The sequence below is a fragment of the Balaenoptera acutorostrata genome, chromosome 4 (genome assembly GCF_949987535.1).
Source record: "Balaenoptera acutorostrata chromosome 4, mBalAcu1.1, whole genome shotgun sequence".
In the NCBI taxonomy this organism is placed as follows: Eukaryota; Metazoa; Chordata; class Mammalia; order Artiodactyla; family Balaenopteridae; genus Balaenoptera; species Balaenoptera acutorostrata.
The window spans coordinates 50,021,970-50,166,148 of record NC_080067.1 but is presented as its reverse complement, the minus strand read 5'-3'; the positions used below and the strand labels follow the sequence as shown (position 1 = coordinate 50,166,148).

Here is a 144,179-nt window from a genome sequence, read left to right as displayed (position 1 = left end):
GACCCCGAATAGCCAAAGCAGTCTTGAGGCAAAAAAATGGAGCTGGAGGAATCAGACTCCCTGACTTCAGACTATACTACAAAGCTACAGTAATCAAGACAATATGGTACTGGCACAAAAACAGAAACATAGATCAATGGAACAAGATAGAAAGTCCAGAGATTAACCCACGCACCTATGGTCAACTAATCTATGACAAAGGAGGCAAAGATATACAATGGAGAAAAGACAGTCTCTTCAATAAGTGGTGCTGGGAAAACTGGACAGCTACATGTAAAAGAATGAAATTAGAATACTCCCTAACACCATACACAAAAATAAACTTAAAATGGATTAGAGACCTAAATATAAGACTGGCCACTATAAAACTCTTAGAGGAAAACATAGGAAGAACACTCTTTGACATAAATCACAGCAAGATCTTTTTCGATCCACCTCCTAGAGTAATGGAAATAAAAACAGAAATAAACAAGTGGGACCTAATGAAACTTCAAAGCTTTTGCACAGTAAAGGAAACCATAAACAAGACGAAAAGACAACCCTCAGAATGGGAGAAAATATTTGCAAATGAATCAACGGACAAAGGATTAATCTCCAAAATATATAAACAGCTCATTCAGCTCAATATCAAAGAAACAAACACCCCAATCCAAAAATGGGCAGAAGACCTAAATAGACATTTCTCCAAAGAAGACATACAGACGGCCACGAAGCACATGAAAAGCTGCTCAACATCACAAATTATTAGAGAAATGCAAATCAAAACTACAATGAGGTATCACCTCACTCCTGTTAGAATGGGCATCATCAGAAAATCTACAAACAACAAATGCTGGAGAGGGTGTGGAGAAAAGGGAACCCTCTTGCACTGTTGGTGGGAATGTAAATTGATACAGCCACTATGGAGAACAATATGGAGGTTCCTTAAAAAACTAAAAATAGAATTACCATATGACCCAGCAATCCCACTACTGGGCATATACCCAGAGAAAACCGTAATTCAAAAAGACACGTGCACCCGAATGTTCATTGCAGCACTATTTACAATAGCCAGGTCATGGAAGCAACCTAAATGCCCATCAACAGACGAATGGATAAAGAAGATATGGTACATATATACAATGGAATATTACTCAGCCATAAAAAGGAACGAAATTGAGTCATTTGTTGAGAAGTGGATGGATCTAGAGACTGTCATACAGAGTGAAGTAAGTCAGAAAGAGAAAAACAAATATCGTATATTAATGCATGTATGTGGAACCTAGAAAAATGGTACAGATGAGCCAGTTTGCAGGGCAGAAGTTGAGACACAGATGTAGAGAATGGACATATGGACACCAAGGGGGGAAAACTGCGATGAGGTGGGGATGGTGGTGTGCTGAATTGGGCGATTGGGATTGACATGTATACACTGATGTGTATAAAACTGATGCCTAATAAGAACCTGCAGTATAAAAAAACAAACAAAACAACTAATACTAAACTTTCATTGGGTTATTTGTATGGAAATATGTTAATATAAATGTTTCAGACATTACATGAAATTTCTAAAAATCTTATATTTGTATTTGTATGGAAATATGTATGGAAATATGTTAATATAAATGTTTCAGACATTACATGAAATTTCTAAAAATCTTATATTTGTATTTGTATGGAAATATGTTAATATAAATGTTTCAGACATTACATGAAATTTCTAAAAATCTTATATTTGTATTTGTATGGAAATATGTATGGAAATATGTTAATATAAATGTTTCAGACATTACATGAAATTTCTAAAAATCTTATATTTGTATTTGTATGGAAATATGTATGGAAATATGTTAATATAAATGTTTCAGACATTACAGGAAACGTCTAAAAATCTTATATGTTCTGGTATAATGTTATAAGTAATAATCCTAGTTATTACTTTAAAATGTATATCTCAGAAATAACTAATTTTCTTGTCAACTGCATTATTATGAACTTTCATCAAATCTTTAACCATGGTCATTTTTAAGTCTTTTGTCATTTACAGACAGTTCTGGGTGTACTCTGATGATTTTGCAAATATGTTCCTATAAAAGGGTTTCATCTTCAAGAAATTCATGGAAAAGACTCTGACAAGTACAGGTTTCTGGTAACTGACTGTACTGCTGAACTGAATGAATAAGCATTTTCAGAACTCTAATGAAAAACTGATGAACTCATAAAAGTGCTAACAAAAGATCAAGATGAAAAAAAAGAAATTAATTACATGGGACTGAGTGAACTGATGAGGATGAGTATAATTTTTGTGACTTTCTGTCTGAATTAAAAAAAAAAAAATCCCACAAGGACTCAGAGGAAAAGAATATACAAATCAATTTTCACTGCAAAGTAAAGGAGCTGTTACAGTGGAGGATTACTGGACTGAATGTCAATATTATGACATAGTATAAGTGTGTTTCATGTTTGGTAATTGCAATCATTGTTGCTTTTGTTGTGGTCATCCATGTACAATGCTTGGTGTCAGTCTATTTATCTCTTGTAAAAATAAAATACAGTGTGTGTGTGTGAAAAAAAAAAAAAAAGGTTCATCAAAAAAAATATATATTTTCTCCTTCTTAGTCCAAGATTATTTTAAAAATGTTGAATTACATAAAAATATAAAGCAAAATATTTAAATAACCAGTAAGATTACAAACCCAAATTAAACACTTATATCTTGATATATTTTCTTCTGACTTTTTAAAAATGCACACATACTTATATACCTATATGTAGGTATATATTACATAATTTGGATCAGATAATAAATTCCATTTAAAGCCTCCCTATTTTGCTTACTATTATACATGCTAATTTTACAATATCATTAAAATCACTTAAATATATCTTAAATGGCTATGCAATATACACTGATTTATTTAACCATTCTTACCATGGCTAATTAATATTTTAAATTAAATTTATAGTGTATTCAATTTCATGATGAAGCAACATGGTCTTAGAGTCTATAAGCACATAACATTATTATGGCTTAGCAAGAGTTTCTTTTTAAAATGTTTTTATTGAAGTATAGTTGATTTACCATGTTGTGCTAATTACTGCTGTACAGCAAAGTGACTCAGTTATACATACATATACATTCTTTTTCATATTCTTTTCCATCATGGTTTATCACAGGATATTGAATATAGTTCTCTGTGCTATATAGAACCTTGTTGTTTATCCATTCTATATAAACCAATTTGCATCTGCTAATCGCAAACCCTTAACCCAGCCCTCTCCCATTCCCTACTCCTTGCCAACCACCAATCTAGTCTCTATGTCCGTGATTATATTTCTGTTTCATAGATATGTTCCTCTGTTTCATATTTTAGATTCCACATATAAGTGATAACATATGGTATTTGTCTTTCACATTCTGACTTACTTCACTTAGTTTGATAATCTCTAGTTGCATCCATGTTGCTGCAAATGGCATTATTTCATTCTTTTTTATGGTTGAGCAGTATTCCATTGTATGTATGTACCACATTTTCTTTATCCATCCCTCTCTCAATGGACATTTAGGCTGCTTCCATGTCTTGGCTATTGTGAATAGTGCTGCTATAAACATAGAAGTGCATGTATCTTTTTGGATTAGAGTTTTGTCTGGATATATGCCCAGGAGTGGGATTCCTGGATCATATGGTAATTCTATTTTTAGTTTTCTGAGGAACCTCCATACTGCTTTCCACAGTGGCAGTACCAACTTACATTCCCACCAACAGTGTAGGAGGGTTCCCTTTTCTCCACACCCTCTCTAGTATTTGTTATTTGCAGACTTTTAAATGATAGCCATTCTTACTGGCGTGTGGTGGTACCTCATTGTAGTTTTGATTTGCATTTCTCTAATAATCAGTGATGTTGAGCATCTTTTCATGTGCCTATTGGACATCTGTATTTCTTCTCTGGTGAAATATCTCTTTAGGGCTTCTGCCAATTTTCCAATTGGGTTGTTGTTGTTTTTTTTTTTTTTTTTTCCTGTTGTTGAGTTGTATGAGCTGTTTGTATATTTTGGAAATGAAGCCCCTGTTGGTCACATCATTTGCAAATGTTTTCTCCCATTCTGTAGGTTGTCTTTTCATTTTGTTTATGGTTCCCTTTGCTGTGCAAAAGCTTGTTAAGTTTGATTAGGTCCCATTTGTTTCTTTTTGCTTTTATTTCTATTGCTTTGGGAGACTGACCTAAGAAAACTTTGGTACGATTTATGTCAGAGAATGTTTTGCTTATGTTCTCTTCTAGAGTTTTATGGTGTCATGTCTTATGTTTAAGTCTTTAAGCCATTTTGAGTTTATTTTTGTGTATGGTGAGAGAGTGTGTTCTAACTTCATTGATTTACATGTGGCTGTCCAACTTTCCCAACACCACTTGCTGAAGAGACTGTCTTTGTCCCATTCTAAATTCTTGCCTCCTTTGTCAAAGATTAATTGACTGTAGGTATGTGGGTTTATTTCTGGGCTCTCTATTCTGTTCCATTGATCCATATGTCTATTTTTGTGCCAATACCGTGCTCTTTTGATTACTGTAGCTTTGTAGTATTGTCTGAAGTCTGGGATGGTTATGCCTCCTGTTTCGTTGTTTTTTTTTCAGGATTGCCTGGGCAATTCTGGGTCTCTTATGGTTCCATTTACAATTTAGGATTATTTGTTCTTGTTTTGTGAAAAATGTCATGGGTAATTTGATAGGGACAGAGTTTAATCTGTAGATTGCTTTGGATAGTATGGCTATTTTAACAATATTAATTCTTCCAACCCAAGAGCATGGGATATCTTTCCATTTCTTTGAATCATCTTCAATTTCCTTTATTAATGTTTTATAGTTCTCTGCGTATAAGTCTTTTACCTCCTTGGTGAGGTTTATTCCTAAGTATTTTATTTTTTTGGGTGGCTTAGCAAGTGTTACTAATTTTTACGTTGTGTTAATTTTTGATAAGATTTTTAGAGTATATTATTAAATTCGACAAATGATAGGATTAGGACTAGGACTAGAGTGAGGCAAGCAAAGTGCCTAAGGCAAAAATTTAAGGAGATACACACTCTTCAGTGCAAATGTTGACCTGCACTTACATGAACACAAGTGTGAGTGCTTCCTTAAATTTTGCACTAGTTCCCTTGTTTGCCTCACCCTAGTCAGGTCCCTGACTAAATGTTAATCTTAATTTTTGCAGCATCCTAAAAATACACCATGTGAGAAGTATTAGGCTATTCTGTTCCTAAAACCTAACCTCTAATTTCACATTTAGAAAGCATTCTTTGTAAATCATTATTTTTCATTTGGAGTTCATCTGTGTGTATCATTACTTCTATGTCAGGATTTTTAAATCTTTCTGTTATGTTATTATGGATAAAGTATATTACCTCTAATGTGACGCTGTTTATAACAGAAGCCAAAAGCAACTTTGTGTTATTTTCCGTTTCACCACTTAGGAAACTTAGGCAAGTTTTTGATCTAGTAAACAATAAAGCCTATCACATAGGATTTTTTTTTTTAAACTATTAAATGGCAGTGTATATAAATCATCTGGCACAGGGCTTGACATAAAGCAAGCTCTAAAAATGAAAGTTATTAGTTATTATTATTTATTAATTATTATTGCCATACACATCTACCTCCTTTTTGTCTATCTTAGTAGATGGCTTCTCCTACTGTTTGCTGCTGATTCTACATGTGTACATGATTCTACATGTGTACATTCTACATGGGAATTCCATGTCCCTCTGTCTCCTCAACACTGTGACCATTAGCCAAATGCCTTAAATAGAATAGTCAACACTTATTGGCTTTACTTCTTAATCTGCCATTAATTTCTAAATGTGACTAACAGTCTAGTCCTCAAAACCTGTGCAAAATGTACTGTCATTAACATATTTTTCCTCTCTGCAGCACTGGAATATTGAATAGTATCTCCTTGAACCCCATTCTTCTTGCCTGGAGTCTCTAACACCATTCAATTATGACTGTCTTTATATCTCTAAGGACACTTCTGCTTAGTTTTTTGTTTGCTTGTTCATTTTCTTTCATTTGCTTGTTTTGCTTTTTTGGAATGGCAATAAACATTGAGTAGGATTTGAAATGTTAAGATGGTATATCTAAAGGGTTTTCTGGAAATAGTTTGTAGTGAAGAATGGGGGAAGTAAGAAATAATATGTGGATGGAGATTACAGAAAAAAGGAATTATAGGAGAAGGAGCTAATTTGGGAAAGGAAGTTCATTTTAAGTGTATTGTGTTGGAGAGGTCTATAGGACATTCGGAAGGGAAGATCAAGTAAGCAGTTGAGATACACAGTTCTAAGAAATCTAGTTGGAGTTACAAATTTGGCAGTGACTAGCATAGAGATAGTTATTCAAGTCTATTGCTTAATGACATCCCCTAGAAATATTAATAAGAAAAAGAAAATAAGACAAAAAACAGAATAGAATTCTGGGGATGAAAATGTAATGGCTGGGTAGAAAATGAAAATCCTGACACTGAAAAGCACTTGGTGGTTGATAATGACAAGGCCTCTGAAAGGAACTGTGATGACAGAGACAGTGTCATTTGATTTGGCATTTATGAGACACTGAGTGTCTGACCTTCAAGATCAGGGAAGGAATGTGAATAGATGTTCAATGCAAAAATGTAATGATAATGTATAAGAAACTGAAGCACCAAATGACAGTCTAATAAGTTCAAAAAATTTGGTGGTATGGAAGTTTAAGTGGGACCTGAAATGGAGAGAAGGATTTTTTCATTAATTATTAAAAACGTGACTGTGTTTATGGATCTGTTAATAATGGCTTGACATTTCACTGTAGATAAGTAAAAGAAATGCTTGGTACAGTTGAGGGTTTCTCTGAAATTATTTACTTGACTTTTTAGGGGATTCAATCCGCAATTAGGTGACTTTTCTGTAGTGCTTAGAGTCATGGGACTTAACAACAAAGGTGCCAGGAAAGGGCACCAAGGTGAAGCTGTATGGTATATACAACTTGGTATGGCTGTGATAAAGGAAAATAATACATTCTTTTAGTGATGGAGTTTGACCTTTGGTATTTTACCACAAATAACTAAATCACAAATAAGTTAATCTGAATCATAAAATCATAAATCTTTAAAACTGAAATGGATATCTAAGATAGACTTGCTGAACTGCCATCATTTTACAATTGAGGAAGTGGTGGAAATGTGAGTTGTCAGAGGTCACACTTCTAGTGAGTAACAAATTTAAGGCTACATAAAAACTTAGCACTTCATGGATGGACCTAGAGGTTATCATACTAGATGAAGTAAGTCAGAGAAAGACAAATATCATATGATATCACTTATATGTGGACTCCAATAAAAAATTATAGAAATGAACATTTTTACAAAACAGAAACAGAATCACAGATTTCAAAATCAAACTTATGGTTACCAGAGGAGAAATGTGGGGGGAAATGATAAATTAGGAGATTGGGATTAACATATACACACTACTATATATAAAATAAAATAGATAACTAACAAGGACCTACTGTATAGCGCAGGGAACTCTACTCAATATTCTGTAATAACTTATATGAGAAAAGAACCTGAAAACGAATGTGTGTGTGTGTGTATATATATATATATATATATATATATATATATATATATATATATATATATACACACACACACACATACATATATCTCATTCACTTTGCTGTATACCTGAAATGAACAAAACATTATAAGTCAACTATACTCCAATTAAAAAAAACAAAAACACTTAGTACTTGGCTCTATGTAAAGGCATATATCAGAGGTATTGTGAGTTTGGTTCCAGACCATCACAATAAAGTGAATATAGCAATAAAGTGAGTCACACAAATTTTTGTTTCCCAGTCCATATAAAAGTTATGTTTACACTGCCCTGTAGTCTTAATAGCATTATGTCTAAAAAAATGTACATACCTAATTTAAAAATACTTTATTGCTAAAAATACTGTCATCTGAGACTTCAGCAAGTTGTAAGTTTTTTTTGCTGGTGGCAAGTTTTATTGTGGGAATTGCCAAAATGTGACACAGGAACAGGAAGTGAGCAAATGTTGTTGGAAAAATGGTAGTGATAGACTTGCTTAATGCAGGGTTGCCACAAACCTTCAATTTGCAAAAAATGCAGTATCTTTGAAGTGCAATAAAGCAAAGTACAATAAAACAAGGTATGCCTGTAATTTAAATGGATCATATCTTACTGATACTGAAGAATGTTTTCTATCACGTGAAGAGTATCTGATTTGTTCTTTCCACAGAATTGCATTTTTAGTTCTTTGTCTGCCAGGATTTATTGGATTGGTAATACTTTATTAATTGATAAAATACTGTTGTTTTAGACAAGAGACGTAGTTATACAGGACATGCAAGTTTCGATTGGTTCTAGCAGATTATATCATTTTTTAACAAGTTTATATTTATTTATAACTTACGTTGATTGAAAACGTATCCTAAAATTTTGTCATTGGCTAGTGTTGAACAATGTCTGAAACACATTGTGATGTGCCCAACTAAATATTAGTTTCTTTTAATTTCACTGAGTTCAATGGAAAAGAATTATTAATTTCTCTTTGTGTGTATAATCACTTAGCAGAATTGTAGAATGAATCACATTGCTAGAAGAGTTCATTGACATTAACCAATCCCACACCCTCTGTTTTTAGATGAGCAAAATAGAGACCAGAAAAGTTTAAACGATTGGTCTCACATGACTTGTGCTACATGATTAGGTTTCTTAGATTTCTTAATTCCTTTGGCACTTTCCAAGCTCCTCCTATCCCAGGAATATAAGTACTTTGTGACAATAGTTGTGGATTAATGGAGTTTCCAAGCCTCAATCTCCATTACAATTCATTTTAGTGTACATATTCTCTCCTCTCAGTATAACATCTTATTTAACCTTACTCTACACATTGATATTCAGCTCCTTCATAACACATGGTCATAAGCAATTTATATTTTTGGTTGACAAAAAAAATCCCTAGAAAGGAGCAGCCTAACAAGACAAAAATACTTTTAGACGATAACCACTCTACTATAGTAAAAAAAAACAAAAACAAAAACTGTGGTCCCAAGCCCACCCGTTAGCAAAAGCTGAGTGGGGATCACAGACTTCTGCCCTCACAAGTACATACTAAAGTGTCTCTACATCCTCACTGAGATTGTTGCAGGAGAGATCACATGGGGAGTCTGGACTTGAACCCTCACTAGGTAGTAACCAGATCCCCCTCCTCTTCCCCTCTGGCAAGGTGTTAAAGGAGGCTTAATGAAGTTAGGACTTTCACTATCACCTGACAGAAATGAGGTCACACACACTGCAGCATTAGGGGACACCTGGGGAGCCAGAAGCCCCACCCTCAACCAGTAAAATGAGAATCCTCCCCCTCATTTGTCAATGCAGACCAAGTGGGGAAACCGGGACTTCTATCTCCATCTGGTAGTAATAAGAAGGTACCCTTCTTTTCCCCAATGGAGTGATCAGTGTCACATAAAGTCAATTAAAACAGAAGATTTAAGTAAGATGTAAGGTCTCACAATATAATATTAAATATTCAGGTTTCAATCACAAACCATTCATCATCCAACTACAAGGAAGATCTCCAACTAAATGAAAAAAGACAATCAATACATGCCAACACTGAGATGGCAGAAATGTTAGAATTGTCTGACAAAGAGTTCTAAGCAGCCATGATAAAAATACTTCAATAAGAATTTATGATCATTCTTGAAAAATTAAAAAAATAGAAAGCCTCAGAAAATAAATAGAAAGTTTTGATAAAGAAATAAATGACATAAAGTACCATCAAATGAAAATTTTAGAACTGAAAAACATAACAATGAAAATGAAAATCTCAGTGGATTCTTTCTTTTGCATCTTCCATTATAGAATGAAAGATGCAAAAGAAAGAATCAGTAACACAGAAGATGGAACAATAAAAATTACCAATCTGAACAAATTAAAAATAGAATGGGGAATAAAGACCCCAAAACCTCAGGGCCCTGTCAGACTATAATAAAAGATCTAGCATTTTTGTCATCACTGTTGTGGATGGAGAGAAAAGAGAGCAATGCTGAAAAATACTTGAAGAAATAACAGCTGAAAACTTTGCAAATATGACAAGAGATATGAATCTACAGACTCAAGAAATAATAACCCCAAACATGAGAAACCTAAGGAAATCCACACCAAGACTCATCATAATTAAGATGAAAACTAAAAACAAAGAAAATATCTTGAAATCAGTCAGAAGAAAATGATGCTACATCTCTAAGGGAAAAACAATTTAAATGACAGAGGGTTTCTCATCAGAAACCACAGAAGACAGAATAAATGGGCACAATAGGAAGGAACTGTGGCCCAGCGTCTTATACCCAGCAAAAATATCCTTCAGTAATGAAAGGGAAATCAAGACACTCTCCAATGAAGAAAAAGGTAATAGAATTTATTACCAGATAACCCCTAAAAAACTGGCTAAAGGAAGTTTTCTAAACAGAAAGGACATGATAAAAGAAGGAATCTTGAAACAACAGGTAGGAAAAAAGAACATGCATGGTAAGTAAAATATGGGTAAATTCAACAAGTTTCCCCTCTACTCCTAAAATTTCTAATTTATGTTTGAAGGTTAAAGCAAACATCATAAGACTGTCTAATGTGGTTCCAAATGCATGTAGAAGAAATATTTAAAACAATTATAAGTAGAAGAAGATAAGGGATATACAGGGAAATGAGTTTTCTATACTTCAAAAAATCTTATAAACTAATGACTCTAGGTGACTGTGATAATAAGTATGTACATATAATGTAATACCTATAGCAACCAATTAAGAAAAACTATACAAAGATATACTCAAAAACACTAGAAAGATACACTCAAAACAAAAAAAGAAAAAAGAACATAAATAGGGAAAAAAGGCAGACTTAAGCCTTAACATGTCATTAATTACTCTGTAAGTGGTATAAATACACCAATTAAAAGGCAAAGATTGGCAGATTTGATTAAAACATATGGCCCAACTATATGCTGTCTATAAGAAACTCACTTCATGTATAACAACACATGCAAGTTGGAAGTATAAGAATGGAAAAAATATATATCATATAAACACTAATTAAAGGAAAGTAAGACTATGTGAATATCAAATCAACTTTAGAGAAAATAAAATTAACAGGGACAGAGAGGGAAATTATATAATAATAAAAAGGTCAATCCAAAAAGAAAACACAGCAATCCTAAATAAGTAGGCATCAAACAATGAAGCTGCAAAATATATGAAGCAAAAATCAGTAAAGCTAAAAGTAGAAATAGAAAAACCTACAATTATAGTTAGATGTTTCAACTGTCTTCCCTCAACAATTGACAGAACAACTAGACAAAAATTCAGCAAGGATATAGAAACTCTGAACAACATCAACCAACTGGATCTAATTAAAATTTATACAATGCTTCACCTAACAGCAGCAGAATGTACATTCTTTTCATGTCCCCAAGAATATACACCAAGATAGGCCATATTCTGGGCAACAAAACAAATTTCAAAGAGCTGAAATCATAAGAGTGCATTCTCTGACCACAATGAACTAAAACCAGAAATCAACAATAGAAAGATACCAGGTAAATCTCCAAACCCTTGGAAACTAAAAAACACAATTCTAAACAATCCATGTGCCAAGGAGAACGTCTCAAGGGAATTTTATTTTTTAAATGAACTGAATGAAAATGCAAATACAACGTGTCAGATTTGTGGGACAAACCTAAAGCAATGCAGACAGGAAAGCTTGTAGCACTAAGTGCATATATTAGAAAGGAAAAATCACAAATCAATAACCTAAGTCTCATCTTAAGAATCTAGAAAAAGAAGACCAATATAAACCAAAGCAAGCAGAAGGAGGGACACAGTAAAGATAAGAGCAGATTTAAATTCAGTTGAAAACAGAAAACAATACAGAAATATCAATGAAGAAAGAGAACAAAGATCTAGTTCTTTGAAAAGATAATAAAATTGGACAAACCTCTAGCAAAACTGGAAAAAAAAAGATGCAAATTACCAGTATCAGGAATGAAACAGAGAATATCACAATAGACTCTTCAGGCATCAAAAGAATAATAAAGAAATACTGTGAACAGTTTTACACACATGGATTTGACACAAGGAAGGAATGGACCAATTCTTCAAAAAAAAGAACTATCAAAATTAATCCAATATGAAATAAGTAATTTAAGTAGACCTATAAATATTAAGGAAACTGAGTTCACAATTTTGAACATCCCCAAAACAAAACATCCAGGTCCAGAGGATTTCACTGGAGAATTCTACCAAATATTTAAAGAAGAGTTAACACAAATTCAAAACTATCTCTTCAGGAAAATATAAGAGATTATAAAATTTTCCAATTCATTTTATTAAACTAGTATTACTTAAAATAAGACAAAAAGTCAGTACACAAAAAAAGAAAACTACAAACATACATCCCTCATATATACAGATGCAACAGTCCTTAACAAATTATTAGCAAGTAGAATTCAGTAATAGTTAAAAGAATTATAAACCAAAATCAAGTAGGGTTTATTCCATATATGCAAAGTTGGTTCAATATTTGAACATCAATCAACGTAATCCACCGTATCAACAGGTTAAAGAAGTTAAACGTCACATTGATTCTGGCCGTGAAAAGATGGAAGAAGGACCTCGGATTTTGTCTTCTTTGAAGAAACAATTCAGTAAAGAGACCAAGATTGTGAAAAAGATAAAAGCGTTTACTAGAAGCAACGTACATGTGAAAGAACACACAGGTGGACTCAGAATGACTTACGCACCATAAGGGTGGCTTAGGTTGCTTACATGGGGAGAGTTTTCTGGGTTGTCTCTGGCCAATCATCTCCATATTTGGTCCTGGTGTGCGCAAGCATCTCTCAGCCAAGATGGATTCCAGCTGGTGTCTTCTCCCTCCTTTTGTCCTTCCCCTAGACTGAGGGCCTTCTCTGTGCATGTGTTGGGCCGGGAAATCCACAAGAATGCACCCAGCCAGGTCCCAGTGTTCCTACTGGTATCCCATCTGGAAGCCTCAGCAGGAGACCAGCTGCAGCTGCTCAGCCTGGGGCCTATCTACTCCTACCTCAACATGGCCATATCAACATACACAGAAAAAGCTTTTGGCAAATTTCAACAGCCATATATGATAAAAATAAGCTTGATAAAAAGCATCTACCAAAAAAAAAAAAAAACCTACAGCTAACATTATATTTAATAGTCAAAGAATAAATGCTTTCATCCACAAAGAACAAGATAAGGATGTCTACTCTCACTACTCATTCAACACAGCGCCGGAAGTTCCAGCCAATGCAAAAAAGGCCAAGTACAATATTTGGAATGAATGTATGAAGAGGTCTCAAAACCTAATAATAATAATAATAATAATAAATCCAGTTAGAAAATGGGCAAAGGAAGAGACATTTCACTAATGAGGACATACAGATGACAAATAAGCATATGCATGTTCAACATCATTTGAGAAATGTAAATTAAAACCATGAGATATTATTTACCAGAATGCCTAAAATAAAAAAAAAAATGACAGCACCAAATGCTGGTAAAGGATTCAGAGAAACGGGATCACTCACACATTGCTGATGAGAATGTAAAATAGCACAGTCACTCCCAAAAAGTTCTGCAGTTTTTATAAAACTAAACATGCAACTACCATATCTCAGAAATTGCACTCTTGGGCATTTATCCCAGAGAAATGAAAATTTATGTTCACACAAAAACCTATATATAAATATTTATACCAGCTTTATTAGTAATAGCCCAGCACTGGAAACAACCCAGATGTCCAACTGGTGAACAGTTAAAGGAACTGTGGTATATTGATACCATGCAAAATTACTCGGAATAAAAAAGAACAAACTACTAACACACACAACTTGGATAAATCTCCAGAATTATACTGAGTGAAAAAAGCCAACCCTAAAAAGTACCTTACTCTATGATCCCATTTATATAACATTCTTGACATGACAAAATTATATAAATGGAGAACAGATGAGTGGTTGCTGGGAATTAGAAGAAGGTGGCAACTGGGAGTGAATTGGGTGTGGCTATAAAAGAATAACATGAGGGATCCCTGTTGCTATGGAAATGTTCTGCAACTTGTATCAATATCAAAATCTTGGTTGTGATACTGTACTATAATTTTTTCAAGATGTTACCATTGAGGGAAACTAGGTAAAGAATACATGAAGTATTTCTGTATTATTTCTTACAACTTACATGTGAATCTATAATAATTTAAAACTAAAAAGTGTAAATAAGCAACAAATCCCTAGCTCTCTCCTTCCCTTCCCTGACACCCACTCCACCACCAAAAGTTTCTTCTTTCAAGTGAAACAAAGTCACTCCCACTATATTTAAAAAAAAAAAAAAAAAGCAATCGCAACACATAAATGATTATAAAGGGTCTTAAATCTTTACATTGGATGGAAGAATGAAAACAATCAGATAACACCAAATAATGCATAATCCTCTGTTAAAATATTTCTTCATCTTTTATAAAGCTGTGTCCACTTTTGATAAATATAAAAATCACACATTTCCCCTATTGAAATGTCAAAATAAATGATAATCACTAAACCATTCAAAACAGTAAAACATTTTGACTATGGGTTTTCAACCCTCCTCCCAGAGACTGAACGCACTGGAATCCATAAAACAACAACGTAGAAGGAACACAGCCTTAATCTGAGCCAGGCTATTCCTGCTATGTTTGACTTTACGCCATCCAGGTCTCTGCTGGTTTCCCGGGGCCTTGCAATTGGATGTTGTGACTGAGAAGAAAGCCAAATGAACATAAATATATTTCATTCTCTTCAAAGTTGAGGCTTGACTCTACTTGGTTCGGTTAACATCATCAACAAGGAAAACAACACAAGCACACAGAAGAGAACGTGGTTATGGAATGCTCATCTTCCTTGAGAACTGGTGTCAGACAGGGGGCTTCAAGAGAATGAAGCACATGAACAGACTGTTGTTTCTTTCCTGTTGCCTCTCCCAGTTATAAAAATCTCTATCTATATCTACCTCTCTATCTCCAAAATCCACTTCTCACCACTGTCATTACTACGATCCTGGGACAAACCACCACCACGCCGCTCAGTTCTCGCGACAGATGTCTCCACTTCTATAAGCGATACCCGACCATTTATTCTCCACACAACAGCCGGAAAGCCTCACTAAACAGAAGTTAGGTCGTTTGTGTTACTTCTCTGCTCAGAACTGAGTGGCTCCTACTCGTCTCAAGGAAAAGCCGAAACCCTATAATCGTCTGCAAGGTCCTGCAGGCCAAGCCCCACGTTCACCTCCTTCGCGCAGCTCTGGCCGCGCCAGCTTCCTCCTCAGGAAAGGCCGGGTCCTGAGGAGCCGGGAGCCAACGCCTCGCCCTCCCATCCTCAGCTCTATCGGCACCGCAGGGACCCCGCGTGGACAACAGGCCTACCTCCAACCTCACCAGTCCCTTTTCCTCCACAGCTGCCGGTCACAGTCACCTCAACACCGGCCCCAGGACAGCAGGGAAGGAGGCCCCGCAGGCGCCAGAAGCGGGAGGCGGGAACTCAGGGGCCCCGGTACCCAATCGGAGGTCAAAGATGTTGGCGCCCCGGGGCTGGTACGTGTGCGCCCTCCTGACTCCGGCCAGTCCCCGGAAGGGAGGCGAGCGGGGATGGTGGGGAGCGAGGATGCGGAGTAGAGTGCAGCAGCTCCGTGCAGTTTCTCCGCAGAGCTCTCTCGTGCTCCGGCTGTTCCTCCCACACTGGGTAAGCGCTCTCCCTTAGGTTCTCTGTCGCCTCCGGTCCCTCTGCCTGCGGCGTTTGCCCCTGATATGCCTGTGACTCGCTCTCTCACTGCCTTCGAAGTGTTGCTTAAATCACCTGTTCTCAAAGTGGCATCATCTGACCAGAATATTTCGTTGTACAACCATTATCCCCACCCTTTCGATCCATGCCCCTTTCTTTATTTACTTTTTCTTTGTTCAAACCACTACTCACTTTCTAAGGTAGATATTTTTTACTTTTTTGTTTGCCGTAACACTCGGCTAAAAGGTAACTTTCTTTAGGGCAAGAGAAAAAATTCTCTAGCCATACCGGCTTCAGCTTTTAGGTCACAGCAAGGACTTTGTGTCCTACTTCAGATCTGGCTCTTTTCTTCGTGCTCACGGTCACTATCTAGAGCCAAGCAAACATCCTTCTCTTGAATTACCACCATAACCTTCAGCTGCATACTATTCAGTGTATCCGCTTACATGCATCTAGAGGGTTTTCTAAAATTCAAACCTGATTCTATTACTCCCCTGTCTAAAACCACTTAATGTTTTCTCATTGCATTTAGGATTACATAGAAGTTGAGTGAGGGACAAAGAAGTTGTCAAATAGAAGACTGGTGGAGCATCCTTACAGACAGTTAAGCTTGGAGATGGTAGAATTATTCCCATTCCAGTGGGGCTTCTGAATATGTCCTTAGAAGAGGGACTGGTTGTGACTTGGGGCACTCTGGAATTTGAGAGTGACGTGCATAACTTTAGGTGTCACCCCGATCCAGGCTGGACAAATGAACTTCTCCAGCAGTCTTCTGCATTCCCAGTTTAGACACAGAGTAGACAGTCAGTGAGATTCTCTCAGGGTTTCTGTTTTGCCAGTAGTTTAACAATATTGAGGAACTTGGAAGTTTATTAGCATGAAAGGAAGACTTTGTGAGGATTAGGGGAGAAGTGAAACAAGGCAGTATAGGAGCAATTGTTTAGAGAGATTTATAACATTCCTTGGTATTTAGCAAAGATAGTATCTTCTGATGGCAGGAGGGGAGATGGTGAGGTTAGTATTGATCAGTAGCCTGGTCTCCAGGTGCTGAGGGCAGGAATTTGAGATCATGTAGAATCACTGACACATAAAAAGGTAAAGCTAGAAGATACCTTAGTAAAATCTTAATATATTACGTAGTAAAATCTTAGTGTATATTGATACTTAGTAATATCTTTACATCTATTTCAATCCAGGTAAATTCTGTGAATGTTTAGCTAATTTATTTTATTTATTTATTTAATTCTTTTTGGCTGTGTTGGGTCTTCGTTTCTGTGCAAGGGCTTTCTCTAGTTGTGGCAAGCGGGGGCCACTCTTCATCGCGGTGCACGGGCCTCTCACTATCGCGGCCTCTCTTGTTGCGGAGCACAAGCTCCAGACGCGCAGGTTCAGTACTTGTGGCTCATGGGCCTAGTTGCTCCGCGGCATGTGGGATCTCCCCAGACCAGGGCTCGAACCGGTGTCCCCTGCATTGACAGGCAGATTCTCAACCACTGCACCACCAGGGAAGCCTGTTTAGCTAATTTAAAACACCTCTATCTCAAGATGGAATATGGATAAGAGTGTTGTATCATTACGTAAATAATGTCATATTCTTATTAAATAGACTAATTTCCATCAAAACATGGATCATATCTGTCTTATTTGTTATTCTTGCTTCCTAGAGAAATGCCTGGGAGCATGCTTTTTTATTTTTTTGAATAAATGAATCACATTTATTAGTTTTATATCATTTTTGTTTCATATCATATTACCATTATATGCATGAAGATTTCTTTTAAAAATGTTTTACCTGACTGACAGTTTTACAATTTGATGGTCTATGTATAATATCCTGTGAAAAATAACATATGAAGGACAGTTTGAAGGATGGATGTTCATGATGGATTACCTTGAAGTTAGAAAAAGGAATGTCCTGTTATGACGTATTTTAACTTAGATTATATAATAGATAGTTAGTAGGTAGGTAATCCTTATTGTGCAGTGACTTGAAAATATATTCAGGTTGTGGAAGCTGGATTGTAGTGGATCTGATACATCTTACATTATTTTAAACTGGAGCTAAAGGAAAATATATAAATCAAAAATTTGAATAAAAACATATAACAGAAGCAACCTAAGTGTCCATCGACATATGAATGGGTAAAGAAGATGTGGCACATATATACAATGGATTATTACTCAGCCATAAAAAGAAACAAAATTGAGTTTTTGTAGTGAGGTGGATGGACCTAGAGTCTGTCATACAGAGTGAAGTAAGTCAGAAAGAGGAAAACAAATACTGTATGCTAACACATATATATGGAATCTAAAAAAAAAAAAAAAAAAAAAAGGTCATGAAGAACCTAGGGGCAGGATGGGAATAAAGATGCAGACCTACTAGCGAATGGACTTGAGGATATGGGGAGGGGGAAGGGTAAGCTGTGACAAAGTGAGAAAGTGGCAGGGACATATATACACTACCAAATGTGAAACCGATAGCTAGTGGGAAGCAGCCGCATAGCACAGGGAGACCAGCTCGGTGTTTTGTGACCACCTAGAGGGGTGGGATAGGGAGGGTGGGAGGGCGGGAGATGCAAGAGGGACGAGATATGGGGATATATGTATACGTATAGCTGATTCACTTTGTTATAAAGCAGAAACTAACACACCATTGTAAGGCAATTATACTCCAATAAAGGAAAAAAAAAAAAAAATGAAAAGAGGAAGAAAGGTAAGGAGGTAGATAACCAGGGAGGGAGGGGAGGAAGGAAGAAAGGGAGGGAACAGATGAGAAGGGAAGGGTAGATAAAGGAAGAAAGAAAAGTCTCCCAGGGCCACAGCAAGAAGAGAAAACAGTATAGGTACCACTCTGCCTACAGATAAAGAATGATTATACATAAGTCAAACATGGGGGATTCCTTAAAAAAACTAAAAATAGAGTTACCGTATGATCCATCAATCCCACTTCTGGGCATATTTCCAGAGAAAACTCTAATTCGAAAAGATACATGAACCTCAATGTTCATAGCAGCACTATTTGCAATAGCCAGGACATGGAAGCAACCTAAATGCCCATCAAGAGATGAATAAAGAAGACATGGTGGGCTTCCCTGGTGGCGCAGTGGTTGAGAATCTGCCTGCTAATGCAGGGGACACGGGTTCGAGCCCTGGTCTGGGAAGATCCCACATGCCACGGAGCAGCTGGGCCCGTGAGCCACAGCTACTGAGCCTGCGCGTCTGGAGCCTGTGCCCCGCAACGGGAGGGGCCGCGATAGTGAAAGGCCCGCGCACCGCGATGAAGAGCGGTCCCCGCACCGCGATGAAGAGTGGCCCCCACTTGCCGTAACCAGAGAAAGCCCTCGCACGAACCGAAGACCCAACACAGCCAAAAATAAATAAATAAATAAATAAAGTAGCTATAAAAAAAAAATTTAAAAAAAAAAAAAAAAAAAAAAAAAAAAGAAGACATGGTACATATATACAATGGAATACTATTCAGTCATAGAAAAGAATGAAATAATGCCATTGGCAGCAACATGGATGGACCTAGAGTTTATCATACTAAGTGAAGTAAGCCAGACAAAGACAAATATCTTATGATATCATTTTTATGTGGAATCTAAAATGTGAAACAAGTGAACTTATTTATGAAACAAAAATAGACTCACAGACATAGAAAAAAAAAAAAAAACTTATGGTTACCAAAGGGGAAAAAAGGGTGAGAAATAAATTAGGAATTAACAGATTACACACTACTATATATAAAATAGATAAACAACCAGGACCTACTGTATGGCACAGAGCACTATATTCACTATCTTGTAATAACCTATAATGGCAAATAATCTGAATCTATAATAGAACTGAATCACTTTGCTGTACATCTGAAACACTGTAAATCAAGTATACTTCAACCAGAAAAATAAATAAAAAGTCAAACATGGAAAAAAAAAAAACATATAACAGAGAGGTATCTGTTTTGATTTTTAGAGAGTAAAATTCATTAGGGGTGTTAATTAACTAGTAAATTTTTAGAGTATATTTAAAATATAAAAATTCATCCAAGAAAATGGTAAAGCGTGTGGCATGAGATTCAAAGGGAACGTTTATATTTAAGTATAGCTGAAATAGCCGCACTTGAATAGTTGAAGTTGAATAGTTTATTTTCAAGAATATATAAAGATTTTACAGTTAAAGTTTAATACTAAATTTTGGAACTTAAGTCACTCATCACCTACTTATTGAGAACTTACATTATACTAGGATATGGAGTCAAAACAAAGTCCCTATCAACACATTCACACACACACACACACACACACACACATACACGCACCACCCTGTAATCTTTATATGCCTACTATACATATATACATACCTATATAATTACTTTATCTAGTTACATATACCTGTATACCTATTACATATACACACATACATACCTACTACTTATATTGTACATACGTATATATTTTCTGAGACTGAAGAGAATATCAAAATTAAAACTGGAGACTAAAACCATTGTGGATGAGAAAGTAATTTTATAATTTTAATAACAAATGAATAAACATGGAGCTAAAAGTCATTATCTAAGATTTAAAAATAAATAAAATGAGCGTAAGAAAAAGTTTATAATTTTATGAAATGGCATTGTCTAAGCAATAACAGCTTTAATATGTAAATTTTTTTCAAAATTGTATCTTAGAAGCATTCATACTGGAATATGTGCTCAAATGTTAATAGTGCTTTGTCATAATTTTAATTGCGTCTCTTCAAGTTTTTTTCTGTTATCTCTGAAGGATTCACCTTGCTAAAATGATTATTCAATTTTAAAAGCATTCTGTTTTTAAAATGTTGTTAAAGAAAAGCCATGTTAACAAATTATTTAGCCTATTTTAAAATGGCACTGCATAAATATTCTGCTAGACCCTCTCCGTGCTTCCTGGAAACCTCTCTGTATAAGATGCATTGACTCAGGCAATCAAGGTGCTGTTTAGTAAATGGCTTCACAGAGCATCAATTTCTATGTAAACCAGTGCTAGTTGCTCTTCTTTATCAGCCATTGTCAAAAGTATTTCTTTTTAAAAGACAAGAATAAATTAAATGAATGAAATATTTCTTTCCCTTTGCTAAGTTTGACAGATAGATTTATATGCCAAATGTATTTGTATTCTGAATCTTGTGTTTTAATTAACGCATGTGCCTCATAAAAGCACGTGTTTCCAGCCATGTGCGGAAAAGCTGACCCCTAATTATGTGTCCTATCTAATCATTTTTATGGCTGATTATCATAGGATTTTTGTACCGGAGAAAGATCAATTTAAAACAAGTGGAGGTAAATGCTGTTATAATATGGCTTGTTATTAAGTGGAATCAGTTTTATGTCAAATCTTGTCCTCCAAAATACTTAAAGTACATACTGTAAAAATTTGATAAACTGTTCACCTGAAGATAAAATGATCATACTACATATGGATTAATAAATGCAAAAATGAGAAAAGTGGTAAAGTAGGATGAAAAGTCAGGATTCAGGAAGAGAGAAGAAAGAGAGCCGTGGTAGGCAGGAAACAGAATATTATGTATAGACAGATAAAGAACAAAGAGATCTCAACAAAATGGTGTATTGTTACTTCTTACTTATCTGGTCTCTTTTTCCCAGTTTCCTCAATATTTGTGATGATGTTAAAATTTAAAAATTTTGCATCACTGTTCTTACATATGTAAGACCCCTCCTCTTCCTTACTACCAACTCAGTTTTGCCAGCTAGGAAATAGTCTTGAAAAACTGCTTCTGTGTGTGGACAGATGGAGAGGAGGAAGGGAGAGAAGGAGGAATATATATATATACACACAATATATATATTTAACAGTTGACTAACGAGTGACGATGCTTTAGCAATTATGTCATTCAAGGAAAAATTTATCTCTTCTTTCAGTTTGTGGCGTTAATGAGTAGCCACAAAGTTGTAGCCAAAAATCAATGTCAGATGGTTCTGAGGAAGATTTTCTGATGATTCTCTTATTATTTGTTTACTTTGGAAGAAATGATTTTATAGAAAATCAACATAACACTCACACAGATCCATCTGTGCTTCTGGGTCATAACATAGTCCTTGTGACTTCAGTGATAGCAGAAGAATCCTGTCTTGAACAGGTTTAGAGTTCTTAAAATGTAAAGAGATTCCCCAAACTGTTTCAGCATATGAATTGCCTAGGAATCTAGTTGAAATACAGATACTTGGGCCACTGCCTTTAAGATTTGGATCCATTATTTCTGGGGCAGGTTCAGGGGTCTGTTTTTTGTGGGTATTCCAAGTGATTCTTATGTGCCTTCTTTAAGGACTGCTATTTTAGTAAAACATAAATAAGCCTTGCTGATAACAAACCAGGAGGCTGCTTCTCTGGTCATTCCTATTCTGAGTTCAGAAATTTCAGGCATTTGTCAGCATCTGTACTCAGCTTGGACAACTTTCTGTAACCATAATTGAAATGATTCAGTAATTCAGAATTTGTGAAGATGACAAAAATAGTTAAAATTAGTGAGGCCACATTATTCAAAGAGAGCTATATTCACTGTACATTTAACCTCAATAAGTGTTTATAACCAAAACAAGTGGGTATTATAATGCATTCCTTTGGACTCAAAATCAGTATTTGCTTGGCATCCTACAGTTCCCTTTTTAAATTAGTAAATTAAATCGCTTTCAAAATGCTTGAAGCTTTTTCTTTGTTTTTGAGCAAAGTGCATAGCTTTATTGCTGTTATACCTAGGAAGGTGACATTGGAAGCCAATGCCATATTCTTCTTTTCTTTCACTTCATTACCTGATGTAATGAACCAAAGTAGGAGATCTTTAGTCTTTTATTGAATTTGTTCTTTTTTGAATTCCTGATTAGGATGTTGTCAGTGCATACCATAATATCTGGAATTCTGGAAAGCAGAGGTCCATAAAGCTTTGAACAATTCACAGAGTAATAGAAATTTGAGCTGGAAGAATTTCACTTGAAAAACTGAGTAGAAAAATGATTATTAAGAAGGACTGGAGAAACAAAAGCCCTATTTCTCAAATGAGCAAATTCTAGGAATCATGTGGTATAGATGTTAAACATGCAGATTTGATAGGTCTTAAAATCTATGTGTGGACCCTGAAATCTATGTGTTTAACAATTACACAGGCCTTTTTATGACCACACAAGTTTGGTATATACTGAATCAGAATTGATGATGGGTTAGCTTGAGGAAAGCATGTTTGTAAAAGTCTTTACAGCTGAATCTGGGAGGAGTTCATGACCCTGACCACCAAATATGGGTAGGTCTTAGATTCTTATTCACAGTGCTTCTATAATCCCTATAAACTTTTTAAATGCAACTTTATTTTGAGGAAATTTGTATATAATAAAATGTACCCATTTTAAGTGAACCTTTGAATGAGTTTTGTCTCTATACAGTTATAGTGATGCAATACTTGGTACATATTAATGTTTTGAGGAAATATCTATTACTCTTTAAAAATTGAAAATAATTCTCCCTTTGATTTTTTTTTTTAAACCTTGATAACAAGGTTATCAAGGCTATAACAAAGCTATAACAGATAGCCTCAGAGAATGGCTTGGGACATCTGTTAATAACTTCTGGTAGTTTGCCTATTGTGATAATATGAATGCCTTCAAATCTGATTGCTTAAGTCTTTGTGTAAACAAATTATTGTCCATGGGACTCTTACATGCCCTTCTTTAAGTCTTCATTTGAAGTTCCACATTTGAAGACATTATCCTGGAAGGCGTAACATCCAATAATTACATTTAAGTTTATTCTATTGATAATATTAAAAAACATATGACAGTCGCAACAAATTTGACAAAGGAAGTAAAGAATGCTGTGGAAAGCATCTTTATAAATCACAATCAGAATGCTTTTTATCTACTTTTGGAGAAATTTATGAGTATGTTTGCTGAAACCACAGAATGCCATGTATATTGCCTTGTTATTTCTGAAAATTATGTAACTCCTTCACTTCACAATTACTTCGGATATTCAAGACATGTTTATTCTAGGAGTTGTGAACTGAATAGGTGATAGAGGGTAAACAGTACTATCAAGCATCATCAAATTCGGATCTTTACCCAGCAAGCCTGTAAAAAACCAAAACCCACTGCTAACAACCCTTTAATGTGTGGCTTTATTTCATTTATATTTGCTTAACAAATAAAAGTAAACTTGATATGTCTTTGATTCAATAAATAGATATTCTTGATCTACATTTTATCATTAATTATTGCATAGGTTCAGTAGTTAAGAACATGTTCTAACTCAATGACCAAGAATGCTCACTAGATCTTGAAATGTTTTCTCAAATATAAGTTTCTAAATTCTGGGTAGAGCTTGGAAGTAAGGAATGTATTATGGTTATTTACTTGGGCCTTAAATAAATGTCTATGGACCATCCTGTAGTGCTGTTTATTGCATTTCATAGTCTTTTACTTAAAACATCTTTCACCTGAATGGAAAGAATTCCTTTTATAGTTTACTACATTGTACTGTCTAAGACTTTTTTCTACTCTGATCTTTAATAATCCTATTGAATTATGTTTTTCTACCAATTAGGCTTTCAAACTTTTTTTTTATTAATTATGGGCATATGGCACTGTCATCTATTCCCTTTAGTTTCCTGTCTTTGTTCAAAGGACTTTCCATAATCTAACTTTGATTTCTGACTGATGTTTATGTTTATGAAAATGTATCTTTTAGATAGTAAGGATGAGGTGTAAGTTCATCCTGATAAAATAAACTTACTAATTGAATGTGATGGTAGTGGGGCAAAGGGAAAATTTAAACAACAAAACTATTTGGTAGCCTTAAATTTGGGTTTGGCACTGGATGCATTTTACATTCATGCTCTAAATGTGACTTCTTCAAGATAACCATTTGTATGAATTAGTGTACAGTTTCTTAGCCAAATTGACTGAATTGCTGGTGTTCTCCAGCCACAGTCATGTTTATTATATAGTGTTTGTTGTACTGTTTTAATTTGAGGAAAGCAAATATTAGTTATTTCAAATATTCCAAAACAAATTGAAATTAAAGAATGCATGGAAAGGGACATACACTCTTGACCAAAGCTAAAATATTTCAAGTTATTAATTTCCAGTCCATGTTGTGCTATTTATCTTTAGTTATCCTGAGGGTTACCTCCAAAACCCTATCTTCCACAAGAATCCAATGCAAAATTAAATCCTATGTATTTTAATTTTCAAATTATTTTGCTAAATAATACTTCATTTTAAAGATATGGGAAAATGTGTCATAAAAATGAATGATATGATGTTTCAAGCTTTCACTGCTTTTAAGGACGTTAAATGTTAATAAGTAACTCTAAAGTCAACATACTCTAAATCCCCAAAGTATGTAAGATTCTTTTAAGTTATATAATTATAACTACAATATTCATGTTAATCAAGAGCAATTTAAGAAAATTTATGTGTGTGCTTATCTTTTTATATTGCTATCAAGGAAATTCTGTTTGAAAATATACTCATGAATAGGTTATTAAAATTAAGCAGACAACAGCTTTAGTCTTTTCTGTCTGTAACAATCTTATGTCTCTAAACAAATCATTTAAACTTTCTGAACCTCAGTATCTTCATTTTCACTGCTAGGAGATAGACATTATCCTCATGTTATAAATTATGAAAATTAAGTGTAAATAGCTTGTCGCTTGTCAAGGACACAAAGCCAAGAACTAACAGAGCAAAACCTTAGACTTAGGTTTGCAGCCTCAAATCCCATGACTTGACTAACTAGGACACACTGTCTTTCATTAAAATAAGGTTTTATCTTTGTGAGGTAAACTGAGACAAAGAGAGGTTTGAGTACTTATCCAAGATTATATGGTCAATAAATGCCAAAGCTGAGACTTGCATACAGAGCTTCTAATTCTGATTCAAGTTCTTTCTTCTGCACCAAGCCGCCTACCACAGTGAAGGCCTCATGATATTCAGCGGGAGTTAGAAGAAAAAGACTCTAGAAACAATGCCTGGTGTGTGTGTGTGTGTGTGTGTGTGTGTGTATGGTACATATATGTACCATATATATATTATAAATGTACATCCAGTAGATCCATTTGTTTTTCAAATTGTAATATATGTTCATGATGCATATTATATACACTATTTTGCTTCTTGCTTTTATTCTCTTGGAAGTCCTGACATAGGAGTCACTGTATATCTGTCTTTCTTCTAAATGGTTGTATAATATTCTGTTTTATATGTGTACCATAAGTTATTTAACTAGCCCCCAATTTTTTCCCATTCAAGAATGTCTGGGATATCAAAAAAAAAAAAAAATGCCTGTGATAAAATGTTCTAGGCCAATATATTTTAGAATGCAAGACTGGTTCTAATTTAGAACAGACTACAGACCTGGAGTTAAGGGAAAAAAACACTGACAGTCATGCCCAAGGTTTTAATTGCCCTTCTGCTATAACTATGCTTGGGAGAACACAAAAATCATTAATGACAATGAATTATTAAGGCAAAAAGCTATTAAGGAAAAGAAAAATGGTAAGAATACGAGTAACAAGAAAGGAGAAAAACAAAGAGTTAATTAAAAGGGAACCCCCATAAGGCTATCAGCTGATTTCTTTGCAGAAACATTGCACGCCAGAAGGGAGTGGCAAGATTTATTAAAGTCCTGAAAGGGAAAAGTCTGCAACCTAGAATACTCTACCCAGCAAGATTATAATCTAGAATAGAAGGAGAGATAAAGAATTTCTCAGACAAGCAAAAACTAAAAGATTACAGCAATACTAAATCTATCCTAAAGGAAATATTAAAGGTCTTCTATAAATAAAAAAGAAGCAGGAATCTATAGGAAAGAGGAAATAACAATTGGAAAGTAAATCACTTAAATAAACCAGTACACAGATTAAAAAAAACTCAAAAAACTTTCTATGAAAGTGATGATAACCACAATGAACAGCAAAAGGATGAACATAAAGATGTAAAAGAAGACATCAAAATCATAAAATATTGGAGATGAGAGTAACAAAACATAGATTTTTTTCCCCACAATGTGTTTGAGCCTATATGACTACCAGTCTAAAGCAGATATAGATACAGGAAGGGGTTAACATAATTGAAAAACAGGGTAACCACAAATCAAAAACATACAATAGACTCACAAAAACCAAAAAGAAGAGAACACAAAAATAATACAAAAGAAAATGATCAAACCACAAAAGAAAAAGAAAAAGAAAGGGACAAATAAGAAATATAAAATCAATGGGAAAAAAAGGTTTAAAATGGCAACAAATACATATCTATCAGTAATTACCTTAAATGTCAGTGTTCTAAATGCTCCAATCAAAAGACATGGAGTGGCATATTGGATTTAAGAAAAAAAAAAAAAAAAAAAAGATCCTACAATATGCTCCCTATAAGAGAGTCACTTCAGGGCTAAAGACACACACAGACTGAAAGTGAGGGGATGTAAAAAGATATTTCATGAAAACAGAAAAAACAAGAAAGCAGGGGTCAAAATACTCATATCAGACAAAATAGTCTTCAAAGCAAAGGGTAGAAAGAAAGATAAAGAAAGACACAATATAATGATAAAAGGATCAATACAAGAAGAGGATATTACATTTGTCAACATATATGCACCCATTATAGGAGCACCCAAATGCATAAAACAAATACTAACAGACATAAAGGGAGAAAATTATGGGAATACAATAATAACAGGAGACTTTAACACCCTACTCACATCAATGGGCATTGCTTCAAGACAGAAAATAAATAAAGCAACAGAGATCCTAAATGATACAATAGAACAATTAGACTTAATTGATATTTTCAGGACATTGCGTCCAAAAAACAGAATACACATTCTTTTCAAGTGCACATGGAACATTCTCTAGGACTGACCACATACTAGGGCATTAAATAAGCCTCAACAAATGTAAGAGAATAGAAATTATTTCAAGCACCTTTTCTGACCATAATGGCATGAAACTAGGAAAAAAAAAAGAAATGAGAGAAAAACAAATACATGGAGACTAAACAACATGCTACTAAAAATACCAATGGGTAAACAATGGAATCAAAGAAGAAATTAAAAAATACCTTGAAGCAACTGACAATGAAAACACACCATACAAAATCTATGAGATGCAGCAAAAGCAGTTCTTAGAGGGAAGTTCATAGTGATACAGGCCTTCTTTAAGAAACAAGAAAAATCTCAAATAAACAACCTAACCCACCACCAGAAGAATTAGAAGAAGAAGAACAAATGAAACCTAAAGTCAGCAGAAGGAAGGAAATAATAAAGATCAGAGAGGAAATAAATAAAATAGAGATTAAAAAAACAATAGAAAATATCAATAAAACCAAGAGCCAGTTCTTTGAAAGGGTAAAAAAAATTGACAAATCTCTGGCCAGGCTCACCAAGGAGAAAAGAGAGAAGACCCAAATAAACAAAATAAGAAATGAAAAGGAAGAAATCACAACTGATACTACAGAAATACAAAAAACCGTAAGAGAATACTATGAACAATTATACACCAGCAAATTCGACAACGTAGAAGAAATGGAGAAGTTTCTAGAAACATACAGCTCAGCCAAACTGGATTAAGAAGAAATAGATAACTTGAACAGACTGATCACTAGAAGTGAAATAAAATCTGTAAAAAAAAAAAAAAAAAAAAAAAAAAATTCCCTACAAACAAAAGTCCAGGACCAGATGGCTTCACAGGTGAATTCAACCAAACATACAAAGAAGAACTCATGCTGATCCTTCTCAAATTCTTCCAAAAGGTTGAAGAGGAAGGAACACTCCCAAAGACATTTTATGAAGCCACCTTCTCCCTGATACCAAACAAAAAACCAGACAAAGAAACTAACAAAAAAGAAGATTACAATCCAAAATCTTTGATGAATATAGATGCAAAAATTCTCAATAAAATACTAGCAAACCGAATCCAACAACACATAAAAAAGATCATACACCATGACCAAGTTGGATTCATCACAGAATCACAAGGATGGTTCAACATATGCAAATCAATCAATGTGATACACCATGTCAACAAAAGAAAAGACAAAAACCACATGATCATCTCAAGAGATGCAGAAAAAGTGTTTGATGAAATTCAACCCTTACAATAGAAACCCTTACGAAAGTGCGTATAAAGAGAACGTATCTCAACATAAGAAAGGCCATTTATGACAAACCCACAGCTAACATCATACTCAATGGTGAAAAGCTGAAAGCCTTTCCTCTAAATTTAGGAACAGGACAAGGATGCCCACTCTCACCACTTCTACTTAACATAGTATTGGAAGTCCTAGCCACAGCAGTCAGATAAGAAAATGAATAAAAGTTCATTGGAAGGAAAGAAGTAAAACTGTCACTATTTCCAGATGACATTATACTTTATATAGAAAACCCTAAAATCTCCACCCCCAAAATATTAGAACTAATAAATGAATTCAGCAAAGTAGCAGGATACAAGATTAATATACAAAAATCTGTTGCTTTTCTGTACACTAATTGTAAACTATCAGAAAGAGAAACTAAAAAATAATCCCATTTGAAATTGTATCAAAAATAATTAAGTACTTAGGAATATAATTAAGCAAGGAAGTGAAAGACCTGTACTCTGAATACTATAAAACATTAATAAAGGAAATTGAAGATGATACAAAGAAATGGAATGATATCCCATGCTCTTGAATTGGAAGAATTAATATTGTTAAAATGTCCATACTACCCAAAGCAATCTACAGATTTAATGAAATCTCTATAAAAATACCCATGACATTTCTCACAAAACTAGAACAAATAATCCTAAAATTCATATGGAACCACAAAAGACCCCAAATTTCCAAAGTAATCTTGAGAAAAATGAACAAAGCTTCAGGTGTCACCCTCCCAGACTTCAGCCTACAAAGCTACAGTAATCAAAATAGCATAGTACTGGAACAAAAACAGACACATAGATCAATGGAACAGAATAGAGAGCCCAGAATTAAAACCACATACTTATGGTCAATTAACATATGGCAAAGGAGGTAAGCATATACAATGGAGAATAGACAGTCTCTTCAATAAGTGGTGTTGTGAAAACCGAACAGCTGCATGTTAAACAATGAGATTAGAACATTTCCTCACACCATAAAAAATAAACTCAAAATAGATTAAAGACCAAATATAAGACCTGAACCCAGTAAAAACCCTAGAAGAGAACATAGGCAGAACACTCTTTGATATAAATTGTAGCAATATTTCTTGGATCTGTCTTCTAAGTTAAAAGAAACAAAAGCAAATATTTTTAAAGTTAAATACAGGCCAGTGTGTGGGGAAAAAAAGAAACAAAAGCAAAAATAAGCAAATGGTACCTAATTAAACATAAAAGCTTTTGCACAACAAAGGAAATCATCAACAAAAGGAAAAAACAACCTACAGAATGTACAAAAATGTTTGCAAATGATGTGACTTACAAGGGGTTAATATCCAAAATATATAAACAGCTCATACAACTAAATATCAAAAAACAAGTAACTTAATCATAAAATGGGCAGAAGACCTGAATAGATATTTTTCCAAAGAAGACATACAGATAGCTAACAGATGCATGAAAAGAGATTAACATCACTAACTATTAGAGAAATGCACATCAAAACAACAATGAGATATCACATCACACCTTTCAGAATGGCCATCATCAAAAAACCTACAAATAATAAGTGCTGGAGAGGGTGTGGAGAAAAGGGAACCCTCCTACACTGTTGGTGGGAATGTAAATTTGTTCAGCCACTATGGAAAACTGTATGGAAATTCCTTAAAAAAATAAAAATAGAGCTACCATGTGATCCAGTAATCCCACTCCTGGATATATCCAGAACAAAAACTCTATTTAGGAAAGATACATGCACTGCAATGTTCATAGCAGCAATATTTACAATAGCCAAGTCATGGAAGCAACATAAATGTCTATTGACAGATGAATGGATAAAGAACATGTGGAATATATATATACATATATTTGTGTATATACACAAACACAATGGAATAATATATATACACAAACACAATGGAATAATATATATACACAAACACAATGGAATAATACACAAACACAATGGAATAATACTCAGCCATAAAAAAAAGAATGAAATAATGCCATTTGCTGCAACATGGGTGGACCTAGAGACTATTATATCAAGTGAAGTAAGTCGTTTCTCAAGACAATTTGGCCTTATATAACCTGAATCCTGATAATAATTTAGGTTAAGTTCTTAATATTGTTGGGTGGGAATACTTATCCTTTTTCTTAATGTTTTAAAAAATGTTTTAGCCAGAAATTAGTCAAGACAAATATTAGGTCTCCACTAAAGGCAATCGTTATGCTTGGCTCATGTTATTTAAAGGTTTTATTTTTCCAACAAGCTTCTTATGAATCATATTGCTTCATTTTTAAATTTTCTTTTAGATAAACATTCACTTTTTCCTCATTATCTTGATTAAAAATAATTTATGCAAGATTTTAATTCCTTCAATATATATAGGCATGAGTTAACATTTTTCCTGTAGAATACATCTTGGAATTCAAACTTAGTAGAATGTACATATCTCTAATTGCATCACTAAAATTTTGTCTTCACTATAAAATTTTAATTAGTAAATATTTTATTAACAATAAATTTATTAAATAAGGTAATTAAAGAGAGATAATACACTATACATGATCTAATGGAAGTATATTATTAAGCATTATTTGGACAATTAAGTGTAAATCTAATACTAAGGTAAACTGGGATATTTGTTGTATAGTAGAGACTAAGATAAACAATATTTCAGCCTGAAAATGGGTACATCTTGACTCTTGCTTGGCTTTTCTTGTGGAATGTTGTGTCAATCAAGTCAGGAGCTAAAGTGAGTTTGGATTTTGTTGTTCTAAGGGCACCCTAATTGTATCACAAGCTTCACATTTCTTTAGAGTCACCTTACTTTTGAATTGTCCTTACTTCAAAAGAAGGGAGGGGAAGTATTGGATTACAGTGTATGTTCTCAGTGCTTGCTCCACCCTCAGCTTTAGGTCTTGCCTTTTCCTCTGTGCCTGAGAGAAGGTAAGCTGTCTCCATCCTCTTGATCTCCTCAATTAACTGCAGAATTCTGTTTCCTATATCTCAGTGGTCTTTAGCTAAGCTGGTGGCAGGGAATATTCTCTGTTGTTCTTGTTCACCCTCTATTTTGGGCAGTTACTGTGTCCCTGAGTCTCAGGCCTGGCTTTCTCAGTGATTCTGCTCCATTCTCAGCTTTAGGAAGACATTTCTAATGGTCTGGGTCCAAGACATATTCTTGCCCCTTTCCCTAGATTCAACAGGTCTTCTTTACCTATGCCCCAAAGATGTCAGGGTTTACTGCCTTTTTCTAGGGTCTTAAGGCCTTTGCTCCATAGGGGAGTTATGGAAGAAGGTGGAATATTATGCCTTTCTTGCTGTGGCAGTCATCTCCTTCCACTATGCCTGCCTCACCAGGGAGGATTTCCCAAGACTCTCCATCTAGTCCCCAGTCCTATGTTTGAAAAGAGCCTGTGAATAGGTACAAATTTCCCTTGTGTCTTTGGCTCGCAGGGTTATTCTCATGATAGCCACACACAGCCTCTAGCAATTCATTACAAATTTTAGCTGAATTCTCCTTACCGGTTTGTATGGCATTGGTGTCCATGTAATCTAGGTAAGCAAAAGTTGGGTCCTGTGTCTCCTTGCATTCCTCTAACTTAGATTCAAGTTATTAAACTTACCTGTAACCATCAACTGTCCAGCGAATTCAAGAAAAGTGTGGTTTTTCAGAGTAGTCAACTTTTTTGTTGTTTAAAAAGTGGTAGCATTATGATCTTTCCAGATTTCTATATTCCAGGCAGAAGTTAGAATCTCCACATTTTGAAGTGTAAGTAAAACAAACTTCTTTTTAAGAAATCGTGTTGCTAAAATTGACCTATCAGAAAATAGAAATTCTTAGCAACTCAGTGTTCATGGAAGAAGCTGATGAAATATGTCTTGGTGAAAGGAGTTTTCAGTTTCATGCTAGCAACCTTGTGGCTATCAAAAGCATTACATGCTTTCTGAGTTGTTTTCCTCTGTTACTTGGGAAAGAGCAGAGCAGTTAATTAGATATGTGTATTATAGGTGACATGCAACACATGGAATTTTCCTGGCTTAGAATTTCTTTTAATGTAATTCAAATAATGTAGTTCAAACCTAAAATTAACCCCAACTATTAGTTTTACTTTATATTGTAGGTATAGATTCTCAGACATTCTGGAAGAAATAATTACAATATTAGTATTGTAAACTTTGTTTTGTATATTCTGAAAACATCAGAGAAGGTTGCTAATAATATAAAATGTTATCTCTTTGGTCTGTTTTCTCATTTTAATTTGACAATTTTCCTATTGTGTCATAAAGAGTTTCATAACTTAAGACTTTTGTACCCAGTGCAAAGTCTCACATACTTTATGAGGCAGTGATTGTAGAAATGGGAGTACCATTCATCACTTTATCCTCCTTAATGCAAAGTTGGCATTTAGTAACATGTCAATAGGTTAGAATGGTCATAGGGAGGGTGAGAGGGAGGGAGACACAAGAGGGAAGAGATATTGGGATATATGTATATGTATAGCTGATTCACTTTGTTATAGAGCAGAAACTAACACACCATTGTAAAGGAATTATACTCCAATAAAGATGTCAAAAAAAAAAGAATGTCATAAAATTATCAAAATGTAGTGAATATGAATATTAGAGTTGGGCAGAATTTCTTAGTTCAATGGTTGCTCATTAGCTTGGAAAACTTATGAGTTAAATGAGCTTTGAGTCTATATTTTCCTCCTAAAAACTTATATTTCATGAAACTATTTCTGATATAGGTGAATACTAAAATGAATATTGGAAAATATCTGATATAATTTTAATTGAAAATGTAGAAAGGTTACATCTTGGAGATGCTCACTCATTGGGGTTCTTCATTACCTTCAAATAATTTGTATTTAAATTGATTTAAAATTCACTTTTAGTAATTGCCAACTAATAAATATTTTGTGAATTACATTATGGGTGAAGAAATAAGAAACTGAAATGTTTAGTCCATGTTTCACTGAGAAACTACTGTCATTGTTGAAACCTTTATAGAATTAGAATTGGAAATTTGTTAAACACAGAGTTCTATGCAATTTTTACTAATTATTCTTAACAGTATAGTAATCACCTCAGAAGGATTTAGAAAGTTAAGTTTCTAAGCTGGCTTCAGTGTTCTTATTTTATTTGCCAAAGAAAAATGGCTTTAATTCTCTAGTAAATATTTATTTAAAGTAAGTAAATCTCACAGTGCTAAGGGAATCAGATTAATTTTAGAGCATCCTCTAGTCACTTTAATTCTATTTTTCTTTATTGTTATGCATGGAACTACTATTGCAGGAATATATACATTAAGTAGCCATTCAAAAGAAATCATGGTCTGTTTACTTTTAATTCATTACTTAGTCTTTTTTTATTATTGGCTATTTCCAATATGTGAATGAATACTCCATCATCAAAAAGTGGTTTTTCCTACAATAAATTCCCTAGCATCAAAATATGGAAATAGGGTCAAGAAAATTATTAATAAGTTGGAAATTTTAGGACTGTTTTCATAAACTAAATATCATTTTGATATTTATATCATTTCAATGATATTTGCAATGCAAACAATAATAATCAGAAAGATTATTTTCAGGCATTCATTTTTATTAGTTCCATTTTATGTGAACTGCATAGACTGATATTACACAGAAAGAATAGTTTTTTACTGTCATATGATTGAAATATAATAATAGCAGTTTATCTTGTCGATTTTTTCCAGTGATGATTAAATGACGGATTTTGAAAATTAACTTACTAGGAGTTTTTCGAGAACTTATATTTGAAATGAACCAGCCCTTCCCATCCAAGTCACTGTTCACATTTCAAGAATGCAAATTTGACAAAAACAAAACCTTTCCCCCCAAAATAGCAAAGCATGAATAATAAAGTAACAACGAGTTTTATTTCCTTTGGTAATCAATTTATAGTGATTCTATTAGTCCTTTTAAGATTTTATTATTTTTTATTAGTCCTAGATATTTATGCAGGGTATGTATGCATATAGTTTCCTGATTTGTAAAAATCTACAACTTGGCAATCTACACAACTGAAAGCCAGAGGAGGTAATAGATAATACATATAATCCAACTAGCAACTTCTTGATTTATAGTGGACACTCCTAACATTTTATCATTAGAATTCATAATTCAATAGCCAATTTCTATTCTTACCATCTGTATTGGATGTGTATAAAGTGCTCTAATAAAGACAGTCAAACCTTCACTGGTTCAAAGCAAATAGATTACTTCTCTCTCATTCAACATTTCAGAGGAAAGTTAATGATAAGGTGGATAGGTTCCTCTGGTTCACAAGATGATCCAGGAATTTAAATCTCTTCTAACTTCTTACTCCACTGGGGATAGATGGTCAAAGCTGGCTTACAGAACCACATGCTCATAGAAAGAATTAAATAGAAGATGTGGAGGGCAAGCAGTTTCTTCTTGAAAACGTAAGGTGGAAGTTGCATGCATGGATTCTGGTTTCATCTCACTGACTAGAATTTAGTTACATCATCAAAATCAACATCTGAGAGATTGGAAAATCTAGTCTGTAGATATGCATGTACCTTAATAAATTTAGGGGATTCTCTGCCACTAAAAGAAGAAAAGAGAGAACACAGAGAAAATGAAAAATTGGCTCTGTTCCTGGTGATGCTGATAAACAATGTTTTTAAGTAGACCATACTGTTGTTGCAAAAACTGACTTTTGCTTGTATTACCAGTGATGTTCCCCAGCTCCATTTTGTTCTTCCCACCTCCTGAACAAGGATTAGGATATTTAATTGTTGAATTGCCCTCACTTCTGGACATTATCCAATCCAGACCTAGTCCCTCCCCCTTCTCTAATTTCTCTTTGTAGTCACTTAGCATAAGTCCAAATCCTATAATAAACCCCTCCCAACTTTGTCTGAGACACCTTTCCCTTCCTTGTTTGAATTCAGTCATGTTCCTGGTGGTCTTTGGCTGGTTGGCTTTGACAAGGGAGAATCGATATAGGTATACAATTGGTAGTCACTGCTATATCTTGCTTCATAAAATGTTGTGTGTACTATTGTGAATTAAGTAAAGGGGAGGAAGACATTGTCCTTGCTCTCTAAATGTTCTCAGTCTCATGTGGGCAATATAAGCAAGCATGGATACCTGTAATATGAGATAAACTAAGACAGTACTGTAACACAAGTATAAAATACACTGTTATGGAGGGGAATGGGGAGATATTAATTAATGCTCTTAAGGGCAAGTAGAAAAATTTGAATCGTCCCTTTGGAAGAAGAGTGATGTCAACTGACACTAGAAAGATAGGTAAAATTTATATTGAAGAAGGGCAATCTAGCTTCTGGACCAAATAAGCACAGATGTGAGAGTAAGAAAATGGAAGAGCTTAGTAGATGGATATGGCAGGAGAGTGGGTTGATTGAGGATGTAAGATGAAATGGCAGACACCAAATTTAGAGTTTTAAATATAAGATTAAGAAGGTTAGATCTTTATCTCCAGGCAATATGTGATACTGGAATACTGCCTTGAGATTAAAACAAGTTGCATTACTTTGTTGGGGAGAGGTAGGTGGATACTTTAGGGAAAAGAGAGAGAATTAGAATATCTGGAGTCTGTAAGACAAGTTAAGAAAGAATTATAGTAATGTAGGTTTGAAGTTATAAATTACAGCAGCAGCAGTAAAGCAGTAAAGAAAGGATTGCATATAAGATATTGACAGAGAAGCACTTGCAGAATTAAATGTCTATATATGACGCCGAACAAAAAGGAGCTGAAATTTTTGAGCTTTCATGACTTGGAGAAAAGTGGAGATATTAAGACAGAGAGATAAATAATGCTCTTGATGGAAACAGTAATGAGTTCTGATTTAGATCTGCTGAAGATGAGTTATCTGGAAACTTGGGTCTAAAACTTAGAGGAATAGCCATATCTAGAGCTAAAAAAACTGGAGTCAGCTGTGCAATTTATCAGTGAGTGATTAGACTGGGATACCAGCACTCATCATGGTCTCTCTAATGGTGCTGGCCTCTAGCTCCTTACAGTGTCCTCTAAATTCCTTTGCATTCAATGTTTCATATGTGTCTTAAAGCAGGAAACTTGGCTTCTCTCTTTGTATTTGTATCTACTCTACCTACTTCCAGCTTCTAGAGGTAACAACTCAAACAAATTTAACAATTCCTAGAACCTGTTTACATCCCTTCTCCTCTCCCCATGTGGCCATTTTCCTTCTAGATTTTTCATAGGCCTCTGAAAGAAATAGGACATTTTTGGTAATTCAGGGTTTTTTAGTACCTCTGCATCATCACTGTGAAAATCAGATTTTTCTCTTCTGTTGCATTCTGCTGGCCAGCAATACATGAAACTAGCATATTAAATCATATAACTTTTAACCTAAAGTGTACGTTTGATATACATAAGTTATACTGAAATACATACAGCAAAGTCCATGAAGAGAGTACTTAAATGTTCTGATTACTAAAAGTGTCAATCACCAGGTAAGGTTTAATTTCACTCTTGGTGTTTACAACTTTTTTTGCCTATTGCCTACCCAACTCAATTTTTCTGTTATTTTACTTCATTAAGTTTTAACTGTACAATTTGTATATTAATAAGTAAAATTTTTAAAACTCATAATTGCTTTTAAAGAAAAACAATATATTTTAAGTTGAAATGCCTTCTTTCATTGCTGTGTATAATTTCCCTACATCTATAATTGAGTACCCTTATACTGGGGTTTTGTCTAAATTTACCTTCTAAGCAATTCATGAACACATTGCTTCCCTATTGGTGAGGTTAATGAATAGAACCAGAACTAAGGTGGGGGGATGTATGGAACAGAGGGAGCAAAAGGAACTAATCAAAGCAAAGCCCAGCTCATAGCACCAGAGAGGGAAATCTAGACACAAAATTGAAGATATAAAAATTTTAAATCACATGAAGCTTTTTAAACAGCACAAAAACTGTCACTTAAAATATGGCTACACATAAAAGAAAATCTAAAAGATGACTAATTAAAACTTGACACAAATTTAGTTTCAATTCAAAGATGTCGGAAACTGGAAAGAGTGTTTGCTCTTACTCTTAAAATAGGGGAAGAAAGGTGGACAAACTGCTAATTAATTACTTTGTTTTGAAACAGTCAGAAAACTGAAACTGCAGCGAAAACCTGAATTTTAAGGTTGATCCATGTTGTTGCATGACTCAATATTCATAACTCTTTACTGCTGAGTAGTACGTCATTGTATACATATGCCAGGTGTTGACAGATACCTGAGGTATTTCCAGTTTGGGGAAATTATAAAGTTGCTATAAACACAGATGCCGAAAATTTACAATCAACTTGTTTATATCTATTTGCTGGGATTTTTATTGAAATTATATTGAATATATAGATCTAATTGTTAAGAACAAGAACTTAACAATATTGAGTTTTCTAATCCATAAATATGGTTTCTCTCTCCATTTATTTAGATCTTCTTTGACTTCTTTCATCAACATTTTGCTGTTTTCAAAATGGAGATTCTACGTATATTTTGTTAGATTTATACCCAAGTACTTATTTTTCATGCTATCGTAAATTATCTATTCACTTATAACTCTCTAAATATTGGGCTGGCCAAAAAGTTTGTTCGGGTTTTTCTGTAACATGAAAAACCCGAACGAACTTTTTGGCCAACCAATATTTATAGCTATATCTATTTCTTTCTATCTACCTATCTGTCTATCTACATTTTAGTTTCAGTTTCCAGTCATTCTTTGCTTTTATGTAGGAACATTATTGACTTTTGTACCTTGACTTTATATACTGTGACTTGGCTACATTCACATCTTTGTTCTAGAAGATTTGGGTTGATTTAATGAGATTTTCCACTTGTATAATTATGTGCTTTGTGAATAGAGAGGAAATCACTTAAAATTTCTATTACATTGGATTTAGTTCTGCCTGTTGAGACTATTCTAGAATGATTCTTATCTTATTTCCATATCACTGCTCTTTCTATACTGGAAGTTCTCCTTTATATCTACCCAGAGTCTTAACAGTACTCCATACATCTGCTTCTTTTACTGTTTCTCTTTAAACTCATGTTCAGGATACCTCAAAAAACTAGTCACTCTACTCTATATGACCACATTATTTTAATATATATTCCTTTGAAAAGGTAGTGCCCAGATTATATGCAGCACTCAAGTACTAACTGTTTCAGAGTCAAATTGTACTCTTTGTGGTAGCAGAGCTGTAATAACGGTAATAGACTATGTAAGCACATATAATTCTCACAGTGACCCTATGAATAAGTATTTTTATTTCTAATTTGTAGATAAAGAGACTGAGGCTTGAAAAAATTAACAAATGTGCCCAGAGTTTCTCAGGTATATGTGGTACAGCTGGTATTTGTACCCAAGTCTCTTATATGAAGTCCTTTGCTCTTAAACATTATTCTAGGTTAAACCAGCAGTATAATTGATAGCACATTTTTTTCTGTATGAAATTGTATTTACACTATAATTTTTGATAATAAAATTAGTGCTATAACTAATAAATAGATAAAGTGTTGATTTTATTTCTGTATTACTTATTCATATAGCTCTACTTTTACCTTTCATTCTTGCGGATTTTGTCAGTTTTCGGCCTTAAGATTAATAATAAGACACAGGAGATAACTTATTTAATCATTGCCTTTTATGAAATATTATCTGCTAATTGTTAGTTTCTGCAAATGTTTTTCAAACCCTAGCTTACAAATATGTTTCCACTTTCCAGTGAGAGTTTAAATTTCACACAATGAGATAAAACAGTAATTAAAACAACATCCAAATGGTAGAAGAAATACAATTTTGAAAAGAGAAAAAACCAATATAAATAAGTACTTTTATGTTCTTAAGCTAGCTCATAGCTTCCAGAAATCAAAGAGCATCTGAGAGCACAAATATTAATTAACTAGATTCTAATTAACTAGAGAGAGATATTTACACAAGCTGTTTTCAGGGTTAAGGTTTTTTTAGACTGCACATGAGCAGAAGTTTATTAAATACTGATAGGCTGGTGAGAGTGCAATAAAACATTATGAGTAGCTCAATTTATAGCTGAGCAGTTTTCCCTGATCATTACTTTGGCAGCCTCGCCCAACTCTGGTACAGCAGAGCAAAAAGACCAGACTAGGAAATAAGGTAAGTTTACCGATCATATCTTTGTTACTTTCGTGTTTCCAAGTAATTGTGTGTTCCTTTAATTCATGTTAGCAATATTCCTGTCTATCTGCACTTGTTTAAAATAGCAACTATAACATATTTTCATTTGCCATTTTAAATATATAGCCCCTCGTACTAAAACAGGAAAAAACATTTCTAAATTTTTTTAAAGATAGAATATTTTCTTTGCCCAGCTCTTCATTAAAATTTTTGTCAGACTCAAGTAGAATCATAGCAAGTTTAGTTGAATTGCTCTATATAGATGAAAATAAAGATCAAAAATATTTTGAAATGTAAAGAAATACTCTAGGTATGATTAAATATATTTTATTTAAGAAAAATATATATGCAGAATAGAATGCTACATTTATAAAGCATTTAATCTTTTGTAGCGGATCTTTTAAAAATCAGTCATCAAGTTAACATCTAATAAAGTATTACTCATTTTGAAAATAAATATACAGAGAAAGGACATCAGTATATAATTTCCCCAAAAATATTTTGCTTAAAATTACTGTGATCCAAAATACGATCACTGTAATTACCACCTACAGCATATGAACAACTTTAGTACTGATCATTTATAAGTACTCATACGAATAATTTAATTTTGGTACATTAATTTTATTCTGATTTTTTTAGCTTAAAGAGGGTTAGCTTCAGGACAATGTGCACTTTTTCTTAGATTTCCCTTAACAAAAGAAATGCATAATCCTTTTTATTGGCTTTTTGATCTCAAAGTGAAATTACTTTGAGTGATAGTTAAACTTATTTAAAGTTAAACATTAAATGCAACTGTGTTGTTTCTCACATAACATTGAGCAACTGGGTTTCATTTTCTAAACAGTTGCTTAGATCATGTCGCTTTATTTAAATTTAGCTTACATTCATTCAGGTTCTCTGAAGATTCCTGATGTAATAAACAGTTTACATATCTATAACAGGAAATCATATGCTAAAATTGAATGCTAATCTTTAAACATTCAATCATAAGGTATATTTTAAAAATTGAGCTTGTACTTATTCGATGTCAGGCTCTGAACTACTTTCATGATTCTTGCTATTAGGAATATAACAATCCAATGGAGGAAATTAACACATGTTTAAATAATTGCAATAGATATACTATGTGCTATTGTAAAATGGGAAGAGGATAGATTAACTCTGCTTCTAAAAGTAGGAAAACATTCACAGATGACATGGCACTTGAACTGGGCATAAATTGGAACTAACCCAGAAGAGCAGATGTGGAAGAATTGAAGAAAGATTAAACAGCATTCACTAAGAACACATGTTATTCAAAAAAAAGATATTTCATTGGTGGGGATAAGATAAGGGTATAATTCTGAAAATATTCTGGAGGTAGAATCAACAGGACTTGTTGAATGATTTAATGTGGTAGAAAGATATGAAAGAGGGAAAAGAAGTTTTTAGGTTGGAACAACTGAGTATATGAACTGACATAGATAGCTACAGGAGGAGGGATTGGTATGAGAGGGCAAAAAATTTTATTTTAAAACCAGCAATCTATAAGAGCAATTACTGTGAAAATTCTGAATTTCTATCTAGGTATATGCCATTGAATTAAAACATATAAAAACATAAAATACAGAAAAGCCATGGAAACTTAAAGACTAAGAGAGATAAGAGATGTATGGTCAAAACTAAGTTAAACAAATAAGTTTTAAGATAATTACTAGAGAAGAGCTCTTCCCTACCTACATTTAGGCACCTCTGGATGCTAACTCAGATGCATAATGTTATCTGGAATGAATATATATTTTTGATATGAAAGTTTGGTATATTTTATTTGCTATTTAAGGGTGGAACTTGGAGAGCATGTAGTTTGTTTTTTTTTTTTAAGAAACAACTCCTAACTATATACCATATGTATGTGTGTATATATATATCTGTGTGTGTGTGTGTGTGTGTGTGTGGTGTATATATATTTTTTACAACTTTTTATATTCTACTCTTTTATAGAATTATATTTATTTTCTTTACCACATATTTATATTTATATTCTTTTCCACAATATCCTTATAAGAAAGCACTGTTGGAATTGGAGAGCAATAGTTATAGTACGAAGAACTGGATTTTTTGACTTTGAAAAAAATAACATTTTCTCTAAGCCTGAAGTTCCTAATGAGTAAAATGTGAATAACAGCATCTCCTTCATACAATTGTTGTGGAATTAAGGAACATAATGCAAGCATAAGCTTTCTTTGACTTGAAAAAATGTTCTAAAATGAGAGAGCAAGATGCACCTACTTGGAGATCTTTTTCCTTTTGTATTTTCATTTTAGTGTACTACTATAATGTGCATCACCAATTCATTCTTTCTACTTAAAACTGCATGTGTTGTTTACACTTTTGCCAATGTGTATTATTTTAGATTATAAACTGATAGAGCTGTCTGCTGCTCTGCTCGTGTTATGCTTAGTAGACAAAAAAACCAAATGTGTATAATTTTATATTAATAATGGTCACTTATTGTAATTGTATATTCTACATTTCAAACATATATTCCTTTTCTTTCTTTAGATGGCAAGGAAGAAATTTACTGGATTAGAAATCTCTCTGATTGTCCTCTTTGCTATAGTTACAATAATAGCTATTGCCCTAGTTGCTGTTTTAGCAACTAACACACCTGCTGTTGAAGGTAAATAATATTGAAAATACTTATTATAGTGAGATTGAGATAAAGTTTACTCCATAATAATTATGGATTTTGAAAAGTAATGTATATGAGATGAAATGCATGAAGAAAGATCTTCAGGTAAGTTACACAATTACTCCAACTTTTTCTATCCATTTTATTGCAGGTTTTTCAATGAAGCATCATTGTAATTAAGGAATCTATGTGCTTTGATATTAATGGCCTTCCCCATATTGTGTTCCTTAAGAAATAGCAAAGAGGCAAAAGGATCAGGATGTTAAAAAACAGTGGAATAATCATCTATAGTTACCAGTGAGGTTCTTCTAACCAGTAGGAAATCTCATTAGTGGGGTTTTGCTCTGGGTTTTGGACACCTGCAGGGAGGTGGGGGGGAAATTTAGGGGGATAATCTCTTTGTCATAGGCTTAATTTTTTATTAAGAAGAGAGACGTTGTATGAGAAAAACAGGTAGCAGGAATGAAACAAGCTTGAAACGTTTATCTTTTTTTTTCTGAATATTTCTATCCTGATTTAAGGTTGATACATGCCACTCTGATCCACCTAATCTACTTTTTCTTTCTTCGTCATTCTGTCTTGACTAAATCAGAATTGGAAAACATATTGCAAATTATTTTCTAATCTAACTGTAGTTAGCATTTTCTGCTGCCTCTGGTCTCTTGTTTTACCTTCTTTTAGTAAACTGAAATCTCGCTACATTGTGAAGCAATCAAATTTATCTTCCCCATCTCTGATTGCTAGAAAGTCGCTCTTTATTACACAGAGCTGGGATTTAGTTTTCTTTATTATTCCCTGCTTTCTCTTCTATTCACTTCAAGTATCTTCTTCCTCTTAATCTTCTCTTTTCTGCTCTAATTCTTGTCTCCTTCTCTACATCCTTTCCCCATCGATGTTTCTCCACCTTCTTTCTTCATCTCTAAAACACAATTTTTAAGCACAGTGGGAATATACATTTTGTTTTCTTTTCAATCTACCTCAAGACCTCCTGTGAATGTATTTTGATTCTCTGAAGGAACAGTCAACAGGGCTATGACAGTTTTAAATATCATTTAGATCTTTCCCTTTTGGTGACTAGGACTTGAATTTGTGGGGTTTTTTAATGCAAAGTTTATGTTAATTTTCATTATATATACATTTATGAATACTTTCAATGTATTTGTTACTTGAAAATTTGAAAAATTAATTTAAAACCATGTTTTCTTTTATTGACCTTTTTCTTTCCTAGAAGTCAGTGGTTCTACTTCAACCCCTGCTACCATTCGCACAACCACTGTGTATCCTGGTTCAGGAAAATGTCCAAGTGTGCTAAATGATCTTATCAATGAGAGAATAAACTGCATTCCAGAACAATTTCCAACAAAGGTCTGCAACAAAAGTCTTTAATATTTTTATGAATAGATATATAGTATGATAATTATATTAAGATAATTATATTAAGATAATTATTTAATATTGGATCAAGCCCATATTTTTAAAACTCTAGCCATTAATTAAGCTGCATTTCTTTTTATTGTATTTATGTATGAACAGATGAGAGATAATGGAAATTACTGAGCTTGCTGTTCTGTACTTCCTTTCAATTCAAATTAACAAGTTAATATTTTCCCATGCTTAACAAGCTATTGTTAAATTTATAAATCTTCATGAAATTCTATCCTCTCCAATCTACTTCTTAAAAAAAATGTATAACCTTTGACAATATAGAACATTTGAGAAAGATATCTACATTCTAGTAAAGTATTTGTGATGATAACATTAAGAATAGTCTGTGGAAAACAAAGTAACGTTGATTCTTCTAATTTTTAAAAATTATTTATTTTTATTATTTGGAAATTGGGGAGAAGGAGCTCAAATGGAGAAAAGTAAGTGTAACTGAATGGATTCACATAACCCTAGTTGACTCTCCCTTGGTCTTCATAACTTGTGTGGGATTAAAATGTCAATGAGTGAATTTGTGTGTGTGTGTGTGTGTGTGTGTGTGTGTGTGTGTGTGTATTCCCATTTTGCAATGTCTATATCAAAAAGTCACACATACTTTAGATTCTGTTACGTAATGACCCTCCAAAATGCTCAGCTCCCATTTGATCTCATTTGCAATATACATATTTGCATGTGTATGTGTGCACGCGTGTGTGTATGTGTACCTGATGTCATTTTAATTTGATGTTAAAAATAGGAGAGAAGTTAACATGTATACTGTCAGCTGGTAAAAGTGGAGGCTTTTAACATTTTTTTCAAGGCAAATAGCCAAGAAGAAAAATCTCACAAGCATTCAAATTATGAAAACATGTCACACTATTAAATTTAAATATTAAATAGATTTTTGATTATACCAATGTTAACACACAGCAGCACCATGTGACTCAACTTTTACTATAAACATATATAATTTTTCTTCCACTTCATATAATCTTTCCATATAGATCATAAAATTACTGAGAATTTAGTATTTTACTTTATTCATTGGATGTTGCAACAACTGGCACATAAACTAGTTTAAATCATATTGAACTACTAATTTTCTGGAAATAACTACCTTAAACATTTTATGTAGGCTTAAGTTTAGGGCTGTATCTTCATCTTTATAGCCTCACTTGCAACTTGATACATAATTGGTACACAATAAATATTTTAGTTCTTCTGCATTGGCTACATGACAACAGAATAGACTGTAATTATGCAGAGGGCAGGAACCTTTAAAATAACATGAGCTTACAATAATGTGTATTGATATGTAAATTTGATAAATCACAACTCAGAACATCAGTCTCTGATAGGGTGTAATTGATTCAATTCATCAAATATTTACATTTCTTCCAAGTGAAAGGAACAAAAGAATAAATGATATTTTAGCACATTATATATTTGAAGAAATAAGATTTTTTTTAAACATTCATTCAGACATTTATTGGAATGAGTGTATGTTTAAAAAATAGAGATTGACCCATATGACAACAATACTAACCCCATGATTCCTTTAATAAATGTTTTATCAGACACTTTGTGCAGCTCGAGGTTGCTGCTGGAGGCCATGGAATAATTCTGTTATTCCTTGGTGCTTCTTCGTAGATAACCATGGCTATAATGCTGAGGGAACAACATCAACAAATACTGGTGAGAAGTGTTCTATCATGATGATCCAACATATTTTAAGTTGAATGAAAAAAGTACATTTAAAAATTTTCTTTGGAAAGATATCTTAAATAAAATCAAATGGGAAATATGTAGACAAAAATGTTCAAATTGGTATATTGAGGACATTTTTTGCATGATTGTATCTTCCAAATGAAAAAAAAAGTCATTATATGTGACAGGCAAGAAAATTAGAAAACGTGAAAATATTTAATACTTATTAATCTTTGTAAATAAAGTCATAATTCATGCAAACTTTTTTTCTTTCTTTAAGGACTTGAAGCCAAATTAAACAGGATACCTTCACCAACACTATTTGGAAATGACATTAACACTGTTCTCCTCACAACTCAAAGTCAGACACCCAGGCGTTTCCGGTTCAAGGTTTGGTCTTTGAGATTTCTAAAGAAAAGTTATTAATAAAACACGTTATGAATACACTTTTCACCCCAACAAGATACTTCCCTCTTAATAAATATTTATTCCAAAACAAAGAACTAGTTTAGACTCACTACTCCACTTCTCTGAGACGGTCTACTCAAATATAACATAAATTTTTCTCTGGCAGTAGTTTTTGGAGAATTTAATAATATAGTCAATGTAAAATATTTGGTACAGTGTCCTGAGAATAATAAACACTCAAAAAACTTTAGTAATTTTTGTTATTCAACTAAAGACTGTGATAAAAGATTAGTTTAAAATTTAATTTGAGAAAGATGTTAATTGTTCTATATCAGTGTGACACAATCTCTAGTTCTTTTTACTGTTATCACTTTTAGTCATGATTTTTTTTTGAATTTTATTATTTTTTTTTATACATCAAGTTCTTATTAGTTATCTATTTTATACATATTAGGGCATATAAGTCAATCCAAATCTCCCAGTTCATCCCACCACAACAACCCTCCACCCCCACTTTCCCCCCTTGGTGTCCATATGTTTGTTCTCTACATCTGTGTCTCTATTTCTGACTTGCACACTGGTTCATCTGTACCGTTTTTCTAGATTACACATATATGCGTTCATATACAATATTTGTTTTTCTCTTTCTGACTTATTTCACTCTGTATGACAGTCTCTAGGTCCATCCACATCTCTACAAATGACCCAATTTCATTCCTTTGGCTGAGAGTAATATTCCATTGTATATATGTACCACATCTTCTTTATCCATTTGTCTGTTGATGGGCATTTAGGTTGCTTCCATGACCTGGCTATTGTAAATAGTGTTGCAATGAACATTGGGGTGCATGTGTCTTTTTGAATTATGGTTTTCTCTGGGTATATGCCCAGTAGTGGGATTGCTGGGTCATATGGTAGTTATATTTTTAGTTTTTTAAGGAACCTCCATACTGTTCTCCATAGTGGCTGTATCAATTTACATTCCCACCAACAGTGCAAGAGGGTTCCCTTTTCTCCACACCCTCTCCAGCATTTGTTGTTTGTAGATTTTCTGATGATGCCCATTCTAAGTGGTGTGAGGTGATACCTCATTGTAGTTTTGATTTGCATTTCTCTAATAATTTGTGATGTTGAGCAGCTTTTCATGTGCTTTTTGGCCATCTGTATGTCTTCTTTGGAGAAATGTCTGTTTAGATCTTCTGCCCATTTTTTGATTGGGTTGTTTTTTATTTTTATTGAGCTGAATGAGCTGTCTATATATTTTGGAGATTAATCCCTTGTTCATTGATTTGTTTGCAAAAATTATCTCCCATTCTGAGGGTTGTCATTATATCTTGTTTATAGTTTCCTTTGCTGTGCGAAAGCTTTTACGTTTCATGAGGTCCCATTTGTTTATTTTTGTTTTTATTTCCATTACTCTAGGAGGTGGGTCAAAAAGGATCTTGCTGTGATTTATGTCAAAAAGTGTTGTTCCTTTGTTTTCCTCTAAAAGTTTTATAGTGTCTGGTGTTACATTTAGGTCTTTAATCCATTAGGAGTTTATTTTTGTGTACAGTGTTCTAATTTCATTATTTTACATGTAGCTGTCCAGTCTTCTCAGCACCACTTATTGAAGAGACTGTCTTTTCACCATTGTATATCCTTGCCTCCTTTGTCATAGATTAGTTGACCATAGGTGTGTGGGTTTATCTCTGGGCTTTCTATCCTTTTCCATTGATCTGTTTTTGTGCCAGTACCATATTGTCTTGATTACCATAGATTTGTAGTATAGTCTGAAGTCAGCGAGTCTGATTCCTCCAGGTCCGTTTTTCCCCTCAAGATTGCTTTGGCTATTCGGGGTTTTTTGTGTCCATACAAATTTTAAATTTTTCTTGTTCTAGTTCTGTAAAAAAGGCTTTTGGTAATTTGATAGGGATTGCACTGAATCTGTAGATTGCTTTAGGTAGAATAGTCATTTTCACAATATTTATTCTTCCAATCCAAGAACATGGTATATCTCTCCATCTGTTTGTGTCATCTTTGATTTCTTTCATCAGTGTCTTATAGTTTTCTGAGTTCAGGTCTTTTACTTCCTTAGGTAGGTTTATTCCTAGGTATTTTATTCATTTTGTTGCAATGATAAATGGAAGTGTTTCCTTAATTTCTCTTTCTGATTTTTCGTTGTTAGTATATAGGAATGCAAGAGATTTCTGTGCATTAATTTTGTATCCTGCAACTTTACAAAATTCATTGATCAGCTCTAGCAGTTTTCTGGTGGCATCTTTAGGATTTTCTATGTATAGTGTCATGTCATCTACAAACAGTGACAGTTTTACTTCTTTTCCAATTTGTATTCCTTTTGTTTCTTTTTCTTCTCTAATTGCCATGGCTAGGACTTCCAAAACTATGTTGAATAATAGTGGTGAAAGTGGACATCCTTGTCTTGTTCCTGATCTTAGAAGAAACGCTTTCAGTTTTTCACCATTGAGAATGATGTTTGCTGTGGGTTTGTCGTATATGGCCTTTATTATGTTGAGGTAGGTTCCCTCTATGCCTACTTTCTGGAGGGTTTTTATCATAAATGGGTGTTGAATTTTGTCAAAAGCTTTCTCTGCATCTACTGAGATGATCATATGTTTTTTATTCGTCAGTTTGTTAATATGGTGTATCACATTGATTGATTTGTGTATATTGAAGAATTCTTTCATCCTTGGGAAAAATCCCACTTGATATGGTGTATGATACTTTTAATGAGTTGTTGTATTCTGTTTGCTAGTATTTTGCTGAGGATTTTTGCATTTATATTCATCAGTGATGTTGGTGTGTCATTTTCTTTTTGTCTAGTATCTCTGTCTGGTTTTGGTATCAGGGTGATGGTGGCCTTGTAGAATGAGTTTGGGAGTTTTCCTTCCTCTGCGATTTTTTGGAAGAGTTTGAGAAAGATGGGTGTTAGCTCTTCTCTAAATGTTTGATAGAATTCGCTTTAACCATGTGGTCCTGGACTTTTGTTTGTTGGAAGATTTTAATCACAGTTTCAATTTCAGTGCTTGTGATTGGTCTGTTCATATTTTCTATTTCTTCCTGGTTCAGTCTTGGAAGCTTATAGCTTTCTAAGAATTTGTCCATTTCTTCCAGGTTGTCCATTTTATTGGCATAAATTTGCTTGTAGTAGTCTCTTATGATGTTTGTATTTCTGCGGTGTCCATTGTAACTTCTCCTTTTCATTTCTAATTTTATTGATTTGAGTCCTCTCCCTCTTTTTCTTGATGAGTCTGGCTAAAGGTTTATCAATTTTGTTTATCTTCTCAAAGAACCAGCTTTCAGTTGTATTGATCTTTGCTATTGTTTTCTTTGTTTCTATTTCATTTATTCCTGCTCTGATATTTATGATTTCTTTCCTTCTACTAACTTTGGGTTTTGTTTGGTCTTCCTTCTCTGGTTCCTTTAGGTGTAGATTAGACTGTTTATTTGAGATTTTTCTTGTTTCTTGAGGTAAGATTGTATTGCTATATACTTCCCTCTTAGAACTGCTTTTGCTGCATCCCATGAGTTTTGGATCATCGTTTTTTCATTGTCATTTGTCTCTAGATATTTTTTGATTTCCTCTTTGATATCTTCAGTGATCTCTTGGTTATTTAGCAACATATTGTTTAGCCTCCATGTGTTTGTGTTTTTTACGTTTTAGTCCCTGTAATTGATTTCTAATCTCATAGCATTGTGGTCAGAAAACATGCTTGATATGATTTCAATTTTCTTAAATTTACTGAGGCTTGATTTGTGACCCAAGATGTGATCTATCCTGGAGAATGTTCCATGTGCACTTGAGAAGAAAGTGTAATCTGCTGTTTTTGGATGGAATGTCCTATAAATATCAGTTAAATCTATCTGGTCTATTGTGTCATTTAAAGCTTGTGTTTCCTTATTAATTTTCTGTCTGGATGATCTGTCCATTGGTGTAAGTGAGGTGTTAAAATCCCCCACTATTGTTGTGTTACTGCCAATTCCCTCTTTTATAGCTGTTAGCATTTGCCTTATTTATTGAGGTGCTGCTATGTTGGGTGCATATGTATTTATAATTGTTACATCTTCTTCTTGGATTGATCCTTTGATCATTATGTAGTGTCCTTCCTTGTCTCTTGTAACATTCTCTATTTTAAAGTCTATTTTATCTGATATGAGTATTGCTACTCCTTTTGATTTCCGTTTGCATGGAATATCTTTTTCCAACCCCTCACTTTCAGTCTGTATGTGTCCCTAGGTCTGAAGTGGGTCTCTTGTAGACAGCATATATATGTGTCTTGTTTTTGTATCCATTCAGTGAACCTGTGTCTTTTGGTTAGAGCATTTAATCCATACACATTTAAGGTAATTATCAATATGTATGTTCCTGTTACCATTTTCTTAATTGTTTTGGGTTTGTTTTGTAGGTCTTTTTCTTCTCTTGTGTTTCCCAGTTAGAAAAGTTCCTTTGGCATTTGTGGTAGAGCTGGTTTGGTGGTGCTGAATTCTCTTAGCTTTTGCTTGTCTGTAAAGCTTTGATATCTCCATCGAATCTGAATGAGATCCTTGCCGGGTAGAGTAATCTTGGTTGTAGGTTCTTTCCTTTCATCACTTTAAATATATCATGCCACTCCCTTCTGGCTTGTAGAGTTTCTGCTAAGAAATTAGCTGTTAACCTTATGGGATTTCCCTTGTATGATAGTTGTCATTTTTCCCTTGTTGCTTTTAATAGTTTTTCTTTTCCTTTAATTTTTGTCAATTTGATTACCATGTGTCTCGGCTGGTTTCTCCTTGGGTTTATCCTGCCTGGGACTCTCTGCACTTCCTGGACTTGGGTGGCTATTTCCTTTCCCATGTTAGGGAAGTTTTTGACTATAATCTCTTCAAATAGTTTCTCGGGTCCTTTCTCTCTCTCTTCTCCTTCTGGGACCCCTATATTGCAAATGTTGGTGCATTTTATATTGTCCCAGATGTCTCTTAGGCTCTCTTCATTTCTTTTCATTCTTTTTTCTCTATTCTGTTCCATGGCAGTGCAGCCTGCCATTCTGTCTTCCAGGTAACTTATCCGTTCTTCTGCCTCAGTTATTCTGCTATTGATTCCTTCTAGTGTATTTTTCATTTCAGTTATTGTATTGTTCATCTATGTCTGTTTGTTCTTTAATTCCTCTAGGTCTTTGTTAAACATTTCTTGCACTTCTCAATCTTTGCCTCCATTCTCTTTCCAAGGTCCTGGATCATCTTCCCTATCATTATTCTGAATTCTTTTTCTGGAAGGTTGCCTATCTCCATTTTATTTAGCGTTTATCTGGGTTTTTATCTTGTCCCTTCATCTTGTACATAGTCCTTTGCCTTTTCATTTTGTCTCTCTTTCTGTGAATGTGGTTTTCCTTCCACAGGCGGCAGGATTGTAGTTCTTTTTGTTTCTTCTGTCTGCCTTCTGGTGGATGAGGCTGTCTAGGAGGCTTGTGCAAGCTTCCTGATGGGAGGGACTGGTGGTGGGTAGAACTAGGTTTTACTCTGGTAGGCAGAGTTCAGTAAAACTTTAATCCACTTGTCCGCTGGTAGATGGGGCTGAGTTCCCTCTCTGTTGGTTGTTTGGCCTGAGGTGACTGAGAACTGGAGGCTACAGGCTCTTTGGTGGGGCTAATGGCAGACTCTGGGAGGGCTCATGCCAAGGAGTACTTCCCAGAACTTCTGCTGCCAGTGTCCTTGTCCCCATGGTGAGCTACAGCCACCCCCCGCCTCTGCAGGAGACCCTCCAAACCAGCAGGTAGGTCTGGTTCAGTCTCCTATGGGGTCACTGCTCCTTTCCCCTGGGTCCTGATGTGCACACTACTTTGTTTGTGCCCTCCAAGAGTAGAGTCTCTGTTTCCCTCAGTCCTGTTGAAGTCCTGCAGTCAAATCCCACTAGCTTCCAATGTCTGATTCTCTGGGAATTCCTCATCACATTGCCAGACCCCTAGGCTCAGGAGCCTGATGTGGGGCTCAGAACCTTCACTCTAGTTGGTAGACTTCTGTGGTATAATTGTTCTCCAGTTTGTGAGTCACCCACCCAGTGCTTATGGGATATGATTTTTATTGTGATTGCACCCCTCCTACCATCTCACTGCAGCTTCTCCTTTGTCTTTGGATGTCGGGTATTTTTTTGGTGAGTTCCAATGTCTTCCTGCTAATGACTATTCATTAGTTAGTTGTGATTCCAGTGCTCTCACAAGAGGGAGTGCTCTAGTCATGATTTTAAAGAAACTAATTTCTGCTGTTTTTTTTACCAAGTAGTTTATTAGTATCGTCTTTTGGATTTGGCAGTGAAAACACTATATCCTTTGTACATTACCTTTTAGCCGCAATTTCACAAAAATTAAGATTTTATTTTAAACAAAATTCTTGCAGGATTTTTAAGCAGGTGATCACTGAAATGTAACAGGGATAATTAAATTACAAAAACCCAGTATTCAAGAATCAATATTTAATAATACTATCATTATTTTTTTATATTGGTCAATAAAAATTTTTATTTGATATAGTACCATTATGACCAACTAATTCTATTAATTCCTTTACAATTTATTCTGTGCATAGCCATTCAGCAATATTAAAGTTAAGTTTATGACTAGATTAATAGCTCATCTATAAAATTATTAAATTTATTATTTCATGTTTAGAACTCGCATTTAATACTTAGTTCAGAATTGAAAAATTAAATAACAGTTTTGAATCAAACAATGCTAATTTTTCAAAATCTTTGCAGATTACTGATCCAAATAATAGAAGATATGAAGTTCCTCATCAGTTTGTAAAAGAATTTAGTGGAACTGCAGCTTCTGATACATTGTATGATGTGAAGGTTATAGACAATCCATTTAGCATTAAAGTTTATAGAAAAAGCAATGATAGACTTTTGTAAGTAATTATTTTATATTAATAAAAGATTAAATAATTGGTCACTTTTATTATATTATCATAGAATTATGAAAGTCTTAATTTTAGGGCATTTTCAGAAAGATTAAATTTCCTCCCAAAAGAGGGTGGGTGTACATGTTTTAAAGATTATAATGTTAAAGGGATTTTAATTTCTCATGGAAGAAAGGAACAAGAACATGAATGAAAGTATAGAAATGGGGCCAACCAAAGTTGAAGGTGAAGAGCATCACTGATACAGTCTAAGCCTTGTTTATATTTTTGCATACTTAAAACTCCTGTTGTGTTTTTTCCCCATTATTTATCATATTCTGTTGTCAATTTGTAGGGTCAAATAGTTACTAAGCAGAGGGTTATGAATTTCCATAGTACAATTAGAGGATTTTTCATATATATGTATGAAATTAAATTGAATATATATTAACATATAATAAATTTAAATTACTATACATATATTAATTTAAATATTACCTGAATGCTTTCATTATAAATGTATTTTGAGGGATACTTGTTGCAAAGAATTTAATAACTTTCAAGATTATAGCTCTTGAATCTCCAAGAAAGGTTAATTAAACAATTGTCAAGACTGAATCTCAGCAATTATTTTCTGTAAATATATTTTAATAACTTGCGATTGAGTTTATGTTAACTCACAAAAGAAATGCTGTTTAACATTTCTCATAATATATATTTGATATGCATAAAACATGTAACCTTTCTCTTTTTGGAAAAATAATTTTGAACTTAATTTTAATATATGTATTAGAGGTGCGAAAACCAGTATAGTACTGTATTTTAAAACTCTGTCTCTGGAGCAGAGCAGAACTATGTCTGAAATTTGGCTCTGCTGCCTAACCTTGAAAACATGAATAAATTTGTCCAATTTGTGTCATTTGTGAAATGAAATTTATAATGGTAGTTGTGCTTTAAGATTTTGGTGAAGATAAAAGGAGAGAATGCATGTGAAGAATCATATTGATGATGATGAAACAAATTGTGTTGATGGAATTAACAAGTTCTGGTTATGGTATAAAATTCATGTGTTACTAAGAATTGATCACAGCTAAAGACTGACATATTTAAAATGCAATATTCTGGATGATAACATAAACCTGTATTTAGTAGAACATTTTATATGTTTCTAGCTCATTTATTTATTTATTTCATGCTACAGGTTTGACACCAGCATTGGTCCACTGGTATACTCTGACCAGTATTTACAGATCGCAGCCAGACTTTCCAGTGAATATATTTATGGTATTGGGGAACATATTCATAAGAGATTTCGTCATGATTTATATTGGAAAACATGGCCAGTTTTTACTCGGGATCAACTTCCTGGTGATGTAAGCCACTCTCTTTCTTGTTATAAATAAAGTAGGTATATTTGAGGATAATTTTAGCCTATTTGAAACCATCATTTATTTGATGTCAGTAATACACATTCCAGAAGCTTGTTTACTTTAGGGGTGAGGATTGATATCAAAGTCCTAAAATAAATAAATGACCAACTGATTTTATGAATACTTAAAAAGATATTTCCAATTTATGAATGTTTTCTTTTGATTTTCACTTTTATATTTTATCATTCCACTCTTGTACTTAAACCTATCCAGGGTTAGTTATTGCACAAGAATAATTCCAAACACCTTGTTCTACATGGCTTTGTGTGATATGGTGTCTGCCTATCTATTGGACATCATGTCCTGCATCTATACCCACTTTTTCCTTTACCATAACATATGATCATCTTTCTTAAGTTCACATATTTTCACAAGAGGTTGGTTCTCTTTGTAAGTGCTAAACCTTAAAGTTCTTTATTATTTATACAAGTCATTGATAGCTCGGTTGGTTTCACCTCATAAGAACTTTTCCCAAACTCCTCCATGCAGAATTAATCTTTACTTTCTAACCCTTTATTCATACTTTAATATGACAACCATCACAGTGTATTATTTGTGTATACATTTGTCTGTACTTCTAGAATATGCGACTCTTCGGGACAAAGACCATACCATTAAAAAAACTCTTTTTTTATTCATTCATGATTGCTTTGAGTCAAATGTTAATGATTTTTAAAATGCTGATGCTCTTTCATTCCTCAAAATGAATGTGAGTTGTTGTTTTAAAGACCCTCATTTCATACAAAAATATTAATAAATTTTGCCAATCTTTGTTTACAGCATCACTGTCTATAATAAACACCAGGCTAATAAATACCTCATAGCTATTTTCATACATCTTTCCTTTGAACTTCCATACCCAATCAGCCAAGAAGCCTTTCTTCTTTCACTTTTTAAGTTCATTTCCAATTTTCTTCCACTGCTTCATCTGCTCATCAGCTCTCAACCACTGTACTGCAAAAGTTCTATGAGGGTGAACATCATTTTGGAATTCCCTGCAATACCTTGGGCATACATGAGACATAATGGATAAGCATGCTATTACCCTATCACGGATAGCTTTTTTTTTTAATTGAAGTGTAGTTGATTAATATCTTATTAAAACTCATTTAATCATAATAAAACATAAAGGAAAGTAAACTATTAATAGTATAATATATAGTTATATATTTATATCTTAATGTATTAATAATTAAAATAAGTTCAATGTTTTTTGTGCTACAACATTACATATGGTACTTATATAGAGAAAATTGTTATAGGAGTATGGGAGTAAGTTAAATATGAAGAGTAAATTACAATAAAAAATTGGAATCCATAATGTCCATTTTCAGTGTATAATCTTTTTATTTTAAATAAATTTATGCCTTATAGAATAATAATAATTTATATGGCCATCAAACATTCTTCATGTGCATTGAAGATACTTCTGGAAAGTCATTTGGTGTTTTCTTAATGAACAGCAATGCAATGGGTAAGAGTAATTTATCTGATAATATATTTAAATGAGACTTGAAATGTTTTAACTGCTTTCTTTATTCCAATCATAGGTATTGTATACCAGAGTAAACTTTGTTGTTACTGATTTAGAAGGTGAAATTATTATAAGCTGGTTTTGTAGTTAGTGAGACATGGATTTTTGCATATCTGTGCTTCTGTTTGGGGGAAAGTATGCTGTATTGTGATATTCGAGCACTTCATTTTCCCTCCAGAGGCCCACTGAACACGTCCATACAAATGAATATTCCCATTCACATAGCCTCATTTGTTAAGATAAGTTAATATGTCACTCCAGATAAAAAAGAGCAAGGTCTATATGGGGATAAAAAGAAGGAAGAATGATTTTTTTTAAGTTTATCATAATTCAAGTAGTGTAGAACCTTTTGTTTTTTAATGTTGTGAATAATGCAATACCTAAATTGGATAGGTGAATCAGTGATAGTAAAAATTACAAAAATTCAAGCAAGAGCTATATACCATATGGTTATACAGACAATTACTATGTCTTGAATATAGACAAATTAAAAACCTATGTAGTTTTTTTCTTAGAAATCAACATGTGATAATATGATCTTTCACAGAATCTTCAATTAAAATAACTAATTGAAATGCAATTTTAAAAAGAAATCTTTTTGTTGTAAAAAGATGGATCCTCTATCCCCTGCTAAGCAGTTTCTAGAGGAGCTTTTGCCAACATCTGTAAAAGGCAGCATCTGGAATATCCTATCTTAAACCTCATGTATGGTGGCATTCCACTTTTCTCCTATATTCTTATCGTCAACACCTTATCTTAATCATTTAAAAAAACTGTAAAACTATGTGATTAATACAAAGTACTTTAAATAGACGTTGCAATTATTTTATCACATGTACATGTTTACTATTTACATATGCTTTTCCAATTTTTGTTTTGTAGAGATTTTCATCCAGCCTACTCCAATAGTAACTTACAGAGTTACAGGTGGCATTCTGGACTTTTACATTTTTCTAGGAGATACTCCAGAACAAGTAGTTCAACAGTATCAAGAGGTGTGTTTCAGGTGTATTTTATAAAATTTTTTCTACCATACTTTCAAACATGTCTACATATTAAAATGATTTTAGCTAAGATATTTGAGGCCTCTTAGCTAAATATATTTTTAAACCTTACCATTTTTCAGATATGAGAAAGTGGTTTTTATTTTTGTTTTTGTTATACAGTGACACCTAGGTATATTTAGATGTCTACATTTCAGATATCAAGTTGTTTCTTGCTTCTAGGCAGGTGAGTTCAGTAGTTGGATTCCTTTGAGATGTTGCATATTAAATCTTTACTTATTCATGACCTTCTTCGGTGGGATAAAACAAAAGGAAGTATCTTATCTCCAAGTCTGAGGATAGGTAATGGACATATAGGTCATACATCCCTTTGATAAGAATCTTGGAGGCAAGTGAGTTATGAGGAAGGCTAGTGAAACTTGCTGTTAATGTACCGTAGGTAAATTCCAGGAAAATTGGCTCTGACACTCAGGCTTAGAAGGACAGATATTGAAACAGAGTCTGAAGTCTTAACTTCTTGAGGTTACTGTCTAAACAACTCTCATTTACCTATTAAATAGCATCTTAGTGTACCTGAGCCCAAGATGGACCTTAGAAAGGTGAGGAATCCAAGGCTTATTTTGAGCCTAATTCTAGACGTTTCTCCCATGTAAATTGTTCTCCTGTGACTGTTAGTGTATATAATTTCTGGTGTTATTATGAAAAATAAATCATTTTTATAGATATAAGATTTAAGAATCGTGCCTATTTATAAAATCTTGTTTCATTGATAAATCTCTTGACATATAAGTCCCATTTTCAAAATGATTTCAAAAGAGAAGCAATTACTATCAAAAACTTTAGTTAGGATCTAAAAACCTGAAATTAGAGTAGGTAAGGTTTTACACAATTGAATAATTTACAATGTCTAGCAATTCCCAAATTGCTGTTCATAAATGCGAATTTCAGAAAGGCAACAAAATTTACAGTCTCTATAATATGAAATCATAGTTATTGTATACAGTTATCACACCATCAAAAGAGGGGACAGCACATTTTTGTAAGAATTTGATATTTTATTTGTGAAATATTAGTTGGGATAGTTGTCTATTACATGCCGGGTAAAGTCTGTGGTCAGCAGTAGTTGAGTTTGAGTCATGTTTGACACGAGAATGCAGCATTCATGTGATATAGCAGTCCACTTGTATACATCATTTTATGGGCAGACTTGTAGAAACTTGGATTTAAAGAATAAGATAAATGACTTGTATAGACTATAGCACTATTAATCACTGCTGCATTTCAGTGGGGCTCAAATTATGTAGAGAGAGGCAAAAGAAACTACTTCGTGTTTGAAGAAAAACAAATTATCCTCTCTGTATAAATTAATACATTAGTGGTCCCAGTATGTCAAAATTTAAAACATAATGCATTTGAATGACTAGATCGTTTCATAAGTTTTAAAGATAATATATACATATAAGGTATAAGATGAATAGCACATAAATTAATATAGTATATAATAAAACATGTTTTATACACTTTTATGAAAATAAATTATGTGATACATATAATACACACACACACACACAGAAATTTCAATCACATGTCCAAATCTTTAAAGAAGTTCAATGGAACATAAGGTGTTTATGAATAGAGTTTAAACATACTGAGTTTTGGGGGAGTTATATTTGATACCAAGTTTTTAAAAAATAAATTTAAAGCTTAAATTGAATAGAATACAATAACCTGAGTATTTTTTTTTATTTTTACATAGCACTTTTTTTTTAACATCTTTATTGGAGTATAATTGCTTTACAATAGTGTGTTAGTTTCTGCTTTATAACAAAGTGAATCAGTTATACATATACATATATCCCCATATCTCTTCCCTCTTGCGTCTCCCTCCCTCCCACCCTCCCTATCCCACCACTCTAGGTGGTCACAAAGCACCGAGTTGATCTCCCTGTGCTATGCGGTTGCTTCCCCCTAGCTATCTATTTTACATTTGGTAGTGTATATATGTCCATGCCACTCTCTAACTTTGTCCCAGCTTACTCTTCCCCCTCCCCGTATCCTCAAGTTCATTCTCTAGTAGGTCTGCGTCTTTATTCCCGTTTTGCCCATAGCACTTTTTAGACATACATGATGAAGAAATCATGGATCCAAAAAAATGTATATTACATAAAGATACATATATATAAACATATATATATATAAATACTTAAACCAAAGAAAACCCGTCATGCCAGATAAGATATTTGTCTTAATGTAACCTAATACTTAGTTTTTGGTGAAAAAGCTTAATATCAGTTGCACTCATCTTTCCATGTGCAAAATCCTGTGCTCTGTTGTGATGAGACGCTGGTGCTCTGTTGTGAGTTTGCACTGAGCCTGCTTGGGCCACCAGAGAGTGGGAGGAGAAGGGCCCATTTGGCCCTTGGGGGAGGGAAGAAACCAATGTCCTACATGTGAATATAAGTACCTTATGAAATAACTGCCTGGGATCCTTGTAGAAATATATTTTATTAATATTTTTGCAAACTAGGAGAGAAATAAGTGCCAAAATGTAAGGGAATAGAAATTGTATACTTTTAAACATCTTTTTTTCTTATGTGATGATCATTCATTCATTCATTTTGTTGCTACAAGAAGTGGGAGTGTGGTGGGACAATTTTCTTTTTCTCAAATCTCTTTAATGCTATTCTTTTATTCTCTTTTTTAACTTTCCATGCAGGGCAAAATATACTTTTGTAAATGCTACTTTTTTAAGTGCTACCTTTCTGATTTTTTAACACAAAATTAACAAAAGATGAGTGACAGAACATAAACTTGCTAAGTGTTCCATAACAAAATTCTAAGAGAATATCCAGGACACATTTAGAATGCATACACAAAATCTTTGTTTAAAATATGTGGTTAAATTCAAATCAATACTAGAGATGTAACAATAAGAAGCATATTAATATTTGTTTCTAATGTTCGTTATTGAGACTAATTAAATATCCATTTACTTCAAGCTCATTGGGCGACCAACAATGCCAGCATATTGGAGTCTTGGATTCCAACTGAGTCGCTGGAATTACAAGTCACTTGATGTAGTGAAAGAAGTGGTACGAAGAAATCGGGAAGCTGGCATACCATTTGTAAGTAGGATGAAGAGTTTGTGGGAATATATATCAAGTTAAATGTTGTCATATAATAATAAGGGTAGGAAATTGTCAAGATTGTCATATATACCATATAGATATAGATATAAATTATTAAGCTGCTTTTTTAATGATAAAGTACACATTATGTCATATGCAATGTCCAGGCCTACCTGAATTTTGAGAACTGATTATGAGTTATACTAGACTAGAACACATGTTGAAGTGTGAACAAAATTATAGTCAGTTTTTTAAATATACTTTAATTTTAGAGCTTATATACTTTTTAATGTAATAAAATTTCAATGTATTTTATGTAATGTACAGTTTTGTTTTTTATACAAGGAACCCCATATATGTACATATACATATATATATATATATATACATATATATATATATATATATATATATATATATATATTGACCTAATACATATCCAGTGATCATCACTGAAACAAATGTGAATAATCATTTAATGCTTTTGTACTTTAGAATTAGAAAAACTAGTTTTATAAGCAATATCATTGTGTCTTTAGTGAAATAAAAGAGATCAAAGTTCATTTACTTTTTAATCATTATATTTATAATACAAATTCTTTGGACTTAAAGGTTGAGGTGATTAGAGGGTTCTTTCAGTACTGCTTATTGAAATATACTCTGCTAATTTTCAGGATACACAGGTCACTGATATTGACTATATGGAGGACAAGAAAGACTTTACTTATGATCAAGTTGCATTTAATGGCCTCCCTGAATTTGTTCAAGATTTGCATGACCATGGGCAGAAATATGTCATCATCTTGGTAATAACTGATTATATATGTTAATTTTTAGTATTTACACATTTGTAAATTAATTGATTTTCTATAGTTTCTTTTCTCAATTATTAGGACCCTGCAATTTCCATAGAGAAACGTGCCAATGGAGCAGCATATGAAACCTATGAGAGGGGAACTGCACAAAATGTGTGGGTAAATGAGTCAGATGGGACTACAGCAATTATTGGAGAGGTAAATCATGATATTCATTAAGTTTGTGTTGCTCAGATTTTCTGTTGTGCAACAACAAAGTGTTTCTGAGTGTGTGTGTGTGTGTGTGTGTGTGAGTTATTTGCTTTCAAATCTGGATTTGATATTTAATTGCATAGAGAAATTTTAGAGGAGATATTTGAATTATCTCTACAACAGTTTTTGTAGAAAGATAATTATCAGTGACATAAACAAAACTAATGATAAAAAATATGATAAATTATTTGGATTATTATAAAAATTCTTATCATATGATATAAAATAATTGTATGTATAAATTGAGTACTTAAATGCTGGGTAATAAGATTTATAGTATACATCTTCACAATGAAATCATAAGATAGCTATGATTAAAATTATTACTTTACGTGTGGAAAAAAGTGAATTTGAAAGAGGTGAGATAACTTTCCTCATGTCACAGAATTAATAAGGAGCAGTGTCAGGAAACTGCCTAGCTCCAAAAGGCATAATTTTTAACCAGAACAAATATTCTTTTGGAGACAACTTTATAAGACATATCAAAAACTCATATCAGATAAAATAGACTTTAAAATAAAGAGTGTTACAAGAGATAAGGAAGGACACTGCATAATGATCCAGGGATCAATCCAAGAAGAAGATACAACAATTATAAATATATATGCACCCAATATAGGAGCACCTCAATACATAAGGCAACTGCTAACAGCTATAAAATAGGAAATCAACAGTAACACAATAATAGTGGGGGACTTTAACACCTCACTTACACCAATGGACAGATCATCCAAAATGAAAATAAACAAGGAAACAGAAGCTTTAAATGACACAATAGATCAGATAGATTTAATTGATATTTATAAGACATTCCATCACAAAACAGCAGATTACACTTTCTTCTCAAGGGCACATGGAACATTCTCTAGGATAGATCACATCTTGGGTCACAAATCAAGCCTCAGTAAATTTAAGAAAATTGATATCAAACCAAACATCTTTTCTGAACACAACGCTGTGAGATTAGAAATCAATTACAGGGGAAAATACGTAAGAAACACAAACACATGGAGGCTAAACAATACATTACTAAATAAGCAAGAGATCACTGGAGAAATCAAAGAGGAAATCAAAAAATACCTAGAGACAAACGACAGTGAAAACACGATGATCCAAAACATAAGGGATGCAGCAAAAGCAGTTCTAAGAGGGAAGTTTATAGCTATACAAACCTACCTCAAGAAACAAGAAAAATCTCAAATAAACAATCTAACCATACACAAAAGGAACTAGAGAAAGAAGAAAAACAAAACCCAAAGTTAGCAGAAGGAAAGAAATCATAAAGATCAGAGCAAGAATAAATGAAAGAGAAACAAAGAAAACAATAGCAAAGATCAATAAAACTAAAAGCTGGTTCCTTGAGAAGAAAAACAAAATTGATAAACCATTAGCAAGAATTATCAAGAAAAAGAGGGAGGGGACTCAAATCAATAAAATTAAAAATGAAAAAGGTGAAGTAACAACAGACACCTCAGAAATACAAAGCATCCTAAGACGATACTACAAGCAACTCTATGCCAACAAAATGGACAACCTGGAAGAAATGGACAAATTCTTAGAAAGATATAACCTTCCAAGGCTGAACCAGGAAGAAATAGAGAATGTGAACAGACCAATCACAAGTAATGAAATTGAAACTGTGATTAAAAATCTTCCAACAAACAAAAGTCCAAGACTATATGGCTTCACAGGTGAATTCTATCAAACATTTAGAGAAGAGCTAACACCCATCCTTCTCAAACTCTTCCAAAAAATTACAGAGGAAGGAACACTCCCAAACTCATTCTATGAGGCCACCATGACCCTGATACCAAAACCAGACAAAGATACTATAAAAAAAGAAAATTACAGACCAATATCACTGATGAATATAGATACAAAAATCCTCAACAGAATACTAGCAAACTGAATCCAAGAACACATTAAAAGGATCATACAACATGATCAAGTGGGATTTATCCCAGAGATGCAAGGATTCTTCAATATACACAAATAAATCAATGTGATACAACACATTAACAAGTTGAAGAATAACCATATGATCATCTCAATAGATGCAGAAAAAGCTTTTGACAAAATTCAGCACCCATTTATGAGAAAAACTCTCCAGAAAGTGGGCATACAGGGAACCTACCTCAACATAATATAGGCCATATATGACAAACCCACAGCAAACATCATTCTCAATGTGAAAAACTGAAAGCATTTCCTCTAAGATCAGGAATAAGACAAGGATGTCCACTCTCACCACTATTATTCAACATAGTTTTGGAAGTCCTACCACGGCAACAGAGAAGAAAAAGAAATAAAAGGAATCAAACTGGAAAAGAAGAAGTAAAACTGTCACTGTTTCCAGATGACATGATATTATACATAGAGAATCCTAAAAATGCCACCAGAAAACCACTAGAGCTAATCAAAGAATTTGGTAAAGTTGCAGGATACAAAATCAATGCACAGAAATCTCTTGCATTCCTCTACACTAATGATGAAAAATCTGAAAGAGAAATTAAGGAAACACTCCCATTTACCATTGCAACAAAACAAATAAAATACCTAGGAATAAAGCTACCTAGGGAGGCAAAAGACCTGTGTGCAGAAAACTATAAGACACTGCTGAAAGAAATTAAAGATGATACCAACAGATGGAGAGATATACCGTGTTCTTGGATTGGAAGAATCAATATTGTGAAAATGACTTTACTACCCAAAACAATCTACAGATTCAATGCAATCCCTGTCAAATTACCAATGGCATTTTTTACAGAACTAGAACAAAAAATCTTAAAAATTTGTATGGAGACACAAAAGACCCCGAATAGCCAAAGCAGTCTTGAGGGAAAAAAAATGGAACTGGAGGAATCAGACTCCCTGACTTCAGACTATACTGCAAAGCTACAGTAATAAAGACAATATGGTACTGGCACAAAAATAGAAACATAGATCAATGGAACAAGATAAGAAGCCCAGAGATAAACCCACGCACCTACGGTCAACTAATCTATGACAAAGGAGGCAAGGATATAAAATGGAGAAAAGACAGTCTCTTCAATAAGTGGTGCTGGGAAAACTGGACAGCTACATGTAGAAGAATGAAATTAGAACACTCCCTAACACCATACACAAAAATAAACTCAAAATGGATTTGAGACCTAAATGTAAGACCAGACACTATAAAACTCTTAGAGGAACACATAGGAAGAACACTCTTTGACATAAATCACAGCAAGATCTTTTTTGATCCACCTCCTGAAGTAATGGAAATAAAAACAAAAATAATCAAATGGGACCTAATTGAACTTAAAAGCTTTTGCCCAGCAAAGGAAACCATCAACAAGACGAAAAGACAACCCTCAGAATGGGAGAAAATATTTGTAAATGAATCAACGGACAAAGGATTAATCTCCAAAATATATAAACAGCTCATGCAGCTCAATATTAAAAAAACAAACAACCCAATCCAAAAATGGGCAAAAGACCTAAATAGACATTTCTCCAAAGAAGACATACAGATGACCAAGAAGCACATGAAAAGCTGCTCAACATCACTAATAATTAGAGAAATGCAAATCAAAACTACAATGAGGTATCACCTCACACCACTTAGAATGGGCATCATCAGAAAATCTACAAACAACAAATGCTGGAGAGGGTGTGGAGAAAAGGGAACCCTCTTGCACTGTTGGTGGGAATGTAAATTGATACAGCCACTATGGAGGTTCCTAAAAAAACTAAAAATATAACTACCATATGACCCAGCAATCCCACTACTGGGCATATATCCAGAGAAAACCATAGTTCAAAAAGACACATGCACCCCAATGTTCATTGCAGCACTATTTACAATAGCCAGGTCATAGAAGCAACCTAAATGCCCATCGACAGACAAATGGATAAAGAAGATATGGTACATATATAAAATGGAATATTACTCAGCCATAAAAAGTAATGAAATTGAGTCATTTGTTGAGACATGGATGGATCTAGAGACTGTCATACAGAGTGAAGTAAGTCAGAAAGCGAAAAACAAATATCGTATATTAACGCATGTATGTGGAACCTAGAAAAATGGTGCAGATGAACTGGTTTGCAGGGCAGAAGTTGAGACACAGATGTAGAGAACAAACGTATGGACACCAAGGGGGGAAAGCCATGGGAGTGTGGGGATGGTGGTGTGCTGAATTGGGCAATTGAGATTGACATGTATACACTGATGTGTATAAAATTGATGACTAATAAGAACCTGCTGTATAAAAAAATAAATAAAATTCAAAAATTCAAAAAAAGAAAAAAAAAACTAATACTAAACTTTCTTTGGGTTATTTGTATGGAAATATGTTAATATAAATGTTTCAGCCATTACATGAAATTCCTAAAAATCTTACATGTTCTAGTATAATGTTATAAGTCATAATTCTATTTATTACCTTAAAATATATATCTCAGAAGTAACTAAATTTCCTTGTCAATTGCATTATTATGAACTTTCTTCAAATCTTTAACCGTGGTCATTTTTAAGTCTTTTGTCATTTAGAGACAGGTCTGGGTGTACTCTGTTGCTTTTGCAAAAGTGTTCCTATAAAAGGGTTTCGTCTTCAAGGAATTCATGGAAAAGACTCTGACAAGTACAGGTTTCTGGTAACTGACTATGCTGCTGAGCTGAATGAATAAGCATTTTCAGAACTCTAATGGAAAACTGATGAATTCATAAAAGTGCTAACAAAAGATCAAGATAAAAAAAATTAATTACATGGGACTGAGTGAACTGATGAGGATGATTATAATTTTTGTGACTTTCTGTTTGAATAAAAACAAAGAAACAAAAAAAAAAGTGATTCTAGATACATTGACTTGATAATTCCACTTCTGTAATTTAATGAAAAGAAATAAAACAGGAGAAAATCAATTTATAAAAACATTTTATTATAGCATTATTTACAATAATAAAGAATATCTTGACCATCACTTTCTATCACATTCATCAAAGTTAAAATTACTACTGAAAGTTTTCTTCAAATAATTATGAACTCCATCAGGAAACAAAACCCAATATTCCTCCCCATAATGTCCATTAATATCTCACAGAATACATTTCGTTATGACCTGTTCTATTGAATATGGACAGATCAGATAGCCAATATGCATAATTTGGATATAAAACAATATTATTTATCCCAATACCTCTGAAATTGAATTCCTCTTGTTGAATGTCATTATTTTAAATAGTAAGTAAAATAATTTGAAGAAGCATAAACCATAAAGAGGTAGCATAGTACATGTAGTGTTTAATAGCGTGGAATCAGATATGAGACTGCCTAGATTTGAATTCCTTCTGTACCACTTAGTAGCAGTGTGACCTTGAAAAACTTCTCTGTTCATCACTTCTCCCATGTTTAAAATGGGTTTAATTATACTACTTACCTCAGCTGTAAAGTGATGATAAAATTAGTACCTATCTCCTAAAGTTCTAATGAAGATTTAATGAATTAATAACTAAAAGCACTTGGAACAGTCCCCAGCACACAATAAGAGTTATATTCACAGTTGTTAAATAAAAATAAATACACAACGAATCCTTTTGCTTGAATTTCTTGAAAACAAATGTCTTTGGAAATGAACTAATGTAATTTCTTTTATCAGTCAATGAATATATTATATAGTTTTTGTTTATTTGTTTTTTAACTTAACCCACTAAATGCTAAAAAATGAATTAGTGAAGTCAAAATAGCAGCTGCATCCCATATTCTTATATTTTTCCCAACTTAAATGCTTCATGTTCTCACTCTCTCTTTACTTTAAATATCAGTACTTTCCCTTAAATGAACTTTAAAGTAGACCTGAGATTATTGTAAATATAGATGGTGCATGGATCACATATACATAAAGAAGTACAATGTCATAACTTCAATAATTTTTTACTCTTCTTCTTCACTCAGTTTAATTTTTCATTAATTTTTGAATTTTCATTTATTTATGTTTCCTTTTATTTATGTATATATGTGAATGATCTATTCTTCCAGGTATGGCCAGGATTAACAGTATACCCTGATTTCACTAATCCAAACTGCATAGAATGGTGGGCAAATGAATGCAGTATTTTCCATCAACAAGTGAATTATGATGGACTTTGGATTGTAAGTAGTTACTTTAGACTTATGATTTTGGACAATGAGCATAGAATTATTTTTTCATAAAAATTATTATTAAGTTGACAAAAAATATTTTATAACATATTGAACATAAAAATAATGTTCTTATATTTTTCTAGAATGTATAAATATCATACCTGTCATGTTCATGGGTCAGAAAAAGAATACAAACTAAAAACTGTAAATTGAGATTTTTCTTATCCAGTAATATACTTTATAGGATAAAGTTCATTTCTGTCACTAAGGTGTTGTACCTTTATGACTAATAATTTATGTTGAAAAGAGTTAACAAAATTTGGAGATTAACCTATAGTAGTGTAACTTCAAAAACTTTTACTAAAGTCTGCAGTAGTCAAGCAACTGCAGTAACATGGACTTAAATAAGCCCTCAGCCTTTAGAAACTTTCTTTTTAGTAAGTTATTAAGTGGAACAAATCAAAATTGGCAATAGGTTAAGTGTTTTATCTCAAGATAAACAACAACAACAAACAAATAATATCCTAGATTACTGGTAAAGTTATTAAAGGAAAACACTAATTTTTAAAAGTTTCTTTGGATGAAGTTTTATATCTGTAGCTATTGATGCCTGCTGGTAGGTTTATAATTTAGACTAATACTGATGATAGTCAATGATTTAGTGTCTTTTGTTAAGGAAACTGTAACAATGTTTGGGGAATGAAACTACTTGGTGATCCCAGAATTCTATATTTCAGAAAAAAATATCTAATAATCTTGAGCACAGAGAGAACATGAGGGATGTTTTTCAAAGGTATTACAACTGTACAGAATTTTGGAAGGAAAGATAATGGATATCTGGGAATAGTTAAATTTTTTGATTGTTTCAATCACAGTATCTCTACTTCCCTAAAGTTCTCATTATTAATTCAGTCATCATTTAAATTATTTATTTATTTATTCAATCAATTACAAGTGTTTATTTTGCATCATCATGAAAACGTGGAGTTGAGTAGAAGGTTAGCATACCCGTCAGAATTCCTATGAAGGTAATAGAATGAAGATGGAGAGGCTTTGTTATTTGACACAAAATTAATGAGATTGCAGTGTTGATACCTAGCTGCTGGTAGAAATAACAAAAAAATTGCAATCTGCTCTTGCATTTTGTTTTTAATTCTACCTCCAATTTCAATTATATTATTTAATTTAAATTAAAAGTACGTTTTTTCCTTCTTTCCTTTATTTTTCTTTCTTTTCTTTCATTCTTTTTCTTGTATAGGAAAAATTTGAATCCATTAGAGCAGAGTTACAAGTATAAATGACATTTAGAAATAGTGAAAAAGAATCTGACTGTGCTATATATAGAGAATATACTTCATTTCCTACATCCACTGAAGACTGAAATACATGATTCATCTCCAAAGAGAGGGAGGGATGGAAAGAAGAGGGGCATCTGAGAAAAACAGAGTAGTTATGATAAAGCATTTTGACTAATGCTTATGATAACCAGTATGATTTCAAAGCTCACTAAATATCACTGAATTAATATATGCTATGTATAAGCAGTGAATATTCTGCTTCTAGCTCTTACCTGAATAATTGCCAAACCCTACTGCTAGGTTGTTTCTCAAATTCTTTTTCTTTCTTCAGATTATTTTTTCTGACAGAATGAATATATAGTAAAGCAGCATAATTTAACTGATGATATTTTATTTTCATGTCAAATTTTTAGTTTTATAATTTTCTAGATTTTTAATTTAGATTCAATGCTAATGCTTTTAAATTTTAAGTTTAAATATTACAATAATTTTGGGAAATGATATGAGCTTAATTGTAATTGAAAAATAGATTTTTGCATATAAACACACATTATGGTTGAATTCTCTTTTTTTGTATCATTCTTAAGATAATCTCCTAATATTTGAAAAATAAGAGCCTACTGTATTTGGTATAATTAAGACTAATGCTATGATTTCAAAATAAAAACATTAGTATTTTTAAAATTCAAAGAACATTTCCATTTCTCTGAAAAAATAAGCATATTTTTGTGATCATTTTGTTACTATGATTTTATTCTTTAAAATCTAACAAGGAGAATTCTTCCATAAAGAAGTCTAATAATTTAATATATAATTTTGGGAAACTTAAAATTCATTGAGAAGATATATCCAAACACGTTCATATATCCCAATAACTGGGGGCTTAATTGGATATATTATCTGTACATTTTATAGGATTCTTAGAAAAAAATCAGTTATTTAAAAATTTCTTTGAAAATAGGGTTATTTAGATTTAGTTTAAAAGTGAAGTTATGAAATGCCACCAGACTTTTATACAGTTTTCAATGGATTTTAAAGAAACACCCCTAAAAATGGTATTGATAATTCCTAGAAATGGTCATTACTAGACTTGAGATGATTTTAATGATACTGTAGGAGTACTTATTACTGTCAATCCACTGAGTCCTTTGTCTCATGACTTACAATGCTTGAATTTACTGGCTGTAATATTGACAATACTAATCAAATTCACTTTCACATGACATTAAATAAGTGTAACACCACGTAAATCCTTGAATAGGTTAGAGAAAAATATTTTCAGAATTTTGAAAGAAGCAAAAATACAAAATACATTAAAAGAGATACAAATAAATTCTATTAAATTATGAGTAGTTTAACCTATTAATAATATAATCTTGTCAAATAGACATTTTAATAAAAAATAATCAAATATTAAATGCTTTATTTGTTTTAAATATGGTTAAAATCATGTAAAAGTGATTAAGTTTTAAGTTATTTTATTATTATATTACATTTATTAAATTCTTTTATTTTATTTATTCTTAAATTACATAAAATAAAGTCTATTTTGAGTGAGTGCTATAAGAGCTTGTGAATTTTATTTCAAGTTTGCAAATACTTAGTTAAAATAGAATAACATTAATTTCAGAGTTAAATGTTTTGTCCTTGTACTTCCTTGGTGAATATTATATACAAGAGGTAATAAAATGGTTTAGAAAAAGACTCTTAAAATTTAAAATAATGCAACTCAGTTCCATTTATGAGTTTCAGTAGTTGAAGCTGTTTTTGAATTTAATTCAGTTGGTACATTCATGAAGAAAAAATACTTAGGTTCATCTAAAATTATTGGCTGTACAACTATAGTATCTCTTTGTATTAATTTTACTGGACATAGGACAACAAAATTGAATTTAATACATCAGGTAATTTTAGTAAAATAACCCCAATGTGTACTTTAGAATAACTACGTAATTGTCCTTTGTGGCTATTAAGAAAACAAAAATCTGTTTCACAATGAGGAATTTATTCTTTTCTCCCTTGAGCAGCCTTCATTTCTCACATTAATTCCATCTGGGCATCATTTTGATGGGAGAAGGGAAGAGTGATAAAGAGAATATACTTCTGAGGAAAACAAAATTAACGAGAGACTTGAATGAGTGTGATGCCTTTGTGAGAGCAGAGAGAACGTATTATAGAGATGTGGGAAATAAGGCTCAAAAATTCTTTGGTGCCATTAACAGAGATGGAGGAAGACATACACATTTCTTGAGCATGTGTAGTGTAATGTATGATTTTATATGAATAATCTTTTTTAGTCCAAAGGTTTTACTTAACTGGTTATGGACTAGAACTAGTAAACAGCAAGACAATACTAGGGCTTCAGTTTACAAGGCAAGAAAATCCATAAATGCAATACCCCACAACTCTGACTCCAAGAGATGTTTAGGTCACTGGTTCTCATAATGTGGCCCAGGAGCGCTAGGATTCCCTGAGACTCTTCCAAGGATTCAATAAGCTCATAACCATTTTCATTAGAATACTAAAATGCTGTTTGACTTTTTTCACTTTCATCCTCTCATGAAAGTGTAGGAGTTGTGAGCTAGGCAAAAAGTGTTGTGCCTAGCTGCTAGCAAGGCACATCATAGAAACTAGATAAATGCCAGCTGAAATTAATAAACTATGTTGAATAAATGAATGTGCTGGAAATATGTACAATGATAGGCTCACAGTGAGAAGACTGATACAACTATTTAGAAAAGACAGTTGCTTAATACTTTTAATGTAATGTAATATAATTAATGCTTTATATGTATAATTAAAGTTAGGTAAATCACATACATTTTGGTTGTATAAAATCCTTTAATCCCACCTAAGATACCTCTGTTATCTGGTATATACATTTATGAAAAAACAAATAATATTATTTTTCTCACTATAATGACTTGTTCATGATGGAAGTATTTTGGAATCAAGTAGTGAGAATAGTTAAGCAAGTTTGTTTGTAGGGTGGTAGCTTATATATGTCTTCTAGGAGCAGAGGAACATCATGGTTGCCCTAGATAAAATATTTACAAACAAGTAGAGAGTTTCTGCTTATATGATTTAGAATTACTTAAAATCTGCTGTTCTTTATCTTACATCCATTCAGGACATGAATGAAGTTTCCAGCTTTATTCATGGTTCAAAGAAAGGATGCAGTGACAACAAACTGAATTACCCAGCTTTTACTCCTGGTAAATTTCATTTAACTATCTCCTTACCATTAATTGAGAATAATTATCTTTATTTACTGGTAAATTGTAGCATATATTTCTAAATCACAAACTTTGATATAATTTTGAGACCCTGAAATAACTGTGGTATTTTGTTTATTTTTTTGTTTTATTTCTGGCCAAAATATTTATGTCTAAGAGAAGGAGCATGTTTTAAAATTTTGGTATAGATTATTGATTTGTCTTTACCTCTGATGAACTGCCCATGATTAAATGATTAATGAAAAGAAACAAAATTTGTTTGAAATCATAATTTAAGTGATCAATTTTTTTCCTTGAGCACTTTGCTTTAAGTCTCTGAAGTTATTAGATGTACCTGATGTGAATAGTTACATCTCACTTATTCCAAAAAGCATGTTTTCATCAATAAAATTGGTAAAAAAAATTTCACCAAAGAAAAAGAAGTGTTCTGAGGGGAGTAGATTATTATAAGGACATCTGAAGAAAGATGACAATAATTATCACAGTACAATATAAGCCTGCAAATTAAAGCACAATAAAAACTGAAAAGCAGAGATTTAAATGATTTGTTATTGTGTAACAGGTCTACATGTGTGGAATTAGGTTATATTTAAATAAATTATAAAGCTTTCAAATGGGTCTATAGTTATATGATTTATAATAAATAAATAAATAAATATATATATATATATATATATATATTTCTATATGCATGTTAAAGTCTATTTTCTCCATAGATTTATTTATTACTGAAGTTAGGTAACAGGGTATTCATTATTGTATGTGCAAATGTAATTGTTAATCAGTAAGAGTAAAAGGTGAAGACCCAACTGGAACTTAGCATAAATTGTTGTCTTTCATTACTTTTTAACTAAATATGGTATTACATAGCACATCACGTAAGGATTATAAAGTTTAAAATGGCAAAATATTTCTTAAGAAATTATTTCTTATATTTTTTTCTAAGATATTCTTGACAAAATCCTGTATTCCAAAACAATTTGCATGGATGCTGTGCAACACTGGGGGAAACAGTATGATGTTCACAGCCTCTATGGATACAGTATGGCTATAGCCACAGAGAAGTAAGTGCAATTTCACTCAGAAAGCCCTTTAATATTTATTGTCTAGAAACATATTTGGTAATTTACATATAGTGGATAATAACAAGAGTAGGAAAGCAAAGAAAGATAATATTTTCATGGTGAAAAATTAGGGCATTAAAAGCATCTCCTCTTTTACTAATATTCACAGATTTGAAACTTAGTTATCAAGAACTACATGATATATGAATAAAACTGTGATTCTTTTTTAATTCATAAATTGAAATTTTCCTTCCAAAGTTTGATTCAGTTTGGTATCTCTGAATATGTGCTCTAAGCATGAAATTCACAATTGGCCTGAGAGAATGGTGCTTCTAAAACAAGTCTTTACTTTTAAAAAACAAGAGTTTCAGGCTTCTGCACATGGGACCCTAAGCTGAGGTGTCAGCACAGTTGTTTCATAGGAGGAACTCTGGTCTGAAGGGCCAGGTGTGAGGCCTCAGCATTGAGCCCCCTGTGAACAAGTGAAACTAGACTTAAGCACAAAGGAAAAGAAAAAGTTCTGGAGACTGGGAAATCCAAGATCAAGGTACCTGCTGATCCAGTGTCTGGACTTGGCTCACACAGTTATGGAGGCTAGCAAGTCCAAAATCTCTAGGATGGCTCAGCAAGTTGAAGACCAGGGTCTTAGTGCTCCAGCCTGGTGTCAGGCTTGAGCCTCTGAGGTGAGAGAGCTGAGCTCAGGACACTGGACCACCAGAGACCTCCCAGCCCCACGTAATATCAAATGGTAAGAGCTCTCCCAGAGATCTCCATCTCAAAACTAAGACCCAGCTCCACCCAGCGGCCAGCAAGTTTCAGTGCTGGGCAACCCATGCCAAACAACTAGCAAGACAGGAACACAAACCCAGCCATTAGCAGAGAGGCTGCCTAAAATCATAATAAGGTCACAGACACCCCAAAACACACCACCAGCTGCGGTCCTGCCCACCAGAAAGACAAGTATCAGCCTCATCCAGCAGAACACAGGCACTAGTGCCCTCCAGCAGGAAGCCTACACAGCCCAATGAACCAAACTTAGCCACTGGGAGCAGACACCAAAAACAACGGGAACTACGAACCTGCAGCCTGTGAAAAGGAGACCCCAAACGTAGTAAGTTAAGCAAAATGAGAAGACAGTGAAACACACAGCAGATGAAGGAGCAAGGCAAAACCGCACCAGACCAAACAAATGAAGAGGAAATAGGCAGTCTACCTGAAAAAGAATTTAGAGTAATCATAGTAAAGATGATCCAAAATCCTGGAAATAGAATGGAGAAAATACAAGAAACAAGGACCTAGAAGAACAGAAGAGCAAACAAACATGATGAACAACACAATAAATGAAATTAAAAATTCTCTGGAAGGAATGAATAGCAGAATAACAGGCAGAGGAACGGATAAGTGACCTGGAAAATAAAATAGTGGAAATAACTACCGCAGAGCATAATAAAGAAAAAAGAATGAAAATAATTGAGGACAGTCACAGAGACCTCTGGGACAACATAAAATGCACCAACATTCGAATCATAGGGGTCCCAAAAGAAGAAGAGAAAAAGAAAGGCTCTGAGAAAATATTTGAAGGATTATAGTTGAAAACTTCCCTAACATGGGAAAGGAAATAGTCAATCAAGTCTATGAAATGCAGAGTCCCATACAGGATAAATCCAAGGACAAACATGCTAAGACACATATTCATCAAACTATCAAAAATTAAATACAAAGAAAAATATTAAAAGCAGCAAGGGAAAAGCAATAAATAACATACAAGGGAATCCCCATAAGGTTAACAGCTGATCTTTCAGCAGAAACTCTGCAACCTGAAGGGAGTGGCAGAACATATAAAGTGATGAAAGGGAAAAACCTACAACCAAGATTACTCCAACCAGCAAAGATCTCATTCAGATTCGACAGAGAAATTAAAACCTTTACAGACAAGCGAAAGTTAAGAGACTTCAGCACCACAAAACCAGCTTTACAACAAATGCTAAAGGAACATCTCTAGGCAGGAAACACAGGATAAGGAAAAGATCTACAAAAATAAACCCCAAACAATTAAGAAAATGGTAATAGGAACATACATATCAATAATTACCTTAAAAGTAAATGGATGAAATGCTCCAACCGAAAGACATAGACTGGCTGAATGGATACAAAAACAAGACCCATATATATGCTGTCTACAAGAGACAGAGTTCAGACCCAGGGGCACATACGACTGAAAGTGAGGGGATAGAAAAAGATATTCCATGCAAATGGAAATCAAAAGAAAGCTGGAGTAGCAATTCTCATATCAGACAAAATAGATTTTAAAATAAAGACTATTACAAGGGGCAGAAAAGGTCACAACATAATGATCAAGGGATCAATCCAAGAAGAAGATATAACAATTGTAAATATTTATGCACCCAACATAGGAGCACCTCAATACATAAGGTAAATACTAACAGCCATAAAAAGGGAAATCGACAGTAACACAGTCATAATTGGGGACTTTAAAACTCCATTTTCACCAATGGACAGATCATCCAAAATGAAAATAAATAAGGAAACACAAGCTTTAAATGATACATTAAACAACATGGACTTAATTGATATTTATAGGACATTCCATCCAAAAAACAACAGAATACATTTTCTTCTCAAGTGCTCATGGAACGTTTTCCAGGATAGATTATATCTTGGGTCACAAATCAAGCCTTGGTAAATTTAAGAAAATTGAAATCATATCAAGTATCTTTTCCAACCACAGTGCTACAAGATTAGATATCAATTAGATGACAAAAACTGTAAAAAAAAAAAAAAAAAACACACATGGAAGTGAAACAATACACTACTAAATAACCAAAAGATCACTGAAGAAATTAAAGATGAAATCAAAAAATACCAGAAACAAATGACAATGAAAACATGATGACCCAAAACCTATGGGATGTACCAAAAGCAGTTCTAACAGGGAAGTTTACAGCAAGAGAAACTACCTCAAGAATGAAGAAATATCTCAAATAAACAACCTAACATTACACCTAAAGCAATTAGGGAAAGAAGAACAACAACAACAAAAAATAAGCCTGCAAAGTTGGCAGAAGGAAAGAGATCATAAAGATTAGATCAGAAATAAATGAAATAAGGAAAGATAGCAAAGATCAATAGAACTAAAAGCTGGTTCTTTGAGAAGATAAACAAAATTGATAAACCATTAGCCAGAGTCATCAAGAAAAGAAGAAAAAAACTCAAATCAATAGAATTAGAAATGAAAAAGTAACACTGACACTGCAGAAATATTAAGGATCATGAGAGATTACTACAAGCAACTATATGCCAATAAAATCGGCAACCTGGAAGAAATGGACAAATTCTTAGAAAAGCACAACCTTTGAAGATTGAACCAGGAAGAAATAAAAAATACAAACAGACCAATCAAAAGCACTGAAATTGAAACTGTTATTAAAAATCTTCCAACAAACAAAAGCCCAGAACAAGATGGCTTCACAAGCGAATTCTATAAAAATTATAGAGAAGAGCTAACACCTATCCTTCACAAACTCTTCCAAAATATAGCAGAGGGAGGAACACTCCCAAACTCATTCTATGAGGCCACCATCACCCTGACACCAAAAGTAGACAAAGATGTCACGAAGAAAGAAAACTACAGACCAATATCACTGATGAACATAGATGCAAAAATCCTCAAAAAATACTAGCAAACAGAATCCAAGAACACATTAAAAGGATCATACACCATGATCAAGTGGGGTTTATCCCAGGAAAGCAAGAATTCTTCAATATATGCAAATCAATCAATGTGATAAACCATATTAACAAATTGAAGGAGAAAAACCGTATGATCATCTCAATAGATGCAGAAAAACTTTTGACAAAATTCAACACTCACTTATGATAAAAACCCTCCAGAAAGTAGGCATAGAGGGAACCTACCTCAACATAATAAAGGCCACATACGACAAACTCACAGCCAACATCGTTCTCAATGGTGAAAAATTGAAACCATTTCCTCTAAGATCAGGAACAAGGCAAGGTTTTCCACACTCACCACTATTATTCAACACAGTTTTGGAAGTTTTACCTACAGCAAACAGAGAAGAAAAAGAAATAAAAGGAATCCAAATCAGAAAAGAAGAAGTAAAGCTGTCACTGTTTGCAGATGACATGATATTATACATAGAGAATGCTAAGGAGGCTACCAGAAAACTACTAGAGTTAATCAATGAATTTGGTAAAGTAGCAGGATACAAAATGCACAGAAATCTCTTGCATTCCTATATATTAATGATGAAAAATCTGAAAGAGAAGTTAAGGAAACACTCCCATTTACCATTGCAACAAAAAGAATAAAATTCCTAGGAATAAACCTACCTAGGGAGACAAAAGACCTGTATACAGAAGACTATAAGACACTGATGAAAGATACTAAAGATGATACAAACAGATGGAGAGATATACCATGTTCTTGGGTTGGAAGAATCAACATTGTGAAAATGACTATACTACCCAAGGCAATCTATGGATTCACTACAATTCTTATCAAACTACCAATGGCATTTTTCACAGAACTAGAACAAAAAATTCACAATTTGTATGGAAAAACAAAAGACCCTGAAGAGCCAAAGCAATCTTGAGAAAGAAAAACGGAGCTGGAGGAATCAGGCTCCTGGACTTCAGACTATATTACAAAGGTACAGTAATCAAGACAGTATGGTACTGGCATGAAAACAGAAATATATGTCAATGGAACAGGATGGAAAGCCCAGAGATAAACCCACACACATGTGGTCACCTTATTTTTGATAAAGGAGGCAAGAATATATGTTGGAGAAAAGAGAGCCTCTTCAATAAGTGGTGCTGGGAAAACTGGACACCTACAGGTAAAAGAATGAAATTAGAACACTCCCTAACACCATATACAAAAATAAACTCAAAATAGATTAAAGACCTAAATGTAAGGTCAGACACTATAAAACTCTTAGAGGAAAACATAGGCAGAAGACTCTATGACGTAAATCATAGCGAGATCCTTTTTGACCCACCTCCTGGAGAAATGGAAATAAAAACAAAAATAAACAAGTGGGCCCTAATGAAACTTAAAACTTTTGCACAGCAAAGGAAACTATGAACAAGATGAGAAGAAAACCCTCAGAATGGGAGAAAATATTTGCAAATGAAGCAACTGACAAAGGATTAATCTCCAAAATTTACAAGCAGCTCGTGAAGCTCAATATTAAAAAAACAAACCACCCAATCCAAAAATGGGCAGAAGACCTAAATAGACATTTCTCCAGAAAAAGATACACAGTTTGCCAACAAACACATGAAAGGATGCTCAACATCACTAATCATTAGAGAAATGCAAATCAAAACTACAATGAGGTATCACCTCACACCAGTCAGAATGTCCATCATCAAAAAATCTACAAACAATAAATGCTGGAGAGGGTGTGAAGAAAAGGGAACACTCTTGCACTGTTGGTGGGAATGTAAATTTATACAACCACTATGGAGAACAGTATGGAGGTTCCTTAAAAAACTAAAAATAGAACTACCATATGACCAAACAATCCCACTACTGGGCATATACCCTGAGAAAACCATAATTCAAAAAGAAACATGTACCACAATGTTCATTGCAGCTCTATTTACAATAGCCAGGACATGGAAGCAACCTGAGTGTCAATCAACAGATGAATGGATAAAGAAGATGTGGCACATATATACAACGGAATATTACTCAGCCATAAAAAGAAATGAACTTGAGTCATTTGTAGTGAGGTAGGTAGACCTAGAGTCTGTCATACAGAGTGAAGTAAGTCAGAAAGAGAAAAACAAATACCGTATTCTAACACATATATATGGAATCTAAGAAGAAAAAAATGGTTCTGAAGAACCTAGGGGCAGGACAGGAATAAAGACAAAGACGTAGAGAATGGACTTGAGGGCACAGGGAGGGGGAAGGGTAAGCTGGGACGAAGTGAGAGAGTGGCATTGACATATATACACTACCAAATGTAAAATAGATAGCTAGTGGGAAGCAGCTGCACAGCACAGGGAGATCAGCTTGGTGCTTTGTGACCACCTGGAGGTGTGGGATGGGGGAGTATGAGTGAGAGGCAAGAGGGAGGTGATATGGTGATATATGTATACGTATAGTTGATTCACTTTGTTATACAGCAGAAACTAACACACCATTGTAAAGCAATTATATTCCAATAAAAATGTTAAAAATAAATAAATAAAACCAAAAAAAAAAATGACGAGTTTCAATTAATATATAGCTTTCTATGTATTATCTCACGTAATTATCTCAAGTAATTCTCTAATGGAATGTGTTGCTTGTATATAAAAAAGGAGCATGATACAAAACAAAGGGAGGGGACAATCATATATTGATTGCCTACTATTTTCCAAGCATGGTATAAGGACCTATAATGCTATAGTTAATAAAAACCAGATTCTGTGTCTATAAATTTAAAATTTTCTCATAATTAACTGTATTCAAGTTTTAATTCAAAACCATATTTGGTCCCAGATCATACCATCATATCAAAATTTTATACAGTATCTTCACAGTGTTTGTTTACTTAAGAGAGCATTATATGTCATGGAGTATAAGTAAATAAATTCTAGAAAGAAAAAAGAGCACTATAGTTCATATATAAGTAATATTATAGAAAAAGCACATGAGAATACTATTATATTTTTACTATGGTATTCTGGATAACTTTAGATACTGAATTAAACTTTTGTATCTTTTTTCTGATTATTTTCCAATTATGGAAAAAATTTGTCAACAACATTCAGGTACCAATAGTGGTAAGATGAATAATGCCAATATTTGTGGATGATGAACTTCTAAAAACAAAATACAATGCCTCTCAAGTATATTAGTTTTATTTCAACATTGCTTGATAATATTTGAAAATGCAGATCGTAAGGTATAATTAACATCATTGAACCACAAAAATGTGTATTGCGTTCAAGTTCAGATTACTATATTTTGTATTGTAAAGAGTTTTCAATGGGTTTAAATCCTACATTTCAAAAACAAATATTGAGTGGATATAAAAAGCACATGTTTAATTTGGTAGAGAATATTATTCAAAGTTTAAATCTTTTCTAGAAGATTTCTTTTCTCTGTGTTTGATCAGAATGTATTTAACTAAGTAAATATTTATAGCTAAATACAAAATTAATATAAAATATTGATAAAATAGTTGCAAATATTATGGCTTGGCTCTAGGAGCTGTAATACATGCATTGAAATTAAGATTTTAGAATTTATAAAATCAATATTATTTTAAAGTAAATGTTATTTATTAATTTGATTTTGTTTTTAGAGCTGTACAAAAAGTTTTTCCTAATAAAAGAAGCTTTATTCTCTCCCGGTCAACATTTGCTGGATCTGGAAGCTATGCTGCACATTGGTTAGGAGACAATACTGCTTCTTGGGAACAAATGGAATGGTCTATTACAGGAATGCTGGAGTTTGGTTTGTTTGGAATACCTTTGGTAAGTGGTGTTATACCATGTTATTTATAAACACTGTAATTACAGTTAATTTTGTAATATTATCATCATTGATTTTCAGTAAAATGATTAAAGGTATGTGACAGAAAATTTCAGTCTTTATTCCTAGGGAATTTTTGAGGAAAATAAGATTGTGGATGATGTCTATAACACTCAAGCCATTAGAATGGAAAAATAAAATGAAGAAAATGCAATCAAATCAAACTAATTCATGAAACAAATGTCAGTATAAACAAAGCATAGAAAAGTTTATATAATAAATATAAAGCACCAGAGAAAATGGTAGGGAAAAATCCACATTTGGGATTGTAATAAAAGTAAATATCAAAAGTCTAGATATATTTAAAATACTAGACTGTCAGTTTAGGTTAAAAAGAATAAAGCTCTTTCCTCTATTTAAAAGATAAAAAATAATGACGGAGAAAATTTTCAAATTTTTAAAGCAGAGAAAATTTATATATGCATTTCTAAACATAAGAAATCTGGTAAGTCTCTATATCAACCAAAAAAAAGAACTATGTAATGTTGATATTCAACACTAAAGAGTGTCATTACATAACAAAATAAATGTAAAACATTTAGAAAATTATAGTTGTTCATTTATTCTTTCATATTCATTGAGCCAAATGAAAACCAAAAACAAACCAACAAAAAAAAGCTAACACACACACACACACACATACATACCATCTTGAATTTGGAAAGTGAAAAAACACATTACCAAATGATTCACCAAAATAGACTGAATGGAAATGAGAGAGGAAAACCTTAAAACTGAAAGCTAACAATTGTACTTCATATCAGAACTGTGGGATATCAGCTAAATTGGTATTTAGAAGAAAAATTTTGACCTTAAATGCTTAGATTATAAACAAAGAAGGGTTGAATATTAATTAATGAAGGGCATGAATTAAGAAAATGGAAAAAGAAAAACAGAATAAACCTAAAGATGTAGGTAACAAAAATAAGAGAAGACATGAATGCAATGAAAGCAATGTCTCTAGAGAAAAGTTAACAAAGTACAAAGGTGACTCTTAAATTTGAATAAAATAGACCAATACATGGCAAGTTTTGTGCAAAAAAAGAAGAAAAAAATAAGCAATGTTAAGATGTATTTCAAGGTAAGGTGTTATACAGTATAGCAACTAATTAATAAACAATAACCAGGAGTAAATATTCAAACTAAGTGTAGGACTTTTTGAGAGAAATTTTAATAACTTAGTAAATTAAAGATATACCATTTTCATGGAAAAGAAGTCTCAATATACTAGAAATATGCATTCTCCCCAAACTATTATCCAAATTCAGTGATATTCCAATTTAAACTATACAGGGAATTTGAAGAATATAAAAGATTATTCTAAACTTCATATGGAAGACAATACAATTTAAAGAAGTAGAAAAGAGCACAAGTATTTGCCTTACCAGATAAAATAATAATATAACACAATGATACTTAACTGTGAATACTCAAATAGATTAATATTGCAAAATAGGACATGGGCCCATACGTTAATGGAAATTTGTTTAATGGTAGCACTATCACTGTAGATCAGTGAGGAAAGTATCATCCATTCATATGGACAATTGATTATCCATTTAAAAAATAAAATAAAATGGCTCTCTGTCTCACCTCATACCCAATCGATGTGTGAAAATTAAACTTTAAACATCTTAGAAGAAAATATAAGTGGGTAACTTTATGACATTAGGCAAAGAGAAGAATTTCATAAACAGAACACAGAAGGCACAAATAATAAAGGTACACTAATTTGGTTACAACAAAATGAAAACTTCTGTTCATCAAAAGTCTGTTTTAAAAAGTTAGAAATAAAATGTTTCTACTACTGGAAAATTATATTTTCAATTCATATAACCAACAAATGATTAGTATTTAATTTGAAGAACCTACTATAAATCTGTAGAAGGTAAAAACAATAGAAAAATTAGCAAAGGATATATACAAGCAATTCTATAGAAAGAGAAATCCATATGGATTCAATAAAAATATGAAAAAAATTCTCAACTTTCCTAGTAATCACAGAAATGCAAGTAAAAACTTTGGTAAGATACATTTAATATATATAGGTGATAAAAATTAAAAGTCTGAAAATATCAGAAATTGGCAAGAAAATGGAGCAATGGCAGCTTTTATGTACTGTGACTGTGCTTATAAATGGTAACAACCAGTTTTGATTAAACAATGTACATTTCCAATAAATCAGGAAAATAATCCTATATATATATATGTATATATATTACAGAATAAGACTACATTTTACATATTCACAAAGAGACCTACATAGACACTTCATAGAAGCATATTTTATAGTGATGGGATCCCATACAATAGAGAACTACAGCCATATTAACATAATTGAATCTCACAAAAGTAACACTTTGAGAAAAAAGTGAAATGTATAATGCATACAACATGCCATCTATACAAAATTAATAAGCATGCAAAACAATGTTATATATTGTTTATAGATACATACATACTATTTAGAAAAATAAAGAAATACTTGTAAACAGTAAATATTGATAGTAAGTTAAGGATAATAGTTTTTGGGTTTTTTTTCCTCTGGAGGGTCCTTGAAGGATGAGGAATGCAATTATATATGAGCATATGTCTGGCAATTTTTTTTATACTATTTTACTCCTATATTATAATATATTATAATAGGAATAATATAGTAATATATTAATGTTACTAATATTAATATATTATAATAATATAATATATACTATATTAATAGTAATAATATTAATATATTATAGTAATATAGTATTATATTACTATATAATATATAGTAATATAAATAGGAAAAGTCAAATCATAGGTGGTGAGTTTTCAATTAAGAAGCAACACATTTTAATAATACAATTTTAACTTTATACATTCAATTAGTGGCAAGTAATGTGGCAAAAATGGAAAATAAACTTGGCGAAGGAAGAGTATATGAAGACAGTAAAACAAAAAGATTGTTAGTGCAAATTAATCAGCTGAGGCATAAAATGTGATGCTCTGGGCAAATCTGAGAATCCTTACACTGTAAATAATAGATATGTATGTTATTTAGGTTGGAGCAGATATCTGTGGATTTGTGGCTGAGACCACAGAAGAGCTTTGCAGAAGGTGGATGCAACTTGGGGCTTTTTATCCATTTTCCAGAAACCATAATGCTGATGGATATGAGGTAAATGCCTCTTGTTCTCCATGTTTCAAAATAAAACATAATTTTAAACTTAAATTTATATCTATAGAAGATCTGGTCTGAAAGTTTGTAGTATAATTCATAAAGAAGAGTTGGAAGTCCTCTTCTCAAGGTCTATAAATATTTTGTATATATAAATATGATCAAATAAGGAATCATGAGACATAGCCATAGCATAAATATTTTATTTAAGCCGAAAACATATACACATGTGTTAAATCACAATATTTTAAGTTAAGGACAAAGCTTTTTGAGTCTGGATTCTTACATTCTAACAATATAAGTTCAGGTAACTTTCATAAAAATATAATATACTATTAAGGATTTCCAGTTTTTCTTTCATTAAAGATACACAAGAAATTAAAGATACTTGCAAAGCAGTTTGAGACCATAGTCTTTCTGCAATAAGTAAAACTGTAATGACAGGTGGGGAAAAAATAAAACGAACATTTTTAAAACATGCATCTGAACTGAGCATTCAGTGTGCAGTGGGCTCTCATACGTATATTTCTCAAAGGGAATGAGGAAATTAGGTGAAAGCATTAAGTCAATTAAGTACGTGTTGGTTAAAAATTATTCACTGTGCACACACTGGGGCTTAATTCTCTTTGAGAATAGGGACAACCACTCAGAGCTCAGTCTGGAAGGAAGCATGATAGTACAGAAGTAAAAGATATAAATTGGATATTCGTCACTTCCTAATCTACCTAAGTGATGCTTCGAGAAATTTGCGTTCATGGGAGATCCTGATATGAATTACATTATAATTTGTGTTCATTTCTGTCCTCCAAAAAGCAGATGCCAAGAGACAATTAGACATGTTAGAGATTTATTGGTGAAGCACTTGTGGTAGATAACGAAGAGGAAGCAGGAGAAAGTGGAGAGCCTTCAGATCACAATTCAGGCCTGAACCAGGTGAAAATGAAGGCAAAGAAGGTTTGATAGGGAGAGTATATATTACAGCCCAGTTCTAAGGAAATTACGGTCCAGTAGGGAGTCCTCAAGGCAAAGTTGACCACTGAGAGACCCCTGTATCTCCCTGGAATGGGCCTGAATAGCAGTCCCACCTTGCTCATTGATTTCCTGGGAGCAGCCAAAGGGAAATGCGGCTTTGGGGTAAATATGATGGTGAATCTAGGGAAACAGTAGCTGGTTCCCTCAGTTAATTTTGTTGCCCATAGCAGGAAATCTAAGCAGGTTTGCTCACATCATTACACCTTGGCTGAGAGGGTAAGCTAATCTAGCTTGGGCTCAGCAAGGAGGCTGTCCTTCAAGTTGCAAGCCTATAGGCTGGCCAGGCAGCTCTGTTCCCTGTATCCCTTGGCTAGCAGACCATTTGGGCTTATTGTTCTAATAGCAATGGCAAGGTACAAGGCAGCAAGTCCTCAGGCAAGCACATTTCCAGCCCTTGCTTGAAGGTGTCACACGTAGTAAGACTCCATTGGCCAGAGTATGTCATATAGCTGAGCACAAAGCCAAGTGGTGGGGAAGTACAATCCACTGCTAGAGGTAGGTGCAAAGTCACATAGCAAAAGTTGAGGGTACAAGGAAGCATGAAAATTGGGACCAATAATTCAATCTACCACAAATAATAGAAGAGAAGAATGCTTTGTTAAAATAGTTTCCATCTTCTCTAAGTATGTATATTTAAAAGGGAAATGTCCTCTTTAAAATAAAGTTTAATTAATATATATATCCAAATGAAAACATAAAAGTTAGAAATTCATATCCTTTGATAATGAAATAGGAGTAATCTCAACTTTTTACAAACAAGATTAAATGTATACATTTTGGTTTTCAAAAATACATTCAATGCTTCTATTTTAATTTTCATTCATGTTTTAACTTTATTTCAATTCCTCTATTTATGCCACAGCATCAGGATCCAGCATTTTTTGGACCGAATTCTCTTTTGGTTAATTCATCAAGGCACTATTTGAATATTCGCTATACCCTGTTACCTTTCCTCTATACTCTATTTTATAAAGCCCATATGTTTGGAGAAACAGTAGCAAGGCCAGTTCTTCATGAGTGAGTACTGTGTTCAAGAATTTCAGTATCTTTCAAATTGTATTCAGACATATGAAAAACTAATAGAGGTAAATCAAGATGTCAAGTAGATTTCTACTGCTTTTTCTTACATTTATGTAAATAAGTTGATTAACTGTGGAATGATAGTAGTAAATATAATTAATTTGGTGAATTGGACAAGATTAATCTAGAAATGTGAGAATTGTATAGAACTTAAAAGGAAAAAGATATGTGGAATAACTTGAGAAATTATATCAATAAGCAATATTAAATATAGAATATTGAAAACATAATCATGTATATAGTGTGAAAATCATCTAATTATAGATAGTGTATAGTATGGTTACAAAACAATGAATTGTGCTTGTCTTTGTACTTCTTGACCAAGGCAGAGCCTTTCCTCAAGAAATGACTAAAGATCCTTTCAAATCCAAGTCAAAATGGGAGTTTATAAAGAAAAAAGTGTAAAAGTAGGAAAGTAGAATATGAAATATTTCTGGTACTTTATGAACCTATCTTACAGGAGAAAAATGAATTAAACAGAATAGTTGTTTATTACAGATAAAAAGGAGCCTTATCATATACGATAGATTTTTTTGAGTCCCAAATGAACTAATTTCCTCTCTCCCTCTCTCTCCTTCTTTTCTCCCCTCTCTCCCTTCCTTTCTACCTTCTTTTTTTGAGTGTCAGATGAACCATAAGGATGTACTAACTATAGATTCAAAATGACATATCAAATAAGTAAAATTAAAGACAATAATTATTCCCAGGGAAAAACTTAAAAGATAAACCAAATGAAGAATTTGGATAAACTTATTTTTTATCTTTGTATTGTAAATATTGTCATTGTTCTTAGGTTTTATGAGGATACTAATAGCTGGATTGAGGACACTCAGTTCTTATGGGGCCCCTCATTACTTATTACCCCTGTCTTGAAACAGGTAGGGTACAATTTTAATAAATTTATATTTTAATGGAAACTTTGTATAATCAAATCCACACTAAATTACAAAACATCTGGGTAATAAATGTTACTCAATAGACTGCTTCAACCTGATAAGTGTTAAATTGAATTCTAAAATGTAGAAGAAATTGTGAAAAATTATAAATATATTAAGTAGATTTATGCTGTTCAAATATATAATATGTACTGGGGAGAAAAAAGTTGTATAAAGTTAGTATTCTTCTGAAAAGGAAAGCTTTATTTATGAAATCAAATCAAATCTTATAGTAATAACAAGGAATTCTCATTCAAGTAGACATAGACATTGAAATTTTGCTATATTGTAAATAAAGGTGAACTTGAAAACCAGTGGATCATATGAAAATGTTGAAAAATAGTCGAATGAGCTATATGGTTTTTATCTGTTATTTAAAAGTCTATATGCCATGGAAATATACAGAAATGAATGTGTTCACACTCACAATTACCATGTAGATTACAGCAATACAAATGCATGTATCCATTATTTTATTTGCCACTTAAATTCATTTCATCTTTGCTTTAGGAATATTTTATATTATAATATCTAAAGCTAGTAAAATAGCCTTTTGATTACTATATATAGAAAATATTGGAGTGTAACAATACAAAGGAAGTTTCTTTTCGCTTCACTATGAAAATCCAACTTAACATTTGATGTGATTCCTTTCCATTACATATTGAAGTAAAATATTTATATATATATATCTATATATAAATTATCTTGTTTATTTTAGGGAGCAGATACAGTGAGTGCATACATCCCTAATGCTACTTGGTATGATTTTGAAACTGTAAGTAACCTTAATATAATAATAGATCACAAGTACATATTGCTCAACATCTGTACATGGAAACTTAACTCCAAACACACAGCATATCTTTTTTTCAGTAGTTCTGTTATTATTATAAAAAATAATAATTCCAAATTTTAAGAATGTGGAAGAGTCTGTGCGGGTGTACATTTTGTTGCACGTGAGAAAGTATATGTTTTGTTGCACGTGATTAATATGAAGTTATATTCTTTAGTGTAAAGAGTTATCCATTTTAAATTGTGGAAATAAAAGGTCAAGAGTAATTTTAAGAAGGAGTAGTAATTTATTTTAATAATTTCCCTATTTTACATATTCATCTTATGGCCGGAAGAATTGAGTATTAAGCTAATCTTAAACATTTGTTTTTATATGGTATATTGTAATGTTTGGGAAAGATTTTCATCTCAATCTTGAAAAGGCAACGTAGCAGGATTCATACACACAACCTATTTTTTTTTAATTGACCAAGACCTTCTGAGAATATTTATTTTAAAGGAAAGTATTTTGTAATGCACTTATGTTTGCTAAGCAGACCCTTTATTTTTATAAGAAATGATTTTTTAAAAATTCTTTCTAGAGACATGGCTAACTTTAAACCAAAACAAAGAATAAAAAATAGTGCTAATTAAGAATATTGTTAATTATTGTAGAAGGGAAATGGATTTCTCTATGTTGATTTTTTTTGTGAAACTAAACTTATTTTTACCCAGATTTCATCAGTAAACTGAAAAAGAGTTTTCTTTAAAAGTTAGAAAATGACATGTTAATATTCACTAAGATGACATGAATTTCTCATAATAAGAATTATTTCTATGTATAATTCTTGTAAAATGGGGTTTAAATTCTTTACAATAATGAAAAAAATATTTTTATCTTCCAAATATTAGGGTGCAAAAAGGCCATGGAAAGGACAACGTGTTGATATGTATCTTCCAGCAGACAAAATAGGATTACATCTTAGAGGAGGTTACATTATCCCCATTCAACAACCTGCTGTAACTACAACAGCAAGGTAAAATGAAAAGGCATTAACTGAAATCTGAAATATAATTCAAGTTTTAATGTTTCTCATTTTTATTAAGAATCAAATATTGATATTTAGTTTTTTCACCAGAAGATATTTGATATGCGTAAGGACTTCTTACTTATAACCATCATGGTTATAAAAAGAAGAATCAAATTATGTATATTACTACAAACTTCTTGATTTAAAAGATAAGCATAGATTAGAAATTTATTTCCTATGCCAAAATGTACTGACATTCTCTAAAGAATATGTATAATTAAAGTTAATTGCTGATTCTTAATAAAAAATGAAATATTAAGTAAGTTATATAATTGATTAAAGTGTCAGTTGTTACATATTTGGATTTTCAATACATAAATGTCACAATGTTTTTCTTTCAGCTAAAACGTTTTAAGTTAATAAATGAGGTAGATATTTCTGTTAAGTAAACAATAAGATATAAACTAAGTTGTTCAGTAAGAATAAATTTTAGAACTATTTAGAAAAAAAGCAGAAACTTGAAAATTCTGGTACTTTATCTTGCAACATTCATTCTGGGTACATGGACAGAATGTGTCATATTGAATCTATGCATTTCCCCATATTCTACAACACCACAATAGATATCTATTCCTTACTCTGCTGTATTTTCTTCATAACATTAAGACTATCTGGAATTATATTTTTACTTTTTCTTGTATGTAGTGTGTCTACTCCCCCAGACTATAAACCATGAAGGCAGGGGCTTGACTTTTCACTGCTTTAGTCCCCAAACCAATAGTAGTGTCAGCCTATTATGGAATGGGCTCCTGATTTTCTCTAAATATTTGTTGAAGGAACAAATTAATGAGTGAATGGATGTGTGTTAGTAACTTAATTATTTTTGTTCTCTAGAATTGATTACTTTCATATTGTAACTGTTTCATGACTATGTTCTCAAAATAATTGGTTATACTCTAGAGCTGTATTGAACAAAAGAAACATACACTTTGATGAGTGCATGTTGGAAGGAGTATATTCTGTATAGAGTAGTTACCTGGACTGTATAGCCTCATTTTAAGTTTAAAAACCTATAGCAATATATAACTAAAAAAAATTCATCATGTTTCATTTCACATGATAGAATTAGCTTCATTTGTAAGACTATTAGAGATTCCACTTAGCATTTAAAATTTTATTTTATAGTGCTTTTCATTGTTTTGTAACCTTGGTACACTGCAATTTAGGGTTAATGTATATGTGGCAAATACGTGTTGAATTGAGCAATCATAAGATATATTTAATTTTGTTGTTTGAATTGAAATATTTTTATACCGTTTCAATTTTGAAGGTGTCTTGGCCCCCAAGAAATTCCATATTGTATTTTTTTAAATTAATTTAATTAATTTATTTATTTTTGGCTGCATTGGGTCTTCGTTGCTGTGCGTGGGCTTTCTCTAGTTGCAGCGAGCGGGGGCTACTCTTCATTGTGGTGCGTGGGCTTCTCATTGCAGTGGCTTCTCTTGTTTTGGAGCACAGGCTCTAGGAGCACAGGCTTCAGTAGTTGTGGCACGTGGGCTCAGTAGTTGTGGCTCACGGGCTCTAGAGAGCAGGCTCTAGAGAGCAGACTCAGTATTTGTGGTGCACGGGCTTTGTTGCTCCGCGGAATGTGGGATCTTCCCAGACCAGGGCTCGAAACTGTGTCCCCTGCATTGGCAGGCGGATTCTTAACCACTGTGCCACCTGGGAAGCCCTCCATATTGTATTTATTCCTTTCATTTATTTTCTAAGCATATGAATTATTTTTCTCATTGATAAATTACTAATAAGTATAGACATGAATTTTATTAATATCAGTGTTCTCATGTGAAGGCAGAACTCCTACAAGCCCCTTATGTTGAAATTGATTTATTTATAGGATATTTCACTATTATACATTTATTTTTAATCATATATGCACCCAAACTTACTTAACAGCCGAAATAACCCTCTAGGACTTATAGTTGCTTTAGATGAAGATAACACAGCAAAAGGAGACTTTTTCTGGGATGATGGAGAAACTAAAGGTAAGTTTCAAAGTGATATGCTTTTAAATGTTCATTTTAATGATGGGAAGTTTTGCCTTTATTATATAAAATTGCACAAAAATGTCACAAGTTTTAATTTTTAATTGCTGTTTTTTATCTATCTTAAGATTTTAGGTTACTTTATGAAATTTAACATTGGTATTTAAATTATATTTAATTACAATATTTGGTTTCACCTTTTGGTTTATCATAAAAAGTCTTTGACAAATATAAATATCTTTATTAGATTACTGTATAAAAATTAAAATAGTTAATAAATTCACAGATGTATAACTTGAATCCTATTTTCAACTATCTTATATGATTATAGTGGTTAAAACTGAAGTTTTATTACTGTAAAAGAAAACGAACATTAAGGCTTTAGTTAACTAATGTAGTGGGGGATGGATAAATTGGGAATTTAGGATTAACAAATACACAATACTATATATATAAATAGATAACAAGGGCCTAATGTATAGCACAGGGAACTATATTCAATATCTTTTAATGAACTATAATGGACAAGAATCTGAAAAAGTATATATATATATATATATATATATATATATATATATATATATATATGTATGTATAACTGAATCACTTTGCTTTACCTGAAACATTGTAAATCAACTATACTTCAATAAAAAAGCTTTAGTTATTTAATGTCAAATTATTTGAGATAAAGATTTTGCCATATAAATGTGTCACAATTTATTTCAATTATTAAATGTCTTTTATTTAATTAGACCCAAATTTGAGAATTCAGTGCACCAAGGGAATAAAAAGAGTCATTTTTGCTAATATTAAATTATGCCATAGAAAATTAATCTCTTTGAATTTACTTAGTTACAATTAGTCTCATAAATTTAAGGTTTTTTAATCTCATTTTTTAATAGAGGGCTCTTAGGTATGTGTTTTATATATGTACGTACAAAAAATTATATTTTACCTTCTATTATAGCTCACTACTTTTCAGATATATTAAAGAATGCCCTATATACCTTTATATATAGTATATGAAACATCCAAATATCTCTAAATTAACTCCAAGAAATAGCCTATGTATTGGTGTGCTCTCTGACAATTTTGAAAATATGGAATCTATGAAAAAAATTCTGTTCTTTTATAAGTCTTATCTCCTATGAATATGTAGATTACCACAATATATCTGCTCCACCAGATATATTGTCTTCCCCTTGTCAGTTGATGGTAATTTCATCTCTACAATATGCCAAAAACTTTAGAGTTCACTCTTGTCTGTCACAACCTAGGAATTTCTCTTGGTTCCACCTTGATCATGGTTCTCTCATAAACTCCACCATTATCATCACTACTTTTCATTTTAATTACTGCAATAGCTCCCTAACTGGTCTCTAGGTCAATAGCTCTTGTCAATCCCCCTTTTTTACATTCTATTTACCAACCAGCAGATAGAGTAATCCCTTTAAAAGATGATTCAAATCATCACAATTCTGCTCAAAACCTTCTATCAATTCTCCATTTTACTCAATTAAGATCCACAGTCTTTACCAAGACCTAGAGCATTCACTATGTCCTGTACATTTTACACACACACACACACACACACACAAATTGTGCCCTACCATTCTCCATTTCTCATTCTACGCCAGCACACCAGCCTTCTCCCTCTTTCTCAAATACCTTAGAGTCAAACACACTAGGGTGAGCTCTGCCCTGAGAATAGATTCAAAGCATTTACTACATAGAAATTCTGTAAGAGAGGATTCCAGCAAAAGTAAATTGTTTTGTAATCATCAGGTAAAGAATGTTGTTGAGATAATACCTCTATTGGTAGCATGTGGAAACTGATTTTAAGGTTATTCTCATTTCTCAGATTATATAAATATTTCCAAATTCATTCCTTTTTTCTACTTGCAAAAAATTATATTGATAATTTACTTCATATAAAATGGTTAAAAATATGGAGTTATGATTTAATCAGTCATTTAATATGATATCTATATACTGAAGTGTGTTAAAAATTTAAAATCAAAATTTTCTGAATAATCAATCAAGCACAAGACAATAAAACGACCTTCAGTTCGGGTTCTGATTCTATTTTTATTTCCTAGGATTAAAATTTTAAGTAAATTAATGTTATTCAAAGTATTGTGTATAAATCCTAGTATTCCCTTTATGTTTTCCACTCTGTTTCTTCCTAATTATTTTAATCTTTAGTTTCCTGTTAAAGAAACATGTTTATAAAAAGTTATGTTACATTGTTACATATATGATGCAGAAAATAATTGTTTTCTTCAATTTTTCTCATTAAAGTTTATTTGAAACTTTGTCTCCACATTCACTCATTCTTCAAATAATGAAAAAACATATTGAAAGATGCAAACCGAAATTGTGGTGTGCTGTGGCTTCCCAAAATAAACTGAATGTTACATAGTTTACTAAAAAGAGATAAAATATCATTCAAAAAAATAGTTATAATTATATATATTTTACTACAAGTTTTGTGCTCTCTGAATTTCTAGAACTATTTTAGCAGTCTTTGAAAAATCAAACTGGGCAAAGATGCATTCATTACCTTTACTTCCTGGGAAAATAAACTACCAAAATAGTTTCATTTAAAGATAATTAAGAACCTTAATTTAAAATAATAATCTGTTTAATTTGCTTCATTAATAAATAGTATCTATTTTTAAAAAATTCCCTATGTTGTCTAACTGTAGAAATAAAACAGAATTTAACATTACATTTTGATCTGATAACTTTTTTTTCCCCCATTTCAGATACCATCCAAAATGGCAACTACATTTTATATACATTTTCAGTTTCTAATGTAAGCATCTCCTTGAACACATACCTAAATATAATACCTTGTTAATGTCTAGATTGTGCCTTTTCTTGGAATGATGTTACATTTCTCTCCAGAAATCAGTGGAAAGAAACAAAATAAATTATTCAATTTAAATTATTAAATTATATATGAATTACCTTGAATTTTCATATTTCAATGTAATAGATGAGTTTCTGTTGATGAAATTGATGCACAGAAATCTTCAGACTTCTTGTAGCACTATGTCTGGTTTAAGCAATATGTCCTGGGAAAATAATCCCAACATATTTGAAAATGTTTTAATATACCAATCACAGCAGTGACTGTCATGGATTTGGGGTGAAAATGAAAAAGCTATGCACAAGATTAAATTTTGAATAATTAGTAGCAATGCTTTTTGTAGAAGTTAGATTTCTTCATATATTCTTTTTTGCCAAAGATAATTTATTCTTCACCAATGAAGAGAATGAGAAGGAATATACATGATTTGCATCATGCATAATTTATCTCTGAAAATAATTTTACAGCATGTATAAAAAACAATTTTAAAGAGTTACTAATAAGTATATTTATATAGGGTACTTTGATGTGAAGAGCTGTTGGGAATGGAGGGATAGATGATTGGTTCTTTTCTTATTATACTATATTATTAAATACCAAATAATGCTATAATTTAATACTAAATAATACTAAATTATTAGTATTATCAGCATAAATAAACTCTAAATTATGTGAGATGTAGAACATTTTCTTAGAATTTTGGCTAATTCCTAAGCTCTCTTGTCTAGAGTTTTTCACTTAACAATTTTCATAAAAATATGTATTGGTTAATTATTTTTATTTAGTAAATACACTATAGTTTATATATTTTTAGAACTATAAGATTTAATCAATATAAATACACTTGTTATTTCTGATTTGTATCCAATAACCTTCTACTTGATATATAATATTATATACTTTTTTCAGAACAAATTAGATATTATATGCACACATTCGTCATACCAGGAAGGAACAACTTTAGCATTTGAGACTATAAAAATCCTTGGGTTGATAGACACTGTTACAGCAGTTTCAGTGATAGAAGATAATCAACCAATGAGAGCTCACTACAATTTCACTTATGATATTTCCAACCAGGTAAATTCAATCTTAAAATATTTTAGTTGTCACATACTCTCATATTTAATATTATATAACCATTCAGGCTCTTGGTTTTGTGATTTTTTTTTCTTTATTACATATCTTTCTTTTCCTTTTGTTGGCAATATTCCATTTTAGGTTATCTCAATTTATGTTGAGATATCAACCTTAAGGTGAATTGATACTACTTCTCCCTCTCTATTTAATTTTATCTTGGATATCACTTATGTATGCCTTTCTAATATTTTTTTGATACCATTCTCCTACCCTGAACTCTTACCTACTGCATACAATAAAGAATCTAAAAGTTTTACCTTCTCATTTAAGACTTCTTAAGATAATGATTGAATCCATTTCTTCAATTCTCTCTACTTCTTCTCCTTTCATGAACTCCCTTTGTCCTCAATATATCTTGTACTTCTCTTTCAAATTTTTGTTTACAGTCTCCCCTTCTAGTAGTCCCTTTCTTATCCTCGTTCTTGCCTCGTTTAACAAGTGTACTAGAGAGGGAAAAGGAGTAACAGAATTGGGCTCAAATTCCAGCCCTGCAGTCTGTGCATTTAAACACAATAGATTAATCTCTCATTATCTCAGCTTCCTCATATGTAAATGTCATATTTAATCATAATGTTGCTTCAGGTAAAAAATTAATTATTTAAAATATTAGACAAAAATAATTTAAAACATGAAAGTGATTTTTATTGGCATTTACTTTTCTACCAGTCTTATATTCCTAAATATTAGTAATGTTAGCATAAATTCTAAATTGAGATGTAGGACATTTTCTTAGAGTATTTTTGTCTAGCTTCTAAGCCCTCTGGCCCCGAGTTTTTCACTTAGAAATTTCCATAAAAATATGTATTGGTTAATTATTTTTTATTAGTAAATACACTATAATGTGTATATTCCTAGGACTATAAGAACTAATCAATGTAAATTTAAATAATACAAGCTTATTGAGAACTTTATGCCGCTAACAAGGATTATCAAGTGGGCATAATACAAAATTGTTTTATTATATGTTTTTACAATCCCAGTTTATATCTGTTTCGATTTTTATGCTAATGTAAAGATTTACAAAGACACTTGTAGATACATCTTTCTAATTCTCTTGTGCTTGGACACTATCCTTTCACTTTTTTTTCTTTTTGCATAATACCATGTTATCTCCTCTCTAACTTGTCCCTCAAATATTGTAAGCAGTGGATAAAATTAGGAAAATAAATAAATAATATTCCCCTCCTCTGACTCTGGGAGCCTCCAAATCAATCAAAGTAGTCAACATTTTCTTTCCTTTTTCTTCATTGAGGGGACTAATATTTATGTCATACCTGGTATGCCCCAAGCATTATGCTAGGTGTTTTAAATTTCACATATTATTTATTCATTATCCCCATTTTACGGGGGGCGGAAATTGAAGATAAAACAGGGTAGATAATTTCCCCAGATTCATGAGCATTAAGTATCAGAACTGAGAATTGAACACATCTGGATTTAAAGATAATGTTTTTCATCAGTATTCTATAATTTCTCATAGTTTTGAGAACTGTCTTGAGATTCTAGCTATTTCAGTGGCATGCCATGTTTTCTCTTTTCTATTCTTTCTTTTAGTATTATATTAAAATTATTAATGATTTGATTTGAAGAATTGCTGTGGGGTTGCTGCATTTTAAAAATGTTAAGTATTTTAAAATTGTTCAGTGGTCAGAAATATTCTAATGTTTTCTTTCTCTTCAAAGAATCTACTAATTTACAATCTCATGTTTAACCTTGGAAGAAACTTTACTGTTCAATGGGATCAAACTTTCTTGGAAGCTGAAAAGTTTACTTGTTATCCAGATTCAGACATTGCAACTAAACAACGCTGCGAAGAACGTGGCTGCTTATGGGAAACGGTAATAAGAATTTTAATTATTCATGATATGGCTTTCACATAAATGTTTCAAAGTAAACCGTACATATTATAATTTTAATTCTACAGCATATAAACTAAATTCAGCTAGAGAGGCATTTGGAATTTGAAATTAGGACTTCTAATAGATAATTTATCTTTATCTTAATTAATTCTCCAAAGACATAACTTAGTAAATGCCAGACTAAATGGATGTGTAAGTTGCTTTCCAGGCATTTTGGATAGTGTTACTTTATTTAATAAACTAGAACTCTATTTGTTGCACTCTGTTAGATATTAGTTGTGGCTGACTAGCTTAATTGAGCAAGGTGTTATGCCAGTAGGGACTAGTCTTTCAAAAGCATTGTCTCAAGTTATTAAAATTTCTGAAATTGATTGATGGGCTGTATCTGTTCCACTAAGAGGTGACAATTTCTGCCAGTAATTTTGGTCAAACTTTCAAGAACAGGGCTTCCCTGGTGGTGCAGTGGTTAGGAATCCGCCTGCCAATGCAGGGCACACGGGTTCGAGCTCTGGCCCGGGAAGATCCCACATGCCGTGGAGTAGCTAGGCCCATGCACCACAACTGCTTATCCTGCACTCTAGAGCCCGCGAGCCACAACTACTGAGCCTACGTGCCACAACTACTGGGGCCTGCGCACCTAGATCCTGTGCTCTGCAACGGGAGAGGCCACAGCAATGAGAAGCCTGCGCACCACAAGGAAGAGTAGCCCCCGCTCGCCGCAACTAGAGAAAGCCCACTCACAGCAACAAAGATCCAATGCAGCCAAAAAAAATAAATAAAATAAATTAATTGAAAAAAAAAAACTTTCAACAACAATGATGGTCATTGATAGTAGACTTTTTTACAGAAAGGGATATGGGAAGAGTCCCCTCTTGTTACACTCGTTTTATTTTTTAAATTCTGAACTTTTGGTTACATCATTGGGTTTTGTCAGCAAAAAAAGAAATTATTTCATATAATCAATAAATTAAATGCATGTGTTATAACACTGAGAAGAGTCTAGACATATCTGCCAGCAACTTCCCAGAAATGTTTGCACTTTTATGAGGGAATATATAGAATCTCTGCCACCAGAGAAATGGCCCTCGTTCCTCTCCATTGCTTGATAAAGTAGCATAATCTTTACCATTAGGAAAGTTTATGGAAGAATTGAAGAAAAGAAGTGAGGAGGAGAAAAGATAATGAAATCAATAAAAGCCAAATAGTGAAGTATCTTTCCAATATGCCTCCAAAATCTTCTTTTTAAATTGCAGCTCTTCATTCAAATCCATACCCATTCTCCATTGTATTCAGTGCATGGTCACTTACTCTCATTATCACCTGAAACTAACACAACCTTGTTAATCAACTATACTCCAATATAAAAGTTTTAAAAATGAATATAAATGATGGGTACTAAAGCTCCAATAACTTCTAATAAGAAAATGTGAAAACTTTATTTTTCCCATTGCTATTACTATTAGTATTCAACACCTTATAGATTGTTAAGTCAAACAAGTGAAGCTTTAACATTAGAAGTCCATTAAATATGATGATTTAGAAAATTTATGTTTCTTTAGACCATCCTGTTTATTCGTTGATTCATTTAACAAATACTTGAGAACTACTATGTTCTAGGCACTGTTCTAGATGAACAAAATTAACAAAACCCTCTTCCCTGATAGAGTTTATATTCTAGTGTGAGAAAACAAACAGATAACCTAAAAAATTATGTTTTATGTTAGATAAGTATTATGGAGAACAATAAAGCAGAAAAGGAGAAGGGGGAGTGGAGAATGACAGTGGTGTTACTTTAATGATTGTACACAGAAGGTTTCTTTGAGAAGGTGGCATTTGTTAAAAGTGTTGAAAGAAAGAAAGGAAGGAATAATATTCCAGAAGGAAAATACATCAACCTGAAGTACATCTGAAGTAAGAATGTACCTGGTATAGTCCACAAACAGCAAGGAGGCCATCGTGTCTGAAACAGAATGAGTGAACGGAAGAACAGCAGAAGATGAAATTATAGACTTAGGGGAACAAATAATGTAGATCAATTACTTAGACCATTTTTAGGATTATGATTTTTACTCCGAGATAGAATACTTCTGGAGAGTTTTGAAAAGATGAATGAGAAGATTAAATTTCCATCTTAATAGGACCATAATGGCTTCTGTGTTGAGAACATACTGTTAGAAGAATAAGGCAGGGAGACCAGGAAAGAGGCTGTTACAGTAATCAAAATAAAATATTGGTAGATTGACCCACAGTGGTAATGGTAGAATTAGTAATAAGTGTTTGACTTTTCTGCATATTTTTAAGATAAAGCCAAAAAGGGTTGTTCCTTGATTGGATATAGAATATGAGAGAAGAGTAAAAATGACTTCAAGTTTGTGGTTTAAACAGCTGGAAAAAAGAAAGTTGATAGTAACAAAGATTGACAAAACTGTGTGGAAACGAACATGGAGGGGAAGAGTTAAGATTTAGACAAATTAAGGTTGAAGTACTCAATACAAATCCAAGTGCAGTTTTCCAATTGTGAGATGTAAACTAATGAAATTGAAAATTTTATATCATTGGTAAGATCTAAAATTTAGAGTTAGCATATATACAGTGTTTAAAACCATGTGATGAGAGGACATCATCAAAGGAATGAGCTTGAATAGAAAAGGGAAAAGGTCAAAAACTAAACCCTGAATCATCCAACATTTAGACTCAGGGAAATGATAAGGAACCAGAAAAGAGACTGAGAGCGAATTGTAAAAGAATTAGGTTGAAAACAAAGAAAATGTTGCTTCCTGTCAGCCAAGTGAACAAGGCGTTTCAAGACAGAGAAAATTATCAACTGTGCAAATTATACTTATAAATCAGTAAAATAAGAACTAGAAACTGAAGTATGGATTTGGCAGCATGGAAGTCTTTGGTAACTATTACAAGAGAAATACTGATGGAGTGCTGGGAGGTAAAGCCTGGTCAGAGTGAGAATGAGATTCCAGTAAGAATGAAGAGACAAATTAGAGATAGTGAATATGCGAACCTTTTATATTTTGCTCTAAGGAAAGCATAAAAAAACAGAGCAGTAATTGGAGAAATGAGTGAGGTGACAGTTTCTTTTAAGATGGGAGAAATCAAATTGGTTTATGCCATTGAGAATAACCTATAATAAGTGGAATATTAGTGATGCAGGACAGAGAATTGAGAATTGCAGGAGAAATGTCTTCATTGGCAAGGAGGCGTGGGATTGGGTGCACGAATGAAATGGTTCACCTTAGAAGTGTAGACCATACATATTTTGTAACAGGAGGTAAAGAGGTGGGTGGGTAGTTGTGGTGTTTCGTTCTGATTTTTCTCCCAATTGCTTTCCTTTCCATACTAAAATACTAACGAAAATCATTAGGAGATGATGAGAATAGGGAGGGTTTTTTGTGACTGTAGAAAAAAGGAAAATGTTTTTCAGGGCAGTGTGATAGTGAGTGAACTAGGCAAATATAGTATGATTGCATCTTTTGGACCCACTCTAACTTTCATGATTATATAAAGGGAGAGCAGTCTACATGATTGTGTGCATTTTTCAAGCCATTCAGCCACACGATTGTAGGCACTGAGAATGTAGAGGATAGGTTTTTTCCCAGCATTGTTGTTTTGCACCTGAGTATAAGAAAGCAAGTGAGGGACATAGGGATTGAGATTATATGAAAAGAGGTGGTTTAGATGGGATTTATACAGTTTCCATAAATTAAATCACAAGATTATTTTCATCCTAACTACAAAAAATAACAATGCTGATAAACTACCAAAAAAGATACATGAGAACACATAAAATGATAAAGAGAAAGTGATACTGGGCAGAAAGATAGCTATGAAGCAGACATATACAGACTTCCTAAAGTTGTTTTCTGAAGTCGATCATTTTCCTGGTTCCATTGGCACTCGATTCCATGCCTTTGGAATGAGTACTGAAGTATTCCTATCAGTTAAGGATTGCTTGAAGCTGAAAGTATCAGAGACCTAAAATCTGATTGGATTAAACAAGACAGGATTTATTTTTCTATTACAGAAAAAATCCCAGGCCTAATATTCTGGTATCTAAATGTTGTCAGTGTCCCCTATTTATCATTTGTCTTTCATCCACAAAGTTTTATTATACAATTACATATGCATTCCAGGCTTGGAAGGTGGAAGAGCAAAGGACATCCTAATTTAATCAGCTTATATCCTTTTCTTTTAAGGAGATTTGGGGGGGGGGGTCACATACAACTTCCTCAAAAGAGACTGGGAAATAGAGATGGGCACATTGTTTCTTCCAACAATATAGTAATTTAATAAGAAAGATGGGAGAATGGATTGTGGTAATGCAACTGGCCATCAATGCTACAGTGTTTCATTCTTTTTCTGAAGTCTTAGCTTCCACCCCTATACAAACCAATTAACCTTGATCTTTGGCCACAATTCCTATTATAATACTGGCCAGGATGTAATCAACCAATAGAAAGACCAGTCATGAAATAAGGAATAATATACTTTGATTATAAGTAAAAGAAAAGAACTTTAAATTCATGCCACTCTGAGGGTTATTGTAGAGTCATTTTACACAGAAAAAAGGCAGTAATCAATATGAAGTGTAAAAACAAGCTTGGGATCAAAAGTTATGAGTAATATACTTAATTATTTTCAGAGACAACAAAATCATCTATATTCTGAATTGAAAATCTATGACATTTGATTGTTCTGCTCTACCTGTCTATCTTTAGAGTCAAAATATAAATATTCTAAACATTTTAGTACATGGTGTGTCATGTTGCCTAATAGATATTTTGTGCTATGACTGCAATTTCATTTTAGTATTAAACAATAGCATTCATAAATCATACAACATGTGATTAACATGTCTACCTTATTTTCTTTTTAATATTACAGTGCTTACAATTTCTGACAATTGTCTTGTTTTTAGCCTCCTTTAGGATCCAAAGCACCTGAGTGTTACTTTCCTAAAGAAGACAACTCTTACTTAGTCCAGTCAACTCATTACTCATCAGTGGGTATAACAGCTGACCTCCAGCTGAATACTGTAAAAGCTCGAATAAAGCTACCTTCTGATCCCATCCCAACTCTTCATGTGGAGGTGAAATATCATAAAGATGATATGCTGCAGTTTAAGGTATGTTTAATATAAACTATCTCAATGCATGATTCATCTCTCAAGACAGATTTTAAATAGATTTGGTGCTTGGATTTTTCATGTAATACTAAGGATTATTAATTGGGTTGATGACATTTTGATTCTATAAAGTAAAGCTTTTTTTTTTCCTACAGAGCCCATAGCTAGATGAACAATAAATAAATTTTTTTGTTTTTGCTAACTTTGTGAAAAATTAAACATATAGTGGTGATTTTTTAATTATTTAAATTCTTGATAAATTGATAAATCACTTAGAATTGGACTATGTTGGTTGTCCCATTAAAATAAACAAAACAGAAAAAAATAAACACAATAGGATGCTTACTGTTTCCATTATTTCTTTTTAAACAGTGATCTGATTTTTCTGGCCAATGCAATAAGAAATACAAAAGAGATCATTTCTTTCAATAGTTACACTTAGCAATTATTTTTTACTTAACAGCTCCAAGTGAATCCATTAAGAAAACTATTAGAAATAGTACTGACTCATATATGACAAATGGAAAGCAATTTCAACTCATACAATCAAGAAAAATACTAAGACCTTACAAGCAGACATTTAACAGAAGAAGAAATAAAATTTGGAATAAAATATTAAAGTACTTATACTCATTAAAAATAAAAGGAACTAAAGGCAAATACAAAGAATAGGAAAGCTAAATGTTGAATAATCATGTAGAAAATGGTTTATCCTCATCAGCAAGGAAATAAATGACAGTTTGAGAAATAAATGCTTTTTAGTTTAACATATAATAGTATTAGAGTACACATTTTAGTGAGAATAATAATTAGTACACTAATTCTGGAAAACAGTTTACCAATAGTTTATCAAGGATCCTACAAATGTTAGAATACTCTGACCTAATGCTATCACATAAGTAATGTACTGAGGAAATAAAGACATGAATGAAGATAAATTAGCATTAATATTCATTGTAAGATCATACATAAGGCAAAAATATTGAAACAACTTTGTCTAACCATGAGGTGATAAATAATTTTGTGTAGGCATATAAGTGAATATTTAGCTTTAAAGTTCTCTTTTTGAAGATTTCTCATTGTATGGAAAAATGAATTATAAAACATTAAAACAGGTAAAATACAATACATAATTTGAGTCCATTACATATCTATTTATGTGTATGGAATTCTATATAGATATATGTGCCATGGATACAAAATTAGGAATTATAAGAATTCTAAATATTCTTGTCTGAACCATTATTTAAATTATTTAATGATATGTACCTAATATGTTGGCAATAAGAACAAAACATATCAGTTTTCATTATTTCTCTGTAATAGATTTATGACCCCCAAAATAAGAGATATGAAGTTCCAGTACCATTAAACATTCCAGCTACACCGACAAGTACTTATGAAAATAGACTTTATGATGTTGAAATCAAGGAAAATCCTTTTGGCATCCAGATTCGAAGGAGAAGCACAGGAAGGGTTATGTAAGTGATTCAATTATTTGATATGAAAGATATTTTCACTGTGCTAGCATGTCATCACACCAAAAGTGGTTTTAGGTGTATGTATTAAATAATTTGGCTTATTTTAATATTTAAAAACTAAAGTTAGCAAACCATTAACAATTGGTGTAAAATTTTATTTACACTTTGGATGTGATGAATTTCATTATTAAATATCAGACCCATTCTTCTAATCAAGTTGAGAACCAAAACCAAGACTCCTATTGAAAAGCATTATTAAATATCAGACCCATTCTTCTAATCAAGTTGAGAACCAAAACCAAGACTCCTATTGAAAAGCAAGTTGTCAAAATAAGTAGTTGGAAATGTGTTATGTAAATATTTTATTAGAACTATTGAAATTGGAGTTTTTTTGGTCCTGGAATTTGATAGAGTTAATACTATCTTTGCCAGGAATTGATGAAAGGAAATTAAGATATACACATATAGATTTTTTTATGTCTAATGAATAAATATAAATTTTAAAATATTACCTTTATTTGGTAAAAAGCTCTACAAACTACAGTGTATTAAGAGATACTTCTATGTAACTTAAGCTTGCCCTGTGATCCTTTACAAGATGCTGTCACGATGTGTTCAGGTATTGTCAGTATGGATACAAATAATGAAGAAAATTATGTTTATATTGTTTTAAAATTTTGTTGTTATGATAATAGTTTTGTTCCAAAGGATAAGAAGCAAAATGATTTTGTAGAAAATTCCTGATGCAGAGGCATTATTTATTGTTATTCAGGAAGCATTATTCTTTAGTAAATACTTTTCCAAAATCATTAATATAAAAATTTGAATATGTCTCAAATTCTCTTTAATACTTATGTTTCCTTTCCCTGCCAACTTTCTTTTCTTCTTCTTTTATCTTCTTCTTGCAAATGACATTCTCTGAAACACATTTCTTCTGGATTTCTTCATAAACACGTGTTTTTATAAATACAAAACAAAAGAAGAAGTAGAAAATGATTGGGAATAGTAATAGAGAGAGTTTAGAATTAAAATATCCATTATACCTTATAGTTTATTTTGATATTGATTTCTTTTTATTCTATATGTAGTAAAAATTTATTGATTATCTCAAGGGAACAGGACAATAAAGGACTTTCAATTCCTAGGACATATATTACTTCTAGGTCATATATTATAATTTTATATTAATTTTATTTTAAAAAGCAATATATGTCTAAAGACAAACGTGTAGCCATAATATGATTATGAATATATGAAACATATTTTAGATATTCCTTAACTTAGCCAAAAAAATGTATTGGAAAAATTACCTATTTCCGTTTGTATCTGGGTATGATAAGACCTATAGAGAAAAATACTATTGATTTTTGTATCACCTAAGAAAGAATTACCATTATTATTTGTGATACCATTTGTATGTGTATACAGGAATATAATTGTTTTCTTTTGTTTTCAGTTGGGATTCTCGCCTTCCTGGATTTGCTTTTAACAACCAGTTCATTCAAATATCTACACGCCTGCCATCAGAATATATATATGGTTTTGGGGAAGTGGAACACACAACATTTAAGCGAGATCTGAACTGGCATACTTGGGGAATGTTCACAAGAGACCAACCACCTGGTGTAGGTACCAATATTTGACTACCCCAAGTGGCAACTAAGACCATGATTCAGACCCCAGCCACTTCTTTGTAGGCCTGTACTTCAATATTGAAGCAATGAAAGGGGGCTAGAAATCCCAAGAGCTGCTAGAGTGATTTTCTGAAAAACAAATGAAAAGTCACCATAAATTACAGGTGAAAGTAGAGGATTGAATGGATAACCTCATTGACTACAGTGAGAAGTGAGGTTGTGACCCAATTCCTTACCCTCTCAACTGCATAGAAAGAACATTCAGATTCATAATCCCCTGTCAAATACATGTTTACTTTCAGCTTTTAGAAAATAATTGGCTTCTCCTTGAAATTTTTTTCTACTCCTTAGATAAAGATTTGATGCTTTTTCCTTTGTTACCCTAAGCTGCAGTTGTGCATTTTTATGAGGTTATATTGCAAGTTACAGCTTTAGAAAATGTTTTTATATGCTCATATCCTTTTTCCCAATGTTTTGTCTTATTAATGGTGTACATTTCATGAATATTTAATACATTGCACAATTGATATAAACTATAATTATTCTAAACATATAATGGAAAATACATTTTAATAAAAATACTAGCTCATTTCCATTTTTCACATGTGATGTGAACTTAAAGGATATATTCAGTATGAGATTATAAATGTGTATAATGTCATAACCACTTTTTATTGTTAGGTGATCATACAACTTTTATTTGTATCACAATAGTTCAGACTTATGAAAGCTGTTTTTCATTTATTCCCCTTGAAAGAATATGTTCTACCAAAATTTACCTCTTTAAAATCCTTCAGGGACTTCCCTGGCAGCCCAGTGGTTAAGACTCCACGCTTCTGCTGCAGGGCACGGGTTCAATCCCTGGTCGGGGAAGTAAGATCCTGCATGCCCTGCAGCAGGGCCAAAAAAACAAAACAAAACAAAAAAACCTTCAACATTAGTATTAGCATTATTAGGTTAATATAACCTTGATTCTCAATATATAAATTTTCTTTCACATGCTAATCAGTTACTGGGATTCAGTGTGTGTCAATGATATCAATTTGATTAGGGATCATCAACTTGTAAGTTTTGTAACCTTGACAAGATATTTCACGACCCTGACTATAGATTTTCTATTGTGAAAAATGAAAAGATCTAGCTGAAAATGAAATTAAATGCTTTGTATATAAACAACATATTATTGTTTAAAATATTATCAAAATATTATATAAACTTAAATATTATCACATTAAGTACTTAAGGAGTTTGAGTACTTCGATCAGTTTAATCATTTATAGAACATTCTATTATTAAAAGAGAAGTACAAATTTATAAATAAATTAAGGCACATAACCTGTGAAAAGAAACCCAACTATTCTAAAACCAATGGTTTTTTATATAAATTAATGTGGCAGTATTTGTGAGTGTTACACATTTGTATATTCATTCTCATTCTCTAATGCAGTAATGCTTCAAATAATAAATAAATTATTTTCTAAAAAAATGTGTTTAATTCAATCACAGTTTATGTGTGCAATGAAGGAACATTTAAATTCCTAGTTTCAATCGTAGAGTGAATTTAAATATTACATTTACAAAATTCACATTCTATTATTATTTAAATATATATTGTTGTTTTTTTTTAATTTTAGTATAAACTTAATTCCTATGGATTTCATCCCTATTACATGGCTCTGGAAGATGAGAGCCATGCTCATGGAGTTCTCTTACTTAACAGCAATGCAATGGGTAAAACAATTTTTTTTAGTTTATCATATTTTATGTGACTCTTTAATAAAATAACATAGATAAAAATGTAATCATATTTTGGACTTCCAGATGTTACATTTCAACCAACTCCTGCTCTAACATATCGCATAATTGGAGGAATCTTGGACTTTTATATGTTTTTGGGCCCATCTCCAGAAGTCACAACAAAGCAATACCATAGAGTATGATTGCACATTTTAAAAAAAATAAAGTTTTTTTATAATATAAAGTATTTCTCTTTGTTCACAAATAATTTTTTTTTTTTCAAAGGTAATTGGCCAACCAGTCATGCCACCTTATTGGGCTTTGGGATTCCAGTTATGTCTTTATGGGTACAGAAACACTTCACAAGTTGAAGAAGTATATAATGACATGCTGGCTGCTCAGATCCCCTATGTATGTATATCAATTTTTAAAACGGTGTTAAATATGTCATCTATAAAAGCAGAATGAAATAATTAAACACATATACTTTAAAATTATTTTAAGCATTTGGCAAAAATCAGTGCTTGTTAGTAGCGCCAAATGAATTGGATATGAGATTTTATTAGTAGTCTTTATCAGATAGATAAAGGGATAATACCATTCCTTTTCCTTCTTTTTCCCGTGTTCCATGACTGTGAGTTGTACTAAACAAGTCACTGTGCACTTGCTTTTCTCTCAGAAGCTTTCGATCTCATAGGTAGTCAAACACATTTCTTCTCTTCTCATTAAATGAGAGTAAGAGTCCATAGGAACCTATTTCATCAACTAATGTGACAAATTACAGAAAAAGAATTCGAGGTGAAACAATGATTTTTACCATGGAATAGACAATAGTTGTCATATTAGAATACAGAATTAGTTGGCTTGCAGAATATCTTCTTCCCTCAGTGTTTGGGAAACTAAATATTCTTAAGTATCCAGAAATAATCACTTCTTGTGATTTTTATTTTTTAGCAAGATTAAGGAACCTCAGGGATCCTCCTGGTAACATTTAAACATTGAAATCTAGATTGCTTTGTATATAAGAACTCATTCTAAGAAGAGTAAGAAGGACCTCATTTATAAGACATCAGTACATATAGTAGAATCCAATATATGGTTCCTAAATGCATTATTATAGGGAAATTAATTGTTTAGGTTGATGATGTAGCAATATGCAAGTGAAAAAAGTGTTTTAAAAAGGAGATTTTTTTCATTATTAAGTCTACTATGCTAGCCATATTTTCATAACACCTAGAAGAAGAAACTGTCTATTAACAGAAAATAATTTTTTAAATGTTATTTAGGCCTAAATTAAAGATTTCATAAAGTATTTATTAGTTTAAGTATATTTGTAAATACCTACTTGTAAACAATATTTTGCTTATTTAAGCTTGGGCTGTTATTTCAAAAATGACTTTGGTGGATAATAAAAGAATAATTTTGTAATTATTGATGGATTTACTAATAATTCTTTCTTCCCCTTTGGCAATATTAGAATTATTTGAAATTATCCATTATTTGCTTTGTGTTTCCAGAAATAGAGCAATACCTATTTCTATATATTGTACAAAATTCCAAATTGCCATTTAATATAATTTCATAACCTCATAAGTCCCTTACTCCTGTGTCTTCCTATTTCCTTTGGAAATTATATAACAAAAGATACTGATTTGAGAGAATTTGTACTTCTAAATCAAAATTACTATTTAATGGACTGTTAACAAAACAGAGCACTTACACGAACTTGCTTTTAGAATATTTTGCATCTATACATGCTACTTTTATTTCTTGAACATTACATTAGTTGATTAATTCTCTTAGGAATTGAAACTTTCATATTGCTATTACTTTCATAAGTATAATAGAATGTGACAAACTCACTCTATTGAATCTTACCCCGCTAAAATTCTCATATCTTTCAGGATGTTCAATACACAGACATTGATTACATGGAAAGGCAGCTAGACTTTACGATTGATGAAGAATTCCGTGACCTTCCTCAGTTTGTTGACAAAATAAGAAGTGAGGGGATGAGGTACATTATTGTCCTGGTCAGTGTTTATATTTTATATTCTATCTGAGCCTTATTATCTTAGTTTTGTTAAGATTTCTCTCCTGAATGAGGAGGGAAAAGGTGTTTCAAAATGTGAGGTATACAATTTTGGATTGTACTCCCAAATCTAAATCTTTCTTCCTTTAATACTTCATTTCATTTACATGGCTGCCACAGGCTACCTTCATTCTTAGGTGTATCCTTAGAGATTTAAGACTAAATAAAGCTGGGAATCAAAGGCAGGTTGTTTTCTAGTAATCACCCAAGCTACAGACTGGTCTCAGTTTACAGACACTATCACAAAGTGATGATGGATTTTCTATTCCTATACAATTCTCAACTTATTCTCTGGGACTGCTTCTTATGCTTGTCATGTTTAAAAATTTTCCTTCAAGTTAGTGATTCAGGGGCTTCCCTGGTGGCACAGTGGTTAAGAATCCCCCTGCCAATGAAGGGGACATGGGTTTGAGCCCTGGTCCAGGAAGACCCCACATGCCACGGAGCAACTAAGCCTGTGCGCCACAACTACTGAGCCTGTGCTCTAGAGCTCGCGAGCCACAACTACACTGAGCATATGTGCCACAACTACTGAAGCCCGCGTGCCTAGAGCCCGTGCTCCGCAACAAGAGAAGCCCCCGCTTGCCACAAGTAGGGAAAGCCTGCGTGCAGCAATGAAGACACAACGCAGCCAAAAATAAATAAATAAATAAATTTATAAAAAAATGTTAGTGATTCAGTGGGAAGAATATTTCATCAATATCTTACAGAAAGCAAGGTAGGTAGCCAGAAATCCCATGGAGAAATAAAAACAAAGCAAAAAACACCTTTAATCTTGCTTGAAATCATAGCTAATACATTTTCAAAAGTTCTTAAATTTTCCTTCTAGGGAATTTAGAAGACAATCTAACTAGAACAAAAAAGTTTATGCCATCAGTCCCTTTGTCAGTCCATGTGAGAATACAATATAATGATAATCTAATAATGGAAAATTGTAACATTTTATAACAGCTACTCAAGTGGCTATACTTTAATACCATGGTTACCTGGATTGTATTTCATTTTAATTTTAGGATCCAGCAATTTCAGGAAATGAAACGAAGCCTTACCCTGCCTTTGAAAGAGGACAAGAGAAAGATGTCTTTATCAAATGGCCTAACACCAATGATATTTGTTGGGCAAAGGTACTGAATTGATATCTTGAAAGAAAATAAGTATAAAAATGCTATTTGAAAGTTTCTATTTAATTAAGCCACAGTTAAAAACATATTCAGAGGGAGAGATGTAATGACTTAATAGGAAATAAATAAAATAATACTCTTTGAGTTCAATCCAAATTATTAGAAACAAAGAAAGAATTTATATGTCCTATGTCCAAATACTATTTGTTTCATCTTTAAATTGTCTTTTATTGTATTTCTTGGTACCTCTTGTGTTTTATTATAAAACTGACATTAATAATATGGTTATTCGTTATTCTATACTACATGGGTCATTTAAATGTTTGTACTTCTCTTAAAAACATCTCATTGATAAAAGAAACAATGTTTGTAAAAGCTATACTTATAGTATTCCTGACTTGAACAGGGAATATAATTCATTTTATTTCATTTAAGCAATAATATCCCGACCTGTGTATATTAACACATTATAGAAAGCATCCTGATTTGGCTTACATATAAAGAGTAAAGAAAAAATCCACTAGTTATAACTAGAATGAAAAAAATCCCATAATGGGAGATGTAATTAAATGAAATATGGGAGCCTTTTTGGATCTTGGACCAAAAATAGAAGTGCTAAAATTCGAACATGGACTGTAGATTAGTTAACAATATTCTACTAATGTTAATTTCTTGGTTTTGATAATTATACAGTGGTTATAAATATGTTAACATTAGGGGAAGCACAGTGAAGTATATAGAAAAACACTAGGTATAACGTTTGTGACGTTTCTATAAGTCTGAAAATATTTCAAAATAAAAAGATAAAAGTAAAATAGAAAAAATTATGTGATAAACAGTGAAAAATCATAATGTTTTAAGAAACATTACATGTATACATTACTGGCTATAGAAAGAGATTTTTTTTCTTCTTACTTTCTCCTCATTTTATATTTTCTCATTCTATACATTTTCTCAGATTTCTACCTTTCAAGCACTATTCTCTATCAGCAACTAATTCCTTTTATGTAATTACCACTCTGTGGATTATTTACATTTTTATATGGTACTTTCTAATTTCTACAACATAGATTCAAATCCCAGAGATTTTGGCCTGATTGTATTTGGGCTCTGTTCTGTGTCTGTGGTTGCGGTAGAAGAAAACATTGGTAGGAAGGGGGGCAGGGGCTGGAGTAGGCATGTGGGGCAGAGGAGGATTTAGTACTAACTGCAAAAACCAAGAGGATATTTGCCTCAGCATGGCATCATCCAACTCAGATCTTCAATTCCTTTCATATAAAAATATACTTTTTGTTTTTAGATTTTAATCCTGGAGTAATTGTAGAAAGAGTTTTAATATACCACATTAAATTAAATTTAGAATATGCTTTTCATATTAATTCTTGACCAGACCTTTTGGTTACATGCATTGTTTTCAAAATCGCTACCGACCACAAAGGATGGTATTCTTTTCCTTATTTGCCCTACTAAAGAGGAGATTAATATGGAAAATGGGAATAGTTTGCAAATGATACATATACCAGAACACAAACTGAAAAAAAATAATTGAAGGAATTACTGATCTGGGGATCTTGAGTCTGTAATATGCTTCTAAAACTCTATTACACTTTGTTTACAACAGTCATACCACATTGAATTTATTTTGAACTGGTTTCCCATTTCTTCTGTCTTTGTAGGTTTGGCCAGATTTGCCAAATGTAACAAAAGATGAAAGTCTAATAGATGAAGCTGTTAATATAAGTTTCATATTGATTAACTATTTAACTGAAAGAAATTCAGCACTGGAATTTAATGATGACTTTGGCCAATAATTCAATCTGAATACTTTCCTTAAAAAAGTGATGGCTTATTTTCTAATTCTCTATATCAGACCATATTAAATCAGATTTATTTATTTTTTTAAATACCAACATGTTTCAGTCACTCTATGAAGCAATTTTACATTTTATTGTATTTAATCCAAGGAACAATTCTTTTTTTTTTAATTTAATTTTATTTTTTTTTGTAGTAAGAATGCTTAACATGACACTTACTTACTCTTAAAATTTTAAGTTTAAGATATAGCATCCTTCACCCTAGGGACAGTGTTGTACAGCAGATCACTAGAACTTATTCATCTCGTGTAATTGACACTTTATGACTATTGAATAGCAACTCCCAATTACCCCTGGAACCCCAGGCCCTGGCAACTACCATTCAACTCTCAGATTCTATGAGTTTGACTATTTTAGATACCTCATATAAGTGGAATTGTGCAGTATTTGTCTTTCTATAAATGGCTGATTTTACTCAGCATAGTATCCTTAAGGTTTATTCATGTTGCCCCGTATTGGAGAATCTCCTTCTTTTTAAAGACTGAATAGAATTCCATTGTATATACCACATTTTCTTTATCAATTCATCCATCAATGGACATTTAATTTCAATATCTTCACTCTTGTAAATAATGCAGCAATAAATATAAGAGTTCAGATACCTCTTCAAGATCCTGATTTTAGGTCTTTTTGGATAAATGTCCCCAAATGGGAGTGCTGGATCATATGGTAGTTCTATTTTTAATTTTTGGAAGAATTTCAATACTGTTTTTCTCAGTGGCTGCACCATTTTTCATTCCCACGAACAGTGTACAGGCTTCCAATTTCTCCACATCTTCACCAACACTTGTTTTCCCTGTTTTTTGGATAATAGACATCTCAACAGGTGTGAAGTGATATCTCACTGTGGTTTTGATTTGCATTTCCCTGATGACTAGTGATGTTGAACCTCTTTTCATCTATCTGTTGGCCATTTGTACATGTTCTTTAGAGAAATGTCTATCCAAATCTTTGCCCATTTTCTAAGTGGGTTATAGTGTTTTCTCTATTGGGTTGTAGGTTACCTTTTCACTTTGTTGATTGTTTCTTATTCTGTGCAAAAACTTTTTAGTTTGATGTAGTCTCACTGGTCTATTTTTGTTTTTTTGCCTGTGCTTTTGGTGTCATATCCATAAAATCTTTGCCAAGACCATTGTCATGAAGCTTTTCCCTTATGTTTTTTCCTAGAAGTTTTGCAGTTTTGGGTGTTACATTTAGGTCTTTAGTCCATTGTGGTTTGATTTTTGTCTACGGTGTAAGATAAGGATCTGATTTCATTCTTCCACATGTGAATATCCAGTTTTCCCAGCACCATTTGTTAAATAGACTATACTTTCCTCATTGTATATTCTTGGCACCCTTGTCAAAGATCAGTTGACTATACATGTGTGGATTGATTTCTGGGCTCTTTATTCTGTGCCATTGGCCTATGTGTTTATTTTTATGCCAAGACCATACTTTTAATTACTGTAGCTTTGGAATATATTTTGAAATCAGGAAATGTGATGCCTTCAGCTTTGTTCTATTTACTCAAGATTATTTTGCCTATTCAAGGACTTTCATGGTTCCAAATACATTGTAGAATTGTTTTTTATATTTCTGTAAAAAATGCTATTGGGATTTTGACAGGGGTTGCATTGAATCTACAGATTGCTTTCAATACTATGGACATTTTAACAATATTAATTATTTCAGTTCATGAGCATGGATTATCTTTCTATTTTTCTGTTTCTTCTTCAGTATCTTTCAGAAATGTTTTGTAGTTTTCAGTGTACAAATCTTTCATCTCCTTAGTCAAGTTTATTCCTAAATATTTTATTGTTGTTTGTTGCTAATGTAAATGAGATTATTTTCCTTTCAAACAGTTTATTTTAGTCTATAGAGATGTAACTGATTTTTGCATGTTGATTTTGTATCCTGTAACTTTCCTGAATGTATTTATTAGTTCTAATAGTTATGTGTGTGTGTGTGTTCTTTAGAGATTTCTACATATAAGATTACATCGTCTACAAACAGGGACACTTTCACTTCTTCCTTTCTGATTAGGATGCTTTTTTTTCCCCCTTATTTATTTCTAGTTATTTGGGCTAGGATTGCCAGGACTATGTTAAATAGAAGTGGCAAGAGTGAGCATCCTTGCCTTGTTTCTGATATGAACTAAAATTCTGAAAGTTTTTTTCTAAATGAGTATGATATTAGCTGTGGGCATTTATTATAGAGCCTTTATCATGTTGAGGTAATTTCTTTCTATTCCTAGTTTGTTGAAAGTTTTTATCATGAAAGAGTGTTGAATTTTATCAAATAGATTATCTGCATTGCTTATTGATATGACTATGTGATTTTTATCATTCGTTCTGTTGATGTGCTGAATCACAATGATTGATTTTTGTATGTTAAATAATCCTTGCCTCACAGGGAAAAATCCCACTTATTCATGGTGTATGATCCTTTTAATGTGCTGCTGAATGTGATTGCTAATATTTTGGTTGAGGATGTTTGCATCTCTACTCATCAAATATTGTTAGGTTGTCTGAAACTAGAAATGTGTCCATTTCTTCTAGGTTATCCAGTCTGTTGTATAATTATTTACCATGGCCTCTTACAATCCTTTCTATTTCTGTGACATCAGCTGTAATTCTCATCTTCTCATTTTTTCTTAGTCTAGCTAACAGTTTGCAAATTTTGTGTATGCTGTCTATAAGAAACTCAGTTTAGATTTAAGGACACACATAGGCTTGAGTGGCTAGAGGAAAATCATACACATTCATTAAAGTTGAAATCAGGCTGCCTTCACTATCACTTGTGAATCTGACAGATAAATGTCCGACTGACTGGTCTCTCTTATGACTTTCTATATGTGGGTCTAAATTTTGTTTCTACAGGCTTCCAGAGCTCATGTAGCTTTTCCAGATTTCTTCAGGAACTCCACAGCAGAGTGGTGGACAAGGGAAATTATAGATTTCTACAATAACCATATGAAGTTTGATGGCTTGTGGATTGTAAGTAAACTCCAAGAAATTTATATTTTAAGTTATTTATTGTGTATTGATTATGCAAAATTCTTACTAGATTGTAATAATGTTAAAGTATTCTTTATGAAATTAGCTCACTCATTTTTTCCATAGAACTTTCTTATGCAAAAGACTGCTAAAATGCAGTTTTAACAATTCAGTTTAAGTATTTAGTTGCTTTTTCCTGAATATTAAAGTTGAATATTTTCAACTTGACCAAGAGACCAAAATAGTCTCTTCATATAATGATTTATAAATGCTTATGAATATTTATTTTATTTTCATTCGATATAGATATAAGTCTCACACTCGACTGTCAGTCTTTGGTGTAAGAAGCCATAAACTCTTACAGATGTAGCAAAATCATCTTCTAAATAATATCCTAATTTTAACTTTAAAATGCTGGCAATAAGATTTTTAATATAGTTTTGAGATAGCATAAAAAGAATTTACTTTATCACAAGTAAATATGTAATACAGGAGATATTTACATAATACTTATCTAGATTTTTGGAGGTGACATTTCTACTCTGCTGATTTTTCAACATGCATGCATTAATTTACTTACTTTTTTAATTAAAGAAACTTATAGGGGTGCTGTTATGTACAAGCCTTGAGTATGTAAAGTTGTATAAAGATAGTTTTTTTAATTCATGGGAAATACAGGTTTATTTTATATATAAAGTTATGTACTATAAGGGATTCCATTAAATATATCCCCAATAATTGTATCTTGATTCAGAAAAGATAACCTTTTTATGATGGAGGAATCACCTTTAAATGGCAACTAATTTGTATATTTATATGATGGTCCGTTTATATATGGTTACTAAAATTCTGAAATGTGTATTCAATAGAGATACTTTTGAAATTTTCTGTATTTGTAAACTATTATCTTGTGGTTTTAAAAACCACTAACCATTGTTTTAAAAAAATTGATACAAGGCTCCAGGGCAGAAGTGGAGGGAAAGACATGGGGGAATATACACTATTATAATTTAATGTCTAGAAACATAGAAAACAATTCACTTTTGTATAGATTTTATCTACAGAGAAAAATAGGACATTTTATGGTTTTCAAAAGGAGATGTGAATTGTAAAATGTTAAGAAAGACTGAGCTAAACTAAATTCTTTAGTATTGTTGAGATGCCTTATACTTTTGCTTTTTAGAATAGTAAAGTTCTATTACTCAAATATCCTACTTTAATTTACTGGGTCTCTGAATTAGTTATTTTAAGAAGATATGCCCTAAATTTGTTTTTTGTTTACTTTGCTTTCTCTTATTAAGGATATGAATGAACCATCAAGCTTTGTAAATGGAACAACTACTAATCAATGCAGAAATACAGAGCTAAATTATCCACCTTATTTCCCAGGTACAATATTGCTGCTGTGCCTTGGATGTTATCATGCTATTATTATTTATTAATCAGGTTTATATACCTTATGACATAGAGAACAGGATTCACATTTCCAATTCTCACTACCCATCTACACACTGGACCACACCTCAACCCATTACCAATATAATCTAAATCATCTAACATTACTTCGAGAAGAAAACTCAAGAAACATGTTTTATCTATATGAATACATTTCTAAATTTGAAATTGTTACTTTGATTTTCTTAAGAATCTTCCCAGATTTGAGAATTCTCAATATTCTTTAAGATAAAAAATTAAAATCTTTTATAAAGATTTTTTAAAGTTTTTCTTTATTAGGAAAAAAGTGAAAGAATGCTAACAACACTTCTTTGGTTGTCCCTGACCTAGGAGGGAAAAGTACAGTCTTCCAGCATTCATCCTCATGCTCTTATGTAGGCAGTAAACTGCATAAACAGTTACATCTAAAGTGATGACAAAGCTCTGAAAATTTGCATCTGAAACTGAGAAAATATACCAGGGCTTTATGTTAGCAAATGGATTTTTTTTAAAAAAAATCTATTTAATCAGTATTTCTCATCTAAATGCATAAAATATAGTAGACTTTTCAGAGTACACTTACTTTTCAGGTTTTTATGAGTTCATGTTAATTAGTGACATTTTTATTATTGAATATAGTAAAATTGTGCACATATTTTCCAGTCACAACTGTAACTGCAATCACATTGCAGACCATTTTTTCATTTATAATTAGCATAAACAAAGTGCACAAATGGTTAAAAATCAATAATATTTTCAAACAATGATTAATGTTTTGCCAAAATAATTTATAGTTACAATTTACATATTTCAATATAGGTTACTTTATAACATTTTAATTTTTTTTAATTCTCCCCAGAACTCACAAAAAGAACTGATGGATTGCATTTCAGAACTATGTGTATGGAAACTGAGCAGATTCTTAGTGATGGATCATCTGTTTTGCATTACGATGTTCACAATCTATATGGATGGTCACAAGCGAAACCTACTTATGAGTAAGCAATCTTCATTATTATCGTTTCTGACTCTTATTTTTTAGATATTAGATTTAATGTTACCTCTTTTGAGTCCTTCCCTGCTGACCTTATCTTACTTGGTCCTTCATGGCACTTAGAATAATTGTCTCTCTCTCTCTCTGTATCTTTGTTTTAAATTTTTATCCAATTCCCAAAAGAACCCTGAACCATTTTATTTTGTTCCCCAGTATGCGCCCAGCTTATAGTAGCAAAATGCCTAACAAATAGTCGGTGCTCAAAGAATAATTTTTAATGAATAATTGAGTAAATAATATAGTTTGATGTCACTAATTAAAACATGAAAGGTTGGCTAAATCTGCTATTTAAATCCATTATTAACAAATAAGAATATATGTCAATGACCTTAAGCTTCTCAAACTTTAATATCCATATTAAACAAAATCTTATATGCAGCTAATGATGATGGAATACAGGCCATTCTTTGAGTATCAAGTCTTTATTAACACTGTGCAATAAAATGTTCTGCAATGATAGAAATGTTCTATAATTCTCTGTTGTCCAGTGTGGTAGCCACTAGCCATATATGGTTGTTGAGCAATGTGGTTAGTGTGACTCAGGAATAGAATTTTAAATTTTATTTAAATTTCATAAATGTAAATTAAATAGCCCCACATGGCTAGTGGTCACTATATTACACAGTGCAGCTCTAGATCACTGGTTCTTAACTACACACTATAATCAACTGGAGATTTTTTTTTTTTTATATTGGAGTATATTTGATTTACAATGTTGTGTTAGTTTCAGGTGTAGAGCAAAGTGATTCAGTTATATGTATACATATATATATTCTTTTTCAAATTCTTTTCCCATTTAGCTTGTTACAGAATATTGAGTAGAGTTCCCTGTGCTATACAGCAGGTCCTTGTTGGTTATCTATTTTAAGTATAGTTCAAACTGAAGATTTTTAAATAAATGCTGATTTAATTAGTCTGAACTATAGCGTAAGCATCTGAATTTTTAAAAATCCCCCAGGTGGTTCTAATGAGTATCCAGGGTTGAAAACCACGGCTCTAATATATGACAGAAGTTGGTAAAAGAATGAAAAGCATTTTGGAGTAAAGGGTATGGGTAATATTTCCTCACTTAGTGAAACATGCTTATCTTATATCTAGCACCAAACTCTTTTTCAACCTAGAATATGTGAATTATTTAAGATATTATTACATGAATGAATGACTACAGATTTGTTGACCAAATCCCAATGTAGGGGCACTAAGAACACGCAGAAAGACTAAGGAATGTCAGCAGGACAGGAATAAAGATACAGAGAATGAACTTGAGGACACAGGGAAGGGGAAGGGCAAGCTGGAACAAAGTGAGAGAGTAGCATTGACATATATGCACTACCAAATGTAAAATAGATAACTAGTGGGAAGCAGCTGCACAGCACAGGGAGATCAGCTCAGTGCTTTGTGTCCACCTAAAGGGGTGAGATAGGGAGGGTGGGAGGGAGACGCGAGAGGGAGGGGATATGGGGATATATGTATGCATATAGCTGATTCACTTTGTTATACAGCAGAAACTAACACAACATTGTAAAGCAATTTTACTCCAAAAAAGATGTTAAAAAAAAAAGAGTAAACAAACTGACAAAAAAACAAAACCTGTGTAATGTGATAGATACTACAGTCGTGTTATGAGAAACAAGGAGAGTGCTCAGCTAACTCTATCAGGAAAATAGAAGTGACATCAAAAGAAAAGTTATCATTTGAACTGATCTTGAAGAATAAAAAGAAATATGCCAGGGAGTAAAGGAAGTAAACTACATTTCACCAAGGCAAAGAAAGTATATAAAATTTGTCATAAGCTATTTCTAGGATATCTATGGCCACCTAAACCATAATAAGTGCATTATAGCTTTTACGATTGGGAATCTGTGGATAAGAATCATGGATTTGCTCTTTGTCGATCTGTGACAAGGATATGGTTGGCACACTTCTAGGATTTAATGAATGTGTCAGTATGTTACTAGACAATGCCAATGAATTTAAAATCTCCATGGAAAGAGGAATAATAATCAATTAAAATATATTTGGCTAAGTGGAAATAAAACAATGCTGGTTCCTGGGAAATAAGGATCTGAGGTGGGGATGAATTTCCTTGTCTTGTGCTAGAATTTTGTGTTGTTTGACAATAACATCCAAATAGAGGCTCTTCAAGATTCTAAATGCTATTATGCAGTAATTCAAAGTTGTGTATAAAGAGAAACTACTTTGGAGAAACACTGACAATGTCAACTTGAAAAAATTCATAATAAATATTTTGTAATATAAAAAAAAAGAGTAAACAAACTGGTCTTCAATAATGTCTTTTTATTGGGACAAATGCTTCTTCAATTAACCCTACTGGAACATAATATTGGAGTAGAATTATCCTCAGCTAACCTCACTTTACCATAAAGCTATAGATATTAAACATAACAAAAATATTGAGAAGTGACTGATGAACTCTTTGGCAAAACTTATACATCTTGAGATGAAAGTATGTACTTTAAGGAAAATTGGAAGAAAATATTTTTTTCATAGAGGGCAGTAAATTGAACTTCTGGAGCACATTACAGAATCTAGCATGGTTCCTGACACACTGTAGGGTGTTTAGTAAATTTAAGTGAATCAATTTTTATCTCACCACAACTATCAAAATTATATAAATCAATTCAAGGCAAAAGTAGGTAAATTTCTGAATAGTTGATATACAAAGGTGTTTAGAGATGTTTAAGAACCATTTTTAACTCTTAACATTATGAAGAAGATACAGTACAATCTTCCAAAGAACATCCCTTTAATAATGTTAATTTTGCTCCTGTCCATAAAATGTTTCAGTAAAATTTAATCACATTTGTTGTTTAAGTCAAACAGATTAATAAATTTTAAATGTTGAGTTAAAAAGCCCAATTTATGCATAGCTATAGACTTTTTATATCTTTTAAATACTTTCTTACTATTTATTTTTTTCAGTTATATGAGAAAAAAAATTGTTGAACTCTCCTCCAGATATTTTAGAGATTAAATATAGTCATTATACGTTTAAAGATCTTGACAAATGTAAAAGGATGCTATAAATAAATTACATTTAAGCAAATAATAGAGAGTAAAGACTTTATCATTTGAGAAAACTGAAAGGATTAAGAGTGTAATTTATTTCTTTAAGTTACTCAGACTGTACTATTTTATTGTTCCTTTCTGTGACTCATTTTCTGTTTTCAAAATTGGCACACATTTGACATTCACCTAGTTCTTGTTATTGTGCTCTTCACTTAACATGAAACAAACAACTGAAACAAGGAAAGAACAGAATGAGTGGATGCAGAAACAGGAGGTAAATAATCACCTTGAAAGACTGCAAACAGTTTCATAGAAAAAAACCTTAGAGATCAGTGGCAAATGAAGAAGTTTCACGTATAAATCCCATACAAAAAGTTTTCAGTCTTCAATTGATCTTTTTCTTATTTAAAATTCAATACTGTACTGAAATAAAGCCTATGCTTCAGATGTAGGGAGAAATATATTTTTAAAATTTCAAATTGTGTGTTTAAATCCCAGATAATTATCCAAGGATTATACAGCTATATATTCCATACTTTCATCTTCAGCAATACCTTGAATGACTTTTGAGAGTACTACATATTTTTCATTAGAGAGAACATAGAAAAATCAAAATCTTTGACTCCCTTTGGAAGTTCAGGTTGTGTTAAGTATATAATTTTTAAGTAAATGCCCAAGATTTTTGTAATCTTAATTCAGAATGAAATAAAAATGTTAATAAATATAAGTTATTTTCTCAGATATTCCTAGAGACTGGGTTATTTAGCAACTTGGAAAATTATGTTGCTTTTCGATGTTTAGTAAATCTAACCTGAAAAATAAGAGGGGCTTGTTTTTTGGGAGAATTGTGTACTATAGGAAGTGACCTCTTCTTGCAATTTTTTTAACAAAAAATAAGACCGGTATAGATTAAAAAAAACAAACACTATACAGGTCATATATAATTGGGAAGTTTTCTTGGTTATAGCTGTAACTGTCTCTTAATTAACTGTTAGTAACTTGAAAAAATGCAGAATACGTGTCTCTTAGATATACTTTCTGATTAATCTGGCTGAGTTGAACATTGATATAGCTGGTATCAATGTTTAAAAAAAATTGAGATCTGAATCCATAAAACCATTTCCATGGTTTAGACTTTCACATTCTTCTCACTAAAGAAATCTCAAATTTAAGTTTTACTTATACACTCAAAAAAAATGGAAATATTTCAGCTTACAAAAAACTTGTTATCCAACTCTAAAACTAAAACTGAAATTACATTTTCTGATCTAATGGTGAGTCTCTTTGAGTTGTGAAACTGGCAAGTTACTATTTCTAATGGATAGTAAATATACAATACTAAATTTTTTGCTTTCTAAAAATATAATTCAAAAAATGTCTTTAGTTTTCAAAGAGATTTTTTAAATAAACATTGAGAAAAACAATCCTGTATAACTTTCTCTTCTTTGAGCATTACTGGCCAGTATTCTAAAATAATTTAATATCATCCAGTCAGAGATAGCAGTATTTGGGGTATATTTACCAACTGATTTCATCAGTAATTAAAAACAATAGTCAATTTAATAATTTTGAAATTATTATCTTTAGAAACCATGACAAAAATAAAGATATTTATTTATTGTTAGGGCTTTAAAATATTTAATTTTTTTTTTCAATTCAATATTCTCCTTTCACATAACCCACATTTGTAATCTACATGTACAGTTGTCTAAAAATCATTGTTTTCCTTTAGAAGGACTTTTTTTCCCAATAACGTATTTTAATAACTTTTCTAATACTTTTCAAAAACTGCTCATGTAGACAATTATAAACATGTAATAAAAATGTTTCTGTAACACAACATTGAAATTCTTTTTATAAGCTAAATTTTCTAAATCAACTTGTAACAGAGAACAAACTGTATTATGGTTGAAAAGTGTTTCTTAAAATTCAATTAAGTTCATTGTGATTAACCATCTGTAAAGTTGGAACATGATGGAAATATCTACAAAATATTTATAGCTATGTAATTTTAAATTATAGTTTTAGTGGTGGCAAGTGATTTCCCAAATAAGAAATATTCTGTGAAGGGTTACAAAGGAGATTTTTCTAATGCAAGAGGTTAGATTTCCCTTAAGAGAAAGTTGTTGTGAAAATATTTTATGCAGAATTCTTCTCAATCAGAAATCTAAAAAAGCATATATTTGGTTATTAACTTAAAACCTCAGTAAAGACTTTTTGCAAAAGTAAGGCATAAGGCAGAAAAAAAGAACCTTCAAGAATATGTATTTCTTGTATGTGGAAACATTAAAGATTTGGGACAACTCTATCCTTGTAAATAATTTTTATATCAATTAAATAAAATGAATTTTCTTTGCAAATTAACTAAACTTAAGATATGTTTCCATGAAGATTTCTAAACTGATCATTAGTTCTTCAATTCCCTATATAAATATACATTCATTTCTTGTTAAATGTCTGCAAATATGTGTGACATATGTTAAATATATTACTGATTCTCAATTGACTAGATCCTTTATATTTGTTATAAAAAATGAAGCAGTGAAGATGGTTTTTCCTATATGATTTTTTTTAAAGAGAGACATACAAGTAGGAAATTTTAAGTTAGCAAATACAATATTGTTTCTATTATCAACAGATGGTTCAATATATCATCATATGTCTGTTTAAAATATTTTCAGTTTCCTGTAATTTTGAGATATTCATGAATTCAAAAATTTCTTAAGCTACTATTATACTATTTTACGTATTAGGTGTAAGGAATATGAAGAAGATTAAGTCAGTCCTTAACCTCAAGAATCTCAAGGTGTCATTGAAGAAGATTTATGTATAAACAAATCAGTACAATTACTGTGGTCCATCTTTAACAAGGAAATGATTAGATACAGTTTATAACATGGTAGTGGGTTACAAATCTGCCTAATTAAGTATTTGAAATATTTCCTCCTGATATAGGTCTCTAGTCCTTGTTCATATACAAATTATTTTAAGTAATATAAAAATAAACATTTTCTTTCCAATTAATATATATATATATGAATACTCCCTAAAACAGGGAGTATTATAGCAAATATTCTCTGCAGAGTAATATGAAGATTAAGTGTTGACAAATTATAAATAAGAAGGGTTGGAGCAATTAATGGAGCCTAAATCTTTATTAAGAGAGCACTTTTAAGTAGAATAAAATGTGTTCATTCAAAAACTCACAATATAATTAGTTGATTTGATAATATCAGAAGTTGACTTGTATTCACTGAACCAATAAATAAAGGGCCACTTAGACATGTCACTCTGGAAAATGTTGGAAGGGAAAAAAGATGTCCTTCATGCTTGTAAGGATTTTATAGTATAATGAGCAAAGACTCACTTATAAAGAGCTAGTCGTAATAAGAGACAGCATAGACATCATAAATCAGATAGTTTTTTCTTTAATGAAGTGGTCCTAAGTAGAAATATCCAAAGAAAATACCTCATATAAAAACTCATAGATCCTCTCCATCTATATTAGTGCATTGCAGAAGGCAACTGGCAAAAGAGGAATTGTTATTTCTCGTTCCACATATCCTACTGCTGGAAGATGGGTAGGACACTGGCTTGGAGACAACTATGCAAAGTGGGACAATTTGGACAAATCTATCATTGGTATGTGAGAGTCACCATCTTTATCATTATTCTTTTGAATTTTCTATTAGGTATTCACTTTTGCTAGTTCATATACTTTGTAAGTCCTTCTCTGAAATGTGCTTTTGGCATCATATTTTATGACAAACAGCATAATGAAAAGGCAGTGGGCCAGAAAGCAGGATCTAGTTTATTTTGAGAAAATAATTTCATCCCTTTTGGTCTCAGTTTCCTTCTATGAAAGGGCAAGAGATGAGAAGGATAGCATATAGAGCTAAGAATAGAAAGGCTTAGAAATTCTAGATTCTAGGGAATAAGAATCACTCATAGATGCTAAAGTATGAAACATCTCAAACCAAATTTTGTAAGTTTTCTGACAATAGTTGGATAAAGAGTAAATAAAATATTATTTTAAAGAGAATATTTTTCTGTTTCATATCTAGACATAAAAATTCTTTACTATTTATATTAGGATTCAAGGAAAACAATCAATGTTTAGAAATATTCCTTTAAAAGAAGAGCTGGGAATTCACATGCATTCTATTTTATTAAAATGATCATTCCTCAGGAGATTTTTAGCTAATAAGGATAATTCAATTTGTTTCATATAATGAGACCTATGGTTAAATAATTACAGAGACAGCATTTTATTTTAAAAATAAAACCAAGGAAGACTTCCCTGGTGGTGCAGTGGTTAAGAATCCGCCTGCCAATGCAGGGGACACGGGTTTGAGCCCTGGCCCGGGAAGATCCCAGATGACACGGAGCAACTAAGCCTGTGCTCCATAACTACTGAGCCTGCGCTCTAGAGCCCACGAGCCACAACTACTGAAACCTGAGTGCCTAAAGCCCGTGCTCCGCAACAAGATAAGCCACTGCAATGAGAAGCCCACGCACCACAACGAACAGTAGCCCCTGGTAGCTGCAACTAGAGAAAGCCTGCATGCAGCAACGAAGACCCAATGCAGCCATAAATAAAAAATAAATAAATAAATAAATTTATTAAAAAAAAAAAAAATGGAACCACTAACGCTTTCTTCTCATACTATAATGTGTTCGTAACAGTTTTGTGATCTAAATGTGTCATCTTGAAAGTGTCAAGGAGGCATTATTAGAGTGTCTTATTTTTATAAATGTCATTAACATTATAAAGTAAAAACTACATAAATTTCATGGGAAGAAATGATAGAAAAGTATATCAATAATCTGAAAAATGTTTCATTGAATTAGAGGTCAGTATTAGAAATAGAACATCTTCATAAATAGAAAAAAAACAAATGTCAAAATATATGAAATAGTGGCCTTCTATAATTTTTTCCTCACTTTTTTAGGTATGATGGAATTTAGTTTGTTTGGAATGTCGTATGTAAGTAGCTCTATTCCTTTTCTCTCCATCACTTGTTAATATTAAGAAACAAACTATTAAAATTAATTAAATATAACTGTATTTTAGACTGGAGCAGATATCTGTGGTTTCTTCAACAATTCGGAATATCAGCTCTGTGCCCGCTGGATGCAACTTGGAGCATTTTATCCAAATGCAAGAAATCACAACACTGCATTTACTAGAGTATGTAATTACTGCATTTACTCTCATTACTTTGCCCCACTAACCTTAAACGTTTTTGAATAGAATTCACCCTTCCTGGCTGATTTCCAGAGGAATGTTTTGAATCTCTTTACATTTACTTACGGCATCTGAGCCTATCACTCTGAGAAGTTTCTGACTTGGGTTTTCTTTATACTTTGCGGTTCAAGACTTGGTTAGCTGGCATACTTACTGCTGCTCTATATAATTTTGGATTAGCCTGAAAAAAAATTCCTTCTGGAAATTATTCCAAACCTGGACAGAACGATAAAAAAAATAATCAATTTCAAACTAAATAATTAGAAAAGTCATTTAAAATCAATGCACGGAATGGGCAGATTTAAAAAGCAAATGTTTTAAAAATGAGTTGAGAAACAGAAAGAAAGGAAAAGGGAATCATGAAAACTAATTTCTGAGTGGTGACACTATTTACTTTACTATATACTAAACTGGAAGAACTTTTTGAGTGAGGGGGAGACAATAATAAAAATTATGAAAAAGTATAAACAATTGCAAGCAATAGCTAAGTAAGTGCTAAATTTTGTGATACTTTCAGTGAAGACGTATAGAAGAAAGATAAGTTATCAAAATGCACCTCATGGAAGAATTGTAGACAGAGCTGGTCTTTTAAGGATGGGTTCCAGCCATAGTAACCAAATGGTAGAGCTCAACATGAGTTTTGAATTCTTCATGTCACCCTGGGAAATTTTTTGTCAGAATAGAAGGGAGAATTTATATTAGAAAATGAAAAAATAAAAATGAAAATCTATACAAGGTTAGAAGGCAGTATGGGACCACATTTTGGAAAAATTTGGAAGTTGGGCAATAGAGACAACTTGATGGGATAGGAATATTTTAGCAGGAAAACTTTATGTCAGTAATGAAATTCAGAAAGCTGTATTGTTGGGAGAGTGAGGCATGAATCAATAAAATCCTGAACAGGGATTCATTCAACAAGAATTCACTGAAAATCTATTATTTAATATTTACAAAATCCCTGCCCTAATGCTTTATATAATGCAGGAAAGATAGAGATAACAGATAATAGACAATTTCATATATATATGTATATGTATATATATATGTATATATATACATATACATATATATATATAAAACAGCAAGCACAAATAAATCATATGAGTGAAAACTAGAGTAAGCTAAAATGATAGAGATTTGTGGGTGTTCTGGTTTAGAAGGGATGCTCAAGCTGGTCCTCTTGGATGAAGTGACATTAGCATTAGAGCAGAGACTTGAGTTGAGGAAAGCAACAAATTTACATATATGGGGGAGAATTCCAGGTCTGGGGAACAAGTGAAAGACTCCAAGATGTGAATGTGGCTGGAGCTTTTGAGAAGATGAAATGGGAGAGGGAAAGACTGACGAAGTACTTCTGAATAAAAATCTACAGAACTTAACTTAAGTTTAATTATGAGGTAATATAACTGAATTTAGGAATGTATGGTTTAGAATTAAATGCTTGTGTTTTATCATGTTAAAACTGAAATAGCATCAACAAAGTCAGTATGCAACAGATATGACCTTTGCCTTTTCTAACTTGACTTTGAATCTAGTAACAGTAGGATCATATTGATATATAGCTTAATATTTCTTGGACCATTGCACTTTCAAGGTTTTGCCTATTCTAACACTACATGTACCGGTGATAGCAATGGGTCATCATTCAAACTTTCTTACTACTTAAATCTAGAAAAGTTGGAATCTTCATAGATATGATACCACTCTTAAGGGCTCTGCTCCTGTTGATAACAACAAAAAAACCTTTCAAGTGTTGCCCCCTGGAGTTATGTGGCAGCCTTGTTTTTTCCCTTGGTATAAATTAGAATATAAAATACTAATCACTCTCCTTATTATTTTTTTTAGCCAGTAAGTGCAATAACATTTTTTAGAAGCTTTTATCTTTCCAGTGTCAATTTTAGTCTTTTTACCTGGAGAGTATATTCCAGAGCAGACATGGGCATGTTCTTTTTTCTTATCCAACATTAATTAGATCCCCTCTTCCTCCTATACTATTAATTCTTTAGTACCATAACTTATTCATTTCTCATGAGAACACACTATGTGCAGGGTCACCATGATGGGCTCTGCATGTCTGTTTATTTTAATGTACTTATATATAGCATTCTGTTTCTCTCCTAGACTTTTCACCCTACACTGAGCATCACCAGAGTTGACAATGTGTTTGTCACTTATTCAAATGTGAACTGCTCTTTACATATGTTCACCTAAATGAAATCAAGCCATGGACTTAATTTGCATTTTCTTATTAAAATATTAGTTATGCTTTCTCTTTCCATTGTATGAGATAGAAATAACTACTCCATAAGATTTTTGTGATGTAGCACATGACAGTGAATTAAAATATGCCTTATTGTTTATTCTTCAAATATGTATTTGAAAATTATGATTTAAACAAGGACAACAGCTTATGACACTTTCATTTTGCTTTGTTTCAGAGACAAGATCCTGCTTCCTGGAATGCAACTTTTTCTGAAATGTCAAAGAATATTCTAAATATTAGATACACTTTATTGCCCTATTTCTATACACAGATGCATGAAATTCATGCTCATGGTGGCACTGTTATCCGACCCCTTTTGCATGAGTAAGCGCAAATTTTTTTTCCTATCACAGAGAGAGTTCATTTAATTTACTCAATAATCACTTATACTGTCATATAAAACATTTTAAATTGAAAGCTTTTTCATTGTTATTTAAGTGTACATTTTGGGTTAATAAGCATTTACATAAATAAATCTACTAATAAACAGACTAATATATGCCATTAAAAATGAAACAATCAGTTTTTAAAAAGTAATAATTCTTAGGAATAACTATTGTATACTAGGTATTGTTTGAGATAATTTACATACCTTATTACATTGAGCGTTTTCAAAAGATCTTGGAAATAAGTAATATTATCTCTATATTATGGTTGACTTAATTGAAGTTTACAGCAGTTGAGTAAATCCACCATATATAAATGCCTGACTAAAGAAGACCATCCTAACTCCTCCTAGAGGTGTTCTAATTGGGTACCCTAGAACAGTTCTACCATTCTCTGCGACAATTGTTTTGGATTTACTCCTTGAAGCTCAAACTGATATATGACCAAATATTGAAATTCTATTCTATGGAGTATAGTTGCAAAAATTTTAGCCTGTTCTATTTTTAAGGCAAATACAAGCAATTTCTTATGGATATTACAAAAAAAACCCACACACACATTCAACCATAAATACAAAAAAACCCTTGAAATAATCATGATATACTTAGCTTCTTGTGTGCCCTATATTACCAGAGTAATTGATTGAGGTGATTTGTTAGATTTCACTATTGATAAATCAGTAAAAACTAAACAGCGAATATTTACTCAAATTAAACAGTAGTAGCCAAGATAAAATTACCAAAATAATAAGTAGATCAATATGCCTTCTGTTCTAATAATAAAAGATCCAACTTTCAAAAAAAAAGGAAAAAAAAAAACTTCCTAGATTCAAATTATCCTCTAGTAATTTATTACCATAATCCCTTCTTTATTTCTGGTAACATTTTATTAAACTCTTCCCTCTTTTATTTCTAGAATTTTTCTCTTTGTCTTCTCCCTATTAACTTTCCAGAAGAGCTGGCGTATAAACACTGGTCTGAGTCCCCAGCCAGAAACATTATTATTAACTATGCAGACTCTTGTCCTGCTGAGAACTTCTGGGGTTTTGTTCCCATGGGAAGTTCATAGAGGAAAAACCCAGCAGTCCTATTTAGCATTAATCTCAGTTTAGAGTAAAACAAAACACAAACAAAAGAACAAAAATAAAAAATGTATACTTCCATTTCAATTAAAGAAAAAATGTGGACATTTAATAGGGGCGATTCTCAAACTATAAAAAGCAGATTTTGGTTTTTCAGCCATTTATATCTCAAATTCAGAAACATATTAACAAATGGAAGAACCTTTAAGGATTTATAAATTCACTATTCAGTGAGCTTAATTTACATAGGATGTGCAAACTCTTTTTAAAGTTACCAAATTAAGATTCTTATAACACACTTGTCTCACAATTTTCTACCAGAGTGTTTATAATTCTTGCTTCCTGGTTTGTTGATCTTCTACTAGACAAAGTTAATATTTGAATTTATGTGAGTTCTCTTCAAAGGAGATTTCTCACTCGGTCTTACACATCCATGGCAACTCTACGCTTTGTTGGAAGGTTTAGTCATGGTCTAGATTTACTTATAAAGTATTGTACTACTGCACACTGAATTCCAAGTGAGAAAATTGTTTTTGATTTTTTATGTTTTGATTTTCATTTCAATCCACAGAAGTCCATACTGCAAAATGTGATTTTGATAATTATTTTATGGTATTCAGAAGAGATAAATTTCTTTGATTTAATTTTGTAAATATTTTGTCCAGGTTCTTTAATGAAAAGCCAACCTGGGATATATTCAAACAGTTCCTGTGGGGTCCAGCATTTATGGTTACCCCTGTATTGGAAGCTGTAAGTCCTACCACATATTTTTGTTCACAAAATAATTTTCCCATGGTTTATATGTTTTTAATGACTATATCTTTAAATTCCAGTACGCTGACACTGTAGAAGGCTATGTCCCTAATGCTCGGTGGTTTGACTACCATACAGTAAGTAGTTAAGGAATTCTGGGGGGTTGACTAAACAGAAACGGGTAACAACTTAATTATAGCCTTTTTATTAATGACGTACTTGTTTTCCTTTCCACTTAAAAAGAGCAAGATATTTCTTGCTAATTAGAATCAAATTAACAAACAGTGAAAGAGTTAATTTATTCTGTCATAGTTTCTTATGTAGTCATTGATTTATTTTACCAAATAAACATGGAAATTATACAGTATGCACAAAAAGGTCATTGCCCTTTATTAGGTATGCAGAAAGATCATTAAAAGTAATGCAGTCCTTTAAAGAATAATGTATATGACAAATCAGGTGTAACTTTTGTGACCCATCAAAAACCCATATATTTTCTTCATGTGAGCACCACAAAAACACGTGGTGGTAAATTACTTTCAAAGCTATCAATAAACTAAGGAATAAGTATATGCTTTAACAACATGAATCACTGAATAAATGTTTGTGGTTTTATTATTTTTTAAATTAAAAAGTATATTATTTGATTCTATAAATGTGCCCCCTCAAGTACCAATATTGCTGGTGATTCTACTTCTTATTGTTTTGTTCTTTCGTCCAACGCTGTCATTTCCAGGGCAGAGATATTGGTGTCAGAGAAAAATTTCATACATTTGCAGCTCCCTTATATGAAATAAATCTACATGTCCGTGGTGGTTATATTCTACCTTGTCAAGAGGCTGCTCAAAACACATTTTACAGGTAAGTGAAGTGTTCACAGAACTCAGATTAGGTTTTGAGAGAGAGCATGCGAGAATTGTCAAGAACTGGGAAAGGTCTGAGATTTTATCCTACTTCCAAGCTTACAGGTTAGCCTGCCACAGTTTCATGGATTTTGGCTCTGAGACAGAGGTCTTTCTTACTCTTGGCATAGCAAGAAATATGAGTTTCATGTTTGCTCCAGTTGCCCCTGTCCCCCAAGTCTCATGTGGGTGACATCAAGTGGCCCAGGTGGATACTGCCCACCCAGGAGGTTTATGTCACAGCTAAGGAAGGCAACACTTTGGAAACTCAATCTTTTATAATAGGCTGTAAGCAAAAGCATCCATTCTTTGCTTTGAAGGGAGAAAAACTGTCATTGCTTCTGTATGCAAAATATGTAGAAACTTGAGAAACTCATGGAAAATTGTCCTCCAACATGATAGAATGTTTCCCCGACCAAAATACCAATGGAAACTTAATGTCCTCTGTGTAAACATGCAAAGGTATTGATAAACGAATGTCTTGTATTTTAAATGCCAGTCTCACGTAAGACCTCGTCATTTTTTCTGAGTCTATTTGGAAAGAAATATTATTTACTTTATGAAAATATGTTTTTTAAATGTACTTTTCTGTGAGCTTTAAGAAAACATGGCTCAGAGGGCTTCTCTTTCCTTCTATCTTTTCTGCTCCCCCTTTTCTGCCTCCATCAGTCCTGTGACACATACCAGAACCCACTTTAGTCTATGAAATGTAGATATCCATTGACAAGATCACTACTCCTTTATGCTATTTAAGTCCTCTTCTGTCTGCAGAAGAACCAGACCTATTTGTAGCAACCTTGTCCCATTTAACAATGAAAGGTAACTCAGATTTTCTATCCATTACCATTTATAACTGATCATCTGCTAAGACACCTTATGTGGTATTCTCTCCTTCACAGTCAACAACAACATGTCCTATTTCTATGGATCATGGGTCCATTCTGCCTCCTGTGACTGATGTAAGAGTGAATTTCTGAGACCAGTCATAGAGTCTATTTCCCCTGACCAAATTCCTGGCTTAAACGGTCAGATTCTAGAGGACTCAGTTCTGTTCCTCTTCTCATCTCATGCTGTACCCACTCTTGTGGTGATCTACATGCTGACAGCCCCAGTTGGCATGAATAGACTCTTTCTAGCTTCTGGAGCTACCCAGATCCATTTCTATCAATATTTTACCCTGATGTCAGTTGAAGAGGAGAAAAATGATTATGCCTGAGAAATGAGTTTCATGGAGGAGACCATTCATAAGTTGTGCCTTGAGGAATCCTTATGTTATGAGAGACAAGTAGAGAGGACATTCTGGGTGTTCTGGGTGTGTGTGTGTGTGTGTAAGTGGGTAAAGTAAATAAGATATTGGGTTTAGGTATACCGTTGACCTTTGACCAGCATGAGTTTGAATCACATGGGTCCACTTTTACATGGATATTTTTCAGTAGTAAATAGTACAGTACTACTCAGTCCATGGTCGGTTGAATCTGCGGATGCAGAGGAACTGTGGATACTTGGATACACATTGTTCATTGGTCAACTGTATATACAGGGTAGAATGAAATTTGTGAAACTCTTTTAATCTTATTTTAAGTATGTTAGGAAATTTTGGGTTAAACCAGATTTTAATGTTGCTAATAAGATCTACTTATCTTTTACCTCAGTGACTATGAGTTGAAATACATATATACATACATGTTAAGACATGGTAATATCTGTACATGGAAAATATAAAGTTGCTGTGGAGATTTGAACTCTAGATATTCTGGATATTTTAGGAGACTTCCATAGCAGTATAACCTTCAACATTTGTGATTGGAAAAGGCAGATAGCTAAGCATAATTTGTCTGAGAAATCCTTCCATAGCAATATGAGGCTGTCAAACCAAGCTTGTATACTGAGCATGGAAGCAGATATTTAGTTCATAGATAGGCCTATTGTAGGCACAAGCTTCGGAAGTACTGTCCAATCCAAGGAAAAGCCTTGCAATTCTGGCTACTCTTCACATTCTTATTAACAATTGCCAATGATAATTAAGTGATTTATATATGGAAATGTGAGGAAGGCTTAAGTCATATGAGATTAAAACATGCTATTGAAACAGCTTTATGTTAATGGTCAATGACAGGATTATCAGAGAGAAGAATAAATAAATATATCAATAAACTTAATATGGTTTTAGTTATAAAGGAGGCCACTTCTGATTTGTTACAGTAGGTGAATCCTTGATAGCAAAGAAATGCATGATATTTTCTATTAAATATGAAGGGTTTTATGGTTTATATAATTTCCATTAACTCATTAAAAAAGGAAAATCCTTTTAGTTTCTTTGTCTAAAACAGTCTGTGTTCCTTTGGACACTTATATGGATGTCATATCATAACAAGAAATATGCTACTCTATAAACCTTGGTAAAATTGTATTTCTTTCTTATAGTCGAAAAAATTACATGAAGCTCATTGTTGCTGCAGATGATAATCAGATGGCACAAGGATCTCTCTTTTGGGACGATGGAGAGACTATAGGTAAGTGTTCCATTTAGGAGATAAATATAACTGATAACATACATATTATCTCACATTACTTTTTTGTTACCTATTATTGTACTTTGGAAGCTGAATAAAAAGCCAATAATATTATTCAAAGCTAAAATAATTTAATAAATATTTGAATCAACTTAAAAAATAGACTTCCAAATATTTAAAGACTTTCTTCTTATCCTAAATATATTTAATCCCTGTGATCAATGTCTAGATGGCAAAGAGTTTTGTGTGGGCAGGGATGATATATTGATCACCTTTGTATTCCCAGAAGTTAGCCCAGTGCTGTTCGCATAATAGACACTTAGTACGTGTGAGGTCAACTGAGCTGAAAAACCACGTTCCCATGCGCACATATTGATGCACAAAGGATGCCTCTAAAACATGAGAGAGTTCAGAAACAAAACTCAAACTTGTTCTCTGTGCTTTACGGCTATAGCTTTTGTTTTGTTTTTGTTTTTGTTTTAATATTCAGCAGTTTTTTACATGAAAAGCTTAAAGATTTAAACTTAAATCTTTGTTTACTCCATGGTTATTCCTCAAAATCAGACTGAAATACTAAACTTTTAGCAGTGCGTGCTCTGCTACCTGGGATAGTTTGTAAAGAATGCATATTCTGGGGCCCATCCAAATTCCATTAATCTGGGAAGAGGCCCAGGAATCTGCCTTTGAGTAAAATGCCCGCAGGTCATTATTATGCTGTTAAATAAACACTGTTAGAGGATTAGGTTTACTGACTGCCATTAGTAGTGCCACCTCTGCTAGATGGGACTTCTGAGCATTCTCTTGATACAAATCTTTGTCTTAAAAACTAACATCTGTGTGGAGCTGTATGGCAGTTCACTGCAATTTAAATAAATTATCCATAGATGAGAGATTTTTCATTAATAGCAAAGACATACATCTTTCATCTTTTCAGGTAAATCATAGTTAATATTCTGCAAACATAATAAATAGGAATTTATTAGTGAGTAAAGCATATCAGAAAGTGATATAAGAATCATATGGTATAATAAGCAAGACTCAAAAATAAAATTCCTCTTGCTAGTATTTTGTGATTTAGAAGGTGAAGAACTCAACTGCTATTAGTTAAAATCATATGTTTTCAGGGCCCTGAACTTCATTAATACATTAAGGGAGGTTCTAAAAAGTTTGCAACCTTTCTGCCTCACTGGGCCCAGCAAGAGGCACCTTGAATTTGCCTACAATTTCCCAGGGATGCAAAGTTAAGTTATACATAATTTGCATGCTTGTCTTGGGATATTTGAATCTTACTATCTAATAAATTGAGTTAATTCGTTTTAACAGTAAGGGGGACAAATCTTCTCTTAGAATTTTTTTTTTTCCAGCTCTTTCTATCAAACTAAGGTAGCAGATGAAAGAACTTGGTATAACCTTTACCCTATTGAAGTTTCATGGCAGATTCTGTGTTTTATCACTGGAAAGTAACTGAACATAATTCATACATTTCCCTCTGTTCTCTTCATGCAAGCATAGAAAATTGTTCTGGCCCATTATATCTACTTTTTTGGTTCTATTTCACGATCTCAGTGTATTTGTTATAATTAAGTATAAAGATCTCAACTAATCCCCTGAAATTTCTTGAGTGAACAGCAAAAACAATGCATAACAAATGCTTGGAGTCTCTGGATTTATTAGATCAGAATCTCCAAAGAAGTCTTCTCTCACAGGAAGCTTGCCAATCTACTCGATAAACTAGGTGATATCTAAATGATTTCCTCTTTTAAGTACATTTAAAATTTATGGAATACTATTGAAATCGTAGAAATACGTCTTGGTGGGCTCCAAGGAGCTCCAGTTCTTTATGTCTCAGCACAGAAAGAATTAAACAAGAGGCAAAGTGATAGATAAGAAATGATTTATTAGAATAGGATGCTTGTGAGGTTTACAAGCAGGCAGGCAAGAGGATGCCATGCAGAGAACTTAGTGGGCTACAGTTTTATAATCAAAGGAAAAGTGGGAAGGGGGAGAAGACCACCTTCTTCCTCATTCTTGAATAGATGTCAAGCTTCCTTCATGGGGCGGGGAAGTTTTCTTGTCCCTACATGGTCAATCCGGGACTGTCATGTCACAGTGGAAATGAGCAAAAAGGCAGTAACAGATACTAAAATATGGTAAATCATCTCAGGTTTCAGTATAATGTCACCTTTTCCTTATAGTTTTTGTTTTTAGTGTGGTCAGAGAAGCATGTCCTAGGAATCATTAACTTACTGACCTCACTGGGCAGGATGTGGGTCTCATTCCACCATAGTTTTATTGTTTTGGGGCATGTCTCATGCTTATGCTGTATGGTTTTGTTGCTAAGCAAGCCTGCTTGATTTTGTGGTTAAGCAAACCTACTCTCTTGAGTGATCACTAACTTACAGGTTTTTTTCCTTTACTAACAATCCCCTACTGGAATTAACTATTTAATCACCTACTTGGTCCCTTTACTCTGTCCCAATCACTATTATTTGTAGACATATTTTTTCTCTCAAAAAAAAAAAATCAAAAATAAAGCAAAATAAACTTATTCTGAATGTGTATACATTAAGTAAATTTTGACTGTTCTAGCTAATGAAATTGTAGCTTAGTAAAATATTAATTTGTCCTACTCATCTTAGTGAAATAGACATATGTCTACTCTGGACTAAGTTCATATGTGGTATCTTTCTCTTATTCATTAAAAACAGCAAAACAGCAAAGCCATTCATATCCTCTTAATAGCTTCACTTTTGTTTTCTTTTATCTCATTGATGTGTACTTTAAAGATTGCTGTTAAAAACTTAAGCTATAATTATGTATTTAAAATTAAGACTAAAAATTTTGCCTCAGAATGCATATTAAATGAGCGATGTATACATTAATATATACAGAGAAAGTTTGGGACAGAATATCATTTAATTTTAGTATAGGCACAATTAGTCTCAAATTAAGTAATTTTTTTCCGAGAATTAATGAATATAATACTGGCATATATAAGTGGAAAAGAGAATTAAAATTTGTTGCTTTTTCAATGTTATCCTAATACTTGTTTTAGTCATGCATTTGACTCTACTTTTGCCTTTCTGTGTTACACGTTTGTTTGGTTTTACATATGACACAATCATAGAAGTCAGAGAAAACTGGACATAAGTCTAGACTTGATAATAATTAGTTGTTTCACTTTTGGCCATTTATTTAACTTTTCTTTTCCTCTTTTATACAGTGAGAGTAATAATAATACATATCTCTTACAGCATTGTGATAAAGTACTTAGATTTTGACAAATACTAAATAATAAATTTTAGTTCTAAGATTATTTTTTAAATTGATTTTAAATTTGGCAAGATTGCATCGTATTTAAAGAGCTGGGTATAAAGCCTATGTTTTATCAGTTTGATTTTAGTTGACCTGTAATAATCTCTCACAATTGAATATTTTTCTCAAATGACACTAGGATAAGTTACCATCATGTTCTCTTTTCTTTATAATATTATTTTATTGTCAGTCATTGAGGTGGCCAGTAAGTGTCCACGACTATCACACCCAATTCTCTTTATTCTTACACTTCTTCCACCCTCCCAGAGCTATGTGAAGGTGATTTTAGATGTGTCACTGCTTTAGTGTTACTCTCCTACATAAAAGCAGGCACACACCAACTTACCCATCCATCTAGTACCCTCTCTGGTGACTCATCCTTCATATTTCAGTGCTCCTTGGACTATGTTCAAATAAGATATATAAACTTAGAGAAAATTAAATATACATTGATGGCATTTGGTACACTTTTACTATGAAAGAAAAGCAAAATATACAGTACTAGTATTTACTATTGCTCTTCTTTGGAAATATAAATACATCACTCTTTTGTTTTTCTCTATAGACACCTATGAAAGAGACCTATATTTCTTTGTACAATTTAATTTAAACAAGGTATGTAGTCACTACAGATCATTTATTTGCAATTGTGTTAAATAATATTTGAAGTTTTATGCTGTATTTTACATTTACATATTTTATATATATTATATAACGTACCTCTTTGCAAATATATGAATAAACAATTTGCTATACTTTGAAATACATTTTGGTTAACAGATATATGCTTTTTAAAGATTTAATTGCTTTTGCTAGATGAAGGGTTTAATTTCTTTTTCTTTGACTTTATAGACCATCTTAACAAGCACTATACTGAAAAATAGTTACATAAACAAAAATGAAATGCGGCTTGGATACATCCATATATGGGGGAAAGAAAAGAATCCTGTTAGTGAGGTTAATCTTGTATATAATGGAAATAAAGAGTCTGTTAACTTTGAAAACCCAGACCTGGAGGTAAGTGATGTAAGAAAATGTTTATTTTTAAATGGAGCTATTCAAAATGTCTACATGAATGTCTTGTATTTCTTAGCCCTGAAGAAACATAATTATGGGTCAACTATTACTTCCTTGTTTATTTATTTTCATTGAACATCCATATCTATTTCCATATTATCCTTGGTAACATATAAATCAACCTAACGGCATCTATTTTATAATTGTTCTGATATAATCAAAGCAAAATTAAATTTACATTAAATCTCTAAATCATTTTCATCCCTCAAAACCTAATACTTTTCAAAACCAAAATGTTCACATTTGAACATTTAATATGTCTTAGATAAAATATACTTGAAAATCCTTGCAAAATTAATAGAATTGTCTATTAGCATCAATGAATAATTTGACCTAGAGCTGTATGAGGATATGATTTACACATTAAAGAAAGAGTCAGGATTCTTATGTTAAAATCCCTTTGCTGCTAGGAACGAGCTTTTTACTTCGAATAAATAATTTCAGGACTTCTTTTTCCTTACAATTAAGTAAGATTATGCAAGTAAACAACCTCTTAAGCTCCTTCCAGTCTTAAATTCTGTGAAAGTAGATTTCAAAGAACATATATTCTGGAAGCCAGCTAACTATTTTAAGTGTTTGATCCAAGTTTAAGGCTACATCTGCACTGCTAAAACTTTGAGTGTGTGTACACATACCTGTTTGTGTTTAAAGTTGAATAAAAACAACTAGCTTTTTATCAACTAAACACTTTGGATGAATTTAACCTACAAAATAGCTAGTTGTTTGTCTGACTACAACTTAAAAAAATAATAACTGTATCTTGGACACAATCTTAGGTTTTCATAAATTGTACAAGATGTAAGAGTTGAACAGCACCTGAGAAGCCATTTCTTCCAGTTGAAATTTAACATCTGTCCTATTGTTATTGCTGTTCTGTAGGCAATCAGAATTTCCCCTTTAATATGAAACTATTTCTTAATTACTACTTTGACATTAAAATACTTCTATTTCTTTAAATTCTATCAAGGTTGGAAAATTAGAGTTTTATATATTTAATGACCTTCCATGGTAAAATAAAAGTTGATAACCCACCACCTCACCCCCATTTTTCTGCTTTTAAAATTTCACCTGTTTATAAAATTCCAAAGTAAGGGAATCAATGATTTAGTCCAGTGGTCTTATATGGCAAACTAAGAAACTGAATCCTTAAAAAGGAAAATTAAATCCTCAGGAATAAATAGTCAATGATTATCAATCATAATTAGAAATCAGTTTTTTTGAACAACCCAAAATGTTCAATGAGATTAAAGAACACTGGTTTTCCTTACATATTTTCTTGTTCTTATTTACTACAACAATGGTGAACAATAAAGCTCACAATTTTTACTATAAAAGGAAACTAAATACAGTCAGCTGAACAAGGTCAAATAAGATATTTTAACATATCAAGTATTATTTCAAGTTAATTTTGACCAAATACTTGGCATAAAAAACACCACTTATAAAGAAAAGTTCATTCCACTGCTTTCAAATACATTCACAAAGAATTTTAAGTATTAAGAATAAATTGTTTACATGGTTCATTATCTCAATGATTCCAAAAGAAGATATTAATTTTACTAACAAAGGAGTAGTCCCTTCTAAGTGTATTTAAATAAAACAAATATTTGTGAGCATCTACTGTTTTCTGAGTTTTTATAGATATATGGGAAAAGGAGGGAGTAGTCAAATTCTTTCTCTATTTTGGTTGCCCTTTCCATGGGTGTAGGAATTATATGCAAAGGACATTTAATTGCTCTATCAATACAATTTTTAAAACACTTTCCTAGCAGCAATTATGCCTAGTTGCCATCTGTATAGGTATTAAATTCTATGTGAGGTACTGCTTGTTTTTCACTTTTGATATAAAGGAACTAAGTAAGGTTTTGGTGTAAGATGGATCAGTTTCAAACCTGACTAACAGATAATAAAAAAAATTATTTACCTTTTACCTTTTAAACTCTTCTATTATGAAGCGTGGGAAATAAATCCTAAGACGCTGTGTTTTAGTAAAGAATAAATTTTATACATTCCCCAGTGAGTGTTTGGTATTTGTTTAGCAGTAAAGAAATGTTGGTTTTCTTCTTCTCTTGCATATTTGATGACTGAATTCAACTTTCTGAGCTAAGGCACTGAGAGTCATGTGAGTCTATTGGAGCAATGGAAAAGTCTAATGAAATTGACATATTATAAAAATATTACAGATGATTGAGTACAGTGGCTTAATTGGTCACCTCCATACTTAGTTCCTATATGGTCTGACAGAGATTCTCTCCAGTGAAAGAAAGTAACATGCACAATGAAATCATTGGCAATAAATTCAGCATCTCAAAGCCCTTTAAGATTGATGTAAAAGAAAACATATTTCTAAAATCTAAGTTTTGTCTCTAGATGACTGGATAATATTTGAGGGTGGAATGCATAGAGATCTATGTAGTGCAATTATGAATAACTGCATATTTATGAGTCATGGAGAAAGAGTAAAGTAGTAGATATAAGATAATTGGTTAATAGTCTCAGTTTTTAGTTGTATTTTGACAACCATTCTCCTTCTCTGAGACTTATTTTCATCATCTGTATAATGGGTGGGTTGGGTGAGACTATTACTGAAATGGTTGTGAACTCTCTGGAATAAAAATTAATCAAAATGGAAAAGAAAAACAAGCTATACCTGTTTACTAATAGAGCATTTATTTATTGAATTAGTTTTTGTTAAAAAAACAGTTCTGGTTAAACAATTAATTACCATTTTATTTTTTTTTTAGATATTAAACATTGATCTAAGACAGAATAACGTTACTCTAGATGAGCCAATAGAAATCAACTGGTCATGAAGATCACCATCAGTCCCAGTTGTCAAAGAGAAATTAACATCTGGATTTAAGTTTCACCATACTTATTTACTTATTCGCCCTAATTATTTACCCTCTTCATTTGTTTCTTATATTGTGTAAAATGTGATTTTCATAACATCTATCTAAAGTTATTGCACAGTGTACAATATTAATACTGATTTTATAATATTAATGTGGCCTTGATTCAATGTTTTAACATATTTAGAAGAATTTAATTGTTCTAGTTACTCTTGCTAAGTATCAGCTAAAACTGTATACTAGTTACTAAATATATATGTGTGTGTAATTAAGATATAATTAAAATAGGTGATTTTTAAATTAAGCAAAATTTTTATGTAATTTTATATATTTTCTTCAATGTTTAGTAGATTTAAGTTATGTACCAATAATTGTCATCAGATTTAATTATTTCTTAGTGTGTACATTTAATTAGAAAAGAGAAAATAAAATATATATAAGTACATACAGTGTACATTTAAAAAAATTTTCCAAAAGAAAACTATCTTGGTTTGGGTTGGTATAACAATTTACCATAGAATGAATGGCTTAAACAATAAATATATATTTCTCACAGTTCTGGAGCCTGGGAAGTTTGAGATCAGGGTACCTGCAGATTTGGTGGCTGGTGAGGTCCCTCTTTCTGCTTTGCAGACAGCCAAATTCTCCTTGTGTCCTCACATGGCACAAAACAAAGAGAAAGGATGCACGTTCTCTGATGTCTCTTCTTCTGACACTAATTCCATTAATGAGGGCTCCACATGCATGACTGTGTATGTACCAAAGGCACATCTCCAAATACCATCACAATGGTGATTAGAGATTCAACATATGAATTTGGGAAAGGGGGACACAAACGTCAGTCCATAACAAAGTCCAAATTTCTTTTTCTAACTTTGCTTTATGGATAGGAGAAAAAAATTTACTATCTATTCTATTTAGTTAGTTGAATAAATCATCCTAGCTCATTCATTAAGCTTGGAGGACTCTCTAAGTCATGGCCTAAAATAGTAATCGTTGATATTTTTTTTAACACTTAGGTTGCTTTGAATTTACTTAATCAACTAATATCTGTAACTTAATATAATTCTTTCCTAATTAGAATATTAGAATATTGTTATAATGAAATATTTAAGACAATTCATAACTCAGAATACAAGGACCAGGGAAAAATAAAATGATAATGATGGCTATAATCAAAAACACAAGAAACAAGTGTTGGTGAGGATGTGGATAAAAGGGAACTCTTGAGGACTGTTGGTGGCAATGTACATTGGTGCCACCACTATAGAAAACAGTTCTGAGTTTCCTCAAAAAATTAAAAATAGAACTACCATGTGATCCAGCAATTCTATTTCTGGGTATTTGCCTGAAGAAAATGAAAACACTAACTCAGAAAGATATATGTGTCACCAATATTTATTGCAGCACTATTTACAATAGCCAAGATATGGAAACAACCTAAGTGTTCATCAATGGGTGAATGGATAAAGAAGGTGTGGTACATATATACAATGGATATTATTCAGCTATAAAAAAGAATGAAATGTTGTCATTTTTTGTTTTTTAATTAATAGCTACTTTATTTATTTATTTATTTATTTTTGGCTGTGTTGGGTCTTCGTTTCGTGTGAGGGCTTTCTCCAGTTGCGGCAAGCAGGGGCCACTCTTCATCATGGTGTGGGAGCCACTCTTCATCATGGCGCATGGGCCTCTCACTATCGCGGCCCCTCCCGCCGCGGGGCACAGGCTCTAGACGTGCAGGCTCAGCAGGTGTGGCTCATGGGCCCAGCTGCTCCGTGGCATGTGGGATCTTCCCAGACCAGGGCTTGAACCCCGTGTCCCCTGCATTGGCAGGCAGATTCTCAAACACTGCACCACCAGGGAAGCCCGAAATGTTGCCATATTTGGCAACATGAATGGAGTTTGAAAGCATTATGCTAAGGGAAATAAGTCAGGAAGAGAAAGATAATACCATATGATAGCTCTTATATGTGGAATCCAAAACAAAAACAAACAAAAAACAAACAAGCAAACAAAACACTCATTGATATAGAGAACAGATTGGTAGTTGCCAGAAGCAGGGCTGGGGAATGGGAGAAATGGGTAAAGAGAGTCAAAAGATTAAAAAATTAATAAATAAATAAAATTTGAATATTGTTACGGTAACTCAGAATACAAGGACCAGGAAAAACAATAATGATAATGACAATAGTAATAATAATGAAGTTTACTTCCAAGAAATATTATAACAATTAAGGGGAATTGACAAGCAGATTATAAATTAGAAAACCAGATGCTGAGAAGAAATCCAGTCATTACAGATGAGATTATAAATGAGTGCAGCCATTTTTGGAGAGCAATAATGTCATTCATATTCAGTAAAATTAAGTTTGTATTTTCCCTTTGACCCAGGGTTCCACCTTGAGATATTTTCACAGATGTGCACAAAGAAGTATGTACAAGCATACTCACTCCTTATTGATGAAAAAGAAAAAAAAAAAACCATTTACTGCTGTCAGTTTAGAGTTAGCTTGGTCCTAAAGATTAGGCTGTGGTGTTTTTCTGTGAAAATAAGTATTTTCACAGAACACTTACATCAGACAAATTCATCTGTAACCACAATGGAACAAGACAATAAAAAAACCACTCCATAAACATTTTGAGAACAGAAAACAATAGAAAGACTCTCCAAACCACAAAATACCAAACACCTGCTTCTCTAAGTTAATATGAGTGACTTGCTTTTTTAATCAATTGCAGCTTTAGTCCTACTCCATTCCTTCCACTTCCAGAAAAATAAATTAATTTAAAAAAATCATTAACACAAAGGCATCAACTTTGACTATGCTATCAAAGAAGTGGAGATAGTGTCTATCCTGGTAGTTTTCCTAATGACAATATCCTATGTGGGACCTAAGTCACTTTGCAAAAATAAATTTTTGTCCCCATAATGAATTATTAATTAAAACATATCAGCTTTAAATATACACCTAACTGGTTCAATGTAATTATTACTAAAGCAATTGTTATTTTGTTTTCAATGTCATACTTTATATATGAGAGTGTGAAGGCTTCTAGGTATACATTTTAAAAGGGAATGATAAGTTACTTACAGCTATCCATATAAAAATGAGATTTTTATACTTTGTCTCCTAAACAACCTGAGGCTGTCTATGCCACCACTCTTTCTCCTTATAATATCTCTAATAGACCCACTAACTTTTCCTTGCCTCTTCCAGGCAAGGAAGAACTGACTTATCTTAGGGAACTTCAGGGTCTCAAAACAACTTCCCCTATAATAGTATCCTATTGCTGTGTTAAAAAATTATTACAAATTTAGCAGCTTAAAACAACTCAGATTCATTATTTCACAGTTTCCAAGAGTCAGGAGGCAGGTCATGGCTCAGCAGACTGCTCTGCTCAGGGTCTCAATGGCTGAAATCAAGAGTTGACTGGGTTATGTTATCATTTGAGACTACATTGCGGAAGAATTTACTTCCAAACTTTCTTAGATTGTTGGTAGTCTTTATTTCCTTGCATTAGAAGGACTGAG

The 144,179-nt window shown here is 32.4% G+C and overlaps 1 protein-coding gene across 1 annotated transcript; it reads left to right on the top strand.

Annotated features, from left to right (window-relative positions):
• The first annotated feature begins 42,748 nt into the window (after positions 1 to 42,748).
• SI (sucrase-isomaltase) lies at positions 42,749 to 140,605 on the top strand. Its single transcript, XM_007197556.2, has 47 exons — positions 42,749 to 42,866; positions 44,107 to 44,243; positions 45,878 to 45,995; positions 46,288 to 46,397; positions 53,143 to 53,294; positions 54,487 to 54,658; positions 56,090 to 56,189; positions 57,132 to 57,244; positions 60,253 to 60,378; positions 61,056 to 61,187; positions 61,275 to 61,394; positions 67,469 to 67,582; positions 72,002 to 72,086; positions 73,054 to 73,171; positions 80,521 to 80,692; positions 83,794 to 83,910; positions 85,805 to 85,959; positions 86,816 to 86,900; positions 87,679 to 87,735; positions 88,644 to 88,768; positions 90,719 to 90,807; positions 93,576 to 93,625; positions 94,592 to 94,762; positions 96,505 to 96,660; positions 101,612 to 101,818; positions 103,145 to 103,299; positions 104,756 to 104,924; positions 106,568 to 106,664; positions 106,755 to 106,867; positions 106,956 to 107,081; positions 108,575 to 108,703; positions 109,776 to 109,886; positions 111,560 to 111,617; positions 114,617 to 114,735; positions 116,037 to 116,124; positions 117,029 to 117,167; positions 123,762 to 123,895; positions 125,206 to 125,240; positions 125,328 to 125,444; positions 127,940 to 128,088; positions 129,898 to 129,982; positions 130,066 to 130,122; positions 130,722 to 130,846; positions 133,312 to 133,400; positions 137,281 to 137,330; positions 137,568 to 137,732; positions 140,537 to 140,605. Exons 1-47 carry the CDS (start codon positions 42,749 to 42,751, stop codon positions 140,603 to 140,605), a joined length of 5,478 nt encoding a protein of 1,825 aa, XP_007197618.2.
• Positions 140,606 to 144,179: the final 3,574 nt, after the last annotated feature.

Excerpts from the sequence above, each read along its gene's own strand:
- SI (XM_007197556.2), top strand. The coding sequence starts at position 42,749 with ATGGCAAGGAAGAAATTTACTGGATTAGAAATCTCTCTGATTGTCCTC. Across the intron at positions 53,295-54,486 it reads AAAAGCAATGATAGACTTTT|GTTTGACACCAGCATTGGTC; the intron begins GTAAGTAATTAT and ends TTCATGCTACAG. Across the intron at positions 106,665-106,754 it reads ACTTAACAGCAATGCAATGG|ATGTTACATTTCAACCAACT; the intron begins GTAAAACAATTT and ends TTGGACTTCCAG.